The 144,179-nt window shown below is 37.8% G+C and overlaps 5 protein-coding genes across 6 annotated transcripts in view; 3 read left to right on the top strand and 2 right to left on the bottom strand.

The window, feature by feature from the left end:
• The window catches only part of LOC145768579 (calpain-5-like), a 20,611-nt gene extending 16,511 nt beyond the window's left edge, over positions 1–4,100 (bottom strand). For both annotated transcript variants that reach the window (XM_082580105.1, XM_082580106.1), the window contains exons 1-4: positions 3,930–4,100; positions 2,967–3,098; positions 2,436–2,515; positions 1,771–1,905 (exon numbers count right to left, since the gene is read on the bottom strand). In XM_082580105.1, coding sequence (XP_082436231.1) covers positions 1,771–1,905; positions 2,436–2,515; positions 2,967–3,098; positions 3,930–4,100 — 518 coding nt within the window. The remainder of the gene's footprint in view (positions 1–1,770; positions 1,906–2,435; positions 2,516–2,966; positions 3,099–3,929) is intronic.
• A 16,998-nt stretch (positions 4,101–21,098) lies between these two features.
• On the top strand, positions 21,099–34,674 carry LOC145769356 (ATP-dependent zinc metalloprotease YME1L1-like). The gene is made up of 14 exons (XM_082580967.1): positions 21,099–21,184; positions 22,223–22,354; positions 22,847–22,994; positions 23,259–23,323; positions 23,702–23,804; positions 25,273–25,359; positions 26,033–26,191; positions 26,567–26,719; positions 26,792–26,924; positions 27,376–27,545; positions 27,816–28,217; positions 28,704–28,825; positions 29,350–29,433; positions 32,728–34,674. The coding sequence occupies exons 1-14, from the start codon at positions 21,146–21,148 to the stop codon at positions 32,998–33,000; spliced, it is 2,070 nt and encodes a 689-aa protein (XP_082437093.1). The 5' UTR covers positions 21,099–21,145; the 3' UTR covers positions 33,001–34,674.
• A 14,315-nt stretch (positions 34,675–48,989) lies between these two features.
• Positions 48,990–57,988, bottom strand: LOC145768513 (uncharacterized). The gene is made up of 3 exons (XM_082580021.1): positions 56,933–57,988; positions 51,174–51,307; positions 48,990–50,598 (listed from the first exon to the last, which is right to left on the bottom strand). Exons 1-3 carry the CDS (start codon positions 57,696–57,698, stop codon positions 50,095–50,097), a joined length of 1,404 nt encoding a protein of 467 aa, XP_082436147.1. The 5' UTR covers positions 57,699–57,988; the 3' UTR covers positions 48,990–50,094.
• A 21,364-nt stretch (positions 57,989–79,352) lies between these two features.
• Positions 79,353–81,830, top strand: LOC145769029 (52 kDa repressor of the inhibitor of the protein kinase-like). The gene has a single exon (XM_082580627.1). It carries the CDS (start codon positions 79,353–79,355, stop codon positions 81,828–81,830), a length of 2,478 nt encoding a protein of 825 aa, XP_082436753.1.
• Positions 81,831–89,809: 7,979 nt separating this feature from the next.
• LOC145769028 (uncharacterized) lies at positions 89,810–135,833 on the top strand. The gene is made up of 35 exons (XM_082580626.1): positions 89,810–90,266; positions 90,916–91,104; positions 91,745–91,939; positions 99,361–99,473; positions 100,715–100,885; positions 101,204–101,350; positions 102,530–102,707; positions 104,824–104,926; positions 106,702–106,889; positions 107,358–107,509; positions 108,099–108,261; positions 108,729–108,930; positions 109,911–110,068; positions 111,115–111,445; positions 111,908–112,042; positions 112,750–112,936; positions 113,658–113,918; positions 114,541–114,657; positions 115,139–115,344; positions 116,021–116,276; positions 116,481–116,777; positions 118,381–118,530; positions 118,922–119,329; positions 119,539–119,774; positions 120,232–120,346; positions 121,076–121,219; positions 121,508–121,645; positions 121,971–122,125; positions 128,066–128,347; positions 128,692–128,828; positions 129,273–129,517; positions 132,140–132,273; positions 132,724–132,871; positions 134,013–134,147; positions 135,259–135,833. The coding sequence occupies exons 1-35, from the start codon at positions 89,810–89,812 to the stop codon at positions 135,409–135,411; spliced, it is 6,786 nt and encodes a 2,261-aa protein (XP_082436752.1). The 3' UTR covers positions 135,412–135,833.
• Positions 135,834–144,179: the final 8,346 nt, after the last annotated feature.

Here is a 144,179-nt window from a genome sequence, read left to right as displayed (position 1 = left end):
AACGAATGTCAGGATTAGCTCTGTCAAAGATCACAACACATCGTTTACCCCAAGCCATCAATTTCCGGTCATCAAGGCCATCGACAATATGAGTGACAAAAAAAAATCAAATTAAGAGATTGTTTGAAATCGCATATTTTATCGCTAAAAAAGAGCTCGCATTTACGCTTTTCCCTCAACTAGCCGGTCTGGAGAAAAGGCACGAAATAGATCTCGGTATCACGTATCTTAACGACAAGCAGTGATCTCGTGGAGATTGGCGCACGTCTTTGAAGATCGATGTTATTGAAGCTCTCATCATGCGCATATGTTTGAATGACCTTGACTGCGCTGATTATAACCCCGAGCCTGCCGTGGTCTCGTGGAATACTGATACTATTTTGGAAAGGCGACCGCATCACGGAGAGGGGAAAAAATAATTGTGCTTTTTCTAATGTTTTCTTTATTCTTTTCGTCACTTTCGCTCACATGACACGCAAAAATAAACCTAAAGAAAAAAGCCTATTGAAACTTTGCACATCAGAAAATAGTAGCGTTACGCGTTAGTGTAGAAGTTTTCCGACTCGTGCCCAGAACATTGTGACGCAAGAAGCCACACGACCTCGTTCGGTGGAAGTTAATCAGTTATGCGGCGGATTATTTTTTTATTATTTATTTGCATCAGACACAAAAAGTCCGTAGAATTTAAATTTTTAACAATCATCATATTATCATCATCATCATATTTAGTAGCTACACGGCGTCAAGCGCACGTCGTTGGTTCGATGAAAGCTTTTCAGAGTGACTTCGCTGAAATTTTAAAAAGCTTAAACCGTAGCTATGGTTCTCAAATGGCGAAGACTTATTTAGGCGAAGACTTAATGGCGAAGACTTCGCCATAATTAAATGGCGAAGACTTAAGATAAAGGGATTAAGCATGACGATCGACGTTAAAACTGGTGTGTCCGCCGTAAGACTTAATTTGTCAGCCGAGATAGCTGCTCAGACCGGACACGTTTGTCCGCCGTCAACAAAAACGAATTTCGAGGCCTGCCGTAGCGTAATTATCATTGCCGTTTTAGGGTTAAGGGTTTGGGGTTAGAGGTTAGGAGCTTACCGAATCGGACTCACCGAATAGTAGCAGACCCACAATTATAAGCATGTATTGTATACTGTAGTGTAACCACTATTTGTACGCTCAATCATTGTTTTATAAAAACAATGCCACCACAGTAGATGCAGCAGTGCAATATTTCCTGTTGACACGCACATCGACCCGCCAAATCACAACAAAGCATCGAAACTTTTCCTGGCCAACACCATAAAAAAAGCTTTAGTTTTTTATACTGTATGTAAACAAAGCGCTAATTGTGAAATAGCTGTTCTAGAATGTTTGTTTTGCACTAAAATTAAAATGCAAGGAGGTGTTTTGTTATCAGTCAACACATCATCACATTTAAAAATTTAGAGTTTAAAACCTACGCTACTTGTGCCAGCTTAGACTTTCAGTTTTATTGAATCAATATCAAGTTTGTGCAATCAAAAGTTGGAAGTAGATAGGGAGTGATTACAATGACAAGGCAGCCAATTACAACTAATGCATATTTTACGATTACAAATATGTATCATAGTTAAAATTTCAAAGTATATAAATGATTAATTAATTATAATCAATTACTCGATTGATCAACCATTAATTGCTTATCTATTTTGCAGTTTGGTATTCACAATTACATAAACTTTGAATAGTACCGGTAATCAAAATTACGGAATCATTTTAAGAAAACTTACTTGGCATATGCTTTTTCCAAAAGTCCGCCCCAGAACACATCAAAACAACCAGATCTGACCCCATAAAGTTTTCCATTTACCGTAGGCAATTTGTCATCTACAATCACTTCATACCATGAACCCAATCGCCAAAATCTGCATTGAAATATCCGTGGTCAGAGAACATGAGAAATATAGGGTCAGCTCTAAGCACGCAAATGAACAATGCAAAACATGTTGAAGATCACAAAGACGTTTTAGAATTTTACTTATATCCAAACCACACATAAAAATACTGCAGTGTTTTTAAAGCATCATGGTAGTTACAAGATATACAAATCGTGCTTTGATGCAATATGATTTTCCGAATAGGACGATTTACTAAAAAACAGTTTGATATCAAAGGCTCCAACCTTGATTATGACAGCTCATAATGATTTGGCATTGTTGTATTTTTTGATTAAGAAATCTATAAAAATGATACTGGCATTTGATTTTTTCTTGCATTCACACATAAACAAGTATTCAAACATACTTTGGAAAACTATGTTTCTGTTATCTACATGATTACATCTATGGTATTATTTGCAAAACACAATTTTTCAATTAAATATCAAACATGTGACATTGCATTTCCGTACACAACAAGATCTGCTACAAATCTAGACACTAGTAAACTACAGCACCTGAAACGAAACATTCCACAATACTCTTCATTGTTTTCCTCTAATAATGTTTTTTCTTGGGAAAGTGCATCAGGTACTACCTGTTGTAAATTTACGTTTATTTTACGTATATATGTTTGTAGCGTTATGGTTTCTCTGCTCCGCGCGCTTTACGATGATTGTTTTCTCTAATCACGCCTCTTGGCTCACTCAATCTCAGCAAGCCAGTTTTCATAAAAGCCTTTCTTGCAGTGTTCAGTTGAAGGGACTTTCTGTTGCTTTATGTTCTGATTATGTGAGACTGACTTACTTTGTTCGTTATATATTTATGGCTTGTGTTTTGCAGATGTACTTCGATTCTTAGTTCATTAAAACCTATTAAATGGTCGTTTTACTACCTAAACAATCAATTTAAAAGCATAAAAAAGACCAAAGCCCCATACAATACCTACGAAACGAAATTCAAGAAATCGATAACCAGATTGCTTTTAACAGAACTTGCTCAATACAAATCATCAATACATCGCGTGGGCATATCGCACAAATACTTACCCTATTCCAAAAGTCTTGATGGTCAACCAATACGGAAGCAGCAGCTACAAACGATGATGATCCACGTTCACCATCACAGACATCGGAAAATGAAGAAGTTTCATTTATGAAATGTGGTTCAGCACAAATTTCCTGAAAAACTGAATGTCAGTAGTAGTCCCGACATATTAAGCCCACCTTGAGGCCTGGCGATTTTAGGCTTATTAAGCAAGGAACGATCCTCTGCCACTCCTATACATTCAGTAATTCCAGACCAGACCAAATTGGGCTTAATAAGCGGGTGGACCTATTAACTATGGGCTTAATAAGATATTGTAATAGGACCGCATCAAGCCCCTACTAAAATAAGGAACAAACAAGATAGAAGATCTCTCCTAACTATGTTTTTACCTGGGTGAACAGAATCAATAGTGTTGCCAGATAAAACAAAGAAATGGTGAACAAAAATAATGTGTAATCAGATGATTAAATTTGAATGGAAAATAATAATTTCTACAGTTTTAGTTTATCCCCAGGTTTTGTCCGTGTGGTGCCCATGAAGAAAAGTTCAAACAGTCAAAGTTCTGTGCAGGGCTTGCGCGGGTGTGCACACTGTGTACTGCGTAGTTGACAACATTAATATTATATATATAATACAAACATGCTACAAGAGGCAGTTTCAGAGTACACATCAAATATAGTGAATGTGCCCAGTACCGGTACTTGTAAAATATCATGGCTATACAAGTGGGTCAAAATTTTACTTTTCTCTTTCTCCAGTGGTGATCTAATCTTAGTTTGAAACTGTTTAGACTAGGTAATGCAGCAATAATCTCGAATAACTTATCCCATTCATTGACAACACGGTTTACCATACAACAAATAAAATTAAGCTTCTTTTTGTAAGTCAGTTTGGAAATATTGCTTCATACAATATATAGCGCACTAAAATTAATAAAACAATTACAACCAGCAGGAAATTACCTTCAGTCGCTTCCACTCAACAGTAACATGAGGACTGTCGAAGAAGATACTGTCATCACTTGGTGAAAAATAAACGTCTTCAAACAATTCTTTGTTTTCTAAACATGTACTACGTGTAGCTTGATAATGTTGAGACATAAAATACTGAAGGTTTTTTTGAAAATAATCCATCTTGTAAAAAAAAATTAAAATATAGATGTCTATTGTCTACATCTGTAAAATAATTAATGGTTAATACGTCCGCTTCTGAATCGGTATGCATGCAGGTGCAGGGTCACACCAAAACCTTTTTAAAAGTGGTACAGAATTTTGATTCTGCTTGGCACTCAGCAAAAGGAGTAGATTCAGGATAATTACCGGAATATACTTGGCTGCACCTGCAATGACACTGCCTAGTGTCTGCTTTGTAAAGTGCTGACGAGGGTTGCATATCTGTAATAGCTTGCACAGCAATATATAAAAACACACATATTATTATATTTTTAATAGCTATAAGCTATTAGCCGTATTTTTATTATTAATAATATTTTCAAGGTTGCTCGTAAAATCAGAAAAAAAAATCAAGATGTTGTGGGTAAAAAGTGTATCAAAGGAAACGATTGCAACATGGCTTTCTCTTTTATGATTGATAAGCATGAAAGTCGTCGAACGTATGCTTGAGCCAATTATCAGACAACAGGTGACTATTGACTCCATGCAGTTTGGCTTTATGCCAGGACATGGGACTACAAATGATATATTTATTCTGAGATTTCTTCTGCGACTTCAGGTAAAGTAGCCTACATCTAGAAGTGAAAATACCTGTACTTCACTTTTTTTGACCTGGAGAAAGCGTTTGATTGTGTGCCAAGAGAGGTGCTGTGGTGGGCAATGAGGCTGGTAGAGATTATAGTGAGATGATTGTAGAGTAGACCGAGACTCTGAGAGTTGAATTGAAGTTGTAGTTATTGAATTTGAGTAGATGAGAGTTGGTGCTATTATAAGTTGTGATCAAGATTAGAGTTGTATGAGAAGCTGTGAATGAAGTACGTTAAAGTCGATTATAAGAGTTACAGGAATACAGGCGTTGGAATCTATTGCTATTTCAAGAATTTTCATATATCATTGCTCACTACTAGAACTATTCGCCCATGTATTTGACTGCTTTTTTGTTGATATCCCATTAAACTACATCATTAATCTTTTCCAAGTACCTTTCCTGGTAAGAGTGAAAGAACCATGACAGGGGAAACTGCCCAAAAAGATGATAGAACATGTGTATTTAGGTCAAAGCCACCATTTCATAACTAGCCTACTCTTTTTTTAAATTCAAAAAAATCATTTTTACCACACCCTATTGTCATGTGGTAGAAGATTTCCATTGAAAATGAGAGGAAGAATTTATATTAGTTGCTCTGCAATGCTGTATGAAAGTGAGACATTGTGCTCACGAGAAAGCAAATTGGCGATTTTGACAAGAACTGAGAGATCGATGATGAGGGGCTGAGGGCAATGGTGTGGTGTGAAGCTGATGGACAAAAGAAATACTGAAGGGTTGAATGAGAATGTTGATAAGTTGGCAAAAGTGAATGGAGTGATGTAGCATGGGCATGTTTAGAGAAGGGAATAAGATGATGTTAAAACTGGACCACTACTACTACAGATATAACCACCGAGGCCCTTCCCTATTTCACTCAAACAAGACGTTTAACTTCAATACGCACTCAGCCACTCAGGCATGTATATACACAGGGCCACTATCAATTTGGACTCAAAAATAAGGACAACAAAAAACTATATTTTGAGTAGTTGTCAGGCATTGTGGAATATTATTAGACTTTGTCGGGTTTGTCAGGTACCGTATTGTCAGACATCATCAGGGGTTGTCAGGCATTTTTAAGCCCGCCCCGATAGCTCAGTTGGTTAGCGCGTCACTTCTGGAATAAAGAAACTTCAAGATCAAGCGGCGCTGGTTCGACTCTCGAGGTGTGCGCTTGAGCAATGCACATTAAGGATTGCTCTCCATTCAGCAGCATCTAATGATGGAATAATTCCCCGGCAACAATACTTCAACAATTGGAAACTTCACTCTGTCAATCTCGGTGACCGGGCCTACGTCAGTGATTCAAAGCCTCTACAAGTATGCGAAACTGTCAGGATTAAGCTCTGCAAGAAGCTTTCCCAGTCCCAGGATAAAGATTCAATCAATCAAGCATATTCAGGTATTGCCTGACAATTACTGAAAAGGTTAGACAATGCCTGCAAATATTTGAGAATGCCTGCCTGACCAAAAAGTGATAATGCTCGACAATGCCTAAAAATGTTAGACAATGCCTCATACTTATCACACTGCAATATGCAAGAAAGAATACAATCACTCAATCAGTATCATCTTTTATCTACTGTCGCTCTACAACAGCTAAGATCTTTTAGCGGAAAGGTTCACTTTTGAAATCAGATTTACGATGTTATCACATTGTTAGCCGATTTGTTCTCTCTGCATTATGCAAGAAAGGACACAATTTTTAGTTTTCAATTTATCTGACTCAAATGTTTGATCTCAGATCTACCAGGACCAGAGCAGAAACAACTGGGCCTGTCTTCCACTGATCTGATTGCAGCCTTCATAATAATAATATTGTTATGATTTTATTTAGGCAGTGGCTATTTGACCGGCGCCGGTCTTTGAATCTGAAACACTATTTGACCGGTCATGACGTCACTATATTATAGTATATAGACATTTTTTTATTTTTTTATTTCAAAGCAAAAGACGAGAAGAGTGCCTATATAAGTTCTAAATTCGACAGTTATGTTCAACTGATTCGGTGGCGCGTAGGATAAGTTTCCGGCTGGTGCTCCAGAGGGAATGAGTTCGATATTACACGGAAGCATTCTTTTACATTTATTTTTAATTTTTAACTAAATTTTGACCTGAATTGACTCAATCGTTAGGCCGCTGCATTTTTGTGGTTAATTTTTGTTTCGTCATAAGAGGATGTGACCGTGTTTGCCCAACGACGCATTACATTTTTGCGTCGTTCGGCAAACACGATCACATCCTCTTATGACGAATGGAAAATTATCCAGAGAAATTTTTAAGTTTAAGAAAATTAAAAAACTCTAACTTTATTACTCATACTTGAAAAGACATAAAAAATTGGGCTGTAGGCTACTCAAATTGACCACAAAAATGCAAAAGCCTAACGATTGAGTCACTTCGGGTCAAAATTTAGTTAAAAATGAAAAAAAAACTTATTCCCTCTGGAGCATCAGCCCGAGACGTACGGTATCCTACGCGCCACAGAATCAGTTGAACATAGGTTTTGAATTTAGAACTTATATAGGCACTCTTCTCGTCTTTTGCTTTGAAAGAAAAAAATGCCTATATAGTGACGTCATGACCAGCCAAATAGTGTTTCAGATTCAAAGACCGGCGCCGATCAAATAGCCACTGCCTTTTATTTATTGGCGCTCTACAGCACCTAAGGTCTTTTAGCAACAGGGCTCATTTTTAATTTTACACCAGGTTTACGATGTCATCACATTATTACTCGACTTATTCTCACTGCGTTATACAAGAAAGAACACAATCTGTACCATTTTTGAAGTCTTCGGTTTGAATGACTTGGAATCGATCTCAGATCTGGCAGCACCAGAGCCGAAAACGAAACCACTCGCCACTGAGCTGGTTTGCAGTCTTCATGGAAGGACAGTTAAATCTCTGTTGCAATTTTCTACCTTTTCCCTCCAGCGTTCAATTCCAGTTTCTCAATCTTCAATTTTGACATGCACTGCGGTGCAAATTGCACACAAATGTGCGCAAGTCTCAGTCAGGGTAGACCACTCAAAAATCAAAACATTAAATCAGACTAAATGTTTTGCTTGTTATGGTTTAGCGATTTTAGAACGGTTCAGTGATTTCAACTTTGTAAAAATACTACAAAAATAAAAACGAAAGAAAAGAACTATTTACTTCAACTGGAACGCATGTAGAGAAGACAAAACCATTAAAAAGAAATTTTAACAAGCTTTCACAATGAAAATCGTCGTCGTCGTTGTGTGAGCGTCTGGGGGCGAGAGTCTATCCTTTTACTACCCCAGATTCACGATGTTCCCGGACTACACTGGAAGGCTACGAGAGATGCAAATGACAAACAGTAAAGATGCGTCTAGTCTACACGACGACGTCTACACGCGCGCTGAAATCCACTTGATTTGTACAAATACCGCGGGCTTATAGCGCAATTTTGCACGTCTCGCTTAGAAATTTAGGGAATTGTAAGCAATAAATTTTTTGAAGAATGCCTAATCGCATTTTGACTTACTTTATGGACACGTATATTTGATGTTATGTTACATTGTATGGTTGTGTACTGTGTACAGCAGTTGCAATGCTCACAGTAGCCTATCCCATGATTCCTGCCTCACTTTTGTTAGTTAATCTGACTTAACGGTATTCAGTTTTAATTAGTATTACTCAGAAGAATTCGTACTTTCTGAAGCCACGCTAACTATGTAGCCTACGACGAAAGCGCAGTGCAGCCTACCGTACTGTGTTCTGGTGGTAGAATCGTTAGTTGTTCTGGTGTTTTAATTTGGTGATCTTGTTGGATTCTGCCTTTCAACGCTACTCAGTTAAAATAAATCAGTAAACGAATCAATAGTGGAGACCTAGTGTCGTGTCCCACTCACTCTTCGCCATTCGATCATGCCTAGGAGTGTCGCCGTCCTACACTGACGGCTGTGTGTGGGCGGGCGTGCTAATTGGCAACGCACGCTACAGCGAAAACAAAACTGAAACGACGACCACGGAAGAACATTTTAGCATTATCAAAGATTTAATTAAGATCCAATGAAATAGTTTCTAAAATGAAATACCAGCACGCGCGGATCTAGGAGTTTTTTTCGGGGGGGGGGGGGGGGGGGAGAAAATTTGAAAATCAAAACAGATATGAACAATGATACCACGACATATAGCCTATAATACCACGAACAATGATACAATGATACCACGACTACGATACAATGATACGAACAATGATACCACGACTACGATATGCTATAAAATAGAGATTTAAACAGCCGTTTTCATGTATTGTGAATGTTTAAAAAATAAATTTTGCTTGATAAAAAATTGCTAAGCATGCAAAGTAAACTTGAAATCTGGTTTAAAACTCCGTATGCAGTGTCCATGACCAATTAGATATTTGTACGTTGCAGGCATAGGCTATAGCCTACGATAGCCTAATTGATTGAAATTATAATGAAGACTAAAAACTATCAGCCATTCAAGGTTTCAGATTGTTTCAACTGACGTCATTTGGTTTAGCGTTGGTTTCAGCTAAGTCAGCGAGTGGTGAGAACACTGGAACGGCAATCGGGAGGACGCCGGTTCGACACCGCTCAAGAGCATGCGGCTGTGTCTGTGGCAGGACACTTAAAGGCATGCCTGAAGGTGGACACGAAGATTGACTTCCTTGCCTTCCTGTCCACTTAATCTAAATCTTCAACCACCGGGTGAAAACCTGGATAGGCCTACGACAAACAAAAACAGCTCCAACAAATGTTGCTATTAAAATGTATTTGAAGTTGTAGGCCTTTGAAAGAAAATAGCGGAGTCTGATCGATGGATAATAATTTCAACCATAATAATAACAAAAAGTTATTCCTCCCCCCCCCCCCCGGGATAAGTTAAGTCCGCTGTGGGACTAATATCAGCTGTTCAGAAGCAGGGATATCTAAAGAAGGGGATACGAATAAGGCTTTTATTACGTCTGACAATAGAAGGGCTTTTGTTTATCGTAAATAATCTGTGTTTATCGTAAAATGACAATGGTATCGATAGTAGTTTAATAAATCTTGTTATGATAACTTGCATTGCGTTATTAGTATCAGGCCTGGATGTTCACAGCATGCTCATGGTTGCTTGTTAATTCAACTACCCATATACTTGCTTTACATCTAGCCTACTGCAAAGGCTTTGTTAAAAAAAAAACAGCTTACTGGTAACTTTTCAACTGTCTTTGTAAACAAGTATTCTTTAAATATGTTTACGTAACATTTGCTAACTGTCTTCTGTAGCTCATTGTACCAGCTGCAATACAAAACTTTCTACGATTTTAAAAAGAACCACATGTTTAAAGCACTACAAACTACCGCCCTGGTAGTGTCATGAGAATAAGGCAATCGCTACGAGCCTTCATATCCCCTTCTCTAGATATCCCTGTTCAGAAGCATATCAATTCATTTGTTGCGAAAACATACAATTTTAACAATTCCTCACAAAATTTCGAGGGGCACAGCCCCCCTCCCCATAAATCCGCGCCTGAATACCAACGACATAAAAAGTGGATTATAGAAAAAATCTTAGAGATAATGGAAGAAAGAACACAAACGAAACACAATAAAAGTGAATACCAAAACTTGATCAAACAAATAAAAGAAGCATTTAACAAAGCCTGTAAAAAACACTTGAATGACAAGTGTACATAAATCGAAAAATTGTATAATCTCAGTCCAAGAGAAGCACATCTAAAAATCAAGACGTTAACTGCAAAGCACAACTCTACGTCAAAGTCAAGTTTAGAATTTTTGAAGAGTTAAATAGGTGAAATACTAATGGAAGAAAATGAAATACAAAAAAAGTGGCAGGAGTTTTTATCTGATTTATAGATCAAACTGTAAAACCTTAAATTCAGTAAATCATTGTCAGGACTGTTGATGATCGTTAAAGAATGCGCAGGCTGAAGCATAGTCCAGGAAATGAGACCTTTCGGATACACCACAGAAGAGAACTAAGACGATCTGAAAATGTTGCTCGAAAAACTTGAAACCTTCAATTAAGACCTTAAAAAAGCCACCATTCAACTTGACAAGAGGACTAGCATTGATGATCACACTTAGGCCTACTTTGGATTGCATTATTCGAAACTCAATGCTTTTGATCCCAATGTCTTGCTCATGATTGATGAGATATAGCCTATCTGTCGACAGTAAACCAGTGGTTCCCAAACTTTTTTCTATTCACGTACCATTTAGCAGTTTCATACAGTGTTTGTGTACCACCTACGCTACAACCAGAAAACCCAAAAATATATGGTGAAAGGCAAGGAAGTTTAACGAATTTTAGCACATCGCTTCAAGGCAAAAATATTTTAATATTAGACTAAATATTATATAATTAAAGTAAGCTGTTGAGCTGTCGAATTAGTAGAATAGCCTACCAATAAATAGGGTGCACTATCTACTGCTAGCCTACTATCAGTGGCAATATTAAAAACTGAAAAGTTTTGCCTTTTCTTCAGAGATTCTCAAACTGTGCGTCGCCACGCCCTTAGTGCGTAGTTTCAATTTTTTAAGGACGTCACACAATGATTCCGTTTCGCATCTAAATTCCATTGCTTAATAAAGCGCTCACGGATGTTGCTATAGGCTACCCTGACATGTGTATGAGAGCTCATTATTGCAAAGCTGTAGCAATTGCTTAATGCTTATTATATGGTTTGGCTTAACAATCAAATTCTTTTCGTCGAGAGACAAATCCAGGCTAGAAACACAAATAAATAAAAATAACTGAAATTCCTATCGCTGAGTGCGTTGCAAGTCCAACAAAATTTTTCAAAAACGTCCCAACAAAAAATTTTTAAAAATTACCGACCTAGATGTTGCGTTAAAAACGCTTAAATATCCTACGAAAAGAATTAATTATGATACAATAATGCACATTGAGTAATCTGAAAGTTTGCGCAAATTGTATTATTTTATTTTAACTCCTGTCAACTGTGTAGGCCTACGTCCACGTGTAAAGTTAAATGGGTTTCTCGCGTACCATCTGAAAGACCTTCGCGTACCATTAATGGTAATAATAATAATGATACTCATGCTTTTATTTGCACCCATTGCGATAACATACAGTACACTGCGATCACAGATACGATCAGGGATGGAGGAACCATTTTAAAAGTAGGTGGGCCCAAAGGCGTAGCATTCAAAGTTAATCAAACTTCTGGGGGGCTTCGCCCCCCAGACCCCTTATAACATTGCTGCATTTCTAATAATTCAAATCGTTTATACATTGTCTTTTCATGATTGCCTTTTGTGCCATCCAGCAAAAAATTTCCGTTTTTATGCCCGATTTGGCCAAACAAATTACAAAATTGTTAAATTGCTCAATAGCGCTGTACAAAATATGACGATGTACACACAAATAAAAAGGCAAAATACACACACAGTTATAATACCAACCTGGGAGAAACAATCTGCAGCATTATACAGTAGGCCTACATGCATGCACTGCATGCTATGTAATGTTATTAGTGTTTTAACCTTAGAGAACAATTAGATTGATTGATAGATTACTCCACCAATCACACGCAACCACACCCACATGTGCTGCCCATCAACAGTTGGGCTCAACAGAAAAGTTTGAAGATTAAATTTCATCATTCACAGGCCAACAAAATTTTTTTTTTTAAAAGGCACGGCATGTGAGAGTCATTTTAGGGTATTTCGAGGCCCCTGATTTTTTTTCAAATTGGCTTTAGTTTTTGAGATAGTCTACAGCAAAAACATTTTTTTTGCAATTTTGAGCCCCTATAGATTTAACGTCGTGTCGTTTATTACATAATAATAATGTTATGGTTGTTCCAGACAATGGTTCACCTAATCAAACGTCATATAAAAACCGTTCAAGTCTACTGAATATTACGTCATGCAAGTTGCTAGAAAATGTGCCAAAATTGCACCATCGTTCATAAGACTTGTGTCAAACCTGTTTGGGCCTGTTTAAACAGGAAATATTACATCAGCTTTAAACACCTGTTGGAATGACTTCATAATTGTCTTTCATTATTGCGTCACAGTACTGCATACGTGAATTTGAGATATTGCTATCTATTCTGGTCATTCGTAAAATGATTGTTTGAAAGTTGGCCGCACATTTAACTGTTGGCTTAGTGCTTGCTAGCTGGACAAAGGTTCCGTCTTTTATCCAAGTAATCTGCTCTGTAGTGACAGTTTTTAGAGGTGTACGGCGTTGCATCTCGATTTCGATAGCCGCGGGCTAATTTTACAGGAATACACTTATTGAATAGACGTTTCAAGGAGTGTTTCTTTTTCGGTCATTACATTCAGACGAACGGATTCGGGAATCTTACGTTACAATTTTCCCACGAAGAGATTATGGTTTACCGTTGTGACCAATGGTTTTATTTATTGTCGCTCTACAACAGCTAAGGTCTTTTAGCGACAAGGCTCATGTTTAATTTTATATCAGGTTTTACGATGTTATCACATTATTACCCGATTTATTCTCACTGCGTTACGCAAGAAAGAACACAATCGGTACCGTTTTTAAAGTCTTCGGTTTGACCCGACCTGGAATCGATCTCAGATCTACCAGCACCAGAGCCGAAGACTCGTTTATTACATAGACAAAACTGAAAGTAATCTCAGGCGCATTTCTGAGTTTTATAAACGCTATTTGGAACCAATCACGTTGATTACAACCCAAACAAACGGCTATTTAACGTTTACTGGCCTAGTAATAATCAAAATACGACGTGAAGCAAGCCTTAGGATACAATTAAGATGTAGAATATATAACTTGTGCTTTGCGTTAATATATTTGTTGACTTCAACAGTATCAGACTTACTAACTAAGCTACCAAGTACAAACAACAAAATGCATACATTGTTTTGCTTAACAAACTAGACGAATAAGCAAAACAAAGCCATCGATGAACAAACGCAATTCTTTATTATGGTAGGCCTTTTATACTGAGCAATACCCGTCAAGGTAGGCTACGAAGGCCATTTATATAATTATAGAATACAAAGTTGTGTTCTTCAATAAAGTAGCTGCTTAAAATTTTATCCTTGTTACGGAAGAACGTGATCTTGGTTCGAAATTCAATTCTTGGTAGTTTCGAAAATTCGAAAAAACTAAGTGCATGTTTGGAATCAGGGGCCCTAAAATACTCTATATTGACTCTCACCTTTTGTGCCAAAATTTTTTGTTGGCCTGTGTAATCAAACTAGTGTGTATCAAATGAGTGAAGAGCTTTTTTTTGGAACTCCTTCTCTAATTTGCCGTTTTCGCTACCTTTTCAAAGAAATTTGGCTTTTAAAAGTGGGTGGGCCAGGCCCACCTAAAAAATAAAGTAGGTGGGCCCAGGCCCACGAGGCCCACGTGTTTCCTCCATCCCTGGATACGATACAAGAGACGACAGGAAGCAGCGAAGTGACGTATATTTTATACAGTCTTTGAGTCAGCTGATCCCATTAGTTTGGCTTGCCATTCAGTGTCTTTTTCCGAGACACAGCCGCGTGCTCTGGAGCGGTGTCAAACCCACGTCCTTTCGAACGTCGCGCAGACATTCTCACCACTCGGTTATGTGGCTGGTTCGACTTTAGGGGTGTGCGGCTGTACGCTTGAGCAATTTCAGGACTGCTCTCCATTCAGCGGCACCTAGTGAATGGAATAATTTTCCGGAAACAACACTTAAACAATCGGAAAACTTCACTTCTACCAATCTTGGTAACAGGCCCTGTATCAAGGGCTTCTACATCTACAAGTATGCGAAACTATCAAGAATAACTTATCAAGGTTTTTGTTTCTAGCACTAGTTGCAACGTTTTGTCAGTCACAAGGTTTTGTCCGTCCGAGATTAAAAATTCAAAACCAACCAACCGTAGTGTCTGATCGACGAAGCATCGGAATAAAAGCAGATTATCACCTTATACATCTTGTGATCGTTTAGCTCAGTTTGCACCAGAAGAACGTATGCCTGGTGAACAATCTCATGCAATTTTTAGAAAATTTGTGGTTGAAAAATTGTTTGGTGAAATAAGTTGTGATTGATTGAAGAGTTTACGAAACGGCATCTGGCAACACTTTCTCTTCCCATGAACATTTCTTCTATTTCATCACTTCAAGCTGCCAGCCTGCCCTTCTAGTTATTATGTAATGAGCAGAGCCAGCCCAGTTTTTTTTCAAGGAAGTGGCTTATTTTAGACAATGAGGTGTTGCCAGAGTTAGGATTCAAGTTAGGAAGGGTTAAGGTAAGGGCTAGAGTTAGGAATACGTTTAGGGTTTTGATCTTTGCCCAGGACTAAAAGAATTTCCAAATTACAAGTTTTTGTTTTCAACAGCTTCAAACTTTGCTCAAGTTAGGGCAGAATTTCTTATCTGGCAACACTATTGAGGCTATTCTTACACCATACAGTGTAAATATAGCAACAGCCTTTTTTTAATATCGGTAGTCATGGTTTGGTTGGTATTTGTGAGATAATATTTTACATTTGTTTGAGGAGTGGGTTTAAGATTTTTTACGGTATTTTGTACCTATGTCAATAAAAAGCATAGGCTACGGTAGCCTATTTATACTCCAGAGAGTCAATTTTTTTTTGTTTCAGTTACTGCTAAGCCTAGTTCATATCCAGCGGTGGGTTTTGTAAAGGCAGTGGCTATTTGACCGGCTCCGGTCTTTGAATCTGAAACACTATTTGACCAGTCATGACGTCACTATACGTCACTATTTTTTCTTTTACTCTTTCAGAGCAAAAGACGAGAAGCGCCTATATAAGTTCTAAATTTGACAGTTTTATACAACACGTTCTCTGGCGCGTGCGATACGTCTCCTGCTCCCACTCTAGAGGGAATGAGTTCGATACTACGCGGAAGCGTTCTTTTTCTTTTTTTTCTTTTAACTAAATTTTGACCCGAAGTGCATTTTTTTAGTCAATTTTTAATTTAAGTTGCCTACAGCGCAATTTTTTATGTCTTTTCAAATGTGAGTAATAAAGTTAGAGTTTTTTTAATTTGCTGAAATTTGAGAATCTCTCTGGGTAATTTTCCGTTCGTCATAAGAGGATGTGACTGTGTTTGCCGAACGACGCATTACAATTTACATTCACATACCATTACCATTATTAACATCCTCTTATGACGAACGGAAAATTACCCAGAGAAATTCTCAAATTCAAGAAAATTAAAAAAACTCTTAACTTTATTACTCACATTTGAAAAGACATAAAAAATTGCGCTGTAGGCAACTCAAATTAAAAATTGACTAAAAAAATGCACTTCCAGTCAAAATTTAGTTAAAAGAAAAAGAATGCTTCCGCGTAGTATCGAACTCAATCCCTCAAGAGTGGGAGCCGCAGAGGTAGCGCACGCGCCACAGAACGTGTTGAACAAACTTGTCAAATTTAGAACTTATATAGGCGCTTCTTGTCTTTTGCTCTGAAAGAGAAAAAGAAAAAATAGTGACGTATAGTGACGTCATGACTGGTCAAATAGTGTTTCAGATTCAAAGACCGGCGCCGGTCAAATAGCCACTGCCTTTTGTAAATGAAATTCACCATCATAAAACCCGTCAGAACCAAAAAAATGATTTATATTTGCCTTCTACAACGTCAAACTCTGGTAAGAAGATGCTATGTTTTAATGGAGTGAAACTATGGAATCAAGTACCAAAAGAAATAAAAGAAAAGTCTTACAATGTTTTTAAATTTAAATATAAATGTTTATTAAAGAATTTGTAGTACAATGATCACTCCTGAAACGTATCATCCGCTTATTTCTCTACACAATGTTTTTTTTTGTTGCTCTGTGTTATTCCATTGTTAATGTATTGTTAATTCCATTGTTAATTTTTACAAATTAAAGTGCTGGTATTGTGCTATATACTATATACCGTATGTGTTAATGTTCTTAATTTTGGGTCTTTTGTTTAAATGTTTGGGTGGCAGCTGACTTTGGTGACCTTTTGGTCTTTTGCTGCCATCCTTGTGCGAATTATTTGTGTTTATTGTCTTTTTGCTTTTTGTGTCTTTCTTTTTTGCCAACAAAACAAAAAATAAACTGAACTGAACTGGGCAGTAGCACATTAGCCTACTTTTGCAGTGTCGGTACTTTTTTGGCAGCAATAGCGCCACTAGGTACATTTTTATCAAAGTAGCGATGCTACTTTTTTTGAAGTAACGGAAATGCGCTACATTTTTTATAATCCCACTCCTGCTACTTACCGTACCAGTTTAGTGAAAAAATGACTCGTTTTTGAGATCTTTTATAAAAACAATATGTGAAAAAATCAAAGCAAAATTTATTCGACTATAAACATCAAGCCTCATTAATACCAACAAAAATGACATCAACACCAGTCACGACTCCGAGGATAAATTTTTGGCAGTGGCTATTTGACAGGCGCTGGTCTTTTAATCTAAAACACTATTTGATTGGCATGACGTAACTTATTTTTTCTTTCACCTTCCCTTTCAAAGCAAAAGACGAGAGAAGAGCAAATGAAAAAAGTGCCTATATAAGTTCTAAATTCAACATTTTTTTTCAACTGATTCAGTGGCGCGTGTGATATTTGTCTGGCTGGTATTTCCAAAGATGTCTAAAATAGTCTATGTATACTTGTATTATGATATATAGTCCAAAATTAAGATATGTTGGACACATAACAAGGCATGTGTTGGAAAATTTAATTTTAACTGGGATGGTACTAGAAGGCAAACAAACTAAATGACGACAAAAAGTGAAAAAAAAAATTGGCAATAATTTCCAATCAAGAAAGCTACAGAAATGAAAAGCATGCTAGAATACTAATAAAAACAGAATGAAGATGCAAAGGAATTTATTCTCTTGTATTATTACTTGCATTACAAGACATGTAACCGAGTCGTTCATATCAAGCATTGTTGTGAGTTTGACACCTGTCAGAAGATATTTAATTTTCTTGACAGAATGAAGGCTAGTGCATATGAGAGATCACAGCTGATCAAACATGATAAATCTGTTGAAGAAGATAGTCTATGCATGTATTTGTGATGATTTTTTTACGGACTTCTTAAAATCACATTTGTTAACTTAAACAGTTAATCTTTTTTTATTTGGAAGATATTCTCATACCCATATAGTTATTGTGTAATAATTTGGTGGTATAGTTGTGCGTATTAAAATTACAATAGCGCATTTTGTGATTGCTACTTTAATTCCAAAATGCGTCTAAACACCACTGTCATTTTGGCAGAATGAATCTGCATGATTTGCCTAATAAAACAATCTGTAAAAAAAATGTGCAGTAAATAATACGATGACAGCGACAACAGACCATGGTAAAAGCACTTCTCGTTCAATATATATTTTATTTTTATGCCACTTGAAAGTAGGGATGGGCAAAATAGAAGAATAAACTATTCTAGAATTATTCTAGAATAATTTTTAGAATTTCGAATACCTATTCTAGAATAATCTTTTTTTAATTTTAGAAAATGTCGAAAAGCTTTGTTTTTATTGTGGTTTTATTGAAGACGCATAATTGAAAAGCGGCAACGAAACGAAAAACAACAATAACTGCCTAGGAGAGCAAGTCTTTGTTGCGATGCAGGAGTGGCTGAATTAGTGTTGGGCGATATATCGAATTTTCGATACGATACAATATCTTTTCAATATCGATATTTATTTCAATATCGTTCGATAACTCATAACTGCAAACCCCTACAAAAACGTTGCCAAAGCCAAACGGCAAAAGTTGAAATTGCCTCGGCAATTGCTGTGAACGTTTATAACGAAAAAAATTGTACCAAACATGGAAAACGAGAAGCGAAAAATATGCTAGAGTAGTCTATCACAGCCGCACTGTGTGATTTGTTGTGATGTAATAATACCAAAAGTAGCGATAAAGCGAGCAACGCGATACGCACGCTGTTACGGTAATTCACGTTGAATAACTCACGAGGAGGAAAAGTAAGTTAATTTTGGGTTGATTCAACGTTCGAGTCAGCACAAATCGATTTAATTTTCCCGGCTGGTTATATTGCGTAACAACAATGCCCAATAAGAAAGTTACGTTTGTTTTACATTAATTCGACATCTAGCGACGTTGAATTATCATAAAATAACGTTAATTGCTCAACCAAGTACCGGTAACAAATTAATCGCTCCCTGCGAGAAGATTACCTCGATTTAGGTATGCACTAACATAATTTCGGCACAGTTGGGATACTGCGAGCAACACAAAGTCTGCTTGATGAAGAACTAGATGTCAGAATCGGAATCATCAGATGCTGTATCGGAGGATGAGATTGTCGTGTCATCACTGGAATCGGACACATCAAGAGGCTCATCGCTTGGCTGTAAATCTACACTGTCTTTGCCGTTCGCAATGAAGCGTCCACGTTTTCCCGCTTTTGTGCTTTGATACCCATCCACACGCCTCTTTCGCAGAGCTCCATCAGGGTGTTGACTAAGGAGCAAACCTATGGCTGTGGCATAACGACTGGGAGGGATATCTAACCCTAACCTTACAAGCGCTCTTGTGGCCTCGGCATTTTTATTGCCGACGCTAATGCGCCATTCATGCATCTGCGTCGGCAATCACCTCGGCAATTGCCGACACTAATTTCGAAGACTGAGAAACTCTTTTCTTAATTAGTACAAAAATATCGAAAAGTATCGAAATATCGAGTATTTTTTCAAATATCGTATCGTTTTGTTTTTTTCAATATCGCCCAACACTAGGCTGAATAGTAAATACTTCCTGGCAAGATCAAACCACAGCAGGAACTTTTCTTTATTTTTGTTCCACCATTCACTTGCAGTCTTGCATCGCTGTTTGGCACTTTTGCCTTAAGGTACGATCGGATTTCTTCAGCAGCTGAAAGCTGTTCCTTGTCGTCTTGATGCTGAAGTATTTGTCCCTTCAACACCAGAGCTCAATAGATCATAAATTTCATTGGATTGCTGCATTGTTGTGGAACTTATGACACTAGGTGTAGCGGTAGCCTCATAAAGAGTTGAATTGTGCTCCATGCTTCGTACGATAAAAATAAATGCAAATCCACAGCACAAAGGTCTTCCGACGTCCACAAACCACACTGGTAGAGAGCTGGCTAGCCGTTTTCGCTAGAGCGAAGAGCTATCGCTGAGCCGAATGTAATTGATCAGCGAAAAATCGATAAAAAAATTTGGTAGTCGGAAAAGGGGATTTTTTAATTTCGGTTTGGAAAATTCGATTCGAAATGTCATTTTAATTCGAATAATTAGATATTCGGATTGCAACTATTTGAAATTCTATGTTGCCCATCCCTACTTGAAAGTCAGGATGCCATTTTTTATTTTATAAAAACAGAGTTTGTCTAAAAACACAATTTGAAAACCAAAAAACAAGTCATATTATAGTTAGCGCAAAAAAGATAAAACTTGCACAAGTTGTGATAACATTATTAGGCCTATTGATAGTTTAACTTTTAAATTTTTTCTGTCCAATCATTTTCAATTGCAAAATATTTACAAATTTTTGAAGTGGGCGCAATTATATTGATGGCTGCAAATATGCACATGGACCTTAGCGGCAGCGCGATACATTTTATGAATTGGTGGCAATAGCATGCGTTACTTTACCTCAAGTAGTGGGTAGTGTGCTGCTTTTAAAGTAACGGATGTCCAGTTGTCCACCTCTGATCATACCAAATACCAATTTTGAAATCAACTCCATAAGAAGATATTTTACGACCATACCTCACAACTTTCTATCCAATATGCACAAATTATGTGTTAAAATCAAAGCTGGAGTGTTGTGTAGAAACAAGTTTGACATTAGTGAAATAGAGCAAACAGTGGTGCATCAGAGGTCACATGCAATTTTATATGGAAACCTTCCTCTTCCTCTTGGCGAATGAAAGTTCATCTAGGGAAATGCTCAAACTTCAAAACAGTTAAACAAAAAAACTATATTGCAATTAAAATAGCTTTTCATGTTTAAGTAACCAGATGATCACTTTAAGCATGATGCTCTTTAATTTTCTTTGTAACTCTCGAACAACAAAGAAATGCTGGCTTTAATACTAGGTTTGTAACTTGTCGCTTTCTGTACCGTACCAACTAAGTCATTCATTCTTTTCTTCCTCCTTAGGACATGCCCATGCCATCTCACGCCATATTCTATTGCCGTAACAAGTTAGTCTATAGATTTCCTCATCTCTAGTGTTATGCATCAGTTCATCATATCTCATTCTTCATTTTTACACCACACGCATTTATGTGGGTATGCTGCATTGCTGCTACACTAAACTCGCACATGCCTCAAACGTTTTTTTATAATTTGTTAACATGAGTGTTTTTGAAAAGTTTGGAAATTATCAACTTTGATTTTAATTTACTATTTATTCCAATATCAAGGTGTGTAGATCTTGTATGAAAATACAAGTAAGATTTGTAATACATCATGATTTCGTTTGCTGCAAGTAATGTCATCGGTTCCCAGGTATATTGATGTAAATATTTTTGTACTACATGTTTTCAGTTATGAGAGTTAGCAATGTGTCATTCTGTGTGTTACTGCACAGAAAAAAAGAGAAAATTGCACTTATGTTTTAGTAAATTTCTAAGAAAATTTGCGTTTACAAATGAGCATTTTAATCCGCAGTACTTTATTCACATATGATACAATGCTAAATGTTTTTAAACAATTCACTGTTGAAAGTTAACAATCTTTGTCTAGCACAGCGTGGTCCAACTAAAATTTATCGCTGGCCATGTAGTTACAGAAAAGAAAATATTATGATGTCATTTAATAATAATTGACGCAATGTCTGTGGTGGAGATGCTTTTTCAACAATAACTTTTGTACCCACAAATATTGTAGTTATGACCATGTATAGGCATATGTGCAGTTTCATTTCCAAGTTAGTTTCGATTTGTTGGTGTTGTTTTTTCTGGAAAACACACCTTCACCATTATAGCCTTAGGTAGGTGTATGACTATACGTACGTCGTACTGCCAAACATTGAGTGTGCTACAGCTTTAAAGCAGCATCTCTCAAAATTAGACTTTCTTTTGAGACAAATTTCTAAAAGTTCTCTGGATATTCCTTTTTCTTAGATATTAAAAAGGGGTTATTCTGAGTTGCTCGTAACTCAAGTTGAAGCTCTGACGGCTGTGGACTAAAATTTATTGTTTTAAAAACACGGGTCACTTCAATGAAAGGTCGGGAACCGTTGTATTGCTCACTTGATAGTATTCCTGTAATTTCACACCCGGAAGTGCAATTTTGTCTTTTTATCCGTATAATTTGTCTTACAATATCTTTTGTTAGGACACTTATATACCATCTTCCTTTAGGTTATGAAAAACTACCATGAATGAATATGCTTAAAGACTTGAATATGATCTTGCACATATACGATTGTTTAACCACAAATATTTGTTCAAAATTTAAATAAATATAGTTTGAAGCTTCATCTTTAAAATGAAGATTTGTTTTCATTCAATAAGTTGATGATGTTCTGATTTTATTTTGCAGTTACTTGCTCCAATCTGGAGCAGTGGATTGAATGCCGTGCTAAGAAGACACAAACATGCTAAGGAATTAGGAAATGATGCTAAGCTTAAAACAGCAGAGAGCAGTGTGGAAAGTTCATCAAGCATGCCTGAAGTACAATGAAAAGTTGTTTTGCTTTGAAAATCATATTTGCTTTGAATGGTTAAACACAACTAAACTCCTAAAGTTTGATCTGCAACCAAGAATAAATCTACCGTTAAGATATGGATTTTTTACTGTTAAGTTTTTAAAGGAATGATGTCATGAATAGATAAAAAAAAATGTTAGTCAATCTGCACTAAGGAAACTATTTACAATGAAAACTCTCAAAGATTTATAAAATTAAAAACTTTAAAAGCACTTTTTTTTCATTATTGATTTAAAACGTTACCGTATCAGCCAATTTTGTACAGCCTATTTATAATATTCACCATTTGTGTTTGAGATAATTGTTAAAGATAAGTTTTGACATAATTATTGAAAAGATGCGCAACCTAAAGCTCCATAATTTATTTTGTTGTGACTGTACAATTTGAATTGAAGATCTTTACTGTATGTATAATCTATGAAAATATGTGATGGTTAACATTTTGCTTTTTCAAATAGATTCCATTTCTGCCATGTTATCTTGATCGCATGATGCCATGCACCTCCATCTTGTCATTCTGTGCTGAGTTGGAAGCTAGATCTATTTTGAAACAACCACTATCATCACCTCTGCATAAACGTATTCACTTATTTCTGAACTCAAGCTGTAAGTTATGTGCAACACTGTTTTCCATTATGTGTTTATCCTCTGCTTAATAAAAATTGACTTAACAACTTTTGTGATTTTGCTTCATACATAACTATTGCGTCTTCTTTTGACTGACTGTTTTTAAACCCGCTATCTAATCTATCAAGGCATATTGGCTCTCAGATAAAAGAGTACATGCCCCTGATATACAGCTTCCAATGTCGAATCTCACATCCCTTGTTGTGTTGCTCAACTTTGATTCACTTGTATTTGTGTTATTAGATCATCACCATCAGCCGATCCGTTTCTTTAAGACAAGAACTTTCGTGGCACCAGAAGAACCCAAAGTAATTTGTTATATAACATGTGTGGTTTGTGTACTTACCAACTTGAAACTGCTCTATTGAGTACAGGCTGAAAAATTTAGTTTGCATGGATGAAAAATGCATGAATCTTAATACAATGTTGTGACTGTTGTGTCCTTTATTAAATTTCTATTATTGTTTTACTGCTAACGTGTTTCAATTTGATGTCTTCTGCTGACAAAGACATACAACTGGTTGAGAACTCCTTCAGTGGGGAATTCTTTTTTGCTGGATGTTTCGCCAGAGAATGGGCAGAATTAAAGCTACATTTCTTATAAGCTTATTGAATTACAACATTTTATATAGCCCATATCCTAAGTTTGCCTGCCTTTGAACTAAACCCTTTTGATTTGAATTCAGCAGCCAAACGTGAAGACAGAAGAAAGGCTTGACGAAAAAAAGGTCGATTTAGCTGAAGTTATAAAGTTGTTGGTGAAAAACTCTGAAAAAAAGCAAGACAATTGTAAGAAACTGTTGTTTTTCAGTCATGGTTAAACTACGAAAATGTTCTAAGTAAATCAGCTTATGTATTATTATAAAATATAAATCAAATATAGTTATTACTATCTGAAGCCTTTACAAATTGTTTCACCTAACGGATCATCAGAAGGTCTGAAAAAAACATGCAAACAGTAAAGAATCGATAATTCTGAAAAGATATTAAATATTACAACTGTAGTTTAATCTGCCAAAAAAAATCTCTAAACCTGTACTTCCTGAGAAGATATTAAATATTGCAACTGTAATTTAATCTGCAAAAAAAACCTCTAAACCTGAATTCCTAAAATATATGTATAATTGTATTAAATCAAATATAGTTATTATAATACTATCTGAATCATTAACAGCCTGTTTCACCTATACGGATCATCAGAAGTTCTTATTCAAATATTTGTATTTTCTCTTTGTCGTATCCGATCTTTTTTTTGCGGCGGTTGAATGAACTTTGAAGACTTACATAAATGTACGGGAATGGCGGTAAGCCGATATTTGCATCCACATTACGTAGCCAACATATAATGCTGTTGCTGTCATGTTGTTATCCCAAAACTAAATATTGGGAGGACTTTTAATACGATATACAATATACCGGAATGGCCCGTTTCGGTGAGTCCGATTCGGTGAGTCCGATCTCTATTCGGTGATTTTTAATTATCGGGTACCGTAGCCTAAATATCATTGCCGTTTTAGAGTTAGAAGTTAGGGTTAGAGGTTAGGAACTCACCGAATAGTAGCAGACCCACAATATACAATACATACTTGAAGATGGACACAACGATAGACTTTCTTCTCGTCCATTAATTGCAAATCTTCAACCTCCGGGCGTAAGCCTGAATACAACGAAACAGAGTTAAACTGAAAGCGACTGACGTAAAAATAGTGATGTTGATGAACGTGCACTCGCTCGAATGATGTCATAGTATTAGTGGTTTGGAAACGTATGAATTTATATGTTACAAAAAGTAAAATTCCAACCGGGAAGACTCCATCGCGTCTAATCTAAGTTTGTTTATTTTTTATAGTAGATTGAATCCAAAATGAAAAGTTACCTTTTCTTTGATATATGCTCGCTCGTATTGTCGCTGTATACCAGGGCACTCGTTGGTCGGCTACTACCTGGTGTGAGACTAGGCCTTTCATACCATTGGTTTGTCTGTACAACGGGCAGTCCTTGATTATGTGCACTGCCGTCTGCATTTCTCCACACTCACAGGCAGTACCCCCTGCCAAGCCCAACGCATCATATCGCACCATAGCGTCCTACATCAGTGAGCAAACGGTGTGGGACACTATACGGCTATACGCTATGTTATGAATAACAGATTAAAGTTTGGTGACGTTGTTGCTTTTATGTAGTCGCTGGTTGAAATGCACCACCTTTTTAAAGGTTGATAGATGACGATCATCTGATTGAATGTTTTCGATTTCAGCCGTTTATTCGTCGCTGTTCAAGGCTTTGCCATCCATTCTCGTGGTTGCAGTGATCGCTTATTTTGTTTACAAGAATGTCGTCAAAGGTAGGTTGCTATTTTTAGTAGCCTATACTGTTATATCATATTATTTTACTTTTTAAGCTTATTAATGAGCCATGCATTCGATACAATATCCACTAAGAAACTCCGAAGTGGAAAAAGTTATATACTTACAAAGACACTTGGAAGTAGAAAACCAGGGAAAACTAAAGATCATACGGATAGAACGTATTTCGAGGCATTGCACAATGCACATTACAGATATTCAAATTAATAAAAATAGCGACGGAAAGATGAGTATAGTAGAAGGGTTAACCCAACTAGTGAAATTTGATAGATTAAGCGACAAAACTGCACGCACTTCATACGAAGATGACATTTATTAACGCTCATATTTTTGAAATCCTTTTGATATTACGAAGACGTCAGAGAAAACCATTTCCCCATGCAAGTTTACGAAAACAGCTTAATCGTTCAACCACAACTTTTATCACAAATTCATGCGTAATATTGAACATGGTGTGTTCGGTTTTTCAACTTAATTATATGCTCTCGAAGTAAATCACGAGTTGGAAATTTTTACACTCCCAGTTTTGCAGGGAATAACCATAATCATTTGCACTATACGAGCGTGGTGAATGGCAGATACCTTGTAGTTTAAACGATTGCTCCAATAAAGCTGCATTGTAACATTTTTTTTGTTTATTTTTAAACGCAGTCAACTTTGGCAAATCGATTGAAGACAATGGCCTCACGTCAGACGTGACTTTCGACGATATCCGTGGCGCCGATGAAGTGAAAGCCGAACTTTGCGACATTGTGGAATTTTTAAAGGATCCAAAGAAATTTACCGATCTAGGAGTTAAGTTGCCCAAAGGTGAGGAATCTGCTTTTGCCGTTGTATGTGATGGGGGTAGCCCTGTTCTGGTAAAATAGCTGACATTATCGCATGTTTGCTTAGTTACTGAAAAAAAAGCAACAAAGAAGCACTGTTTTGCACAGTTGGCCTCACCAAACTGTGATCGGCCAACCTAACAAGATATGGAAAAAACAGACTTGGTGATTTACGTTTAAGGATCACACGACCAGAATCGCAATCGAATCACGCTATTTTCGGCAAAGAGAGTGAAACCAATTATTTATCATCTGCAGCGAAAAAATGATGGGAAGAGTGTCTTGGTTGAGCTCTAATATCAAGTTATAAAATTACATTTTTCTGTGATATCATTTTCTAATTTGTTACTGCTGTCAGGTATCTTGCTCGTCGGGCCACCTGGCACTGGGAAAACCCTCCTTGCGAAGGCGGTGGCTGGTGAAGCGGGTGTTGCCTTCTTCTATGCGTCCGGATCAGAATTCGATGAGTTGCTAGTTGGAATGGGTGCGCTGAGAGTCCGCCAGCTGTTCGGTTAGTGACTGGATATCTGCCTTTGTGGCTCAGCACAAATCAAAGTGCAACAAAAACTTCTATTTTCTTCAGATAAAGCTAGGAAAAGAGCTCCTTCGATCATCTTCTTGGACGAGATAGACGCATGTGGAGGCAAACGAGCGAACACCACCATTCAACCATACGCACGACAAACTATAAACCAGCTCCTCCAGGAAATGGATGGGTAAATACAATTTCATTTATTGATTTGTTTCTATTATTTTCTCCACCATACACAAATTAAAAGTTCAGTATTTAAACGTTTGAGATTAATTTTGATGCAGAGTATGATTTTTGTCCTTGTCACTCCAGAATTGCTAATGGTAAGTAACTTATATCATTGTGACATCTTGGCAACAGTTCATTGATTTACTATCATTGCACATAGATCCACATGATTATACACTACAGTACACCTTTCTCTCTTGTGCTGTCGCTAAACATCAGAGCATCTGTCAGTGTTATCGTCCATGGAAACTAGGCTCTCTATACCACTACCATGGAGAAGCTTGTGCACTGTGCAGCGGGCAATCCTTGATTATGTGGGCTGCCATCTAAATCTCCAAAACTTTTCCCATTGTTCTTGCTCACCAAACTAGAGAGATTAGTTCATTTCAACTGCGCTTTATTTGTAGTTTTACAGACAACGACACAGTTGTAGTGCTTGCTGCCACCAATGATGCGAAGGTCCTCGACAAGGCACTCATCCGTCCCGGTCGCTTCGACACTCAGATACAAGTCCTGCTCCCAGACATCCAAGGAAGGAAGCAAATCTTGCAACTCTATCTTGACAAACTAGTCTCAGGTACATTCCTGTTCGGTTTCCATGCACTGTGGTAGATACTTCCTGTCTGGATTTAGATGGGCGTTTAAGTTGGCAACTCGTTCATCGTATCAAATGGGCGATCTTATGCTAATTTCCAGGGATTTTTTTTATCTTGACCGGCATATCTGTTTCAAGCTTTAATCCTGTTATTCTTTTGTTTGTTTGGTTAATTAGATACGTCGATTGTCGGTTAAACTCGACTAGAGATCTGATATTTTTAAATTTTAATGTTTATCTGTTTTGATGTAGTCGCTATGGAAACTGTTGATCTCGACCGGCTGGCTTCCCTCACAATCGAAATGACCGGCGCTGATTTGAGTAATTTGGTCAATCAAGCCGCCTTGCGTTCTGTCAAAATCAACAAGAAAAAGGTCGATCAAGAAGACTTGGAATTCGCGCTTGACAAGGTTCGAATGGGTCCGGAATTGAAAACAAGAATCCGAACTGACCTCGAGTTGAAAAACACAGCTTTCCATGAAGCCGGCCACGCTCTGGTGGCCCACTACACTCCCGCAGCTCAAAGCATTTACAAAGCTACCATAATGCAGCGTGGTCCGGCACTAGGTCACGTGTCATTGGTGCCTTCTAAAGAAGACGAGCTGTCGAGGTCCAAGTCGAAACTACTTGCCAGCATAGATGTGTGCATGGGAGGTATGTGCTCGATTTTTCTCAGAGTAAAACTTCTTTTATGTTGTTTGAAGGTCTAGGGACGTGAAAGTGATGTAAAAAAATAACTTTTGCTGACGGGTTAAATACCTTGTCTGGATGCTTTCAGAGAATCTTTACCATAATAATTGAAAGATCTTCAGAGTTAAGTTTATTTTTGCTAGAAATTTGAGAAATAATTTTTTGTGTTGCAAATTCTACTTTCTACGCTCTTGTATGAACATTGAACAATTGAACTCTTCAAATCCTTTTTAAGTTTCCGGTCGTTTGTCATACCTGAGTTGTTTAAAGCGATCTCAGTAATTGAAAAAATGCTGTATACAGTGCTTGAAATTATTCTTGATTCCGTTACAACAGTGGAAAAATGCTTGGTTTGAAAATTTACCACTGCACGCAATCATTCACTTGTCCCAACACGACCGTGGTGACTGGTGCCCTTATAAAAAAAATTAAAGTCTTTTTTTTTGACAGGCAAGGTTGCAGAAGAGTTGATTTTCGGGAAAGATAACGTTAGCACAGGAGCAAGCAGTGACATCGAGACTGCCACTAGTATGGCTTATGGGATCGTGTGCCGGTTTGGCATGTCTGATAAGGTAATCCTTGACTCTCAAAGCTACAATTTGCGATGACGTTTGTAAATGAAAACGTACTATGTGTTACTTGCTTCGCAATCACTTGTGAACAACGACTTCATTTTTACCATACAATCCTTGAGCAGAGGTTTAAAGTTGCCCTATGGGAAGAAAGAATCGCACATTTGCTGGTCTGAAAAGCACTATTAGGATTAAAATAACATACCTTTTTTCTGTCATCTGTCGATTTTAAGCGATATACAAAGCTAAAATTGTAAGCTGCTCATTTAGCAAGGTGTAGTGCTTTCAAAATACTTCGAAGCAGTGTTTGAGCTTGCTTGATGTGTGTTGAAAATATAATCATACGTATATCGTACTGAAAATCTTTACTGTTAAAATGAGTTCAGTATTTCTTACTATGTTTCAACTATTTTCTCAGAGCTAATACCATCGGACTGCTTGCTTTGCCACGTCCAAACAGTGTCACGGCAAGGCCCGCTTGCAGATATTACATAGCTCGTATTTAGGATTTTTATCTGTTGCAGATGGGCCCTATGACGTACGACCTTGACCATTTAAGCGAGGAAACTAAACGTTCTGTTGAAAGTGAAGTGAAAGCTATCTTGAATGTAAGCATTGAGTAATGAGAGTGTCGGTTTTCATCAACTTCAGGCTGATAACACAGTGTGTACAACAAAATGTCACTGGGGAGAGAAACATCGGTTCTAGCTAATTTGGGGTCGCTGATCACGAATATGGCCATTAAAAGATGTTCCTGTGTACCGTTTTTTTGAAAAACTGAATTTTTGTTTGCACTGTAAAAGCGGAAAAGTTTAGGGGGTACCTAAAGCTTTAAAGCATCATATATCCGAAACTATAATAGATATTGAGCTAAAATTTGTAATGCATGCCTATATCATGCTAAATAACATATTGACCTCATCATCATCGGCTATGCTTGAATAAGGCGTCGGCTACCGTGAGTCTCCACAACAATCGATTGTCCAATGTCCATACTTCTAATTAGGTTTTCAAAATTTTGGTTTGTCCGTGTTGAAAGATTTTTGAAGATTTCCAAACGTGGACGCCCCTGATGTCTCTGACCAGGAAGTCGCCCCATATTGACCTAGTTTGAGCAAAATCGAAGTGGGTGAAACAGAGAACTTTATGATTGTCAGGACGTTTGGCATGGACTGACCCAAATACCCCAAAAAATGCATTTTTTTTAATTATCTCAAAAACTAATGCATTTAGAGAAAAGGTTCCTTTTATGACATATAGAAACATAGATATTCTTCATCTTTTGAAATCAAAACTGACTTTCTACTATGAGTAATTAGAGAGTTAGAGGATTTTTTAATAAATTTGACCTTTTGTGACCTTTATTGGGGGCTAGGGGGCTGGGATTTGGGGCCTACCAAAACAAGTTGTGTAAATGTAATTTTTTAAAGGTTTGCAGAACTGCCCATGTTGAAATTGCAAAAAAAATATTTTTCAAACCACCATAATGTATTGGACATGTACCGGTACCTAAATACATATGTGTATTGTGTATGTCTACTAGGCCTACATCATATTACAAATTTACCATGAAACCCTCTACATCTGACTCTCGAAAGTGATCCTGTGTTAACCATCCAGAACTGCCCCAAGTATTGAATAACGCAAATCGGGCTGTATTGAATAACGCAAGTAACGAATAAGGGTCCACGTCTATTAGGCGTTAACAGTTAGGCGCTGGTCTAATAGGCGCGCACACTGTGGCGTCTGGATATTTAGATGCGGAGCACTGTGGCGCCCGGTCATTTAGGTGCTATTCCTAGTAAAGTCTGCAGATTGTATCAGCTTGGCAGGTAGGGGCGTAGGGCAATGCTTTTCACACAAAATATTATATTGAACAGAAAAATATGTTGTTTTGTTAATGCGTGTGCGTTGTTGGTCATAGCTTTAGTGAGTGAAGTTGCTTAAACCGGCAATGCGTTTTCACACAAAATGTTAAATTGAACAGAAAAATATGTCATGGCTTCCGTGAGTGAAGCTGCTTAAACCGCCAATGCTTTTTCACACAAAATATTATATTAAACAGAAAAATATATGGGTGAAGCTGCTTGAACCGGCAATGATTTTCACACAAAATATTATATTATTACCGTAGCCAAAAAAGGACAGGCAAAGACTATGGATCTGCCATGATTTACGACGTAGGGATACTTTCGTAGGATTACTTCCAATAATGTTCGGAAGCTTGAATAATTTATTGATAAAGTTTTCACCAACGCAAACCTGGACTAACAACAAATAAAACAATAATAAATCAATAAAACAACAATATATTTTTCTGTTCAATATAAAATTTTATGTGAAAAGCATTGCCGGTTTAAGCAGCTTCACTCACGGAAGCCATGATATAATTTTCTGGCAAGCTGCCAAGCTGTTACAATCTACAGACTTTACTAGGAATAGCACCTAAATGACCGGGCGCCACAGTGCTCCGCACCTAAATATCCAGACGCCACAGTGTGCGCGCCTATTAGACCAGTGCCTAATTGTCAGCGCCTAAAAGACTTGCTCCCACGAATAACGTATTGAATAACGCAAATAACGAAACTGCCCCAAGTATTGAATAACGCAAATCGGGCTGCCATTGTGTATCCTCATTCCTCATGTTCCCACCGCAATACGACTTGTGCAGCATTATGCTGATGACCCTGACATCCATTCCTGTATATCCAATGACTGAACAAAGTGATAATGACTCAAGCACTGTAGATCAGATTCTCATGCATCCTCATCTGACTGCCATGAACCCAGACCACGATGCAACCACCACGAAATCTTATTACCAGAGTTCAACGATTTGGCCAGAGCACTGGAGTTGTCAATGAGACATACAGAGTTACTTGCTTCACGGTTGCAACAGTAAAAACTTACAGATAAAGCTGTCACTGTTTGGGGTGTTCGTGAACGAGGAAAGGAGTTCATTGACTTTTTTCGAACAAGGTGATTGATGATGGGTCCAGCTGACATTTTGCAATGATGTTGTGGGACTGATGGGTGATCTGGAAGCTCAACATGATCCAGAGGACTGGGGACTCTTCATCAACTCTTCTAAGGAAAGTCTCAAAGCAATACCACTGCATAATGGGAATAGAAAGCCATCAGTCCCTGTTGCATATTCTACAACAATGAATGAGTCAAGAGAAAATATGAAAGCTATTTTGGAAGCTATCAAATAGGATACATTCCAATGGTACCAGTGTGGAGACTTCAAAGTGTTGAACATGCTGTTGGGAGTGCAATTGGGGTATCGTACACAAAGTACTGTAGTTTCTCATGTCTATGGGACAGTCGGTCCGGACAATACCACTACATTCAACAGGAATGGCCGGCTAGGACATCATACAACCCTGGAGAGCACAATCTGGCCAACAATATAGTAGAAGATACAAGGGCCAGGATAGCCGGGCGATGTTGGCCGGATTCTGCTGGTCGAGGAAGAGAGACTTTACTGTTGAATACAAGCGCAAACATTCAGAACAACACTTCTGAGTCTTGCCTCAACTGGATTTAGTCACAGGCGCTATTAGCTCTGACTTTACCACGTTTATTTAACACAGTGCAACCTAACTCTGGTTATATATTATATAGAATAATACAACTTATCTAATTTTTTAAAATCTCTTTTTCTCAAAAATGGTACACAAGAGCTCATTTTATTGGTGAAATTCGCGTTCAGCATTGTCGATTTGACCATAAAACATGTATCTATTGCCAGTGACAAATTTTTTAGTCAAAATGTACAGTGTACAGTGTACACACTGTGTAATTACATGTTTCACCGAGAGCAAGTTTGACTTTCTGAAATCGATACTCGTGCTTGCAGAAACTTTTGCATTATGTGACCTTGACATGTTTTTTTACAGAATGCCTACGAAAAAGCTAAAAAGCTGTTGACGGAGAAATCCTTTGAACACAAACTTCTCGCTACCGCCCTCCTGCGGTACGAGAGCTTAGCCGCAGACGAAATTCAACTTCTGCTTCAAACCAAAGCAATCGATTCCATTGCTACAAAAAGAGAGAAAGAAACGCAACAGAAACTACTGAAGAAATTAGAAGATTCTAATGAAGGCCTTGGCTTGTCTATAAAAGCTCCTGTTATTGACTATATTCCCACTAAAAATGATTTAGACGTATGATGGTGTGTTTAAGTCTGCGTGTATCTAATTTCGCTCGCCACTTTTGTCTGTAAAAGGTTTCATTTGTCTTTTACATGGATTGTTCGTAACTCGCAGTTGTTGTGTATTGTTTATGTGTGATACAAAGAACTTAATTTGTTATAAAACGTTACCTAATGGCAAAGAGGTTTACAGCAACAAAAACGACAATTTTGTTGAAGTTTAAAGCCATCTAGAAATCCAAACTCTTGATCGATTGAACTTGAAAAAAACTTTTTTAATCTTTTAACTGTTTGCGTATGATTCAATAGTTTACGCATATTGTTTATGCGTCTAATGACGTTGAAACCATGTACACATAACAATTTGCTGGGTAGATACAAATTAGGCTGATACATACATTAATCTATATTCCATATGCTCTGTTTAGACAAACACATAATTTCAGTGTTACCCTCATTTTTACTTGTCACTGGAAGAGTAACGTGCGCATTTGTACAGACACACAATAAGCTCATGCAGAAAATATTTTGTTGTGAGCTGTCTGTTGTTTGTCTAGCAGTTGTCATTGATCGTGTTCATTCAAGCCGAGACAATTGTCTTGCCGTAGTGCAGTCTTTTCCAATTGTTGTAGATAAATGCAAATGCTGGAATGTATATTAATAAGTTTAATTGAAACCGTTTACTTTTGGATCAGTGGTTCTTAAACTTGGAGGACACCCTCTTGGGTAAGCGTGAAAATTCTTCTAAGGGGATGTGAAGGTAGTAGGTTGTTGCACTAGTATGCTACTGTATTGTACAAGTCACGCACAAAAACGTTGTTAACACCGTTTCTTGTGTCACAATTATTGACTGGTGAGGTGAGTGGACCTTGCTTTGACTTCAGATTTCAGCGCTTATTCTTGCTGTTGTTTAGTCCATTGTTCGGTAACAATGGTTGTTTGTGAGGCTATTTTGTGCGAAGGTGAAGACTTGCAATTGTGAAGACACAAGCTCTGAACAAACAACTGTGAACCTGACATGCGATGTACATTGCCTTCAACTAAGCCACAAATTTAACTGCTGATTTCGAAAAAGAAGTTAGGCCAAGCCTACATTACTCGCATTAATGCGAGGAAAAGTGCATTGTGATCCACTTAATCTTTTGCCTTGTTTTAAAATTCAAAATATAAATTTTATATAGTATGACTTTGATTTATAACGTGAACGAAAAAAGGGGGGCACAAAGTTTTACAACTGGCGTCAAGGCAACGCGGCCCAAAAAGCTTAAGAATCCCTGTTTTGGATGAGAAGGCAAGTAGATATTAAAAGTATTCGTTAAAAAAAACGGTTCTTTATGATTCCTTGTTTTACCCTTTTTGAGCAGTTTTACCAAGGAAACACATGACTGTCTTGCTCAGTAACTTCGTTTCAAAGTTCACTTTAAACAATTCGGTTTTTCGTTGTAGCAGGTCTAGGCGATCGGGAAATTAACATAAAGTTACCTGCGTTGTGCTGCCTGTTCGGAACTAATGTTGATTGATCGATGTTCGGCAATCTAAATGCACTCCTATCGTTTCTCTCCCGGTAAGCAAAAACACCTTTTTACATTGACTCAACGTCTGCACACAGTCGATGTAGAAAAGGCGAATTTTGCTGAGTAGATCGTATTTTGTTGTATCTCTTGTATCGGTTTGTAATATACTCTAATTGTCTCAAAAAAGTCTCATTGTGTTGCATGCTGGATGTTCCACTCCAATGCGGCGTGTAGCTACGTAGTGACGGAAAACTAACGTTTGGACTAGTTTTAGACGATTGGTGAGCTTTTGCTGTAGCCCTGTAGGTTTTTACACCTCTCACTCAGCTGAAAATTTTTCATTGAAAACATCACGTTTATACTAATGCCTGATGTTTTATTTTGGGAAATCGACATCAGCTTTGGCGACTGCAAGGCCAGTTTTTCACTTATTCAAAACCAAATCCTGTTTCATCCATTTTTACAAGCTCAAAAGAGATGAGATTAGTTGTAAGTAGAGCTGTGGAGTTGAAAGGATTTTGGCATGTACGAAATTGTTAAAAAGCCGACTCTGGCTTGATACAAAACGTAGAAGTGCTTGTTGTAAGTTTTTGCGAAAATCGTGGTTTTAATTTCGATCACAATCAACAAAATTAAAGTTTAAAAAACATAGGGGCAATATCTAAATAAATCTGGCAACACTGGAATCGATCAGTTATAAACCGAGATGTCGGAGTCGTATATTTTGGGCCGACTCCACAGACTTGTTAGTTTCAAAAAATGCATAAAAGTAAAACCGATTTCATAGCTGTGTACCATAAATGCCATGTGAGAAACAAAACTGCCAAATTGATGGTTTTGATTTTTTAAAACGAAATATCAAACTACCTGACAGGGGAAGAGGATACGTTAAAATTTTAGTGTTGCCACGTATTGTTCAAGATTTAGGCTATGATGTTATTTAAAGTTTTGGTAGCCCAAATCTTGCTTCGTCAAATATGTTCCACATTTATCTAAAGCAACTTTTTTATCCACTCATCAAAGCATAAAAATGTTGCTAAATTTAAAATAAATAAAACAGAACTAGGCCTACTGTAGCCTATTGAGTAGGCCTGTAACTTGCAGCTCAAACTGATTTGACTATATTATTATTTATCCTTGACGCATGATGTTGTATATCTTTAAGTTTAATATTGAGTTTTTTGTGACTTCAAATGTTTTGAAATTTCTACTTTCTTTTGAGATTAATTATTGATAACTAAGTGTTGGGCAGTAGCGTTGTTGACAGAGGGTAGGCTACTTTTTGACCCAGGCCGGGAACTTGAAAAACCACCTTGTATTCTTTGGATATAGCCTACCTAGAGCACTTTTCTTAAAAGTGTCTTGATTTGGGCTCCGTGGATTCCGTTGGTACCGGGAACAAACTATCCTATCAACCAGTGGTGGAAGATATCTTGGGGTAACACTGGACAGATCGCTCACATACCGCCACCATTTGATGTCACTGTGCAAGAAACTCACATCCCGCGCTGCGCTACTCAAGCGCCTGGCAGGTTCTAGCTGGGGGCGAGGGCTGACACTTTGCGTATAGCAGCCTTAGCCCTTGTCTACTCTTCAGCAGAGTACTGTGCACCTGTTTGGTGCCGCAGTGCTCACTGCCACAACATCGACACTGCCATAAATAGCGCACAGTGACCGGATGCCTGCGTCCCACACCATTGGAAAATCTCCCCATTCTCGCTGGCATCCAACCCGCTGAGCTTCGTCGCGAAGAAGCCACTTGGTCGACGGGCACTGGAGCCTAACCACCTTCTCCACCACAAGATCTCTGCTCTCCCAAACGAGCACCCCAGCCGACTGAAATCAAGACACCCATTCGTGCCAGCCGCTCAATTTCTTATCAACGAAGCTGATGTACAAGACATCTCTGCGGCTACTTGGGCAGACCATAAATGGAGTTCTGAATGGAAGTCAAACGCCACCAGACTCCATTCGTTCATCCCCGACGCCGACACACGCCTAGAGTTGTAAATGCAAAAAAAACGAACAGTTTTTTTTTTAAAAAAAACGTGTTTTTTTTCAAAAAAAAATTGGGCCAAAAAAACACGCGTTTTTTGTTTTTTTTTGTTTTTTTTCATATTTTTCTGGAAAATTTGCAAATTTTTTACAATTTGCAGATTAGTTTCATTATAGTGCTCTTGAAAAACATTAAACTAGTAAAATTGCTTTTATTGGTGTGCTGAAATTCCTAAGTGTGTGTGCTTGGCAGCAGCATATGTTTTTGCATAGCCCTATAGCCTATACGTTGTTTCACTTTCTTTTTCATTCTCAGGCATGTTTGTGGCAGTAGACCTGACAAACATTGAATTAATGCAATTTGATACATGACATAATGTAGATGAGTTAATTTTTTTTTCCTTTTATGGAAGTGCCCTTTATGGAAGGTAGCCTACGATGTTAGTATACTGGTAGGCCTACTGGTTATTCTTGTACACACTCAATGGGTTGACGAAATTTTGGCAAAAACAAGATGGCAGTATTCAGAACACACATTACCTTGTTTGTGGTAATTTACTAATGCAAGCTATTGCTAATAGTTTGTTTAAACATGTTTTTTAACTGATAGCTTAACAACGATGTAGCCTATATGCTTTATAAACCTTAAGACCATCAGCACTCTTGATAACGCACCATGGCCGATCTTCATAGCAACTGTCCATACAAATCTTCAATATATCAGCTAAAGTTATGTAGGCTAATAAAGTTGTAGCCTATATATGTTTATATGTTTTGTTACATTTTTTTTTTTTTTTTTCCCTTTATATCTTAAATTTTTCTGAAGGTGTTGCGACCGTGCCAAATTTTTTTCAACTCAATAACTTACTTCGGTCACAAGCACGTTTTAACGTTCGCGTTTTGTCGCTTCTACCTTTTTCTCGACCTTTGCTATGTTGACGTATGTATTGTTTTGATATGATGGTCAGAAATAAAAAAACAACTGAACTGAACTGAATAAACGTTGAAACAGAAGTATTCTTTTCGTGTGTTGTAAAAGGTCTTAGACACTTTGTCATTGATGCTTCCTGCAGATCATTTGTGACATAATGCAAGAGATCTTATCACTGATATTTTTAGCTGTCAAAAGTAAGTGCATTTGTCAGAAAAGGTTTTGGACTTGGTTAATGTTCCTTTCAAATGCCCACCACCCATGTTACCTATTGCTAATAACTACCAACCCTGAATGAAGAAATTTCCCTTTAAAGTGAAGTTTTTCAGCACTGCTCAGTGTTCACATAGTGAATAAATGCTTCATAATACTTTTCCTGACAAGTATAAAGTTTTACCCATATTAGGCTACCGCAATGCAGGATAAAGATACAAAACAAACTTCAAAGATGAAAACTTATTTTATTTGGGAACTACGCTGGAGTAAAAAGGAGTGAGAATTGACCTCTTGTCGTTACACACCAATAAAACCATGATGCGCAACTTTAATTTTTTTTTTTTTTATTGAGTAGAGTAAAGATTGATGAAAAGTTTGGCAAAAACAGAAAAGTGCTAAAGTCTCAAAAGTCCTAAAAACTACAGTAGTTCAACTTGGATGGATAAGTGCAACCATACTTCTTTTAAAAATGTTTATGACAGCACAATGGTGTAATTAAGGGAAAACAAACATGACTATGACATCACAAAGGAGTATTTATTGAACTCTTCAGGGAAAATAAAAAACAACAAAATGTTTCCATCTGTCACTTCATTTAAATGTGATTTGGGCTAAAAGTTGGGGCTTTAGCACTACACTGCTTTTGTCAAACTTTTCATCAATCTTTCCTCTACCCGATTAAAAAAAAATTTTTTTAAAGTTACGCATCATGGTTTTATTGGTGCGTAACGACAAGAGGTTAATTTCTTTTTATCTCAAAAATAGTCGCCAAAACTTGTTTTAATGTTCATAAACAGATAGCCCACCCCAGAAAACATGGGGTAGAGCTAAAAATTATCCAAATATGTTGAGCGGTTCTTGAGATATTGCCATTTTCTATTGCTCCTTATCTATGAAGCCACCTAGTGGCTAAGGTTACTTCACTTATAACTCGAGAACCGCTTGTGTGATTTTCATCAAGTTTGCACCAAATGCACATCAACTGGAACAACCTCTTGACGTTGTACTGGAAAAGGTGTGGAGTGCTGCTCAAAAGTGCCTTTGTTAAGTAGAAAAACAGGACACTGACCAGTGACCACCTGGTCCTAACATGCCCATTAACCAAAATCCCAGGTGGCTTCGAAACTGTACACGAGTGTGGTACTGCATTTAACAACTGGCTCGACCAAAGTACAGACAATACTTGAGATGTGCCAACCATAGGACACTGTTACTACTATTTGAGACAGTGAGAAATTTTTATGGCTCGTGTGTTGAGACTTGGGACCTACAAAATTGCAATGAAAAAAATAGGCCTATACCAGACATATAGTCTGATTTAAAGTAAGTTATACGAGTTATGAGACTGTTTCTTTGTTGAAAGAGACGCTATAGCAATGAGTTTACTCTAATTGCTGCATATTGTGACATTTAATGTCAAAATAGGTAAAAAAAAACAAAAAAAACGAATAAAAAACAAAAAAAAACGAGCTCGTTTTTTTTAAAAACAAAAAAAAACCGTTTTTTTACATCTCTACACACGCCCCATCGGCCTGACACTACCAAGACAGGCATGGGTGCGCCTCAACCGTCTCCGTACGGGCGTCGGGCTTTTCCGCTCAACCATGCACCAATGGGGAATGGCCTCTTCCTCCTCCTGTGAATGTGGTGCCGAGGAACAGACCGCAGACCACATCATCAATGACTGTTCCATCTTCAAGCCACCTAAAGGAGTGGAAGGTCTGCGTGTCATGGATGATGAAACCAAAGACTGGCTGCTCTCTAGTATCCTTCCAGTGTAGTTCGGGAACATCATGAATCTGGGGTGGTAAAAGGATAGACCCTCGGCCCCAGACGCTCACACGACGACGACGACGACGAACCAGTGGTGCCGAAGTAAGGGGGATATATCTCCCCCCAATATTTTGGCAGCATCCCCCCAAATAATTCAGAAAAAAATTATTTGCTATGAAGTTGTACTTCAATTTAGTTGCTTGCAAGCATCTCGAATTGCTGCTGTTTTTCTTTTATTGATGTTTGATCACATTTCTAAATTGTCTTGGATTTGACGCTAGTCAATGAAGGACCTTCATTGAAGGTATTAAAGACGAGTTGGACTACGCCACTGGCCACGGCACTGCAGTAGGCCTAATAAAGAAACTGCAGAAACATATTTGGTACTTGTGCTGATTTTGTAGCCTTTGGCACTTATAGAGCAATTCAGTATCACGTTGCAAGGAGAAAAGCTTGACATTGACTTTTATTGTGAAGAGCTGTTTTAGACCTTGAACATCACTCAAGAGAAATATCGTGATTTGGAGTTTGAAAATAATTACAAAAATGCAGTTTCACCTCCGGAAAAATTTGCTGCTAACTTTATCACGCCTTTTCAAGCACCACGGCAAAGAAGAGTCCTTGAAAGATTGGGTGGAGGCTCGATGGCTGCTGCTGACACTCAACTGCATTATAAAATACTTTACAATCCGTTCATGGACAGTTTATCTCTGAACTGACCGAACGGTTTTAAAGTAGCCTGAACTCCGATTCGGTAAAGTAGGCCTATAAAGCACTTGCACGAATTTTCGACACCGGCTTAGTTCCTGAAATGGTCAAAAATTATCCAGAGCTGAATAGACAATCGATGAGTTATCAAATTGATTCATTCAGCAACGTAACAGGAGCAAAATCTCTGTACGATGCTAAAAGAGCTTACCAGGCATTGTTCGAGTTGGAAAAACCTTTCTATTCTCAAATACTCAAGCTGATTAACATCCTCTTAATTGCCCGGTAAGCTCTGCTGCTTGTGAGAGGTCGTTTTCCAATCTTCGTAGATTGAAAACCTGGCTGAGAAATACTTTGGGACAGGATTGATTGAATCTTAGCATTGTTTGCAACATTCACCAAAATATTCTTAATGACAGTGCTAATGAGTTTTCAATGCGCACTACCGTAAGACGCAATATGTTCGGTTGTAACAAGTTCTTGTAACGTGTTTGAAAGTTAGTAGTTTTGTCATAAATTTGCAGATGTTCTTCTGTAGCTTCTACTGTTTTCAGTCTCCTGACTAGTGACTTTGTCCTATAGTAGCCTACACTAAGTGTAGTGATTCTAGTGAAGGAGAAGACAAGAAGAAAAGTAGGCTATAACTTCTGTTTTTTTTTTGAAAAACTAAGTAGGCCTATGTAGGCCTATTCATTGGAAGGTCATAGGTTCGAATCCCGCTGGAGGTGCCAATTTTTCTTTGCTTGTTTCTTAATCTTGCAGCAGTCATTCACAAGAGCACTGGTAGCGCTTTTATCTCCATGATTTCTTGTCTGTTTACCGAGGTCCGGTGATTGTATAAAAGTATGCATCCCCCAATGTTTAAAACCGTCTAAAATTTGATAAAATTTTGATTTATTCCCCCCAATCCTCAACTAACTTCGGCACCACTGCTATCAACGGCCCTGGCTTTGGGCGAACATTTCTTTAACACAGCACTTGTATTTCAAACATGAAAATCTTTGGACACAAAACAACCTTTTTTAAACACGCTTTTATCCGCAGGTAACTCAACTTTGTTAAAAATACCCTTCTTTTAATCCCAATTTACAAAGTAATAAGTAAATTAGCCTAATAGGCGATTGCTAAAGTGAGCCCTCACAGAATTTCACCTTTCCCTTTCCAAGCCTTAATCCATTAGTGGTAGTAGTCTGCATAGACGTAGCCAGGGGGGCGAAAGGGGCCATGGCCCACCCCAAATTTTCAAACTTTGGATTCCGAAGTTGAGCCCTTTATTGAAAATATAATAAAATTTGTAGTAATTTATAACGTTTTCCAAGACATCCGGCTATTAATACCCCCAAGGATTTGCTTTAGACACACAGAACGACACCAATAAATTTTGCAAATCGTAAATCGCGCAAAATTTACGCGATTTATGTTTCTTTTAACTAATTTGTGGAGCAACTTCAGAATGGCTTACTCTGTTGGGTTTTTGTGTAGTTATTGAGCTTTTGTGTAGCTGAGTTTTTGGTGTTCTCTAATTTTAGCTGCAGTAGGCTATTTGCCCGTTCGAGTGTAAAAGCTATCTTTAATTAGTTAATAGCTGTTTATCTGCTAATAAATTTCATAAATAAAAGTGTTTAAAAGTGTTTCCAGAAAGCGCTATAATCCATTATTTGAGTGTAAATTTGCAAAAAATTTCCGGGGGAGCATGCCTCCCGGACCCCCTACAATACGCGTGCCTTCGGCACGCTCTAAGCCCCCACCACTTTTCTTGCTTCCCTTGCTCAACCCACCAGGATATGCCACTGCACATCAGGTGGCGATGGCTTAATCAAACATTTTGTTGTTCTCATCATTTCATCAATTATTTGCCCCCCCCCCCCCAATTTTTTTCTGGCTACGCCACTGGTGGTCTGCCCGTTTGTTCTTGAAAATCCTGGGGAGTTGCCTTCACGTTCCAATCAAACTTTCACGATATAATCCTAGACATTAATCTGAATAAAGCACAATCAATTTTCGACGTGCGAAAACGTTCGATTTTCTTCAATCAGTCAATGTTTTATTAGTCAGTAGCCTATAGGCTAACAGGAACATGATATGGGTACCGGTACATGTTTGAAAAATGCAAATAATAGCCTATACACAATGCAAAAGTTACACAAATTCCCATAATTAAGCTGAACTATCACAGGATGTATACAGTGACAATCTGCTTTTATTCCGACGTTTCGTCAATCAGACACGACTGACACCCCTGAAGAAGTCAGTCGTGTTATTATTTAATTTAATGCCTGGTTTTGTTTGTCGTATCCAGGCTTACACCCGGTGGTTGAAGATTTAGATTAAGTGGACGGGAAGGCAAGGAAGCCAATCTTCGTGTCTACCTTCAGGCATGCCTTCAATAGTCCTGCCACAGACACAGCCGCATGCTCTTGAGTGGTGTCGAACAGGCACCCTTTCGATTGCCGTTCCAGTGTTCTCACCACTCGGCTATGCAGCCGACGTGAACACTGAACATGCCTGGTGAACAGCTTCATTCAATTTTCAGTCAATTGCTACCCTTCGGAAATGACGATTTTGCCATTTAAAATAAGCTTACAAGAGAAAAATAAAAATAAAAAGTTAAAACGTTCCCGCGCTTCAACATAGCTTACGCACAAAAAAAACATATTTGAGATAACGATTCTTGAGTTTAATTGTTTGTTAATATTAATAAAAAAAAATTATGATAAATTTACTTGTGGTAGCCGACTTAGTTTTGCGGTTATGTTTGTGGTATCGCACAGCAAAGTAGATCCCTTTTACTTTATCTTTTTGTGTAAAAAATAGTACTGAAATTTGTCATGCACCAATAGTTCCGAATGTTATGGTTGAAAAGCTACCTCTTAAAGTTATATGTGTTATTTTGCTGCACAGGACTTGCCGCTATGGTGGCGGAACGGTACCGCGGGTGAGACATCATTCTAGCGGCACGGGTTCGACACTTAGTGGTGACAACAAACAATACTACAATTACAAACTAAAAGTGTTGTGGTGGGCTTGGTGAAACAAGTCTTCCGCATCCTTTTGCATGCAGAGTATATATTCTATCTGAAATACATTCAATCAATCATTTTATTTTTCGTCATTAACGCGTCCGGTACGAAAAAGATACTAACTACAAAAAAAAATCGATATAAACCTACCAGCACGTTAACGAACGGAAAAAGGATGCAAAACCTTGAAAGGTTTAAAACGTGCCTGAATGAAAAATTATGTAGTAGGCTATATATCAGTAGTTAGCACGGCCACAAAACCCAAAAAACAAATAGTAAAAAATAAAACAAAAACAGAGAGAAGCACACATGCAGGCCTGGATTAACCATTGTACTAGGGTGTGCTAAAGCACAGGGGCCCCGCAGACAGAGGGCCCCACTTTTCCTAAAAATGAAATAAATAAAATAACAAATTTTTCCTGAAAAAAAATTTCAAGAAAAAAAATTAAGAAAAGTGGGGGCCCTCTGTCTAAAAAAAGTAACACATTTATCAATATATCTCCCCCTTCACGTGAAATAAAAATATGGTTCTTGTATTTTTTCATTCAGCATAGAGTGTGATAAACTGCCTGCTCAGCGTATAGTGTGATAAACTGCGACTTTTCAATTTTAATGCTATCCTTACAGACAGGCGCGGATTTATGGGGGGGGGGCCCGGGCCCCCCCCCGAAATTTTGTGAAAAATTGTATGTTTCCGCACTAAATGGTTTGATATGCTTCTAAACAGCTGATATTAGTCCCTCGGCATCACAATGGATGAAAATGGTTGTTTTAATGTCTATTTTCTAGCATATCGTATATGTCGTAGTATCATTGTTCATATCTGTTTAGCTTTTTCTTTCTTTTTAATTGATTTTCAAATTTTCTGCCCCCCCCCCCCCCCCCGAAAAAAACTCTTAGATTCGCGCCTGCTTACATACTTTGCAGCAAAGAAACCCAGAAAAAAGTCGTTCGACTGAATTTCATGTTAGTTTTCTAAATCCTATTGGTAGTTAGTAGTGAATGAAAGAGCAGTTTAGAATAGAATTCAGAATAACCTTTCAGTGCAATTTGCAGTGTAGTGTGCAGTACTAACAGTCAGGGCCGGATTTAGCTGACGGGGGGCCCAGGGCACTTTTAGATCGGGGGGCCCCCGTGCAAAAAAATTTTTCGCGCCTACGGCGCGTAAAAGCCATCTCTACGTCTACAGTAGCATCAGTCCAGTACTGCACAGCATTTTGCGGAAACTTTAAAGGTCAAAAGGAATAAAATAACACAAAATCACATTTTTTCCACATAGGGGGGCCCTTCAAAAGTCGGGGGGCCCGGGGCAACTGCCCCCTCTGCCCCCCCCTAAATCCGGGCCTGCTAACAGTGGTCCCTTGCTACAATGTTTTCCCTTGCACGGTTTCGTTGATTTAATGTGTGTGATTTTGCATCCATTATAACGTAAACATTGTTGACTTAATCTGCACATGCTTATTTAATCATCGATCACGTGCTATTTCAAAGTTATCTAACTTACCTAAGCAAGGCTGGGTTTCCTTTGCAAGTGAAACCAGCTTACTTCCATTACGTTCCACGTAAGCTGGTAAGGGCCCCCATAAAATTCATTAGCACAGGGGCCCCATTTGACCTTAATCCGGGCCTGCACACATGTAGTAATGAATGACAGCCTAATGAAAAGTGTTGTGGATTAAATTTGCCAGTTCCAATATTGATGTGGATGAGCAGTCATAATAATAATAATAATAATAGTAGGATGGAGAAAGAAAACCGGACATAAAAGAAACCCATCCTCAGGCAAAAGCCCGTTTCAATGTGGCCCAGGAGAGCAGGTGTTGAGCTCTTTCTATGGTTAGACTGCACAGTGCACATCACACAGTAGCCTAAGACGATTGAGGTTTGATATCCGGTTTAAGTTATTGTTTCTTGTCGTGGTGGGTGATGGAATGGATGAGATGGTAGATGATGATGTCAGTTCAGTTCAGTTGAATGCATGGGCTCTATCCAAGGGGGGGGGGGGGTGAGGAGGGTGATCAGTTGATCACCCCCCCACTCATTGGAGTTTTTGAAATTACTATGACGATTTTAGCCCACTGTCCAAAAATCACCACCCTCCGAATTCTAACAGTGGATAGAGCCCCTATGGTTGAATGTATGTCCTGATGGTGTTGATCAGGGGAAGTTTTATAATATGACATAGCGATAATGCTAATCTATCAGCTCACTATTGAGTAATGATAGCCTACAAGTGTCCGGTATACAAAGAAGGGCATCATGCTATGTTATAATGATGTAACCTACTGTCAAGCCTTAAAGCAGCCTGCGGCCATGGCCGCTTAGTAGTGCTTGAATGACCGTCGATGCTACCTCTTCAAGCGGCTAAGTTTGACCGCCGGTTTCTTCTAGCTAATTACTCAATTTCGCAATAGAATGATCGTGGATTAAACTGTCGAAACTCGAAAATATGTATTATCAAAGAGTGACGCAAAATTAGGTCAGCGCGTCATCATCGCCACTGTTGTATTGTGCGGGAATATTTGTTATTGATGGAATATATCCATCTGCGATCACCAGCGCCGTACGGTAAGTCTTGCTTGTAATTCCCGACGTTTATTTTAACAAAATGTTAATCCAAAGTGCTAAGTTACATCGGCTGGCAATATTGTCGTTTTTATGTCGATTCGATGTTGTCGGACATTGAATCGTTGTTAAAAAGGAGAACTAGGTTAGTTGACATCCGAGGGGAAAACATTTTTTGATCATATTCTGCAAAAATTATGCTTCATTTAGTAATGTCCTTCACATCATTGAAATACTCATTACCTTGCCGTCACCGTCATCACATGTCGAGCGTTGTTTTTCGTTGTTAAAAAAAATTCTAGGGGAGTGGCGAACTTCTTTAAAATCAGCCACATTGGAGACACTCGTGCGAGTGTCGTTAGATGGCCCCGCAGTAGCCTATTGGATTACAATCCCGATAAAGCAGTTATTGCGTGGTGCAACGATTCTATAATTTAGGACGTCGCCCAGACTTCAACAACACTAAGTGATCATTTTGGCATTGTTGCAAGACAGTTTAATTCTATTCAGCCTACTTGTGCTATCGGTATTTTTATTTTGTATTTTGGCCTCCAAGCGCGCAGATTTGGCCGCCGAGAAGAAGCTCACGGTAGGCCACGATGGCTGTCGAAAAAACGAATTTTAAGGCCTGTAGCCTACTGTGTTGTAAAATTTTGTGCCGTAAATATTATTTTGAGGCAAAAATGAAAGATTATAATTAGGCTAAAAGCGAATAGCAGAAATTGTTATATTGCGAAATGTGCAGTAGCTTACATGACTTTAAAAGGGCACCATTGCCCCCCCTGCCCCTCCATCTGCAGAAAAATTGAGGGCAGAGGGGGCATCCGCCCCCCCTGCCCCCCGCTTCCGGCGCCTCTGGTGTTGATGAAACTCTCATCCCCTTTTGCGACGTGTCGTGTTGATTATGGAGTGTTGCGTTTGCTGTTAATATCTATTCACTGCTCGGTGAATCTTCTTGCATAAAATCATAAAACAAAAATAATTTCAAACTTTTTGATATGTAATTTTTTTGAGGTCACATGACTTCACTTAGGTTATATGATATTCCAGTGGCGTAGAGTAGGCTACCATACGCAGAAAAATTTTATGGGAAGGGGTTTGAAAAAAAATTGCATGAGACCATTTTAAATGTAGGCTAACATATATTTCTTTGGTTTGTGGTTTGGTTGGTTATGAATCTTTATCCTCGGACTGATAAAGCCTTGATAGGTTAATTATTCCTGCCTTCATGGTAGTTTCGCATAGGCTACTTGTAGAGGCAGTGGCGTAGCAACGCAAAATGCCGCTGGCGCCCTTGAATTTTTGCACAAAATGCCGCCCCCCTCAAGTCAACACTGTCGTAAAAGCTGATTAAAATTCCACACAACAGAAGAATTAAAGCAGTGTTTGTTTAGTTTTATTAAAAGTTCAAAATTCAATACGTCCAGCTTTCATTGAAGCTCGACCAAAACACTTTCAATGGACAGTAGGCCTACAACTGTAGTAGCGCAGACCGCCTGCTTTCTCCCATAGTCGATCTCAAGCAAGATTTTATCAACTTAAGTTTTGAAAAACTTATTTCACAGCTTGCGATAAAAACAGCAACAGTGAGGTAAACCTTAAGACTCAAATATAAATAAGGTGTTGATTCACATAAACGATGTTTTCTTAACCACTGCAGCACGTCCAGCGCTGTAGCGTTATTTTTAAATGTAAAACCACTTGATTGTATTAATCGATTAAATCTAGAGATCTTTAGTCTTCTGGGTAAAAGTTACGTCATCAGCAAATTCAGCATACATTTTCTCAAATTTGTTCATATCTATTTCGAAACTGTCACTTCGCAACAAGGAATGGAGATTTAAAAGCCGAATAGCTTACTTCATAGCTGAAACGCCTTTCCGCTTCGCTTCGAAACCGCTCCATAACTTCGAACATGCATCTCTTGATTTTTTCAACAGCCGAGAGACTACGTCCTTTGCATATTCGCCAGGCATCCTTTTCTTCCTACTGATCCGACTCTCTTCTTATCAGTAGCCTATTTCTTGCTTTTTGCTGATCTTGATCGTTTTTTCAATGCATCGCTTTATCAACGTATTGTGCTCATTGTTCAAAAAGACAATAAACGCTTTCATCCTGTGGCTGTGGGTACATTTTCCCAGAGACAGACCTTTTTGCTATAATTCTTTTTAGGTATCGTAAGATTCTCTTAGGATTTACAACCAAAATTATAAAAAATCGCATCAGCTTGAGACCATTTTTCTGCGCTTTTATTGAGACTACCCTTTATCATATCGATAGAAGTGTAATTCGCTACATATAATTTTTGCATCTGTTTTCCTTAAACCTCTCTGACAACCTTATTTTAAGCATACTGTGCAGTGTGTAGGTGATAGAAAAATATGGCCTTGCAGCAGCCAGCATATCAGTCCTTTTTTACTTTGACTCAACATATGCCGCCTCCTTACTTTGATTCAATGTCAAGTCAAGTCTGAGACATGACGTTCAACCAAGTAGGCTACAACCTTATAGCTTTTTCTGCTACAGCCTTGAATCTAGAAATTGACTGTTGCCAATAAAAATTCAATTAATGGGCGATAGCTCATTGAATATCTTGCTGGTTTGCTCTATTTTGGCTGCACGAAAACAAAGAGAAAAATGGATAAACATTAAAAATAGTCATTTCTTTAACTTGGCTTTATTTGCTGGGTATACTTTAGTGCTTTTTGGATGGCCTACACTAATTTTCATTCATGAAAGCAAGGGATAAAAGTCCATCTATTAATTGTATCTAATATGTCGTTAAATTATCGTTAATAAATAACTAAAAACTCATAAATCACTTGGACCGGACTTTGGATCAGATGATTTATGATTTCTTGTATAATAATAATGGGTCCATTCTCTTGGCTGTGTCACGCCGAAGTTTGTTACACAAATTCAAGTCAAAACGTACCAAGGATTTTCTAAAACGCCCTAATGGCTTTTTATAATATCTTGGCATAGCGGTTGAAAAATATTACGTAACTGTTCGTTTTGTTTGATTATTTGTTTAAAAAAAAATGACATCTTTCAATTCGCTCTTTTGGTTAATGAAGATTGCAGCAAGGCAGAAGTAAGAAAGTGTCATGTATAGAATAAAGTATACCAAACAAAACTAAATCAATCCTCTTCTCCATTTGTCACCACGTTGGCCTTTCAAATCATGCCGGACAATGGCACTAAATCTTATTGTATACCGGAACGACGCCACAACTTGCTTTCACCACAACTCTTATCAGGGGACTTTTATTCCTATAGCTTGTCATATTAATAATCTGCGTTTATTTTTGAATTTTTTGATCAAACATTGCAATCAATCAAAAAGCAAAGACAAATTAATGGCTGACGAACTTAAAAGTTATTTCTATTTTTCTACCCATATCAGTGTTTTGCATAGTAAGGCCTATTGTTATTTCTAAATCTTTAAAGTCTTTTAAATGTTTTTCAGCCATTTATTTTTTGTTGAATCCAGCATGTTGAACAGTGCTGTCTCCAGTCTTCCACTGATGCAGTGGACAAACAACCTAAAAGTTTCGAAAATAGTCTACAACATATGGGCAACATACATCATAAGGAAGGTAGATTTCAAAAAACGTAAAATAAACTTGAGCTATATACGAGGAGTCGTAACTACTTCCCGCAAGTAAATCTTTGCCTTTATTTTTTGTGTAACATTTGACAACATAAGTTGCAAGCAAAGTCTTTATGTTTCCAAAGCCTTTTTGTCATTGACTCATTGTAAGTTATATAATTAATTGCCGGCTACAAATATCAGGCGGCAATCACAACAATTCAAAACCACAATTTTTGTGTTTTGTTGAGGATTTTTTTGTCTGTTTCCGGGTTTGAATTATGACACAACCTCATAACACAAGCAAGGACTCATTTATGATAAGAAGCACAGATGCTTGATTGAGAAGAAAGTTTGTTTGAGAAACAATTTAACTAGTTTTGAAAATTTTCATTGTCTGACGTAAAGAGACTTACCATGCGCAAATGAGGCAATATTTTTTTTGTCTTAGAATTCTAGTTTTTGTTCCGTTACTAATAGTTTTAACGTTTAAGCATTTGATAAACTGCAGATTATCTCTTAGTACCGCACTCAGCAAGCACTCCGAACATGGTCGGCTGCGTAGTCCAGTGGTGAAAGCCCTGGTACGGCACTCGAAAGGGCACGGGTTCGACACTGCTCTTGAGCATGTGGCTGTGTCTTTGGCAGAACATTCAAAGGCGTACGTGAAAGTGGACACAAAAATTGGCTTCCTTGTTTTCCAGTCCACTTAATTTAAATCATCAACGCCGAGCGTAAACCTGGGTACGACAAACACACAGAATGTAATCATCATAATTAAATGGATTTTTTGATTAGCCTAATTGTACATTCCTAAAGACAACGTGGCTGTTCCTGAATCTCTAGAAGGTCCAGTGTAAGGATGATGATGCTGCCACGTGTTCAGGAAATCAGCTGCTGCAGCGGCAGCCATTTGATTGACAGTGGCTCCGTGGTGCCTTTGTGTTGGAGGAATGTTAGGAGGAGGTGCATATGCATAATGATGAGACATCCCAGTTGTGACATCATGCACGACACCAGGTGGAGCATTAAATGGATTATGATGAGGATTAAACTGCCCAATACTGGCGGCAGCCGCTATGGCTGCTGCTGTGTTGGAGTAATGAGATGGCATTCCAGGATGAGGTATTCCGGATGTGTGAATTGGTCCTAGAGGGTGTCCGTGCGTCATCTGGTGGAACTGATCGTGAGGTGGAACGGAGTCTCTTATTTTTTCTTCTTTTCTTTCTTTCTTCCACTTCATTCGTCGGTTTTGAAACCAGATCTTAACTTGTCTATCAGAAAGCTTTACCGTCTTCGATACCTGCATAAGCAACTTTGTGTTACGTCCATAGTAAAACGTTTTCATATTCTCTTTTAGCCTACTTGTGATGGAAACTTGTTTTGTTGAGGAAAATTTGATCTATTAGTTTCTATGCTTGTAAAATGCAAATCCATTTTTATCAATGCTTGTTAGTTGTTAGTTACTTATCCAGCTTTAGTTTTGATATTGTCATTAAAAAAGCAAAGTTTAAATATATTTCAATCTATGGCTTCAATGAAGCAAAGAATTGACACAAAAAGTTAAGCTCAGTTATAAATTTTAAATTAAACTTTTTTTAAGCAAGGTGATTGAAAAAATGAAGTGAATAGCCTAGAACTTATGATTGCTTGTGAATGCATGTCATTATTTTTTCTGTTTTAGTGCAACATAAAAAATTGATTTTGAAAGTCATATGTGACGAAACTTTGTAGGTTATTCTGTCACACTTTGTGGCGATTGCGAAGAGAATAACCGTTCAGTGAAGTGAAATAAAATGTTAACAATATAAGCAATTCAGTCACAACTTATTCTTCCAACAGAATGTGTTTATTTTTAAATGCATTATATATCTTTACCTCTACTCGGCGCTCTCTTGACAAATATTGATTGTAATGAAATTCTTTTTCCAATTCCAGCAATTGAAACTTTGTGTATGGCACTCTCTTCTTGCGCCCGTTGGCGGTTAACCAGTTTTTAGTCGGATCTCCATCTGAAAGCGACAAAGAACCTGATAAGTCAACCACACTAATAACATTGTTTACTGACCAGCTCAGTGGGCGGTTGGAGGTAGGTTCAGTGCAAGGCTTCTGATAGCGGTTTGTCTATTTCATGTCAAGTCATACCAAAAATTTGACACAAGAAATTGATTGTGCTTTTCCTTGATGAAGCAGTGATGGTACGACAGGGTAAAATTGTACTCAAAATGTAAATATGATCCAACGGGCAACGTTGAAAAAATTGTATATTAAGTTGGTCTGCATAGCGAAAGGGTATTATTGTCTCTAGTGGACAGCAAACAAGGGCCGATCCCCACAGAAACGACTTTTCCATATGGGACACCCCATTTGCAGTAAATATGAAAAATAAATGAAAAAATACATGTCTATTGTAAAAACTAACGAAACAAATCAACTTACTGACCTTACATTAAATTAACGCATTTGTACTGTAAAGGTTTATTGAAGCAATGAATAATTCCATAAAACAGAAAATAAATTCACAAGGTGTAGCCTGAATGTGCTATGAGCCTGTAAACACATAATAACTTTAACTATGTTTACTTCTATAAATGGCTACGATCTCTCATAAATTTTACTTGAAAGAAAATTGACATTTCTAGGTTGATCAGCAACGGTTTTTTTTTTGTGGAATGAATGCGGCAAAGATAAAGTATAAAGGCTTTTTAATTTTGACACCGTTTGAGTTCTTTGTGTCGGTAAAAAAAAAGAAATTGTCCTATCTTGGGTCCTTTGAATTATGATTTTGATATTCATAAAATATCTTTTTTGCGTTTTTTGGAAGCTGAAGGCCAAAAGGAGCTAAAAATATCTTTTCCATTTGGGCTATTTTTACTAATATTCTTAATATGAATGTATTTTGAAGCTTTATTCTCAAAAGCAACAAGATAAAACTTTGCATTATGCTTCTCAAACAAATTTTTTTCCGAAACATATTGTAGCATTACTTTTATGTAGGCTACTCTTTGCTGTATTTTTAAAAGAATTAAATGTTAAACTGAACTATTATAAAATTGTAACTGATCAAATCTTAATCAAGTGTAGACTACAAATGGCAAACAGTAAGTTGGTGTAAGAAGGCTACTATAACGTTTGTAGTAGGACACCGTAGTTGGGTATCAACAAGAAAAAAAAACTTTTGTATTTTCATTGTTTCATGTCGTTTATGTTGAAGAAAGTTGTAAGTTTACGCACCAATTGCTTCTGAACCCAGACAGCAAAAATCTCGTCTGCAGACGTTGAATCAATGCAAAAATGACAAATTTTGCTGTGTGGGAAGTGATCTGGACAGTGGACATCAATCGTTTGATAAACAAGAAGATGTTGGCCTTGAAAACAGTCTTCAAAACCTGGATTACTTTCAATTTTTCATGACTTATGCAGGGCCGGATTTAAAGCAAGAAAAACCCTAGGCTATTGTCCATTTGAGGCCCCTAACCTCCATCCTAACAGCCATAGGGAAAAGTATTTCAAACAACCACTGATGCCATAGTGAATTATTAGTGATGGAGAAAGATGCACGCAAGCACAGCACAGAATTTCTGGGGGAAGGGGCAATTGCACATTTCAGCGAACCCAGCAGCGTGGGGAGTGTGGAGGCCCTCTCCCAGAAAAATTTTGATGAAAATGTCTTCAAATTCGGCATTCTGAGAGCACTTTCAGCCCAAATCAATAGTAAAACTCTATAAAATGCTGCTGAAACAGAGGATAAAAAGTTTATTTAAATTAAATAAAACCAAAACCAATAAATTATTTATCAGAAACAGTAGGCTACATGTTCGAAATATGCAAGTTTTATATACGGTACACTGGCACAATAAAAAGTGGCACAAGCTCCCATACCGACAGGGAGACAACAAAACGACCATACGGTCTATTAGTCAATTGCCACCTTACAGAAACGATAATTTTGTCACTTCAGACACAAAAAAATGTAACTGACACTGACAGTATATCAATATCTATTGGCCAATAGCCTAGCTTAAAAGTCTGTTAGTCAGTGGATGTATTATTGTATAAACGTATTTTGAGGGGGGGCAATTGCCTCCCCTGATTACGCCCCTGCACGCAAGTGTTGAAATTAACCATTTAAAGATAACCAAACTTTGTAATTTGATTGTAAACATTTTGTGAAATATTAGGTTACTGTAAGATAGGAAATGTTAGTCAAAATAATAATTAGCTATAGGCCTAATATCGTTCGTTAAAAATTAGCAGATAATTTTCTCAATGACTATTAATAGTCATGCCATTATCAAGGTAACAGTTCAAAATGTATTCTTTAACCTGTGTCACATTTCCTTTCCATAAGAAATAAACACATCAGATATTTAATTTGCATTACGACCTGTTTATGAATAGGGGAAAGTAGAGTAATATGGGCCAGTTGATAATATTGTCCACCCTTGTATAAATGTTATTATTATTATTATAGTTACCAGGTGAACGTTTCTCCATTATATAGGCCATGTTTAAACGTAGGCCATAATTGTAAATATGCGTAGTTCATCTTAAATTTTGAGGCCCCTAAATCTTGAGGCCCTAGGCTTCAGCCTTTATAATCTAATGGTAAATCCGGCACTGGATACATGCTAAACCTAAGCAAACCAAACTGAAATGATTGATTTCATTCAAAAATAAAAATGCAATTAGCCTTGTATTGTTGTTGTCATTTGATTTATAACCAAAATGATCCAACAATGCCTCCGCATGTTGTTCTTTGTGTTTGAAATATTGCAGTTTATAGATCCACTATTGAAATAGATTAAAAAGCTTAAAGTTAATCGGCATTTTGAGGTAGGCAAATATTTTACCATACAATATAAAAATTTTCAGCCAACAAAATAATTTAAATTTGACCTTTGAAAAGTTCAAGATCATGGTTTACTGCAGGTAATGATGCCATAAATTTGATTGGCAGCGACCCCAGATCATGATAGAAGATATCTAGTCAAAAATTGATCATGTAAACTTTTTTCTAGCTCTGTGCAATTGCAGCATAGGCACAGAATCGCAAAAAATGTTAAAGTGTGCATTAAAAGTTCTTCAGAGGTTGCATGTATTACTAAAAACCAAATTGATCAAAGTTAATTAGATACCAGTATGTAAAATAGCAAACCCAACAATTGATAGAATGATAAAAATACAAACACATCATCACAATTCCAATAATTTTGAAACATTTTTGTTGATAAGCTGCTTTTTTAAGCATTAACCAACAGCCTAATCTAACTATTTTCGTTGACTTGCCACAAAAAAGTAGAAAATCAACTCTACCGGTTACCAGGTGAAACTTGAATTCCTTTGCTTGTATGATATTGGAAAATAAATTAACCCAATTGTAGTTATGAAAATTTCAATAAAAGCATGGTTGTATTTTTTGATTTGTTTTGCATAACAAGAAAACTTGCATCTTGTTTTTGTTGCAATATTACAATTTGAAGAAAAAAAAACATTATAACTAACTAAAAAAATAGTCAAGACAATCTTTATAAGTAATGAAGTAGACGCTGATTTCTTTTAACCTCTGTTCTGGTTCCGTGATGTTGTTGAGGTTCAAAAGTTATGCCAGTTGGTCAATTGAGTTTGTCGTTGAAGCAGCTGATCGACTTGTGCCGTTTTATGAAGCAAAATTTGAAGCAATCTTCTAGAAGTTTTCTAAGAAGCTGTATAAGCAGCATTGTATAACTTAGGCTTAATTGTGATGAACCATTGTTACCTTTGTCTCGATGAGGTTTTCGAAGAAAACAAAAATTCTTGTTTTGGGATAGCCTGGGTTGATTACTAGGGTTAAGTTCTATTTTGATCATTTCAACGTTTTTAACCATTTTATAGATGTTCAAGCGGTTTACGTTATCTTTTAAATCTTGTTAAACCTTCTTCAAATTTTTGCAAATAGTTTACCAAACATCGTGTTGACCTATTGTCGCACCCAAGCTCGGCTTCTAATCGCTTTATTACCCGCAAATTAGGGCAACTCAAGTCCGCCAGAGCAATAAAAAAATTTACGATGTCCAAAGACAAACGGGTGAAAACTTTCCTTGAGCCGCTGATCGAAATAAAAAATTAACTATTTAATCTAAACTTTCACCTGGTTAAACAAAATGGACCTATTTGTTAAACAAATAATAGATCTAAAAAGGTTTAATGCAATCGATTCGATGCAATCAAAGGAACTGACGAAATTTGCAATCACATTCGGTTTTCTTCTGTAATTACCTTGCCTGAACCACACATCGACGGTCTTGGATGGACATTTAGTTTAAGTAGCCTGTTCCTATTACATGTTCTGTGAATAACTGTTTCAGCCTTGTCATTAAAGTGCAGATGAGTTTTCCAGGTGCCCGCTTTCCAACAACTTTACCAGTTAAAAGAAAGGTTCCAGCTTTTGCTTTTTTATGACGTGGCCGAAAAATAGACGTTGTCTGGGTTTGATATTTTTAAGAGAGATCTGTTTTGATTTATTTAGTGCAAAAGTTCTTTATTTGTCTTACCTGCCGCTTCCAGCCATGAAACCCATTACATTCTTTGGAAACACAACTTTTCAAAAACACAAATTTTGATCAAGTATTAAAAGTATTTGGTCAAGTTCATCAAATTTAAATTGAAATTTTCTGGAAGTTGTACTGCAAGGTATGGTATTTGAAATTAAGTTTTATTTTATTTTTTTCAACAACCAAAGAATTTCAACAACTGTTGGTTGTTAACAAAGGTTTGCATTTGGTCTTTTTGGGCTAGACTGTATGGCCTTTCAGTGACATTTTGCAGTTTCGTCCAAAGTGTCCCTAACTTTACCTTTAGCACAAAGAGAGAGATTTCATCTCATGTCTTCATCAACATTGAAACAGGTTAATTTTATTGTTACCCAGTTGAGTGGGCAATGAGTTTACTTCGGAACACTGCATTATTTTCTCAAGTTTTGAGAAATTCTTGAGAAATTTCCTACCGTTAATATACTGCTTAAAACACATGTGCCCTGTGTAACCCGTTACACTGAAGAAATGCAATTGGGCGAAAAAAGCGAGTGAAAAAATGTTAAAAACGCAGAAAAATTACATATTAGGCTTATTTTGTCACCTGTATATTGGATCCGCTACTGTTTGCACTATGTTTGCTAAGAGGTAGGTGCAGCATTCATCGAAAGCAAAGACCTCTGCCTATATGAAACACTTCAGGGCTTGTTATACGCAGAGATGGGTAAGATCACCATTTAGGTGATCTTGAAGATCAAGATCAGATTACCAGATCAGAGTATCGGTAGTTTACAAGGAGAACGATATATTCTGTCATTTGTACGTTCGACATTTGAGCAAATGCGTATTCATTCTGACTGCTGATTTTTATTTGGTTTCAGTAAGATGAACCCTGAAAACAATGCACGATGCTTTTTATGAAGTGTAAAATATTATGACATAAAATAGATGAAGTAAACTGTAAAATAATAGATGTGCTTACTACACTGCTTTTTTACACATTTTTTAAAATTGCGTTACCTCAATATTTTTTTCTGAATATTTTCTGAAATTTTCTGAATATTTTCTGAATTTTTCTGAAATTTCTGAATACTTAATTTGCAAATAGAAACAATTTTACTGTACCTTCTTCAGTCATCCCATCTGTGCTTTCTGTATCTTTTTTAACGCTTTCTTGATCAAAAGCTTGATCAACTTTTTCTTCTTTAAAATTGCATTCCTTTGGAAGAGAAACATCATCGAGTTTGTTCGGGTCTTCTTTGGCCAAGTTTTTCCATTCTGTTTCTTTGTTAGGTTTTTTTTTAATGTCAGAAAGAATAGCAGATACCGGAAAGCGAATAAGGGGTACTCCGTTATCAACTGGATCAGGTCCTGTGACAATAGATCCATTTACTTCCGAAGATTCAGAAGAAACATTGGAAATAGACACAAAATTATCATAATTTTTATTTGCAGAAAGAGGATTGGCGTTACTGACAATTCCAACCCGTTCGTCGTAAGCAGTTGACGTTTGCAAGTTGCTGTATTGCTGCTTGCTTTCAACAGTTTTACTAGGAATAACATCATTTACTTGGGGACTTGTAGAGTGATCATCGCTGGATGGCTGGCCATATACAGCATACGAAACTTCATTTTTATCAGCTGCAAAATACTGCGGCCTTTCTGAAGAATTGTTCACATGATAAGAGTCATAATATCTTCTTCCTGGAGCTTCTTCCTGTCTTTGAAACGAGGATTCGTTTGAATATTGGAAGCTGTGCATCGGAAGAGCTGCTTTTTGACAAGGCAGACTTGTAGAATACGTTTGAGACATTTGAACTGGAAGTGGCATTGCGTGTGAGATTCCTTCGGATGGTACTGATTGGTATAAGCGACTGGAGGAATCACACATTTCTTCTGAACGTCAGTACAAGAAGAAATAGAAAATTGTTCTGCTTTTTATGAAACTGCACTTTTTTTCCTTAAATTGGTACGAGCAAAGAACTTTTGGAAACAAAATCAGCATACGTTTGTGACATAAGATGTTAAGGAACTTTGTTATTACAGTCTTCTCTTGGAAAGTCAATTTTCTTTAAGCTGATATAAAGTACCAGTGATCAATCTTGCTGCACATCCCAAAAATCTTACCAAATATTTGACAAAATAATTATTTAACGCGTTCGAGATAACACTTATTTTACTTTTCTCACTAATAAAATACATTTAGACTTAGTACTATAAATCAAATAAAAAAAACTTACGACAATTATATAATTATTATTCGTTCGCATGCTGTCGCTGCTGTGTTTAAGGACTTTTTGTCTAAACATTTTTATGAAAAATATTTTTTTCATTAAAAATGTTCAATCACAAATACAAATGCTGTCAGAATTTATAACAATACTTGCCATTTTTTAGCATATTTACTTTTAAAAATTACTATTACAAATCACAAATTTTTTAAATATTTTGTGTTTTTGGTGTTTTACAAAACAATATACTGAGTAAATTGTTTTGCGGTATAACACGTAGCTTTTTTAATTCACTAAAGACAAAAATAAATTATGAACTTTAAATACGAGTGTAGCCTACTAAAATAGTATAAGAGCACTAAACAATTCAAGTGGTGCCATAATTGCTGACACCGTGTTAAGTCGTAGGTTGCAATAAAAATTGAGAAAAGGCATTTCTGATCACACTATCACCTAAAGAGCGAAAACATTGCCAAAATTTATAAAAAATAACCTGAAAAGTGACATTTTGAGATCGCAATCTTCCATTTTGTCTGTCTTTCTGTATCTCATAAATAGATAAAAAAAAGTTTTTTTGAGGTTTGTCAACTTTTGAGCGACATGTTATTTTAATTCATGTATGCTACATTGCAACAAATGAGAAAATTATTTATTATTTCTTAGTTTAATGACAACTTGCAGAATTTACGTTCATCCTTGGCACCTGTAGCTTTTTGGCAAAAGATAAAACATAAAAATGACAAGGTATTTAGTCTGCATGACATAAGTACTGGTTTTGCAATCAGACCCTGGGTGGCTGCATAAATACGCAAAGAGTGACAGATATCACATGATAGTGGGGCACAACATTCACAAAATTTTTATTACCCGAAATCTACCAAATTCCCCAAATCTACCACAGCTTTCACCGAATTTACCAAAAAAATTGTATTTAATGTTAGAACAAGCGTTTTTAGCACTTTTTCTTCTGCAATTAAAAACATTATTCCCAATAAATGTTATGTTAGCTACGTCACTAGCAGAAAACAAATTAAAATCACCCAAATTATTTACATCAATAACAAACAAGCAAGAGTAAACGGTGATGGTCATTAACGTGTCACCATTTCAGAATAAAACAGTACTCGGTGAATTTAATTATGAATACATTTGTCAAGTAACTTAACTTATTTTCTCGTTTGTAAGAAAAGGCTTCGAAAGGTTTTGGAAGGTTTTAAAAAGTGGCCAAGTCTAATGGTCTATACTTTATGATATTATCGATGGATTCCCCATTTTATTTGTTACCGTTACAGAATGTAAAAAGGGTTTAACTGTTTGTAAAAACATTTGAAAAATAAAAATGTGGGATGTTTACGTGGAATAAAATTGAAAATAAACTGGCTGTGCTTCTTTATATTGTTTTCAGATTCGTGACCAATCGCGATGTACTCGTATCTGTAACACATTATTTTGTGTTTTTTAATTACAACTGCTTGCCGCGTTCAATTTATTTTTTATTGCAAATTCAGACAAAAATTAAAGACTTTTTTTACCAGATCAGTGGCTGAGTGGTTTCGCCTTCTGCTATGGAATTGATAGATCTTAGATTGATTCCAGGCCGAGTCAAACCGAAGACTTTAAAAACGGTACCGGCTGTGTTCTTTTCTTTGCATAACTCAGTGAGAATATGTCGTGTAATAATGTGATGACATCTTAAACTTCACATAAAAAATTAAAAATGAGCCCTGTCGCAAAAAGGCCTTGGCTATTGTGGAGTGACAATAAATAAAACCGTAACATTGTTATTGAAGACCTCTTTTTCATTTCGTAGTTTTGCAATGTGAAACGCTTTCTTTGCTAATTGAGGTCATTACAAGTATTTGTATTACAGCATTGTCAATTGAAGACAAGATCATTATCAACACGGATGCGTTTTTGTAAAAATAAGTTTGCCACTGTTTGCGAGATATCAACCCAGGGTTTGTGATATTATTCAAGAGATTGGAAGCGTTTTTTTTTGAACAATTGATTACATTTGCAGGACGTGTGACTGCAAGGCAGAAAAATATAATTTTGTTTCTAAATTTTGTGGTTAACGCTTTTTCTAACCCAAAAACGTTTGAAGAAAATAATTTGAATAAAAATAATAAATTAATTTACAACTCAATCTTGGAGATTTTAAATATAAACCAAGCTTTTAAATCAAATTGCAACCAACACTTTTAATAGACTAATTATTACTTTTTAGTAGAGACGATTTTTAAACCTTATATTTTAGCGTCGGTGCCTGATTATTATTTGCAGTTTTGACGCAATGCATGCTGTACAAAAAAAAAGAAATTAGCTCATTCGAAGTCGCCATTTACTAATTTTACTTGCAATTTAAATTTTCTTGTTATATCATAAAGAGTCTTTTAATTATAATTTTTGAAAGCAAACTATGATAAAATTTCATCAAAAGCTAAATATAATCGAGCGTGAATAATATCATTCAGTGTAGTCAAGGTTTTAAGAAACATTTGTTTGAAAATTACCGTTTAATATTGCCCAGTTAGGAGTAGATTACCTCATAGGGGTACGATAGGTGCAAATACTCCGTTAAACCCTTACTGCTAAAGCAGTAGGCTTATGCTCTCAAGTGAACTTAATGCCCAGCACTGCAAGGAGCTTAGCCTACTCCAATGAAAGAGAAATGCAGGATGAAGTATGACAAACTTCAAAACCAAACAAAAACAACAATTTATCAACGAGTTGTGGCACCATTTTCAATAAAAAATTCTTATAATAATTCATGGCTGTTTTGACAATATCCTTGATACGTCACGCTGTCGAATTTATAAAGTCTTCCAAGCATACTTTAGTAGAAACGGCCACCCGCCATTTTGTAATTGATAGTTACAAGATGGCCGGCGAATCAATTCCTGCATGAGCTGAACTTACAACAACAATATTTAACCATAATTTATCGTTCTATAAAGCATCATGTAATTGCAGCGAATTGCTTCAGTCATTCTAAAAGTTGTAAAGCATAAGTTGGTTGTAAACAAGAATGACCTCACTGCTATTTGCTGCTTATCTACCTGCTACATAGTTCAAGCTACAGTTCGCTTCCTAACATCAAATTGCTTTTAACTATTCATAAACAAGTATAAAAAACGTATACAATACTTAAAATATTATTTGTTCGTGATTAAAATCATCAATCAAACAAGACACAATGTTACAAGGAAATACGCAAATATCTTTTCACAGAATAATTTTCATGCCTTTTTTCCAAAGAACTTCATTGGTGGTTTCATTGTACACTTCCTATGCTTCGATGCATCGGAAGCAAGGATACAAGTTTTAGACTATCATAATCATATAGATGTGTAAAAGTTTTTGCCTTATTACCTGCGCGTAACTAATGTTTCATAATTTTTTTAAACTCGAAACAACATTCAGCCTTGATTTATGAAGTTTTTCCAAAGCTTTTCCAAAGCTTCACTAAGCTAGTTTTGAAAACTCAAATAGATTTTGAACTGCTGAAACAAGTCCGATAAAAGAGATTGCTGATTGGCAGTTTTTATTTTAAATAGTGTTGGTGTTGTGACCAATGATTATTTCATTCGCAAGGTCTACTCGATTTGCTAAGTGGAAGCTGACTCTATCAGTGCGTTCACTGTGAGGTAGTTTCATACTTGAATCAAGATCATTTAATGTTATCTTATTCTCTCTGCTTTGTCTTTTTGCTTAGCATTGAGCACTTTTTGTAGTATTAATAGTTTTCATTGTTTTTAATGTTATCTTAAGTATTTTTAAAGCAAGTTTCCATATCGGGCTATTTTGTCGCCACATAGCATTTTTTGCTCTGATAGGTTGTAAGTTCTACTAAAGTGCTCACGAACTATGTGCAAAAGTTAAAGAATAATCAACTCGACACATCAACCCTCCTTAAATGACAAATTATGTTTTTTTTTCCACCAGACGCAGCTACAATATCAATATACAATCGCGATCACTTTGGTCTAATTTTTTCTAGTCGCTTACTGATTTCTTGTGACTAACTTTTCTTTAACTTGAGCCGGTCCCTTTTCATACATCTCTCTCCGCATTATCAGCAACTGGTTAAGCTTTAAGCGAGTGCCTTCGCCTACATGGACCAAGGTCGTAAAATTAAATTTTTTCTTGTTTCATTCGCTCTTCGTTTAACTTTTAATTAAATTTTTTAAACGACAAACGGTCAAAATATACAAAAAAAACGAAAACCATTACATTTCTCTGGCTTTTTAACAAACAATTTTTGCAACAAAGCAAAATTACTACAGCAATTACTTTTGAAATTACTGTTTAGTTTTTACTTGTGGACAACCGCATGCATTGCAAACATGAAAATCAAATCATCCAACTAACTTTTGTTTAAGATTTAATTCAAACTTTTTCATGCGACTTTGAAATGAAAAATGGCAAATATGATATGACCCATCATGAAAATTGATTTTAATCTAAAAATCAAGAATTGGAAGGTAAAAAGGTTAGACCACGGTCAACGATGCCATTTTATGACACCAGTAAGTTTATACATCCATGTTTTGTTAATAAAACATAAATCCAAGTTTCAGCCATATTCTATTTCTTGTCACCATCAAAAACTGTAAAATGATTTCCTTGGACTTTACGAAGCCAGCCGTTCATTTTTCTAGCGAAAAACTGTATTCGCTTTACTTTTTTTCAAATGCTTTTGGAATAATATCATCTACCTTCAGTAATTCAGATTTATACGTTGTAGACGTATCACAACGTAAGAAAAAGAAACCGAATAGTTTGTGCCAATGACGAGTATACTGTGTTACTGAAGCTCGTAAACGGTATGACCTCATTACTGGCACGTAACCACGTTTTTAATAATTGACAAGTAAATCCAAGTCGACGTGCTGTCATAGATGTTTGATGATGATGATATCATAAATTTTAAGAAGTCGTAATTTTTATTTCTCATTTTCTCTTAGAAATTATGCTTACAACCTAAATCGGAAATGCTTTGGTATAGGGTACAGGCTATCATGCTGAATATCATGAGTTCTCATTTTCTGTCTTAAACAGGTCGCTTTTACGTGAATTAAACGTTAAGCAAGAAACAATTTATTGCTTCCTGATTTGATTTTCAGTTTCAAACAAAATTGCTTAAAATATGTACACAAAAGTAGTGTGGCTAATATAGCAAATGTAATACTAGGGTAATTGGTGACATTGTCTTGATCTGAACAGGAGATTATTAATCCAAAAGCTACCGTTGTACCTCTCTGGCACTCAAATATTTCGATCTTCGGTATTTTAAAGCAGATTGAAACAAAAAAACATCGATCTTGCGCGGAATCGAACTCACAACCTCCAGAGCGCTAGTCAACTTGCACTCAACCTCAGTCTTGAAACAACTTTCTCTAACATTTTAAATCCGATGATATTTGATGCGGTAGATGCATTGCATGGAAACCAGATTCTCCAGACTATAGTTTTGACAGTTAGTGGCAATGCTGTTTGTAGTAATTGCCGCGCAAACTTCAAATGCAATATTTCTCAAAATAGTGGTAAGTTATTTTGTTGTAATTGCTGAGCCTAAGGATAAAGGGATTATAATGCAAACGCATGTTTGTTTTTTGACCGAATTGTTTCAACTGGTAATAATCAAACAAACAATATTTGTCAATTTTGCGGAAAACATTTGTTTATCTTCACTATTTCAGGAAATTCAAACTAAGGGTTAAATGCAGCAACAACAGATCTTTTAAGCGAACGATTAAGCTATTCGTTTACTTGGTTAATTGAGAATTAGTTTCGTGAAGTTTATAGGTAGATCATTAATCGTCGCTTCTAATCGGTGAAGTTCCCTGTTGATGCATCCAATTCTAAGAGCTTAAAATCATTCGTTTTCGCCTCTTTTAATTGTCACCGCTTCGAAAAATTTGTTTTGGAAGTTTAGAACAGGGGTACACATTACATTATTGAACGATGGTTTTGATGCAGAAGTGAAGTGCATAAATTTTCAATAAAACATATTTAAATCGCACATCTGTTTTTACTTTTTATTTTTACTTTTAAAAAGGAATAATTGTATAAACGAACAAAAAATAACCCAAAACGTCACGACGAAGTAAAAATTGTTGATACTTTATTAACAAATCAATGAGCTTTTGTTTCACCGGTTTAGTCACAAAGTCGTAACTGAACAAAGTGGTAATAGAAGTTTAACCAACAGCAAGAGCTTTACGTCTATAAGACCAGTAAAACTACTTGTTTTACTAGCTGGTAACTTTATAACTCCTGTTTATTTGATCGATTTGACGTTCAATCTTCGGTCAGCGTCAATTTGTTTTTAAAGCTTGACGCACGTATTTTGATTGACACCGAGTTTAACAGCTCGACCAGTAGCCATGCACACACTCACTTTATTGATGCCTTGATGAAGTGTTATACGTAGCCATTAAATAAAAAGGTTCCATCCACACTGCTGTAGTAACACCAAGTTAAAAAACAGCTTTTTATGGAATGCGCATAAACCTGATATAAAGTTGTCAACGACCTATTTCCTATGAAGGTTCGTGATGTCATAACTGGTTCATCTTTAATCAAGAAAAAAAGTAACGGTCGTTTGCGCGTCGGTTTGTTGTTTGTAAACGTTTTTATCACGTTGAAAAATAATAACTTTCTATTTTTTTCCAGAGCAAATTTTACAAACAGAAAGCACATAAGGCGCCTCTACGGTCGTATATAGCAATTAATAATATCCGTCTGACCAGCACACAGAACAAATGGTCAGGTCGTATTTTATCCTTGACACTTCGGCAAACAGCATGAGTACTGGCAAGCACACTGGAATAGACATTATGGTTATTTTGAAGGCATCGGACTAAATCAAACTTAATAAAAGTCATTTACCGCTATCAAACCGCTCGACCGTTTGCCCTAGAGATGCGCAAATCATTTATGCACAACAACCAATCCTTTTCCGAAATGACATTAATTTATGAGCAAGATTTTATGACAGTAGACATCGTACAAACAGTGTTATGATCAATATATACCATGAATCGGACCCACGCCGTGTGGAAACTGATAGAGATGGCTGGCCGCCATTTTGTCTTACGGAAAAGTCGTAATTTTTTATTAGAAAATTATGAGTGTTGATGAACCAAAAATTTCCATAGTTTTTGCGTAAAAGTAAGATAGTGGAAATCTTTGTGGTTATCTTATTTTTATTACTTATTGCACATATTTATAACTTGAAGCCTTATCGAATCAAGAGAAAGATAACAGTCATCAACTAGGCTATATGCCGGGACAGCATCATCGTGACACAGCACCATTTATCGACACCGGAAATTAATGTAAACATAACAAAATGCAACCATTCTTCTAACTTAAAATATATATTTTGTTATCAATTTAATCGATAAACAGATTAAGCAATTTAAAAAAAAAAATTATGTGACTTCTTTTATTTTTATCTAACGAGCAACCCCTCAAAGCAGGAGTTTCCAAAAAAAAATATCACAAAGGATATTCAACCAGCATGTGGGATTTTGTTTCGCTTATGATAATTTTCATAGAAAGTCTCAAGATTTAATTTTACCTAAGAATTTTTTATAAAAATGCTTCTCACAATGCTTGGACGGTGTTAATTTATTGCAAAATTAGCCCTTCACACACCAAAGAAAATCTATGGATCAGCTAAGCCTGAATCCCAGCTCAACCCTGTCATAAGCAATGACGAAAAACATCAGTGAACCCAGTCCTGTAATCGTTTGCTTGGCCTGCTTATTACAAATGTACAAAAAGTTAAAAATTATTTTTAGGTAAACATTGCAATTACACTATGTCCGCTGCAAAATATCGGCCACTGAATCGAGTGGAGTGTTACAAACAATATCAACCTCGGAGATCGATTCTACGTCAGTGGTTCAAATCTTTTTGTGTGAACGAGAATGAATAGGTCATTGCTTTCCTAGTGTCAAATCAACCAATCTATCAACGATTAATTGAGTAAGTTATCGTACTGAGTTACTTCGATTAGAACTCTTGTAGAAGTCCGTTGACAATTGTCACTCAATTTTATTTGAACTCATTCACTTTGCACCTTCCAGACCGCACAACCAATGACCCATACGGTCCGTTTTGTTTGCCCTTGGTTTTAGTATCTTTTTATTGTTTTGTTCTTATTTACCTGCGGTAGAAATGACCTTTGCTTCAGCAATCAGCTTGTAAACCTGCTGGGACTCTGTCAAGCAGCGACTAAAATAGATCTTCATTCTGCAGCTGATTTGCTCCAAAAAGTACCTTTGTTGGAAAATTTTCTGCCTGTGCATTTATGCAACATTTGACGTCGGATCAAAGTTGTAAAATTTTCTAACTTCTCTTGCGTTGTCATAGTGATGATGTGCAACAGTTAACAGCCTGTGAGGTCCTGAAAACAAAGTGGGCTGCCGCAACTGCAGGCATTTATCGACTTCAACTTTATTGAATTTTCCTGGTGTTTTAAATAAATTAAAATTAGCCTTTTTTTCTTACGAAGTTATTGTTTTATGAAGTGAAGCGATTTTCTTGTGATAAAAACTTAACCAGACTGACTCTAAGTTCATCTTTACATTGATTCAGCGTCTGCAGACTTTGAATCAATGTAAAAAACAACTGATTCGATGATTGGGTTCTGCCAGGCACTAAGAAATTGACGTCTGAACAAAGTTGTCGGTAATAAAAACGCATTTTCTTTTCTTTGAAAAAGCGACTATTTCATCAAGATATATTTTCAGACATGCAACAAATGGAAAAGTCTGATAACAGAAAACACAACAAGCTACAAATCATGTTCCCAAAAATCTGAGAAACTCGTGCAATGCTGACGAAAACGAATTTACAGCGACTAAAGTCAAATCCTAAACAAAAGAAAACTGCTTGTATTCTGCAGCAGATTGTGGTTACAATCTAGACCAGTAGTTCTCAAAGTTTATGTATTGTGACCCGTTACAGAAATCGACACATTATCATCAACAACGCATAAATACGTAAAGTTGCAAACATTTATTACAAATGAATTAGGCAAGTAGACTAACAATACTAAATGATGATTCTTCAATGAGCTCTTTTTTAATAATAGAATAGATTTTGGTCAGATACAATCGTAAATCACCATCCATTATATGCATTGGATGGTGCAGTGTCGCCGTAGTAATGTGATGTGAAAAGTGCCGGGAAATTTGTGCAGCAACAAGTTGACGCTTACAGTTCTAATTTACCACATTTGGATTGCAAATCAATAGGTGACAGTTTGAGCTTTTGGGATCAGAAACCGGTTTTAAAGACAACCATTGTAACCAAAAAGTGGAGCCAAATATCCTAGGTTTGATGATGTTCCTGTGGAAATGTCTAATCCTTGTTAAACAATTTCTAAGCTTACCTGAAAATGAAGACTCTGTTTATCGTTGTTTCAACGTATCCAAGTGATAGGTATTAGACCAAACAACTTCCTGGATAAGATTGTCTGCAACTATGACTCTTTGATCTTATTTTTGATGAAAACATTAAAAAGTAATGACGATAATTATTAAAATAGAATGAGTAAACAATATATGACATCTTAGTGGGACGTGCGGAAAGGACGCTTTACACTGCGGCACAAAAAGTAGGATTGCTTCTTTAGTCATTTCGAAACCAAGAAATCAAAAAAAAAAGTAATCATTCATCAGCATCCAGTCAGTGTTTCTTCGTTAATCAAGATTTTCTATCATAAATAAACGAGAAACGTGAGTGATGCTTTTGTTTTACTAAGTGCAGAAAAGCCTTTAGTGTGTTTTCTGTCGTAAAATTTATAGAAAGGAAGTGGTTTTGATTGCGCCTATGCAAATATGAAGAAAAGTTAAACAAAATTTTGGCTTATTGGTATAAAGTGACTAAGTCAGCTGTTACCTACAGCACATAAAACTTTTTGTAAATAAAGCTACCAGCCTGTCTATGTTGTGTAACCATCTAAAATATTCTAGGATTAAGTTACAGTACCGTAGTTCAAAGAATTAGTTTACTAATAATTTACTAAGGATTAGTTTAGATGAATTAAGATATTTTCCTGAAGAAGGCAGAAAATTTTGCCGAAAACGTTTGAAATTATGTATCTGTTTCATTTCTGTATTAATTTTGAATTATGCAATTCAATGTTATTAAGTTGTTATCGATTGTCTGTCTATAATAATAAAAAAATATTTCTTTCTTTTACTCTTTTTTCTGCCATGATGTTTCAAGGTTGGAATAGTCGGTCACAAAAAGAAAGTTAAGTTCAACTTCATTGGAATTGTCGGTAGGCTACTTTCGTAACAAGATGTGGGCAAAGTTTTTCAAAGAAAAGTATGCCATCCTTCCATTAACTTTGTTTCAAAAAAGCGACATTATAAGCATTGGCAGCCTTTACCACAACCACTACGATATCTTTCATTTGAAAACTACTTTTAAAAAGTAATTACTAGATTAACATTCTAAGTTCCTTTATGTTTAAAGTGTTGCAGTCTCATTGAACAGCCATTCTGAGCCATGCATCATTCATAAACAAGCATAATCAACTGAATTGTATACAAGGCACTTTTTAATCCTTTGTTTTGATTTTATTTTTGGAGCTTAGCAAATCGTTTGTTGCAGAATGAAATATCTGAAAAAAGTTTTTCAACCAGATCATCTTTATCTAATTTTGAAATAGCCTATGTTTTTATTTGCTTTGTTTCATTTTCATTTTTGTAAGTGTAAGACATCAAGCTTTTCACGTTTAGTGGGTATTAAACCATAGACAATAGAGGCAAAAAAGCGAAAACCGAAATTTGTTTAAGTTATATCTTTAAAAATGCAAGTATTATTGCCAACTTTAAGGTTTGCGAAAATAACTTGAAATATAAAGAGCGCTCTTTTATTTGTTTTAGCTGATATCTCCATGCCTAAAAGTGAAGTAATGGTCCCTAACTGGGATCTGTGGACCTCTGGGGTACTTTTATGCTAACTTCAAGGGAGTCCGCGTTTCATAATCTAACTTTTGAGTAAGGCTGTTTGTTATAGGTTTATCAACTAAAAAAGGTGAGAACAGCTGCCTTGAAGTAATTTTCTTATTATTATTGTAGAAGTCGGTAAATAAGCTGTTTTCTAGATTTTTGCCGATACATCTTTTAATATTTCGTGACTTGATGCTGACGTCACATAGACGAACGTTTTGAAATAACAAAAGTGATTCAATTTGCCATCTGTGCTGTGGATATATTGGACATAGCCGAGTTGAAAGACACCTAATAATAACCTCGCTGTGCTCCGTTGATGACAAGATGGGAGTCGATGGCTTCACCAATTTGGCTGTGATCACTACCAAATATATATTCTGGTGGTATGACCTGTCTTTAGACATAACGTTGAATTTCAGTAAATTCACGCTAATCAGTGCGATATACCTTACCAAAAAAGTTTTCAAAGTTCAGAACTATAAACTTAAATCTTGCCGCGTTTTCAAGTCTGCGAATGATAACCAGGTTAATTGCAGACTTTTGTTTTTTTTTGAAGGTCAGGTTGAAAGATAAATGCAATACGCTTTGAAAATTGACATTTGTTTTCAAATTGCTACGGTTTCTTCTGTAGTTCACGCCAATAAGCTTTTTTTGCACAAAGGTCATTGTGGTCTTGCTCCATCTTAGGTAAGATTTTAATTTTTACCTAAAGAAGCTTTTAATTTTTACTCGTGCTTTCGACCATTATTTATGAATTGATATTTTTGTAGTCGTAAAGAGGTTAAAGAGAGGGTTGAAGAAAATAGGTCAATCCCTTATTCTATTTATGCTCAGTTTTTATTTCTACCTCTCTCTAAAATATTTGGAAACCCTTTCTCATATAAAAATAGTTGTGAATTGTTTAAAACTAAACATGTTTTGTCGGGTTTGTTGGGCTGTGTGGTTCCATCGTTTAGCCATTTGATGTAACAACTGTTTTGCTTTTGTAAAGCCACTCAAGTGCACAATCAAAAGAGCAAGGATTAGGGAAAAGGAAAACAGCAAAATCATTATGCAGTTAGTATTTGATTAAATGCTGTACAATACATCCAGAGTTAACATCACCAATAGCTTATTGCATCTAAACTATGCTCATCATCATCATTTTGCTCCTTCCTCGTATGGAGGATTAGATTCAATGCGCCATTGTTCTCGACCATGAGCTGTGCGTATTCCACTTTCATAAGTTAATTTTGTCCATTTTGTGATGTTTGTTGTCCAAATCATTCTTGGTCTGCCTTTATTTATTTTACCGTTTATCTTCCCTTCTATTAATGATCTTTGTAACGAGTTTTGGCTTATTGTGTGTCCGAACTACTTTAATTTTCTTGTTTTGACTATTTGTAAGAGAATTTTGCTTGAAATGAATTTGGAGAGTACTTCATCGTTAGTGATATTTTGTTTCCATGAAATTTTTAACATTTGCCTGTATGTCCAGAGCTCGAAGGCATCGATCCGTTTCTCCATTTTTTGTGACATTGTCCAAGTTTCAGAATTCTATGATAGGGTTGACCAGATATAGCATTTTAAGATCCTGAGACGAATTGATAAATATAAACGTTGATTGGTTAAAATATTTTTCATTTTTCCAAATGCTGGGCTGGTTTATTATGCTGAGCGGTTTTAATTAGTTTCCGTTATAAAAATCCCACAAACAGCACCCAGCCATTGCATTATAGCCTACTTCTACATTCAACAACTGATGAAGAAAAATAATTTTTAAAGGTGTATTAATCTTCTATTTAATCTATTACAAAGCAGGGGGTCTAATTCAACAGACTGGCTGACTCATGAAAAGTATTTAGATGTAAAAAAACGTCGATACGATGTGATTTGTATTAATATAGCGTTGTTTATTAGCATTTTATCTTTGACGGGAAGGCATTGTTTCTCACAATTTTTCTTTCGATTTTCGTTATGAACAATACAAATCATAGAAGTACCAGCCGTATCACCGCAGTAAAACAACACTGACTGAGCAGTGAGCAAGCTATTTGTATTTGTATTTGCACCGTTTAAACAACGCTTCTGTTGTGCAAGTGATTATTAGAAATTGGAGTAATCAAAATACTAAAGTAGCCTACACCAACAATTTCCTCAGAAGATATAACTTTAAATATTTAGAGGCACTCTTGGCAACTTATGACCTCCCAAAGCGCTGTGGCACACGTCTTGGTAAGCATCGCCTTACCAGGAGAGTCCAGCTATTGATACATAAAGGTTCTTAAGTCAAACTATTTGTAGCCTACCCTACATGGGACGCAGACCTTTGCGAAAAATGTAGGATGTCCTATCCTAGTAGGTTGTTTAGTTGCAGTTTTAGAAAACAGTTATTAAAGCGGTTGCTTATTTCATCACAAGCACCTTTGCTTGAGATGAAGGTCGCGATGTGTTAATCGATTTATGTTTAAAATTACTGTGCTTAGAAGTTTAAATTTTGCGATTGAGCAAAACCGTAAATGGTCAGATCTTCAAAAGTCAGTTTCGACGTAGTGTGACGTCGCACTTGACAAAAAATGCAAATGTTTCTAAAGCACATTAATTTATTTTGCGTCGAATCAACAAGCGGCCACGAAAAATCGATGAAGATGAAAGAAATGACATTTTCTGGGTTGCTGGAATCGTAATTTGTGACAGTGATCAGTCTGCATTGTACAAACGTACATCTTAGGTTTTTTAACGTTATCTAACAAGATCAAGAAAACAAAGATACCGAAACGCTGCAATTAATCATTAACATTTCCGGATAGCTTTCGTCTTGTCATTTTCTTGTTGCTCTGTTGTGGTCAAAAATTATAAGAAATTAAAAATGTAGCATAAGTCACAAAAAGAAATACAAATAACAATGTTGAGAAGTGTTAATACCTCATTCTTATTATCATATACTTGCCTCAAGTTTCAAACTTATGTTTAGCAACGGATGACTGAGACGTATATTTTCGGTATGCGTGCTATGTATAGCTTTCGTGTTTGGCTGCTTTCTTTCATTAAACCGAATCAAAAATATTTTACGACTTAAAAAAGGCTGCACAGCAGTGCTGCTATTGTTCTACAGCTAATGGCACATAATTGGATTTTGTCTGGTGTTAACGAAATATAAAGTGTTAAATTTTTGAAGAAAAAAACTAATAAGATAATTTGTGTTCAGACTCAATTGAGCAAAAGGACTTCAACAGTTTTTTCACTTTTATATGTTTTTTTGTTTTTTTTGACAACTTGACTATTGTCTTACAGAGAAACGATCTACAGAACAAGTTCATGAAACTACTGCACCAGATGTAAACATTCGTCACGGCTGATTGATGCTGGCAATAGAGCAAGATAGATGACGCGTGCCAGCCGTCATGACCTTGTCACTCCGACATTTAAAAAAATGATTCATCAACATTTTCAAATAAAAGGAATGCTGTAGCGAATTATTCTCTTTTGTATTCTCAGTCTTTTAATGATGTAACTTGTAAATTCAAATGTTCGCTTAGATGTTGCTTTCTGCACAACTTCAATGCATAAAATGCAAAAGCGTCTCGCTCTCTTGGTGAAATCTGTAGGGCTGTGAAAAACAAAACATTTTTGAACGCACAATTTCTTTGTCTTGGTTTCGTTGCAAGATCCAAACGATTTTGATTCGTTATGGGCTCAAAACAAAACCCAACACATGAGAATCATAAAATTCATCAATCGTCTTAAAATTCCTAGTTGCCTACGTAGTCTTCTTCGGCCACGTTTTTGGAAAGTTTTTCTATTCAATTTTTATGACGTAGAGTTGCTCGAAACAAAAATATTTTTAATTTGAATAAAGAATCCATTCGTTTCGACACTAAATTTCTTGTCTTGGTTTGATTACATTCAAAGGCGTAGCCGTATGCTCAATGGCCTCTCAATTATGTAAATTGCAGATTTACAAGTGATATTTAATTTATCTCACTTATCGCCTTCATTTTTGCGATGTAATCGTTTACCTTAGAAAAAGGCAACTGACATCTACTGGCAACCAGGGTATGGGATGGAATAGAATGGAAAACGTTTTTTCCATCTTCCATCTTAAGATTTTCTTCCATCCCATTTTCATTCCATCATATTACAAATCTGCCATTCCATCTCAAAAATTTCTTCCATCTTCCATCAGCAAATTTTGTGATTTCTGCAGCCATGCTGCGTTGTATCTGCCACAACTCCACAAGTAATTCCGCTAACTATAAGTTAAATTTCCGCTAAAAATTTAACAGCAGTAATTTTCTACGGATTAAATAGGTTGCGTCTGGTGTCAGAAGTTAAAACTAGAAGACAAATTTCTATGGTCTTGCTTTGGTGCTACATTTGTTATACAAGGAGCACATCGACATGAAATGCGTTGAGATGACTGTTTTTCGTGTTTTGGCTGTTTTCTCTTGCTGTCATATAATGTTATTGAATCAAATCGAAAATGGAATTATTTCAGTTTAAGAAACGTAATCAAACGGCAACTTTTACTCAAGTTGTTTTACAATTAAAGGGTGTTAGAAAGTTAATGATGGAATTGGGATGGATTGATCTTCTATCCCATCATCCAAATCTTTCATCCCATTCCATTTTTGACATTTTTCATTTTCCATTACAAAATATGCCTTCCATTTTCCATCTTCCATTTCATCCCATTCCCTACTGCCAACAGTAAGCACAAATCTATGTGATGTTACGAAATAGGAACGACAACTTATTTAAAACTTTAGAGGTATGACAAAGCCTCTAATATGTTATTCCTGGCAGATTCGCATACTTACAAAGGCTTTGAATTAGTAACGCACGGTCAGTTACCGAGATTGACGAGTAAAGTTTCCTGGTATTGTTGAAGTGTTGTTGTTCGTAAATTATTCAATCCACTAAGTGGCGCTCCCGGTGCCACTAAATGTCTTCAGTCCTGAAATGGGTTGCTCTAGCCCAGGAGCTCCCAACTACCGGGTCACGAAAATGTTGCTACCAGGTCGCTCGCTCAATCCCATATCATAAACCTAACGGGTGGCATTGGGAACGCATGGTTTCAGCACTGAATTTAAAGAATAGTACCGATATAGTTATAAAGGGCCCTCAAAAACCATGATACTAATGAAATATTTTAAAGTAAACACCTTGTTCACCAACCACCTATCAATTAAATTGACTTATTCCAGCAATGAAGTGAAACTTATATTATGTTTATAAGCTATGTAATGTAAGTTATATATAGGCTACTATATACTTATACTGTATATAGGCTACTATTAAGTCTATTTTTGCCTCTTTTAGTCCGCCACTCCACCATATCTTTTTTTTTAATCACAAACTAACAAAATTTAATTTAATAACCCTCCTTTAACGAATATAACTGTAAGCAATATAGCTATGGCAATACCTTTTTCTGATTACAAGTGGTGGCTTCGTAGGCAGATTCGATCTGACACGAAGAAATTGGACTTCGTGATGCTCTACAATAGCCTAAACTAAAGGAAGACTTAAAGGCATACTAAAGGAAAATTTCAAACCGGAATTAAGCATTAAAATGAGTAAACTGAACATTCAAGAATACATTTCAAAAACAATTACCCAAAAAAATTTGTTTTCAATGGCGCTGGCAAGGCCCAAAGTCCAGTGTTTCATTTATTTTCATTTTTTTCAAAATGACCAAAACGTGCAAACACAGCTCAAGAATACGTCATAAAGTCCAGCAATAACAAAAACCACGTTACCAATCTGATGTTTTGAGCAAACTGTCTGCTGTTTTGATGTTAAAATGTGCTGTTTTGATGTAAATACATACATAGCCTACAGTCAAATCGCCCGCAGTAACAATTATTGCGTGATCGGTTGATTGCTAGACTTTATGACGTAGACTTTATGACGTTCTTTACAGTCGCACGCTTCGTTGCTCAGGCCAATCTCGTTTTGAAAGCTCTGACAAAAGCACGCGCACAATGGTGGTCAGACCGCAATGGGGCAAAATTTTATTGAAAATCGTTTTATGGTAGCATGTTAAACACAAAGAACGTGGAAAATCGCCAAGTCAGGTTTTTCCTTTAATACCCCTTTAATTACCAGTCCTATACAAGCACGTTAAAAGGACTTGATTTCCTAGCCACGTGGAGAACAAGCTGACGTGACTATTTTATACTTTTCTTCCATAAAACTGTTCAGTTCAGCTGTTTTTTTATTTCTGACCATCATATCAAAAACAATACACGTCAACATAGCAAAGGCTGAGAAAAAGGTAGAAGCGACAAAACGCGAACGTTAAAACGTGCTTGTGACCGAAGTAAGTTATTGGATTGAAAGAAATGGTTGCAACACATTCAGAAAAAATTAAGATATACAGGGAAAATAAAAAAAAGAAAATGTTACAAACAAAAAAACAAAAACAAATAAACAACATAGGCTATATTTAGGCTATAGCTTTGTTAGCCCACATGGCTTTAGCTGATATTTTTAAGATTTGTATGGACAGTTGCTATGAAGATCGGTCATGGTGCGTTATCAAGAGTGCTGATGGTCGTGAAGGGAACACGTCTTGATGCGTTTAGCTCATAGCAAAGAAGAGCAAGGCAGGCAAAGAAAACCCCACAAAGAAATCCTACCACGGGCAAAGCCATTTCAAGCGCAACGCACCAGGCCTTGCACGATTCACAAAATAGATATGTTGTGACTTGACGACATGAAAACAATGACTAAAACAAACTAGCAAAAACAACATCATCATCTTGCTGAAATGCAATTATACCCAGAGAAGTTATGTCTTGAAGACAGTAGCGTAGCCAGGAATTTAGAATAGGGGGGGGTTTGACGACCCATCGGCGGGGGGTCTGGGGGGCCTCCTCCAGAAAATTTTGAAAAATTACTTTGAATTTGGTGCATTCTGAGAGCATTTTCAACAGAAATGTGGGTATGAATATTCCTGTAAAATGGTGCTGTCCGGTGGCATAGCAAAAGGATAAGATCATGTTTTCTTCGGCATTTTTCGGAAATAAAGCTAAGTTTCTATGTTTTCTTGTTGCTAATTCCTGGTTGAGATGTTTAAATGTTTGGTATTGGCAAAACTCGCTCTTTTAATGCAGTTTTGTTTAAAATTAGGCAATTTTTTTTGACTGAAAGCATCATTCCCTAGCATAAAGAGACTGAAAGCATCATTCTCAATATCGTGGCGTCACACGCGTGCCAAAGAGGGAGGGGTTGTAAGTTGTAACCCCCAACTCTCAAGTTGAAACTCAAGTTGAAAAAACCTAAGGTGAAAATCCTGAAGCACAATTGTAAATTTCACGACGGCAACAAACGTTAAAAAGACCTAAGGTGAAACGCAGGGCGCTACAAGATACAATATAATATCTGACTCTCAACTAGAGAATGGTAAATGGAGAGAAGTGCTTGTTTGTTTAGAAAGGGCTTAATTTTTTTAGGCATATTCACCACATGGGGAAGACGCATTAAGTTCTACTGAGTAAGCATCTTGCCCTGTAGCGCACCCAGCATGGGGCTAAAGGGGCTCAAGCCCACCCCAAACCTGCCACCAAAAATGAAGTTTTTGTACAGTATGTTCCCATTTATACCTTTTGCTTACAGGTTAGATATGAGTAGGACACAACAATACAACAGGGCTGAGCATTATAACAATATATTTTACATATTTGCAAATAGTTTTAACAGTCTAACGTTTTCGGCTTAACTTAAGCCCTCATCAGGAACCTGAAAATATTTATAAAAATGCAATAAATTTCAACTTCTTGAAGGTAAAATTACATTAGGAAAAGGCAACTACATAAATAACTACAAAAAAGTGTGCACTACAGGAAACGTGATAGCCTACAACAAGTAAATGTTGATTAGAATGGACTCTCCTCCAGCAAATAATTGTTTGTTTAAATTTTGGATTTAGCGTTTGATTAACACTGCATCCTGAAATTTTGTGTCAAATTTGGTATTTGCCTTTGCGTAAAATTTTAAATGAATCAGCAGAGAATTTTCGATCTGTGCAAAAAGAACACTTCATGATATGGTCTTTGATGGCACTTTTCTTTAACTCCCTAAAGTTCAGATGCTCCCGTACTCTTGTGATCAAATGTCTGGTGCACATGCCGATGTACCGTACGTCAATGCAGAATCACACGGTCATGTCAAACTGTATACGACATTTGAGCAGAGAGATGAAAGCGTCTGGGACTATAGTTGAAAATACGAACTAATTTTGAATATTTTGTAAGTAGGGAAAAGGTCCTCATCAAGTTTACTGTTTACAAAATTAGTGTTTTTTTCAAATTGTTTTCGTGCTAGTTGTTGTTTTTGCACTTATTTGTGTTGGCAAACAGAAAGCTAACTCTATTTTATCATACATAACAAAAAAATCAAGATCTATAGAAATTTGCGAGAGTGGACGACTGGACGTAGGGATGAGGATGCTGATGGTGCTAGTCGCGTGGGGTCAACTAGGCCAACTTCTAATCTGATTGAGAGAACAAATCGTGATGTATCGGCAACCGATGGGTTGTGGGCCGCCGTGTGTGCTTTTAAATATTAATCAAAGGGATGAGCATTGGCCTATTGTCACTGTCACTATTGTCGCAAATCACTCGGCCGACATTTTTAAATTAGCCCTCCTCCCTAATTCTTTTTTTTGGATGCGCTTCTGATCTTGCCTGCATTGAGAATCAGAAAAAAAATGTAAAAAGTGATGCAATTAAAATAATTTGATGTTCGTCGATCAAATTAATTTTATTGATTAGGTCCTACTAAACTTTCACTTTCTGATTTGATTCGTAATACAAATTTAACAACCTATGCAGTATGAGTATTGTATCAAATATAGTTATTACTTTCTAAAACCTATACACCTAGTTTCTTTTTAAACCGGGGTCTCGTCGTCTAGTCTCAAAATATAGCCTAATACCTGCTCTTTATTCATAGCTATTGTTAGCCTGAACTTGATTGAAATACTTTCATTTTGTGAAACCCTGGCTAAAATAGCGCTGACGCCGTCAATTTTTTTGAGAGCCGACGCAGTACTTTACGCCGTAAAGTTTTTAGGCAATTCGCGCTGACGCTGACGCCGTCAATTTATTTCATTGACGTGTACAACACTGCCCGACAGGGTATCGAACCCATGCCCACCGATTCAGACAGTGGCGCCCGAGAACTCTCTCTGGCGTCACGCGCTTCTGACATCTGACGTCACGCGCGCTGGAATCCACTTGACAAATACTGTACAAATACCGCCGGCTTAGCAATCTCACGCCTTGCTTAGAAATCTAGGGAATTGAATTAAGGGGATTGTAAGCGCTGAATTTTTGTAAGAAGGCCTAATCGCATTCTGGCTAGTGCTTCGTACACACGTAGATTTGCCGTTATGTTACATGGTTGTTGTGTTTAGCGATTGCTATGCCTAGCCTACAGTCATGGGCGTCCGCAGGTTTTCGGTTAGGGGGGGTCAAGGTGGGTTCACTGCCCTTTCGGCTGGGTGCAAAATTTTTTGAAAATTTGACCATTACACCATCCAGACAATTTATCATTTTTATCAGTATTTACATTTCTACGAATTTTTATCAAAATTAGCCAGAGCAAAAATTATCAGAGTTATAGCCTATAATCGTTTTATTGGATACTATTATCGTGCTCAAGTGAACCTTGCGTAAAGTATAATATATACATTTGGGGTAATAATGCACTTTGTTTTGTCATAACTGTGTGGTTTCCGCAGCGACCGACCGCTAGTAGCTAGTAGTTCCAATAAGAGATAGTAAAGGAAGGTAAGAACAGAGAAAAAGAAGAATTTCAATTACGCGATGGTATTTGGGAGTCTATAATCTTTAAAAACCGGTCCATCAATTGAATGCTAGTTAGTAACTTACAGCCTTATTAAGATCATTTAGTTGAAGGTTTAGATCAGATTGCTGAGATTGGGTAGCCTTGTTAGCCTAGCGGACTTGCTAGCCTAATAGCCTACCAAGATCGTTAAATGCAATGAGTTGACCCACTCAAAGTTGAGTTGAGTTGATACACAGTGTATGATTATGTCACGCTTTGATGTATATCAAAAACATTTATTGGAAGTGTATCCAAACTTGTTGTTCGAATTTTGCTGGCAGGTCTCGGTGGCCGGTGCTGAAAGAAGTTTCAGCAAGCTTAAACTAATCAAAACATTTCACAGATCCACTATGATGCATGAAAGGCTTACATCATTAGCAATGATTTCCATTGAAAGTTCTTGTGTACGAGAGTTAGATCTTAAGAGCATTGTAGATGTGTTTGCTGCCGAGAAAGCTCTGATTTTTTATATTTTAAACGTAAACATATGTAGTGATGGACATCAGGAACTTTTTTAAGAAACGTAAACCTGACGCTAATTCTGCCCTGCAAGATGAGGCGGCACCCTCGAGCAAACAGCGCAACTGCAGCGATCGCCGCGGTGACGTCTCCACGCTCAACGCTTCAAAAGTCGCTGATGCTTCACACTCACCGATCAGCGACTCTGCGTCTGGTCGTACGCCATCGAGTTGTTATGCAACATCCGATCCTAAACCATCAACTAACAATACCACACCTGATCCGCCATCATCAACCAGCGATACCACACCTGATCCTAAACCATCAACCAGCATATCAATTTCTCACCTTGTTCAAGTTCGCCATGATTCAGATATCGGGAATCACGTCAATAACGTCCAATCCATATCCAGTGCGATGCGACACGAACTCTTAACTAATGTGTACACACCACCAAGTGACTATGATTTTCGACTAGACTCCAAGGGACGTAGAAGTTTTCGACATCCATGGTTACAGCAATATCAGTGGTTAGCGTATTCTCCTCTCCTAAGAGGACCCATGTGCAAATTGTGTGTGCTCTTTCGGCAGCCTATTCATCGTGGCACAACTGGCGCATTCATCAGTGCTCCATGTATAAAGTATAATGATTTCCATAACTCTGCTCGAAGCCATGTTAGTAGTGCTTGGCATTGTCATGCTCAGGAGGACGCTAACGAGTTCATCATAAATGTGAAATATCTGGAACGTCGCGTTGATAGTTTATTGGATAATGCTTTCAATGCCACAGTTGCCAGTAACCGTGCAAAGTTAGCCCCGATTTTGTCAAGCATCATCTTTTGTAGTACTCATGACATTGCATTAAGGGGAAAGGATTCCAAGTCCGGTAATCTGAATGATTTATTAAGTTTTAGAATTGAAGCTGGTGATGGAATTTTGAAAGATCACATGGAGCACGCAAGTGACAATGCTAAGTATACATCGGCTCGTATACAAAACCAGATGATAAGTTTGTGTGAAGAAACGGTTAGAGATGAAATTGTTACTGCAGCAAACAATTCCGTTGGCTTCTCAATCTTAGCGGATGAGACCGCTGACATTTCAGGAAAAGAGCAACTGGCTATTGGAGTGAGGTTTTTCGACGAAAAAAATCTCGTCATTCGAGAAGAGTTTCTTGGTTTTACGTCACTGAACAAAATGGACGCAGAAACGATTGCAGGGACAATAATAAATCAGTGTAATAAGTACGGTCTAAATTTAAACAAACTACGTGGTCAAGGATACGATGGATGCTCCACTATGGCAGGTAAAGAAAATGGAGTACAGTCACGTATTAGAAGCGAGTATCCGTTGGCAGTATTTGTCCACTGTTCAGCCCATCGCCTTAACCTCGTGGTCAACGATCTGAATGCAGTTTCGGATGTACGGAACACTATTGGAACAGTGAAGGCTATAATAAATTTTTTTAGAGAGAGCCCGAAACGAAGATGCCTAATACCAAACACGCCATTGTTATGTGAAACGAGGTGGAGCGCAAAATATAAAAGTATAAGACTCTTCGCGGAAAATTTCACCGAAATTCACAGGCAGTTGGAGAATTTAGAGCAGCACGAATCGAATGCAAAGGGACGGCAGACCGCACACCAGCTGCGGACCGCTTCTGGAACCTCTACTTTTGTAGTAACGCTACATATCATCGCTAAGTATTCATCAATTTTGGAGCCTGTCACCCAAGCCCTTCAGGCAGTCCAATTGAACATGTTAGGTGTCAAGAAACACATTGACAAACTCGTATCCATGTTTTGTGATCATCGGCAAAATGCAGAAACACTTTTTGCAGAAAACATTTATACAGCGGCATTGAAGTCAGCCGAAGAAATTGGTGTCACCATATCTGTCCCACGGCAATGTGTCCGTCAAGTATTCAGAGCAAATACTGGTGGCACCAGTGAGGAATACTATCGCCGCTCCATTTACGTTCCTTACATGGACTCTTTAATCCAGTCTCTGAAAAGCCGCTTCTCAGAGACGAACATGCCGGCATTCATGTTATACCGACTGCATCCAGCGCAGATGGAGAAAATTGACCGTTCAGACTACAAAGCCCTGGTCAAAACTATACACCAATTCTACAACTTTGACAATTTTCAGCAGGACGCCATGTCGTGGTATGACATAACAATAAAAGAAAAATTTCCTCAGTCCGAAGACCAGGAAGAATTGGAATTTGTGGACTTGGTGAAAAATATGGAACTTTTTCCAGCTGTACGTCAAGCGATGATAACATTACTGACCCTCCCCGCCACTACTTGTACGGTAGAAAGATCATTCAGCACAATGAGGCGGGTCAAAACATGGCTCAGATCAACCATGTCTGACGACAGGCTATCTGGGCTGTGTATGATGAGTGTCCACAGAAGCCGAATAAACTCGGACAAAAATTCGTTCATCCAAAAAGTCATCGAAAAATTCGGCAAAGACCCACGTCGACTTCACTTTTTATTCAAGAACTGATTAACTAAACTGGTGGCTGATTATTCTTTTCTGTATGATTCAATGTTACGAACAGCTTCATTGAATTCATGCCTATTTTTGCATGTTCTCGCTTTTTCATTTTTTATCCAACAATTTTCCAGGGGGGGTCAGCTGACCCCATTTGCCCCTATGTGCGGACGCCCATGCCTACAGTGGCGCTTTCCAATCAAGAGTCAAGACTAGGACCCTTTTTAAGTAACTACATTACTACAACCAGTGGCGGCTGGTGTCATGGAGCTGCAGGGCTGCAGTTCCACCTGAAAGAAAGAGAAGAGGGAAAATATGTTATCCTCTGTGTTTATCCGATCCGGTTACTTTTTTCACTTAAGAATTGCGGATCGAAAATTAAAATATTAAAAGTTTCGTTTGGCAACACCGATGTTGGGCAAACTCCTTTGCAGCCAGAGATTCTGGATTTCAAGCGCTCTGATTGGCTAAAAATTATCCTTGAAGTTCCACCTCTTTTGGTGTTTTACAGCAATTTTTGAATCTGTTGGAGCTGCATGGAAAACAGCCCCACCTAACCGAATAACTTTACAGACTGTGGGTCACAGCGGAAAACCACAATATCTTCGTGGGAAAGTTGTAACATAAAATTCCTGAATCCTTTCGTCTGTATGCAATGACACCGAAAAATTACTCTTCTGAAAAGAAAAAATAGCCACGGGCTGCCGAAAAGGAGCGCAACACGTACACACTGAAACTTGTCACCACAATACAGATTACTGAGGAAAAAAGACGGAAATTTGGTCTAGTTGGTAAGCACAAGCAAAACAGTTTTAATATTCGACCAACCTTTCTAACAACTATTCTAAAATGAGAGAATTGATTGCGATATTTCAAATGCGCATAACCAGCTTCTGTGACGTAATAGTCTATAAGCATTGTTATGCAATTTCACAGGTGTTCAAAAGGATTGTGTAATGTTTTACAGGTGTTACGAAGAGATGATGCAATCTCTGCTCATTTTTTAGCAATATTCCATGACGTAAGATGCCAGGTTAAAATAACGGTTTTATGTAAAGTTTGATTTGGGGAACGATTGTCCGTAACAATCAGAGATGTACGTATAGGCTACGCTGCAAATTCTACGCCGTAGACTTGCGGCGTAGACTTTTTGTTTACGCTAACGCTTGCGGCCACATTTTTTTGGATAATTTGCGCTTGAGGCTACGCCGTAAAGTTTTTGCGGTTTTTAGCGCATAGCGTAAACGCATACTTTTTAATGTTTTTTTTTCGCTACAACACGCCAATATCTTCAAGCGTTGCAGTTGAAAGAATGTTTTCAATGGGCAAAGACATATTGAAACCAAAACGCAACAAAATATCAGATGAACACTTTCAGATGCTTGTGTTTCTTCGTGAAAATTCAAAATAAAACTTGTTTGTTTCGAGTGGTTTATACCGTATGAATGTTTGGCACCTAGCAAACAAAATGAGTTTACGCTAGTGTATGCGCTGACCCTGACGTCGCCAACTTTTTTTACAAGTTGCGTTGACGCATACGGCGTATGGTTTTTCGAACGTTTGCGTTTCCGCTGACGGCGTCAATATTTTTTGTATGCACGTACATCACTGGTAACAACTGTTTAAAGTTAGTTTTTATTTCGCAGAGTGGCGATGAGCCATGAATGTAGAAGTGTTAGCTGTAGAGATAGGGTATTCAACAGATTATAGGAAGTGCTAGAGCATCTAAAAATCACTTGAAGCTTGTATGCAACGGCTAGGCTAGTCAAGACTAAGTTCAATACTAGTAAAGTTTGTCTCCAAAGCAATAGGCTACTGTTTTTTTTTTTTTTTAATGCAGCTTAGGAATAGGCTACATCAATTTTTCAACAAAGTTTAAATGCATTTTTTCAAAATTTGGGGTAAAAACATGCTCAGAACAAACCAAATTTAATGCAGTTTTTCAAACTTTTCTGGAGGAGACCCCCAGACCCCCCGCAAAATCATTTGCAGCCCCACTGCTCACAAACACCACCAGCCGCCACTGACTACAAACCATAATTTCTGACTCATTTTTGGGTCTTTTCCCACTCGCTCAAGAAGAAATCTTTATGTTTGAACTTAAGTTGGCAATGGCGGTCGACAAACCGTTGTGTTAATTTCTGGGAAAAAACCTAGAACATCACACAACTAAGGCGAAAGAGAAAATTAAATTGAGTCCTGTCTGTCATGAGTTACCAAGGGGGGGGGGGAGACTTATATACCAGTCCCAGGTATACAAGTCCCCCCCCCCCACCCCTCTTGGTCACTCATGACAAAGACATGACTCAATGGACATGGCTCTTTCGCCTTAGTTGTGTGATGTTCTAGGCGTTACCAATTTCTGGCGGTGGGATTCTCAGTCGTTCCGGTGTTTTTCGTTTGGTGCTCCTGGATGCTGTGGTTCAGCCTCAAGTTTGCTATGTTTGAATGAATCAATAAACGAATCAATAACGAAGATTATCGTGTCCTGATCATGTCTAGCCATAACCATGCCCAGAAGTGTTGCCGTCCCATCGACGACTGTAGCCTATATGAGCGGGCATGGCATGCCAAAGAGCAATGTCTGCTACAAAGACCGTTGTTTTATTGGCTAGATAAGTGAAGTGGGCTTTAAAGTAATTTAAGGTTTTTAGTTGAAAGCAAGCCAGCAGCACAGCGTAAAAATGTCAAATTGGCAATTGACCCTTTTAATGTTGGCGGAACAACAGAGTTGTGGCGTCCTATAATGTCCCATTCATTCGTATGCTAATGTCGTCTGTTTTTCAGCGTTGCCAGTGGTGTTTGTATTTGAGCGTTGGCAGTGTCGTATGTTTTCCAACATTGCCAGATTGATAAGAGGACAGAGCAAGCTTAGAGATTTTCAATAGCTTTGAAATAATGGTTTAAAAATTTTGAAAATATGAAAGTAAAAATGGATATATTCTTCATGAAAATATATTACTCAGTGTACTGCAAATTTTGATTGTTCAGTTCAGTTGTTTTTATTTCTGACCATCATATCAAAAACAATACACGTCAACATAGCAAAGGTCAAGAAAAAGGTAGAAGCAACAAAACGAGAACGTTAAAACGTGCTTGTGACCGAAGTAAGTTATTGAGTTGAAAAAAATTTGGCACGGTTGCAACACCTTCAGAAAAATTTAAGATGTAAAGGGAAAATAAAAAATAAAATGTTACAAAAAAAATAAATAAAAAACATATATTTAGGCTATAGCTTTATTACCCCACATGGCTTTAGCTGATATATTTAAGATTTGTATGGACAGTTGCTATGAAGATATGGTGCGTTATCAAGTTGCATTCTTTTTGCATTCATTGTTGCATTCTTTTTCTGTTTATATAGCATATCTTGGAATTATAAATTGACTTGAGAATAAAGCTTTGGTAGAGAGTTTGCTTTGTTGAACTTTTTTGTTTTTCATATGCCGTAGCCCGTATTTATCCTGCATTGCGGGAAAGCGGACTTGAGTGCTATGTATCGGTGTACGCCTTCCGACGAACACCTGACCCACGCTGCAGCCAACTGCAATGTCTGTTTCCGGTTGTCTACTCTACTTATGACTTAAATTTGGTAGCCTACTACCCATTACTAGAAATCGATCACTGGGTAGAGGCAATTATCATAAAGTTTCTTGCCCAGAGAAACAACAGCGGGTGCGGGTGGCTGGAGTAGAACATGCAGGCTCTCGACTGCAAGCCCAACGCGCTAACCACTCGGCCACTGCTGCCGACCTAACTACTGACAAAACAAAACAAAGTAACCTTAGCAGGTTTAACATGTTGTATTATACAGAGATATAACATAATTAAAAAAATCAACTCAAAAGTTTTTGACACGTAGGCTACGTGTGTCCTCGTCAGTCCTTGTTCAGTTTGTGCTTTTCATTTCGGAGTAGGCTATCGTTCCAGCAGGCATAGTCAGATTTATCTTACAATTTTTATTTTATGTATATTGCAGATTAAGTAATTCCTGATGAGGACATACGTACGTGTCAAATAGTTGAGTTGAGTTTTTTAATGATGTTATATCTCTGTGTAAGTGTGTAATACAACATGTTAAACCCGCTAAGGTTACTTTGTTTTTGTTTGTCTATTTTTGTGTCAAATTTTGAAAATTAGATCAGTTTTTATCTGGCAACTCTATTGTTTCTTGTAATTTGATCACAACAAATTTTCCAATGAAAAAATACATTCTCTTGTAACTGTCAGGTGTTCAGACAAAGGAAGGCATTTGCACATTTCAAATATGCCAGGCTTATAACCAGTTAAAGGCTGAAAAAAAAACAGTTTAAAATAAGGATTGGAACATTATGTAATATAGAAACAATCAGAATTATGTAGTTTGCACTCAAGTTATTTATTATGGAAAGCATGCTTTAATCATTAGGCCTAATGTGACATTTTGAAACAACTGATATCATTTTTGATCAGGTCAAGTAAAACAAGAAGATGAAGTGATAAAATTATAAGTATGATAAGATATCAAGAAAATATTATGCCCTTCTGTAGCACAGACAGAGAAGTGCTGATTTATAGTGCTGAATTAGCCTAGCTTGTCTCAATCAATAGCTTATTGCATCCAACACTAATCAACTTTCCAATTTAACCTAGACCAGTGGTTCCCAACCTTTTTGTTGTCACAGACCCTTTTAGACAAATTATTAATTCTGCAGACCCCTACTAAATTTTGTCTGAAACTCAATTAACATACTATTGACTATTGCAAAGAAATTTATTTTCACACGAGTCAGTTCAATCACAGTACTATTTAGTATTGACTATTGTAATAATTATGCTACTCAACTACCGTAGGCTACGGTGTCATATTGCATTGCCGATGTGACTCCTGCGGCAAATATCAGATTAAACAGTCGCTCAAATAAGAAAATGAATGGATGGTTCAAGACATGTGAGCAGTATTTGAATATTAAGGTGACCCAAAGTGCCATGCCAAAACTTTTTCAACGTCAGCAATGTTAATGACATGGTTGTTGTTGCCTTTCCTGAAATAAACGACTGAACTGCGATTGAGTTTTTGACAATGCAACACGCATGTCATCTTCAACGTCCACTGTGTCCAGGCGATTTCGTTGTTGTTTTTATTGTCACAAGAGCTGAGAATCCTGTCTCGCAAAGGTTAAATGGTTATGAATGGTAACAAAACAATAATCGCTTGCTTTGCCAAGAATGGGTAGGTTTGCAGTTGTGAGCACCAAAATTCTTTCACAGTTTTTGAATGAAACTCAATGCGTAATAACTCTTTTGATATCAAATCAATCAGATCATCTTTGCTGAGATCGTGATCGCTAATGCTGTTCAAGTCAAAAAGTCGGCAGCTGTGGCCGAGTGGTTAGCGCGTTGGGCTTGCAGTCGAGAGCCTGCATGTTCGACTCCAGCCACCCGCACTTGCTGTTGTTTCTCTGGACAAGAAACTTTACGATAATTGCCTCTACCCAGTGATCGATTTCGAGTAATGGGTAGTACCAAATTTAAGTCATAAGTAGAGTAGACAACCGGAAACAGACATTGCAGCGTGGGTCAGGTGTACGTCAGAAGGCGTACACCGATGCATAGCGCTCAAGTCCGCTTTCCCGCAATGCAGGGTAAAGATATGAAAAACAAACAAACAAAAAGAAAAGGATTTCGAATCCATGTTTCAACTTTGTTCAGAAGGTGTTCTAAATTAAAATAACGTCAAAATGAGATTTGCAGGGTTTCATGTGTGCGCAAAATTTTTCTCTCGTAGAGATCAAAGGAGTACAATTCTTTTTGAGTTTCATCCATCAAGATAAGATCTTTTAACATTGGAAAGTTAGCATAATTACCTGCTTCCAATCTGCGTTTCCATACCGGCAACTTGGCTAAAAACGCTTTCAGTTTTTCAGCTGCATCAATTATTGTCACACCTGGTCCTTGAATGCCACAATTAACATTGTAAATATGACCGAAGATATCGACTAAGTTGGCCATGCGTATAGAAAACTTTTAGGCTACTCTCGAACAATTTTGAGAGGGGTCTTCCTTTTGCTTTCAAAAGAATTGATACCTCATTTTTTATCTGCTGCAGTTGTTTTAAAACTTCTGTAGATAACCAACGTACCTCAGAATGATACAATAGTACTCCATAATCTGACCCTACTTCTTGACAGAGCGCTTTAAAAGTATGGTGGTTTACACTACAGCTCTGCTTTTGATAAAATTAACGACTTTCACGCAATTCGTCAGAATTTTTTTGAGGCTTGCTAGTAAAGTTTTTGCTGCTAAGGTGTACCTGTCCAAGAAGCAATGGGTAACAACCACACGAGGAGCTTTGTTTTTTACTAAAGCAGCAAATCCGGATTTGTTCTCGAGCATAGCTGGTGCTCCATCCGTGCATATAGAACAAAGCTTTTTTTTCCAAAATTCATCAAGGTAATCACGGACCCCCAAATGCTTTCTCACGGACTCCCAAAGGGTCCGCGAACCCCAGGTTGGGAACCACTGACCTAGACTAACTGGTAAAGCCGAAGCGTATGCCAATGTTATATTGCTCAGCAAGTTATTTTTTATGCAACCATTTAAACTTAATAAAACTGTTTTCAAAAGGTTTTGTACTATAAAATGACAATTAGTTCTTATGCCATTTTAAACTTCTTTAAATTGAAGAAGTTATTGTTGCACTTTTTTGAAAATACATGGTTTTTCAGTATTCTTGTATGTAGGCCTAAGCTATGGGATGGAATAGAAATTGTTTATGTTTTTTATTGTGCAATTTATAATTTATTCCATTTTTAACTTTAAAATTAAGTTGTTAAGATTTTATAATTTGTTCAATTGCTAGCATTGAATTCCAGTAGAACTCAGCCACAACAATGCCTGAATGTCAAGCAATCATTGAAAATGCATTATCAAAAAAATGTGTATGGAAATGAATAAATTTACTGGGCTATTATCACAGTTAATCATAGTCATGCACACAAGCATAGCAATAATGTTTGTGTGTTATGATGTACGGTAGCCTAGTGAGGGTAAAAAATAATGGTGTTTGGTTGTTTTGTAGCACGTTTAACTTTTAGTACAGTGGCAAATTATATTCTGAATATGTTTTAGGCTAAATGGTTTGGTTTGAATCTTTATCCTTCAACTTAAACACCCTTGATGGGTTATTCCTGGTAGTTTCGCATATTTGTACTTGGAGGCAAAAATAAGTGGTGACTTGGTGTGTTTGCATGCAACACAATAATAATATACAGGCTATGTATGTTATAAAAAAAGCATCTCTTTTACTGCAGATGCTTTACCAGGTTCTGTATCGTCTTATGTGGCAAAATAGTACAAAGTGTGTGAGCAAATTTCCACAGCTTTTTTCGCAAACTTCAAATCAAATCTTTAAATATTTAAATCTTTCTTGAGAACTGTGAACATGGTTCCATAGGCCACGTTTGCCCCCTTTGCCAGTTTTTAAATTGGATCTCTTGTAACGTTAATTATTGATGATCCTGTATATAGTCTATCCATGCTGCAGTAAATAAAAAAAAATTCATTACCATGAAAACAAGTAAACCAATTCTACAAATAACTGGTTAGCAGAACAATGGCTTTTCAAGGACGTTAAGGGGTAAATTAAGCAAATTAACTACTTAAACAGAGGTGAATGAGACAAACTGGATGTATGCAACAGGTAAGAATTCTGCCGGTTTTGATATTGACCACTTAACCAAAGAATTTAGCAGAATCTACTATTATAAGTTGTCAATGATTCCTCTGTTACAGGTTTCTAAGTTTTTTGATAAACACAGAAGTTTATAAACATTATATCAATTAAAGTTTACAACTTTCTTAAAATGGCATTACCTCACGGTTATACTGCATTTATGAGTTTGGATGAAAAGGCGCTACGTCTTTACTGTTACTTGATATGTTGAATTAATTGTTGGAATCGATTGGAACATTGCTCACAACAGTTCCATGGTTTTTTATTAACCAACATAATGTTACAACAGGATGAAAAAAAAAGCAATTGTTCCTTGCAAGAAACTGGACATGCTGATGCATTTTGTAGCGTGACTATTTCATGCTACAATCCATTTCTGAGATACTTTCAAGATTTCAGTTCCTTTTATACAGCAGTGACAATATTTCTTGTTCCATACCAATTTTTTTTTCAATCCTTTCCCCTTCTGGTCCATCAGACCTCTGCTGATATTGTATACTTGCTGATGATATTATTTCGGACAAGAACAAGTGTCATGGTTGATGGTGTTGAAGAAAAAAACTTAATGAATGTTAGAAACCGCTATCAAACAAGTTATGCATTTGTCCTTGATATTATTACATTTTTGCCTCTGGCCCAACTGAGATGGCCTTTTAATAAATATAATGGAGAAGCTTTTTCTGTTAACCGTCTATCATTGATGTTGCGTTTACATTACATTTTATATTATATAGGTAAGTATTTCTGGTTTATGTTAAAGGTTGTTGTCTATTTAACATGTTGGTTTACTTTGTGGATCATTTTTAATTCTTGATTAAAGATTTGATAGGACCGTCTGAGATACAATGCTGGAAATGTTGCACAATAGCAAGCAATACACTACCTTTGACAAAACTTCAATTGAGAAGTTAATATTTCGGTTTGATAAATATTTTATTTTACGTAGTTGAATGTGCTTGTCATAGCTGATGATAAGCTGACATGAGTAATCATTGCATCATCAGAGGAAATCGTTATCCACACCTCGAAAAAAGCTTTTTTTAAAGCCGTTCTAGCAATTGCACATACTTTTAAAATAGGCAAGTCACTGAAGCTAACAGTGTAAATTTCCTTTTTTGGTTTTTTACAAACTCTTTTGTTTACAAAATGGAAAACTATTCTTGAAGTCTATTATTATTCAACTGCATGCACAATTGCATAGTTAATCAAATCACTGGTATGTCAATCTAATTGTGTCTTTTTTATTTGCAAAGCTGGATATTTATTGGGTGAAATATATATACGTGCAGTAGACATGCCCTGAGCCATGATAGGGTGCAGTAATTATGTTTCATTATTGTTGATTGTTTATGTATTTGATTCTCATGTAGAAACTGTGTACAGATTTACGAGAAAAAGAGTCGGGATCAAGTACCCTCTTATATCGAACAACTAAATACGTTTTTCTTTCTTTTCTTGTCATCCACATTGCTGCATGTGTTTGGTACGGTCTGGCTTGTGTACGTTCAGAAGGAGTAGAAATTACTTTTGCTTTGTGTGGATCAGAATCTTGGATAAGATTTTTACCAGATGGTATGTATGTGCGACTTTATGTATTAATGACTAGTTGTTTAATGCATAAATGATGACAGTAGACACTAGACATACAATTAATAAACATGAAGAAAAGGTAATTTGAAGATTTATTAGTGGTACAAAACTGGAAAATCGCGAGTAGAATGTTGCTCATGGTAGCTCGAAGCTGCATATTTTTGTCTGACTCTCTTCAGGAGCTATTGTCAGAATAAAATAAGCCTAAAAGTAGTGAAAAAACTGCTATAAATACTTCATCACTTTTAGGCTTATTTTATTCTGACGATAGCTCCTGAAGAGAGTCAGACGAAGATCTGCAGCTTCGAGCTACCATGAGCAACATTCTACTCGAAAGTTAATGTACACGAAAGTTTATATCAACTATGCGTCATGCGAGTATGACGTTGTTCTGTCTTTGCCATTCAGTTATTTTTAATCAGGCCTGTTCACATGTATAGATGCACGGTAGTTTGCTTTTGACCACTGCTGTGTTTGGGATTAGTAAGATGCTTTCCTCAGCTTACTGCAAAACCGACACTAGAAGATTGATATTCAGGCCATTTGAAACTTCTTATAACACTTTTGATAGTACTCTAATTATTTGGCTTACTTTGTTTATAAAGCATTTTTTTATTTTAAGTTATCTTGAACAAAGTATTGGGTTCGAAAAACGCTACTGATGCAGCACTTATCACCAGTGAAGTGAGCTTTCTTGATAACACTTATGTTACCAGTCTTTATTGGGCATCTGCAACTGTAACATCAACGGGATATGGAGATATTCATGCACACACTGTTTCTGAAAAAGTGTTTGCTATCTTCACTATGACGATTGGTGAGTGTTGTTGCATCAGCAGGAACAACAAACACTGCTTGACCAATTTGAGTTTATGCAGTTGCTTCTATTTAACTCTAACCTTTGTACAGTCAGTATCTTTTTGGAAAGTTATCATATCGATAAAACAACACTTAAAAATTGAATGCTGGCAATCAGTTCAGTTGTTTTTATTTCTGACTGTCACAGCGAAAACAATACACGTCAGCAAAGCAAAAGTCTAGAAAAATATAGAAACGACTAAACACGAATGTTATATTGAGACTTGAGACCGGAATAAGTAATTACGTTAAAACAAAATTGACACGGTCATAACACCTTTAGAAAAATTTAGGATAAAAAATAAAATAAAAAAAGATATAAAAATAAATTACAAACAAAAACAACAACATACATCCAGACTATAACTTTATCAGCCCATATAGCTTTGAACTGGTGTTTTCAAAATTTATTCAAATAGACACAAAATGAAGATCAGCCATAGTGCATTATTGCGTTATCAAGAGTGCCGATGGTCGTGAGGGGAACACATCTTGATGCGTTTAGCTCATAGCAACGAAAAGCAAGGCAGGCAAAGAAAACTCCATAAAGAAATTCTACCACGGACGAAGCTATTTCAATCGCAATGCACCAGGCCTTGCACGACTCCCAAAATTGTTACAGCTTGACAGTACGAAGTAATTGTAGAATTTTGACGCAAATTCTTACGTTAAAGAATATCTTTCTCACTGGCGCCAAACAGTGGATCGGATTATTATATGCGTCGCTTAGTTAATACAATTTTGCGACCTCCAAAAGACAGAGAAACAAGCCAGGTAGATTGAATCTGAGCACGGTCTTGAGTTCTGTTGGTTTATTGTGGCGGAAAGATTGCAAGTTTACAAGTCGCAAGGTCACGGGGTTGCAGGTCGCAAGTTTGGCCACAAGATCACAAGTAGCAGGTCGCAAGTTTGTTTAACAAACTTAGTGCGCAGATATAGGCTATACTTCAATTCTAAATAGAGTTGTTGGAGACAGTACAGTCAATTCACCGATCAGCAGGGCTTGAAGTTTACCAAATTAGTGCACAGATATGCTTCAATCCTAAATAGAGCTGGTGTAAGGAACAGTTTAGTCGACTCACCGAGGCAGCAACAGGGCTTGAAGTGATAAATCCGTACAAATAATAATCCAAATGATAATAAAGTTGTAACAGTCATACAGCAATTGATTCTACTAGTGCATCTTATTCAAATAAAATACAAAATTTACAATTAGTAAATGGTCAAGAAATATTTAACATAACGTTTCTCAATTTATGCTGAAGAATTAAGATTGAACAGCTCGCTTTAAAAAATGCAGCTAATACAAAACTCAAGAGAATTGCTCGTCTATGTTTTCACAAGTAGACAAGCGTTCGCTTTGCTAAGCTTTTACTCTTATTGCAGCAAAACACAGAAAAGGTGCGTTATTTAAAGACAACGAGAAGAAAAAATTGCTTCAAATAATATGCCTTGGTTGAAGCAAGCAAGCGGACAACAATCATTCGCTAACGTTGATACAACATTTTTCAAGATGCGGCAAAAGGCTCTGAAGAGATAACACGCTTAGCCACTATTTACAGTCACATACAGACAAACGACATTTATACGTTGAGTTAACATTGGTCATGCTATGCCAACGTTTAAATGGATGATGAAAAACGCCGATTAATTTTCAGCCCACAAGATGGCATAAAATTGTTTTTTACAGAAGTGAAAGTAAAAAATAGCGTTTCTAAAGCAACACAATACAGATACTTTGGCGCCCTGTTATAAGTCAGGCACTTGCAAACCCAGTTTCTTGTCTAAAAACTGACAGCAATTACTTAAACTTGTATTTGGGAAAGAATAAGAATTGCTAAAAATGTAATTGTTTTTGTACAATTTGATGGATCACCAGCTCCGTGGAAAGAGAGATATGAGTTTAAGTAAACGCAAGCTTTATTTCTGTAAAAGTTACGTAATAAACTATCAACACGAAGACATGATTGACGTTTCAAAGATTTTCTTGAAACAACAATAGTTAAGCAGATAACTTTAGATTTTTCGTAAAATACTTCATTTGGTGACACAAGCATGAAAATTGGCACATATGTACCTTAGGCCATGTAGATTTCAAAAGTTTAATTAACCAAACGAAAATTCAAAGCGGCGGCCCGTGATGTCAAAATTCAAAATGGCCGCCATTCCGGTCCTGGACTGACGTAGGAAAGTTGTTTTATGAGAGCAATTTAGGTGTATTTTATCTCTTACAATCTTGAAAATGTTTTTTGTGACATTTTTAGCCAGTGTTTATGATTTCAGATTGTACATCTCATTAAAAATCTTCACAAAAACGGGAAAAAAACTTTTTTTAGTGTTTTTAGCGAAAAAAGGGTGGTCATATGTTACTTAAAATATGATAGTCTCAGCAAAATCCCTCGTTACTGTTCACCCTCAAATTCAGTGTATTTAAAAAGAGACAAAAGTAGGGGTCCAACTCGAAAGTCACCAGAGTAAATTTTTCGAGCAAACAGAGGTGGTATTTGTAGTAAAATCTGATTGTTGGTTTGTCAATTATTACAAATAATTATGTTTCGCGGGCGTCAGAAATGAAGTTTTGTGCGTAACTATTGGTTAGCTGCCAAGAGTAACGCACAAAATTTCCTTTTTGACGCTGCTGAAACGACAATGTTAACCTTGACCAATAGCAAGACTTAGTATCAGCTATGAAAGAGTTTTAAAGATCTCAACCCAACTCGGAGAAGCAACAGTCAACAGATTTGTAAAGATAGGTGTCGTTTGCCCACCAAAGCTCAAGTTTGATACTTTTACTGTGTCGGCAGTTGACAACATTGACCATAATCCTTCGGCGACAACAGCAACAAGCTCATTCCACGAACCAAGTATTTCACATTTTCAAAGCCAGATTGGTGGAATACCACAGAACAAACTAGAAGTTATCCGAGGTGTAAAGAAGATACCAGATTTGCCTGACTCGTACACGGTTGTCAAACTTGCATTTTTCGCTAAACAACCACTTCCACCTGCGTATGACATACAGAAAATACCTAGCCCATCTTTATTTCTGATTGACAGACAGTTCAACTGGTTAGACCACGTACTTCTCACTGAAGAATATGATGACAAGTTGCAAGCAACGTGGTCCGCATTCAATGCCTCACAGATGCAAAATCACAAATTCGATGTCAGCTTTTCGTGCATTTCACCACTTTTGAGAGATAAAGCAGACAGTGTGTCTGCAATAAAGCATGTTATGGATCAAGTCCAGCAAACTATGTCGTATCTTAATCCGTCTCAAACACCAGTCATTACAGCTGACCAACCTCTTTTTGCACTATCTAAACAAGTGCAATGGTATTGGCCTGATGAATACGGCAACTTGGTCATCATCATGGGTGGTCTTCACATTGAAATGGCTGCATTAAAACTATTAGGTACATTTCTGAAAGGTAGTGGCTGGACAACTGCTCTTGAAGAAGCCAAGGTAGCATCATCAGGTACAGCAAAATCTTTCATTTCTGCATCCAATGTAGCAAAGACTAGACGTATCCACCAGGTCACAGCGTGTAGTTTGTATGCATTGATGCGTTCTGCGAAAGAAGTGGAGACACCAGGCTGGATTTACAATGAGGTGGAATTCAAAGAATGGTGCGCCAGGAAAGCGGATGACTTTCCAATTTTCAACTACTGGTACACTGCATTCAATCTGGAACTTTCATTGCTGGGGTTTGTGGGCACTCTCCGGGAAAGAAATTTTCCAGGATACAAGGAGGCTCTGGCAATACTCCTTCCAAAATTCTTTAGTGGTGACAGAACTCACTACTCAAGGTGGCTGACCATACACCTACTTGACATGTTGTCATTGAAAGATAAATTTCCTGATGTTTATGAGCAGTTCATGAAAGGGAAGTTTGTGATTCAGAAGACCAACAGAGAATATTCTGCGATTGCTATTGACCAAGCCCATGAACAGAATAATGCTATTATGAAAGGAGATGGAGGGATATTTGGAATCGCAGAACACATTGAAGAGTGACTGCAGCCTTTTTTCAAAGCTCTTTATTTCATGCCAGATCCGACAAGTTGATCTGCCTGAATTTTTTAGCCATGAAAACCAACGATTCCCAGCAGCTTTAAGTTCAGGAGGTGATCTTTACCAAACACAGAAAGCAGATTTAATGGGTTGCCTAGAGAATGTGGTACCTGCACAACCTGCTTTACTGGACGATGTAGACATGATGGTGATAGATGGAGCATGTTTAGTACACTCTACTACACCTAAACATCATACGTTTGGTGAATATGCCCAGAAAGACTTCGTAGAGAAAATTAAGCTATATGCCAGAAAGCACAAACGAACGGATGTTGTGTTTGACACTTACAAGGACGGAAGCATCAAATCTCATGCTCGTATAAAGAGGGGTAATGGTAGCAGGCGGAGAGTTACTCGAGATGGGAGAGTCCCAAAGAACTGGCCAAACTTTTTGCAAAATACAGATAATAAAAAAGAACTTTATCCATTCTTAGCTGATTCCATCCAAGAATTCATGCCACCGAATGATATCGTTTACGCTTCCAAGAATGAAAAAGCTGTTACTAATAATGACAATCCCACTTTGCTCAATTTGAGCTCAAACCAAGAAGAAGCCGATACCAAAATGTTTGTTCATCTTCATCATGGTCTCAAGTACGAAACTATACAAAAAGCAGCCATCCTGGCTAATGACATTGATGTGGTCGTTATTGGAATTGGCTTGTTTGAAAACTTGAGCAAGGATGGACTTCACGAACTCTGGATGTCTTTCGGGAGAGAAAACAAAAGAAGGTGGATTCCTATTCATTAGATATTTTCTGTCCTGAGTCCACAGAAATGCAAAGGGCTGTTGTTCTTTCATGCCTTTATAGTGGCTGTGACTCTTGTTCAGGCATGAAAGGAAAGGGGAAGAAGTCGTTCTTTGCAACGTGGTCAGTGTATCCAGATGTGACGCCAACATTTCAGAAGCTCAGTCAGTGTCCAGAGGAAATAAATGCAGAAGATTTTGAGATCCTTCAAAAATTCACGATATATCTTTATGATAAAAGTAGCACTGATGATAAGATAGACATTGCAAGAATGACTTTGTTTACACTTAAAAATAAACAATATAATAATATTCCACCAACAAAAGATGCGCTGAAATTGCATGCACTTCGGGCAGCATATCAGGCCGGACACATTTGGGGACGAGCACTGGAAAGGAGTCCAGAATTGCCATCTCCAAGTAACTGGGGGTGGAAATCTGGAGATGGGGGAACATGGGACATTATGTCGACAAGAAAAGACCCCGTAGCCGAAGCATGTAAAGAACTAAGACGATGCAATTGTAAAAAAGAATGCAAAAGCTGTAAATGTAAAAATGCAAATTTACCATGCACTTCACTATATGTTCCTGTCCTTGTGACCATGAATAGATATTATTTACATGTGAATCATTGTCATGAACATGATTTACGTACTCAGTAGTGATAACTGATAACAGAAATGTTGACTGTACATGAATTGTCTTTTTAAGAAAGTATTTTAAGTCTGTTTGGGTGGAAGTATCAAAGTTTAGACTATTCTGCACACCTGACTGTCAAATTTGTGAAACCCTTTCTCTGTCCATAGTACGTTACACACTTGTTTTTGTTGAATACCATCTTAAATCATTCATACTGTCTTAAAAGTAACATTTTCAAGGTTGTAAGAAATGAGACACATCTACATTGCTTTCATAAAGCAACTTTCCTACGTCAGTCCAGGACCTGAATGGCGGCCATTTTGAATTTTGACGCCACGGGCCGCCATTTTGAATTTTCGTTTGGTTAATTAAACTTTTGAAATCTACATCGTCCAAAGTACGTGTGTGCCAATTTTCATGCTTGTGTCACCAAATGAAGTATTTTCAGGGTTATCTACCTCACTACAAGACTTGCTTGCTAGGCTGATACTTGACATGATATTCAAGTCGATTATAAAATTAACATAACAGTAATAACAAAACAAATAAATATAAACAAGCAAAAACAGCATCAATCCCAACCGATCAACTACCGGCATAGACAATCCTTACTCGACTTTTTTCTGGTCCCAACAGAACGCCCATGGGTTGGGTATGTTTTGCACATACCCAACCCAGCTAACTGGATATTTCGTCTAACTCCACACTATTTTTGCGATCTTGACTAAAGAAATTTGGCTCAAGTCGACGATTTCGGTGTATGACTGAACGTCACTCTGCTAATAGATTTGCGGCTATTCTTCAAAGTATATTTTTACACAGTTATCCACTTTTACTCTTCTAGCTTTGAAATTGCAAGTTTTACTTTGCCTACTTGTGAAAGCTAGTTTGTGTAGCATGCAAGGCTGTTGCAAGTTACAATTTTCGACAATGTTAAGGAAAATTTTTGGAGCTGTAATGTTAATATGGCGTTGTTAGGAGGTGTAAAAGGGAAGAGATAAAAAACACAAAGTTCACTGAAGAACGCAGCACTGCGAGAACAACTTTATTAAAATAATTACAAGCTCCAATGAAATGGTGGAAAGTATAGAGCTACAAAGAACAGAAACTTTTAGAGAAAAATAATTGCAAAAGTGATTGTTTTTATACCGTAAGTGATCAAGTGCACAGAATTGTGTTTTGGCTTATTTTCAATTTTGTCGATTGTTTTGCGCAGAATCTCATTCCTGACGCGATATTTTAAACATCTAGTTTTGCAAAATGAAATATCTAAAGTTTACTACGGTGTTATCTGGTAATGAATCTTCACTTATTTTTAAGCGTGAAGTTTAAATTACGGTTTGGTTATCTACCAGTACCTATCTCATGTAGCCTATAGGCTATCTTACGTAAACAAATCAGCAAACAATACGCATGGTTGAGTGGAAAACTCGTGCGAATTTTTAACTCGACGATTCTCCGAACTGGATGTTTTTATCTTTCTCCTTTACATGTTGAGTTAGATGAATTTTGCTGTATCTAGGTAGACTGTTTCTTATGGATTTGTTAACGGTTTGTAGTGGTTTTGCTCCAATGGATTTGCCGTAGTTTTATCATTTTAATTACCAGTAAAAAAGGTAAGGTAGAAAATGTTAAGAAAATATGTAACGTGTGTTTCACGTGTGTAACCTTAAAATTCTATTGTTGTAATGAAATTCATGCTTATTCCAGAAATAAAGATACAGCAGTTGCAAATAAAGTGCTCGATGCAGCTAAATTGAGTCCTTCAAAGAAAAAAAGCAGTTTTTGCAGTCCTCAAAAGTACAATGTAGCCTGCTATATATTGTATTGTTTCTGGCTATCAGCATAAGGTTGGGCTGCCACCATGGAATTTGGAAGTATAAAACTACGCAGTTTAACATTGGTCATTCATCCTTAGGTATAACGGTTTTGTTTGGCATGACTATGGGTGGAATGACGTCAATGCTCACAAACATTGATGCGAGAAGATCTAGCTTTGTCCATCGTTACCAAGCGTTTCAGAAAGAAGTGGTAATTTGCATGTATTTTTTCATTTTAGGAACGTATCTGATACATACAAAAAAACACAGCATAAATAAGTGTTTAAAAATGTGAGAGGTTGTTTTATTTGCGGCATACCCTGAAAAGCTGAGCAAACCTACTAGAATCTGCATGGAAGTTATTAGAGCTATTCTGTTGCAAGAATATATTGTAGCTGCTGTAACGAACCATGAGTCACTTATGCAGGCAATTATGATTTTTTAAATTTAACGGATACCGTAGATCAAGTTATTTTAATTTGTCGAAAATAGTTAACTATTTTTTCTTTTGCTTTACGATTTGTTTTTTTAAATAAGTGATAATCAAAAACCCTAACTTACTCTCTCGTAGGCATAATTTTCCGGTAGCTGTCTGCTTTCTGGCTTCTAAAGGTATCCTCAATGTGACTTACATCAAGTAGGCTACACAGAGTTTGAAATCGTGTAATCACAGTAAGAAAGTTTCAAAAACAGAAGAGCAGAGTATTTTGTCCGGTTTGGCAAAAGTGTTGCGTTTCTGGCCTAACACACTTTCTCCTCTCGTAAAGATATCATTGCAATAGAAATAACTTTCCAAGCTAGCTTTACACAGTAATACAAAACTCACAAAAATACAGCTTACCTTTGTCCTTAATCATTCAAAAACGGCTCACTTTGCTTAATTCTGAACTCCACCTCCACTAGCAACAAAAAGGCGTTCCTGTACTGTACAGTAGTAATTATACAGATCAAGCAAATAAAATTTGGTGGTACCTGGGTTATGTTTTTAAAAAATCAGTTACATCAATTCAACCTTGGTTAATAAAAGCATCTGAACAAGACTAGATGTGTTCAATGAAGAATAAAGTTTAAGCCCAATGGTCTCGTCATGAGATTACCCTGCGGCGAGTTGTTTCCGCGACAAATTGGCTGCGGCCAATAGTCTCCCTCCATGTTGGCCCCGTCAATATGTCCTGCTATCGGCATATAAAAAGGTTGAGAGTGATTGGTAAACCAGTCTTAAAGGATTCTCGTAGCTCGGTTCCACAACAATGTAGTTTATGGTTACTTTAAAAAGTTGGTTGACCTATTTACGTAGTAGCGCTGCACATTGCACAACTGTATGAGGTCTATCGCTCAGTCAGTGCCGTTGCAAAATACGAAAGCTTCTGGTGCAGTGTAAAGTATAGTATGGAAATCGTGTGGTGTCATTGTAACTACGGTCAATTGTGAGATAATTTATTCTGATATTAGAATCGGATGGGAGTTTCTACAGAAGTGAAAGAGTTGTGTTTGAATTTCTTTGATTACATCTGGCGAAGGTGGGAAGGGGAGGATGTCTTCACAAGCGGGTTTCTTGATATCTTGCCAGAATGCTTAAGAGCGAGATTTGCGGAAGCGAGGTTTGACAAATTTCTCCAGCAGGTTAGTTTCATTGTAGCTGTTGTGAAAAGTTGTTAGAGCTTTTGAGATTAACCAGTCTGTGATCTTGCAAACCCTGAAAAGGTGCCTTTTAAATTCTCTTTTTAAATAATGGGTATCTACAGTATGTGAATAATTACAGCAGCCACAGTTTTAATTCTTTTGAAGTTGATTGTGCATGGTGTTCTAAAGTTTTATGTTTCAATAAAACCAAGGATACTGATGCTCTTGAGGGCAGGTTTATACTTTTGCTGAGAGCTATGCGAAACGTCGTTTTCCTTGTATTGGTAAAATTTGATCAGTTTGTCGTTAATCTTTCAGGCTGACTTGCTGAATGATACCGAAGATGCGTTCCACAGGAATTTGTCTTTAGTTTCAAAGCCAATGATTTTTCTAGAAAACCAGTTTATTCAAAAATCTGGCGAGATATCCGATACAATGTGCTACCTGCACCATGGCATTGTTGAGGTAGACGTTCAGTTTATTTGAAACTCCAGTGACTCAATTTGTGGTTTATTTGGCTTCATAAGTAGTCGCAGAGTATGTTGAACGTAAAATTTGTGGTCAAGAACACGTTACCGGAATGAAGGATTATTTGAATCGTTTGTTTATTCGTTTGAAGTGTTTCTGCTTCTGGTTGTTGTCGTCAACCTGGGAAAGTTTCCCCGTTAGCTCAGTGGTTAAGCACACGACTCAAGATCATGGGGCACTGGTTCGGTTCTCGGGGTGTGCGGCTGCGCGCTTGATCAACGCATTTCAGGACTGTTCTACATTCAGCGGCACTTAGTGGATGGAATAATTTCCCAGCAACAAGATTTCAACTATCGGAAACTTCATTCTGCCAATCTCGGTAACCGGCCCTGCGTCAAAAGCCTTTACAAGTATGCGAAACTACCAGGAATAACCTGTCAAGGCTTTGTCCGTCCGAGGATAAAGATTCAAAACCAAACCAGTTACCAGGATTAACCACGTGGAGGTAGACGATATGAATCCTAAGAATTCTGAATGATAGTCTTCAAATAGGTCAGATCTAAAATTGTGCCTGTGTATTGCAAACGTCTTTGACATCACTCAGCGATTGACCCTCACTGTGTTGATATAGCTTGCGACCAAAAACCCAAATGGGAGGTTCTTTTCCACAAAACATAACTACCGCTCTTTCATGCTCATCACTTATCAGTGTAAATCAAACATACTTAAAAGTACATGGTAAACTTTGTTTACGTTAATTATATTATTACGCATAACGTTTTTATTGACAAATAAATAGAAGATTTCGGACCCAGCCACTAACTTATTAAAATAGTTGCTGTGTGAAAATTTCTGGAAATCAACGGTTTGTATTTTGTTTATATCAATGTGTTGAACTACGTGACAGCCTACCTTACGCGTTTCAAAGCTACCAATTCCAAACATGAGAAAAGCGAAAGAAGGTCAAAGATAAGGCTGGTCTGTTTATGTGACACGCTCACTCGCACAGTATTCTCACATAAAATCTAAAGGTGGTTTTACCAAAATGGTTTCACTGTGCTGGATAGTGCTGGAGTACAGATTGTTGCCATAGAGACTCACGTCGATAGCATTAGTGAAGTCCGTTTGCTTTGTCGACATATCTACGTTCATTAAAGGTCAATCGAATATACGTAGGTGTTGGATGACGGGGATGAAACGGTCGTGGCACTAATGCATTCTGGAAAGCTCTTTGGTCAGGCCATGCTGGTCTTTGACCTTCCCCGAATCAACTCGATCAAGTGCAGAACGAATTGCGATGTTTTTGCTCTCAGTAAAGATGACTTCAGAAACGTGATTTCACTTTATCCTGAATGTGAGGCTTGTGATATTTGATGCATCTTTGTGAAACTTTTCATCGCTTGCTTTGCAGCAGCATGTCATATGAGAGTAGTTGTAACAACAATACCTCCTTTCGCACGTTAAAAAATATGAACAACCACGTACAAAGATAGTGATGTAATGAAGGCAACATTTTGAGGAAGAACGTTCCGGCTAGAGAATTGGAGCTTCCGGTGTAACGGTCCAGGAGTTACTGCGGTCCAAAAGTTACCGTGCTGCTGCAGCGTGGCAGTCTAGAAATGACGTCAGACCACAAATTAACACAGCTGCCCGGCGCTTCCGAAAGCAATACAAAAACAAAAATTTTACAACTAAGTTTAATTGAGTAGCTGCTCTCAAACTAATGCACACCTTTTCATTTAAGATTAATCAATGCTTAAAAATGGTCAATGTAACTTTTTGAGCAGTAAGAATTTCACTAATTTTTATAAAAAAAATAATTAATTTTATTTGGCAACCCTGGTAACTCTTGGACTGCGGTCACTCCTGGACGGTAGCCACTTTAACAAGTCGAAATTCTGCCACTGAAATTGACTACAATGCAAGCGCCAACCAATCAGAAAGTGTTATAAGAGGCTATTGTCCAATTGTGACCCTTCTAGCACTCACCCAGAGAGTTAATGCTTGTTTTGAACTTTATTTGGTAATTACAGAAGAAAAAGAGCAATAGCAGTGGTGAGAATCGAACACGCGTCAATGAAATTATTACTTTCTATCCCTAACCCTAACCCCTAAGCCAACCAGCTGACAAAAAATCCATCACTTAATTTGCTTTCTATGATCTTCTTTTTGCCATTTTTTACGTCACTTAAACCGTAGCTTATGATTGGTTGGCGGTTTCATTCTAATCAATTTCAGTGGCAGAATTTCGACTTGTTAAAGTGGCTACCCTCCTGGACCGTTACACCGGCTTTTGGTAATATCTCGTATACTTCAATGTGCTTACCGAGCACTTGTAGGCTATGCCATTCTCACCAAGCGCTCTAGTCTAGAATGTGCCTTATGACCAACTAAAGGGTTTATTTAGGATTAGGAGCAAACTGTTGGATAGATTTCGAATTCGACAATGTTTTCTATCTACCCGATGTAATATTCTTGAGGTATTGAAGATGTTTAGATTGACTTTATTTATCCCGTTTTCAATCTTACATTTAAGATCAATGTTTCAGGTAACATGTGTTTCTTGCTAAACATTGAATGAGGTAGTTCACCAGGCATTTAGTTAAATAACATGATACGTTCTTCTGGTGTAAACTAAGCTAAACTATTACAAGATGTGAATCTGTTTTTCGTTCCGAACTTACATTACTACAGTACCACAATGATCCCTGAAATTTGATTGATTCAAGGTCATAAACTTGAACACAGCTTGCACATCCATCTCCGGCACGGAACTGGCGTTAAAAAAATTGGCCAGTGTTTGGTCAGAGTTGGAGGTTATTACATCACTAGACGACAATAGTCCATCTTAAACCTATTCATTATTCCACTAAATTGAAGACCGCAAAATTGTGAAGAAGGCTCTACACGCGTAACTCGTCCTTCATAAGCTTGAGAAAACCTCATCATGCAAGGTCGGGGTTATGTGGCAAGCGTGGTAGCACTAGAACTCCGTCACAATCATGCTCTATGATCTTTACACTCATGTGTGGTCCGACATTGTCTGGTCACAAACAAGATGTCCTTTTGACTCGTCTGCAACACCTCCAATTGTTATATATGAGGCAACGTTACCTTTGAAACTACCCACGTGTAGTGGGGAAGGTTGTACAGGAGTCATCAACATACTTGAACTTGGGTAGCTGACCGTGACTCATAAACTATGAAAAATATTAACAATAAGCTATCATGTAGTTGTTAGTTTACTGGCGCTTCGATCTTTGTTACTCTGTGAGGGAGCGTTTTTAGAGCGCAAATTTTAATTTTTCTGTTAAATGCAACAAAACAATGGCTGGAAAAAAATAGGTTTTATAGAAATCTATTTTATTTTATCACTAAAAGCGCTCAAATAATGATTTTTGAGAAATCAAAGTAGTAACTATCAAAGTTTGATTTTCCCATGTATCTATACATTGTTTGAATGTTTGTAGCTGCTGGCAAATTTCTTGAAGCTGCTCGACGGAAATGCTCACCTCCAGGTAGAGTATGGCCGATGGACCCACCCAGCCATAAAGACTTCCATGGATGCTTGGAGTAGGTGACTTTACTAATCAGTGAGGAAAGCTTACGTTTGTAGCGCAGTGATTCTCACTTTTCTTTTACAAAGGCGTCAGTAGTGTGCGTGAATCTATATGTTAATTCAGCCTACTCATAAAGGGTGTAGGCCTACTTATGCTTTTGATTTTGTTTTCACTCAAGTCTACTAAAGTTCACAACGTGAACGGTGAACAAACTAGACGATTCATTAAATTTAACGTAAAAAATAAATTTTAGATGCAATCTTTCACTGTGTTATCATGTTATGTGTATACTTTCTTTGCCTTTATATGTTTGTAGCAATCTCAGTTTGATCTGGTCTTTGTTTCATGTCACATTCAGTCAAATAGACAATTTCTCCATTTTATTAGGTCTACAAAACCTGCTCTCGCACAAGCAGACACAATAGCAACAAATGAAAATAGATTTTTTGGTGGGAATAGTAACGCTTCACCATTTTTTAATACGTCGCTCCTCTTCGGTGTCACAAACCCTACCTGTTTCTGTTTGAACACCCGGATCATCTTGGTTTACAATGGTTGCTATATGTAGGCTAACTATCCATATAAAATTTTTCCAAACACAGAGTGTATTTACAATTTAAACTACGCTGCAACCGAAGGTTTTCGAACTGCCAATCGCATTAATCCAAGTCAGTGAAGTCGGGCGAAAAATATACTACTGCGATTCCTTGGTTTATAACTGGCCGACGTACCAAAAAAGGTGCCTCATGGCAATGTGTAGGATCCTTTAAAAGGATCCATTCGGGAGTAAACTTTTGGGTAGTTTTACAATTTGGCTAAGTTTTCTATCCACCCGATGATTATTGTTTTTAAGATATTGAAGATTTTTAATTAACATCCTGATTCCATTATATCAATGTTACGTTACCCGTAACGCCTATTTCTGGGAAATACATGAGTGTGAAAGTAAAATGAATATTTGTAAACGAAGTAAAACAAAACAAAAATACCTTCAAGTGTTCTTTTGTTTAATTATAACTCAGTGTTACAAATTTGCAACATGTACTGCTAAATATTTTGTGTTGGTTGTACTAGATTACACCTTTTTGAAAAAAATCTGACAATTTGATTTTTTTTGGTCGCTGCTTGTTGACCAATGTTACAGGTAACATGTGTACCGTGTAGCCTATTCTTGCATTACTGCAGTACTACAATGATACAAAAAAAGAAGATTCATTCAAGATCGCCAACTCGGCTGGATATCTGACAAGCGGAGTGTAAAAATGTTGCCATATATTTTTTAAATTTTTAGAAAAAAATTTCATTTTGGCATTTTTAAAGTAGTACCGGTAGTTGCCCAAAACTTGTCCATAAATAAACAGACAAGCTTTGGGCGAGCACTACTCTTTAAAAATGCCAAACAGTTAGTTTTTCTAAAAATTTAAAAAAAATATTTGGCAACACTTTTACACTCCGCTTGTCAGATATCCAGCCGAGTTGGTCATCTCTATACTATGAATCCTTGATTCAAGGTTATAAACCTGACCACAAACACACACACAGCTTGCACACACACCTCTGGCTCCCGGCCAGAGCCACTATCACCTCCGGTCCGGAGCTGGAGTTTGGCCTGAGTCGGAGCCGGAGGTCATTCCATCACTGCTTTCTGATTGTTTTTCTTGATGCCCAGTTGTTTTATTTAAAACATGTTGTATGAATTAGCATCAACACTTGGCTGCAAAACGTAGAATGTTTTGTCACATTTTTTTTTCTTGTTGATTAGTTATCTTGATCCCTGTTGCATGATAGGCGAACTGACGCCGTGAGGGATCGCCTCAAAAACTTCTCTGTGTTTGGTGACAAATTATACACCGGGCAACTGGAACAATCTGATGCAAGGAAACGACGCATGACTACCGTTTATTCAGCTGACTATTCTGGAATGAATTTGTCTCGTGTCCCATTTCCTCATGATAAGCCACATTCTCACAATCAGTGTAAGTAATCAGTATTATTGCACAAGTGTATCCTTTGCACATGATTAAGAAACTGTGTTACAAAAACTAGTGCAAACCGCTACTACAACAGCGACACCACAGCATCTACCGCTACTACTGCCACATCAGGCTAAAACAGGTCGTTTGTATGTATACTTTTGAAATAAACAACGGTCATGCTGTCAAAAGCGAAACTTAATCTATTATACAGGTATAACCGGTATTAGTTGTGTACTCCTAAAACTGTTTAATGCACAGCCAGGTTTTACCGCAAGTATGATGGGTGTGAAGTGAAACAGATTACAAGATTGGACATATTTTGTAACTTAATTATTAATGCGAAATCGTGGCTGACTTTGTTCTCTGGAGGGCTCTTGGTTATGGAGCTTTCGTGTGTTTCTTTCAAAATTTAAAACATGATTCCTTCTTCAAACAACGTTGCTTTATAGGCCTTCAACTTATTTACAGACCGAAAGCCTTCCATGTTTAAGTACGTTGTCCACGGCGACAAGGGAAAAGGACAGCGCTCGTCTGTGTTTATGCCGGATGGAACGGAATTGCGTGTCACTAAAGACAATTATGAAATCGTTAACAAAGCTGTTGGAGATGACGCTGAAGAGGTTGTAAGGAAATAGTATTAAATGAATGTTAATGGTTTGAATAAGCGGCAAGTCGATGAAATAAACATTCGTTGGCTTAGCGGCACTTGCAATGAAAGAAAACGTATTTTTAAATCTTATTAGTATATAACAGTTTCTTAAACTATTCACAATTCTTGGAGATATATATCAGGAGATCAATAAGTCTTCTTAAAACTTTTTTATCCAAGATACATCAAGTCTTGCTATTTCATAGAACATTAAGAAACATTGGCTACTAACAAGCAATATTCACAAGTTTAACGCCACAGCTAGATTGTCATTTCATACGTAAAAAGTTTTCCCGGTCAATCCTCGGTGCTTTTGTTTCTTAAGGTCGGGTTCGGGTTTCTTAAGCTTAGAAAATTGAAAGTTAACTTGACCTCTTGCTTCATGTTCAAATTTCAAATGAGTGTGCAATTCGTTGTCTTTAGTGTTCAAAGAAACATTTGGGCTTGATAAGAGCTATATGTGTAGCCGAAAACTTTCGCTTATATATATCTAGATTGTATGTTGATTTTAATACCAGTTCTTGCAGATTAGTCGATTAAGGGCAGCGTTTGCTTTGTAGGAAGAGGATTTTTCTACTTGGAGAAGTCGGTTATTTCAGCTCACGATCATCAATCCTAACGGAAGACTTTATCAATTGTGGCTCAATCTCTTGTTCATCGTCAGTTTATTTGCCGGCCTCTATCCAACATTCATTGCATTTTTTACAACCACTCCAGGAGAACGTAATTATTTTAACATGTTTTTGTTGTTTTATAACTAAAATATCTTGTACGTGCGTTATGTTTAGACACATTGCTCTTTCAATTAGGTAAAAAATTGTGAAAACATTTCATTTTTTAAGAAGTAGTTAGTTTTTGCAATATACAATTCATCCAAGCGTGACCGACACCCTGTATTTATGAATATACTATTTATGAATGACTGTTTTGCTTCTAATCTGGCTTGCAACTGGTGCTAGTCACTCATTCATAAAACAACTGCTCCATCGATTGCGTTGATCTGGATTACATAGATTAGATGTACTTATTCTGATTGGAAATCCTTATCTTCATGATACAGATTAGCCGAGTAAATTATAAAAATATTTGATTTGTTTGAATTAGTATAAAGCACTTTGACATCAGCTTTCATGTTGATCAATACTAGGCAGAAAATTTCAATGTCTTTATGTGGTTTCCATATTGACTAGAGAAGCTCTACACATACACTGGCGATGACGATCTGTTTGGAAAGGACATAATATACATGGCCACTGACTCATGCAACATCACTCAGAACGAGCAATACTTTCAGTGTGAGCCGTGGCCTTTTAATGAGACAGTCGAGTGCTTGCGACGGATTGGGGGACCTTTTGCATGGAGAGTTTTAGGAAACCAATCCTCGGGTTACCAGTGAGTAAAATCTTTGTTTTGTTTCACAAACAACATTGTGGTTGCAGCCACAACATAACACATGTCAAGTTAAAATAGTTTTCATTTAAATTATGTTTTAGGCTACAAGTTGACAATTTTCAAGAGTTAGAATTATTAGTTGATATGAAATATTGCTATTAGATACAAAGCATTCAACATTTCGAGTCATCATCATCAGTAGTGACCAGTGACCACTGGTTATGCCATACAGTATGTGAGATGCTCTATGTAAGAACACATGCGACCTACTGCTGCTACTAGAACTACTGCTCTTTGTGAGAACATCGAACCTCTCTTCAATTGCATCCTGTCCGGTTTCGTTTTCTTTTGATTCTTCTTTTTCATCGGGTCCATTCAATTCCTTGTCTTTGTTATTGCATTTTATAAAGAAATATGTGATAGTCGAGTGACAGCAATATTGTCCAACCATGATTGTCACAAACTCATAGTTAAAGAAACTAGTCTTAGTATCGAGAATCTAACCCTTGAAGTGAAGTGTTGCTGGCTGACTCACATTGAATAGATGTTCAGAGAAATGCACGTTTTTGAGCCAGTTTCACAATTCTTGGAAAAGATATCATGGTTTCACCTTGAGCTTGTTTATTTCGTGGTTACATTTTGATGTTTTAGAAAAAGCGATGAAAATGCTTTTGGTAAAAACTACCTCATGGATTGTCGTGACGCCTGAGCCTTTTCGTTGTTCACTTAAGTATTTTCTAGTGCTCATTATTTTGAAAACCCACTGTTGGGTGAATCCTTTCGGCTTGTTAAATTCTCTTATTATAGGAATCGTTAGTGTCTACTTACTTTGTACCTACCATGATCAAAAAACGACAGCACAGCCAAATTGTAGCAAAAATGTTTACCACTTTGTTTAACTCAAATATTCTGCAATAACAAACTCACAAAATTTTGTGTCTTGCCGGTGCCTAAAATTTGTTACTTACTTTTCACACAAGGGTTTATCTGCCATCGAGGTATGACATCAGTCGAGTGGCTTTCAGTTCAGGTACACAGGAGAGTCAGGTGCACTTTTTTCTCTCTATTCTAATCATTGATGTCCCGTTTTATTTGAATATCTGCATCAACTTCCGGACCAAGGTATTCACTGCTAATGGTAAGCGCGAAAAGTTGAACTAAAACTTGAATTAAGTTACAGATGAAAGCATAGTTAATAGTTATGTAGTAGTAGCAGTAAGCCGGCTTTAATTCGGTGATATCCCGTCACCGAAGGTGGCCAGGTCCACCTCCACGTGCCGCAATCGCCTTCACACCCTGCCTCCGCATCGATCTGTCTAAACTCTAAAGCGTCCATCAGTGCTAAATAGAAACTTTGGTTTAGTGAAAAGTTTTTGAAGGTCTGTCAGTGAAACCGCAGATTTAGTAACCACAGATTTACGTCCTAAGCTTTTTAATTGTTCTTGCGTGTGATAGATGAGTTACATAATCTTTAACATTTCCTGCAACCACTCTTAACTTGTCTCATTCGGAAATTCCTGGGTGGTCTAATGACATCTGTTCATGGGCTGGAGTGAATTGGTTGGTGTCTTTAGGCCAGAACACTATTTTAAGATTAGCGGCTGTACGCAACAAACCTATTTTAGCCTGAAATTAAAAATATAGTCAGCATATTCATCTTTTTCAACTTTGCTAAACTTCTATATTATTTCAATTTTAACTGGTTTTCTTTTCTTTTTTTTTAATAGTGAGATTGAGACACACGTCCTATAGGTCACTCTTGACAGTAACAAGTTTGTTTTTTGTGATGAATTAAAAATTTGTTCAACGCGATACTCTGTGTCGTGGTTTTTCTTACCGTGTTATAGAAAGACAAACTGAAGATAGATGACGGATTTGGTCAAGCACCAAACGCCAAGATGTGCAGTGAATTTTTTTTTTTAATTGAAGGTCAATTTTCGACCCGAATAGTTTGGCTCTACTGTGTCATCTTGGTAATGATGCTACTCGCTAGGCTCCACACAACTATGTAGGTTTTACTCCAGTAATATGTTTTCAGAAACTATCTTAGCTGATGACCCGTTCGATTTGAAAACAAATAACAGTTGCCAGAGAAGAGCATTGAACTTATATACAACTAGTGTTTGCTAGCTTCAAAATTCGTCAATGCCTGGTTTTGTTCTTCAAGTTTGTAACATTGTTTAGGTTTCTTGACCAGTTTTAAAGAGATTGCTGGAAATTACAACAAATGGAATAAACTCTGGCTGGATATCTTTGGGATACTTCCGTTGGAGATTTTCGCTCCTTTCTTCGGTTGTTCGCGGATTGTTTCGTATCACGCCATCGCCTTTTTGCGGTTGAATCGAGTGCTGTACTTCTTCCGCTACGTTCCGAACGCCTTCACAAGGTGGGAATACAGCTTGAATGTGAAGATCGTTAGGATTCGGTCGATCAAGTTCTTGGTTTACATTTACTCCATCACTCACTTGTGCGCCTGCTTCTTCTACTGGTGGTCATGTGGATACGTTGCTCAAAGGTACAAACATTCACTTTGTCAGTAATTTGTAAAAAGTTGGCTTTATTACCAAAACTAGCAATGGCTTGGGTCGACTTATGTGTAAGGCGGTTCCACACCTTGGTCTTCGTAACCTGCAGATAAATAGCATGAGACCTTCGCTATGTGACGTAAAGAAGATTGAAAGAAATTGTTGATCAGGCACTTAATTTGTATACATTCTTCTGATGAATATACTCGGACGCTATAGTATGTAAATGAGAACTATTGTCAGCGTTTTACTGTAACGTTTCGTCAATAAGATACAACTGACTTCAAATACAAATTTTGACTACAGTCTATATGACGGTTGGCATAGCAGGCTCGACCACGTGATCTATTTCCAATTGCGGGTTCCGTTGGTGCTCACGGTTTACGTTTTTTATAACTTTCTTTCACTCACCGCCATCATAATTTCACTTTCGAGTGACGTCATTGTTGCAGTGATGTGGACAACATCAAAAACAAATGTAAGTTTGCTTCTTGGGCCTGGGTTTTCGATATTTCGTATCTGACCAACCATTATGAAGACTACGTCAAGACAATGTACTGGGCGTCTACCACAATGACCAGTGCTGGGTGAGTACATCGCTTTGCCTCTGACTAGTATTAGTGTATCATGGTCATATAGATGGTGTTTGATGTAGGTTCTGTAGCACTATTCTCAATTGTTTGTACTTCACTATTTACATTTGTTTTGCAAAGCAGTAACGTCACTGTTTCTAGATCGTGATTTTTACACAAAGTCAAACTTTGTTGTACACAGTAGAATGTGTACTGTAGATTCGTGAATATGATGTACAGTTTCTTGGCTGTTTTAAAAAAATCGATTTCATTTAATTTGTAAAAAAAAAGCAGAATATTAGTATAGGTGATGGAGTAGACGTTACCTTAGTGTATTAATAGACTAAAGAAACTTTGGCGGCTGTTTAAGTCTACTCATATATCTCCATATCACTGAAATATGTTTCTTTATTGCCTATTGGTGTCACAGTGGTAACATTATTGTGGCGTCAATGATAGGGTGGTGATGGACTGATGGTGATGTAATTAGACCAACCTATGTGCGACATGCAACTCGGTTGTGTGCTGTTTTGTGAGTCCACCTGTGGCTTATTTATGCCTTTAACTTTTTATTTTATATTAATATTTGTCCATGCTCTACATGACTACAGTATGGAATTGTTCTTGTATGCGGAGCGTTGTATGTCCAATATTTAAGATGCTTTTGTCGAGAGCGTTCAATGATTTTTCTGAACTTCAAAAGTAATTGAATTGTTTACCAGGTACGGAGATATTACCGCCAGTACTACCACAGGAAGGGTTTTTGCTTTGCTTACAATGATAATTGGCACAGTCATGTATGGCTGGCTTGTTGCTGTGATTGCTTCAACAGTCTCCAATAGTGAAGCCGCTCAAGTTGAATTCACAAATTCTATGCTGGACACGAAGAATTACTTGGTCGTCAACTTGGTAACTTTAATCATTTTATCTTTAAATGGACTAGGACTGACATTCTCGGCAACAACATTAAACGTTATATATCTATATTTCGTAAAGTGTTCAAATAAACTAGATGTAGTAAAATACTTTCGATTGGAAATTCGATTGCTAGCTATCGTATATGGAAAGGGCACAAGGCTGGCCAACCTGTTTTTAAGGCAACTCAACTAAAATTGATGAAACCTCACTAGGCCTATTGATCGTCACAAAAATCTGTCACAGGTGAAAACGCCACAAAAACAATTGACATGAAAGTTAAAACAATTTATTTTCATGTGACTGGCTTGAATTGATTTGTATTCATTGCATAGTAACCGTCGTGGGCGGTAGGTTATGTTTGAGTAATTTTAGACCTTGTAACTCTAGAAATGATTGCAGTTATCTTTATTAGAGGAAAGCTTAAACATTTTTTGTGCTTTTTGAGTATACTGTATATTAAAAAAAACGCATTTTTGCAAATTTTCCGTCAGCATGAAACCACACGCGATTGATCAGATGTGACGACTAATGTCTTGGCCTCCCTTGGTTTGTGGCATACAAGTATCTACTGTTTTGTGATTGCACTCACTGCTGTAACGTGCAATAGGGTCTGATTACGATATTTTAGAGATGAGTTTCAGTGTACGTAGCTGTTGCTACAAAACATTTTGAGAACTACAAATCGCGATAAGTATAATTCTTCTGTTGATAGGTTCAAGACGCTTTGATACACCGCGTGATGAACGTTCGTCGGATTGAGTGGGAAAGATACGCAGGAACGGCAATACCTGGAAAGCAGACCATAGGGAAAGAGTTGTCTGAACTTCTTCACAATGTTTTGTTTTTTGAAAGCTTGAACAAGTTTGTGGATTGCCTTCCCTTCTTTCACAGCGTTGATCCCGCCTTTGTGGCGATGTTGTGCAACTACATTCATGTCTTTCATTACTCTGAAGGGGATATGATTATTTATGAGGTGAGAAGCGGGTTTTTCTAATTTTAAACGTACTCAACAAACAAAACCACTTTTAGAGCACACGGAAACCACGTTGATTTGCACGTGGTTTCACCGGCCTGTGTCATTCCAATGAACATGGTATTCACGTTCTACATGATGTATAATTTGTATATGTCACAAAGCCACGTCGCCGCAGCGTCGGTTGCAAGCCATGCGTTGTCTATATGGGAATGGGATCGACTAAAACGTGGTGTGAACGTGTTTTGCTCACGTTTGTTTGAACTTGTGAGAAAAGACTAAGGGAAATACCACATTGGAGCCGACGTGGTAGCAACATGACTTTGCAAAGTGAAAGCCGCATTGAAACCAACCAGCACGGACAACGTGCCGGTATTGTTCCTGCAGCTTTATGAAGTTGTAACCTATTTAGTCAAGTGGTTTCGTTGTGGTACACATGTTGTTTAAATTGCAGGCCCAGTCTTTGAAGAAAATCCAAGCTTTGCGTGAAAACAAAAAGAAATCATACTAAGATATCTTTAATAAAAAAATAAAAAAAACGGCACCAAATTGTTCTTAGAATTCAGGGTCGGTCCTTTTTTGACTAAAACTTCATAAGTTTTTACTTTTTTACATGATCCAGGGCGATTTGTCAAGAAACTTGTATATCATCAAGCAGGGTCACTGCATCATCGTATCCGAAGACTTGGATACAAAGTTAGACCAATTGACTGCTGGGGATTATTTTGGGGAATGTGAGGTAAATTTTATGGCATTAGTGATTGCTGTAATTACTGCTTTTGTACACCAATTTCATTGCTTACCATTTATAATTATGCAATAATAAATATGGCTTAAAAGTGGTTCATTTGATTCTAAATCTGAACCGATTTCCCATGCAGGCATTGATTTGCATGTTGAAGTGGTTGCAGTGAAACAGAATTCGTTTTGGATCGTTTGTGTTGTTATGTCATTGTATTTATTGAGTATCTCCTTGCGAAAATGCCCTAAACGAGGAAGTTATGTAATTCCACACCTTCATTGCAGAAAGTTCCTCTTTTGTTATCATTCGCTGGAAAGCCTCTTGTACTTAAATTTATGTCGATACAACTTTAAAACTACCGAAAGCTATTGCCTGCTGATGAAAACACAAAAGTGCCAATACCACAGCATATCCTTGAAGAGCCACTATTTTTCCTATATTTATTTGGAAAAAGTAAACAAAGACGGAATTTCTTTAGATGCTATTTGGCTGCGCATCCCCGAGGACGATTGTGGCCGAGACTGCTTGCGAGCTGCTGGTGTTGCATCGTGATGACGTAGATCAAGTGCTCGAATCCTTCCCACAGATCCAAGCTCAAATGATGAAAGTCAAAGAAGACTTGAATTACAAGGAACGCATCTTAGAAGCGATTGCAGTCCGCAACACCGTTTACAAGTCGCCAGAGTATGTTACTTTTTAAAAATAATATCTTGGCAAGGTTCAGAAGGCTGTGAAGTATGGAATGCAGGAAATTACATGAATGTTGTAACTCTGGTGACGTTTTCATGACGTTTATTGTATGAGAATATAAGTTTGCTTTTAGTATTGTTACAACCGTTATCAACAGCTTGTTAAACATAGTTAGTCTGTAGCTTTTTTTTTTTTTTTTGGAAAACTGCATTTTAAACAACGATCAACATTTTACTTAATGTAAAACTGTAAGCTTGTTTAATTTTTTTCAACACTTTTCGAAACATTCCCGGAGAATCTAGTTCTTCACCTAAGTTCCTGCCATGGTTTCTGCTTATTACCGAATCGGGATTGTTGTTGCAGTGACTTGAAATATTTTTACTAAAAATCTAACTGTTTTGTATTCAATACTAGACCACGGGTTCAAAGTACTTGTTTTCCATTAATTTTTATCCTAAATTTTAGAATTTTTTTTTTGACATAATTTTGCTTTAGTTTATGAAACATAAATACAATTTATAGTGCCTCTTTATTTTTACTGGAGTACAGTGTCAATTAAACCTTCTCACAGATGTTGCGTTGTGGCGAATATGTTGCTATCAACTGTATTAACAATGGAGGCCAACAAAGCAAGGTTGACGCAACAGAGTATGTCCCCTTTTTGTTTCAGCAATTCAATGGCTGTTCGCTATAAGACAGAGTTTGTTGAAGGAGGCATCAAGATGTACACAGAACGTCGTCGCAACTACTCACCGCTCAACGCCTTCGGTGAACGAGATCGCGCCATGAAGCTAACCAAGGTTCAAAGACTCTTATCCTTTTTTTTACTCCCGGTGGGTTTCGATCCATCGTCCATCTCTTACGTTGTTTACGAAACGATTCGGAGCATTCTGATTGTCATCACGTTGATCATTGTTCCGTTTCAGGTAAGCTGCTGATTTGTGGGAGAAAGGTACTTTCCAAATTGTAATGTTTGTTTAAAGTTATGATGTCATGATTCGACTACCAAATAGCTTTTTTTTCAATATCAAATATTTTAATAAACGATTGCAGTCTGTTTTTGATTCGACTAAATATTGCTATAAATTATGAACAAGGGGTTAAAAAATAAAAACAACGTTTCTTTGCAGTTTGCTTTCGTGCCAAGCAGCTACTCTGTCATGCTGTTGCTATACTCCCTCGACGGTTTTACTTTGATTGACCAATACGTTAAGGCCCATACTTCTTACTTCAACGAACAAGCCATCTTGGTGACCCACCCAACACGCACGGCAGTCCACTATTTCCGAACCAGTTTTCTTGTTGATTTTCTATCCTGGTTTCCATTTGAACTAATCCTGTACATCCAGTTCAATGGAACCATGTCAGAGCAACAATGGAGGTTTCTCTCCATTCTACGTCTCAATCGAGTGCTTCAAATATATAAGGTTTGTCATGTGTTTGTTCTCCTGCATCTTGCACATGTGATAGTGATCATTGTGGTTGATGTGTGTCTTCAAATTCATATTGTTTTTTTTTTTTGTTATTGATTTACTGTATCTGTAGCGAAAGTGATTTTTCAAACGTTCGGTTTAAAACCAAAAGCTTGACATGTTTTGACAAATTATAAAAATATGTGCACCAAGAAATGTCATAAATTTGACTAGGCAGTGGAGTCATTCCATATGAAAACAGCCAATGTGAAAATATCTCGTACATGGTACTTGTCAGACTTTGCGGAAAAATTGTAATACTATGTCTTAGGTTACCTAACAAACAAATCCTAAGTTTTAGTTCAATATCTCAAACGGTTTGCTCATGGCAATTTTTTGAATTTCGGGAGTTACCCTCATTTTTGACCTTCGGGGGTAACAAATAGCAATTTTAACCATTTTGCAGAGCCCCATAACTTATATTTTAATTGCGATAAAAAACTAAAAATTGCTGTGCTAGTTCATTATAAACTATACTACACAAATCAATAGTAAAAGGCAACATCTCTTGATGTATAGGTGTTAGGTGGGTCATTAAAATCCTGGTTTTTTACCCGTACAAGTTTTTTTTTTCATTTTTCAAATGCTTCTAACACCCACACCAATTAAACTTTCTCTAAAACCTAATTATTTGTAACATTTGGAAACTTTTCTTCTGCCAACTTGAATTTGGGAGTTGTGGTGCCATTAACAGAGATCTTATGGGGGTCTGAAAACCCTATCAGGCAGAAATGGCCCTTTTTTTACCTCTATGTTTAGAGTCCAAAATGACCGCGTTAGAATGTTATGGTTGTGCTGGAATTTATACCAGACACATACAATCATTCTTTCATTTTATGACATAAAATCTTTGACTATCAAACTCTTTCACTGTAAGTTTTATGTCTTTAAAATGTAACATTTTGGTCATTTTTGGCAAAAAAATTCAAGTCTATAATGTAGGTCAGCGAAAATTCAACAATGATTTATCATGAAAATAATGATAATAAGTAGATACTATGCTAAGTGATCATAAACATTGAATGCTGACACTGTTGACCATTAATTTATGGTCAAAATGATGCTTTTACACCTTCTTACCAATGAAAAAGTACTCCCTTCAATCAATAAGCTCGAAATTAAAACGGTTACCATGGGCAAACCGTTTGAGATATTAGTCTAAAACTTAGGATTTGTTCGTTTGGTAACCTCAGGCTTAGTATGACAACTTTTCAGTCAAATCTAAGAGATGCCATATAATACATGGGTGGCTGAGTTGGTATGGAATGACTCAGTATAGTGCATGATGAAGTGCTTTGAAAACATCGTTTTTAATTGCTGTTCACACTTTTAAGAAAATCTAAACGACTCTTTTTCTTCGTGTACCATACCTGTTCATTTGTTCAATGTTCATTGTTCAAGGATTATGCGTTCATGCACAGTTCTTTCCATTTATCCCGGTATTTGACTGCATTAAAATTGTTCTGGTTGTAACGTGAAGGTGACTATTACTACTTTTGCAAGTAAGAATATCTTTCAAGAATTTCACAAAACCATTGTAACGACTGTAAAATTGCAGATTTTTGGTTACTTCACCTTTTGGTTGTCTGGTATTCGTGAACTCAATCGCTGGTTGAAGTCGTTTCGAAGCCTCATGGTTGGACTCCTCATCCATCACTGGTTTGCTTGCCTGCTATTTGTTTCTGCTATTCGACCGACAACCAGAAACGTAATTATTCTTAGAATAAACGTATTCCACACCTTCTTTATAGCGTGGAACGTTCCAGAACTACTTTAAACTTTCTACCAGCATTTGAGTTTCCTAGCTTTCATATTCCAATACAACTCAATACTAATTTTAGGAACGAGAAAGTTTTTCTTCTGATGTTAATCCTTGCAGTTTCATATACGTACTTATAAAGATCTGCTGAATCGAAATCTACCTTATTCAACCACACTTTCCAACAGTTGAGCAAGTGTTGCCTCATTTTGTCGTTCGTGCTGTTGCTCAGTTGTGTTGTTGAGGCGGAAAATATTTAACATTTTGTCACCGATTGCATGCATGCCAAGTAGGAATACATTTCTTTGTTTATCTGTAACCTTTTATCGTTTTGTTGCAGTACGACACCGAATATCAATCGGACCCTGACATGATAACCCTGACGGCTTCAGGGATTCCAAGCTTTTGCTCAAAGGCAAGCTGGATTGGACGCATCATTGTGAATAAAGAATTCCCAGCATTGGACATCATTGGAAGCGTATCCGACCAATACCAAATCAGCTTCTACTGGGCAACTGCAACCCTGGTGTGTGTTGGTTATGGGGACATCCACTCCAGGCAGCCGTTGGAGATGTTTCTTGCTACAATTGTCATGGTTTGCGGCACTGTGTATTACTCGTACATTCTCGGCGGCATGTCTGCCAGTGTGCAGACTGACGACACCAGACGTGCCCACTATAAGGACAGGCTATCCGATATTCTCAAGTTCTTCGATGTTTACGATGTAAGCAAAGAAACACAAAAGCAGGTACGAAAGTCAACGATTGTGTCTAGAAGAACGATGAATTAACCTTTGTTAAACTTGTTATCGAGTTGGTTTGTCAATCGTGCAAAGTTTTATTTCTTTATACCATTATAATTGTAACTGAACTCCTTTCCAATGCATAAGATCTTGATTTAATCCGAACTAATAGTTAGTTGACAAAATGTTTCATTAATCTCAGGGTTTTTATCTAGGTACTCAACTATTATTACTACTTGTGGGATCGAACTGGTGGTGTGAGTCCCGATCGCTTGTTCACCGGCCTGCCACCCTCATTGCGCACCAGTGTGTGTCAAAGCATGTACGGCCCAATGATTCGTGAGGCATTTGATGAAGGCACATACGTTGACAAAGAAACCCAAGGATTTTTTCGATTGTTGTCCACACATATCACACCAGCTCTGTACCTGAAGCACTCCATTATTTGCAGGTGGGAATGTGCACAGTGTCTGATTCGCTAGGCAGTTTAACTCCAGCTCCGGCCGAGTGGTTATCGCCTTCAGCTCTTGTGCTGGTAGGTTTGAGATCGGTTTCAGATTGGGGTTATACCAAAGACCGGTTGTGTTATTTCTTGTATAACCCAATGAGGATGAGTCGTTATTAAACGTTGAAGTTATTTAATTGAATAAAAACTCGTTGGCAACGCTCGTAGCAAAGAAGGACGTGCTTGTAGAGGATGCATTGATGAGAAATACGAAAAATGAAGAAACGATGAATAGTCAATCACTTGATTGTGTTTGTTTTGTAATTCACTTGTGATCAAGTTTGTGATTTATTTTAATAGCATCTCAGTTACTGGATATGTACTGACAGTGATATTGATTGTTGTTGAATGCACTTCACAATTTTTTTTTGCATTCATCTCCATTGTTCTTTGTCCTTTTCAGACGGAATGACATTGGAAACGAGATGTTTTTCATACAACGAGGCAGTGTTGCCATATTAGACGATGATGAACAAACCACGATAAAAGTCCTTGGACCTGGCCAGCACTTTGGGGAGGTACGCCGCTGTCGTATGGTTTACCAGAAGCTAATGAATAAAAAGTTTACAGTAACACGATCAGTGAAATAGCAGGGCAATAGATTTACCTTTCATGAAAATGTTTGCTTTATGCTGTCATTGAAACTAAATTTCTTACGAATTTTTTCTGTAACTGTTAAGAGGCGCATAACAGTTTCAGATATGACAGGCAATATCTTGAAAACTATCAGTGTAAACTTGCAAAGCTGCTGCTTAATAAATCGACCTTTTAACAATAGTTCACAACTCACATTCAGTTAAAATTCTGGTCTGCAAGTCTAGCCCTTGGAAAGTTACAGTGGCCCAATTACGTTTTTTTATTGTACAGTTCTTAATTTCCAAATAACATAGTGGTAATTAAATCTTTTGGGAATCTTTTCTTGCCCTCGAAGAAGCCGATTTTACTTCATTAAGTTGGAACCGCTATTTTGAATGGTGGTGAAATGGTTCAGCTGATGAAGCACTTGCTTTTTACTTCGACTCTTGACAAGCTGGTTGTTGAAAACACCGCTTAAAACTACCCATGGTTTAACAAATTGGGTGGGCGTAATTGCTGAAGAAAAAACGGCCGAAACAAATGAACTGGCTACCCTACTTTTGGTAATGCTAAAGGCTAAGTAATCGGTACCTTCTCATCCTCTGATCAAGACGACCACTACTATAGACTACTACCACTACTACTGTAGAGTTGCTACATACTATACCCAGGTCGCTCTGTTGTTCGCTGTTCCGAGGAGTAAAACTGTAAAAGCTTCCACCAACTGCGAGTTGAACGTACTCACCAGGAAGGACTTGGACGATATTTTTTCAACATTTCCACGTTTCCGACAACGAATGACCGCCATAGCGCAAGTAAGGAGGCGGATGCTTTTGTGGAAGAATAAAATTTGAATAACAAATGTGTTCATTGGCCAGCCGGAAGAGAGGCACACCGGCAAGTCCCATTTTGACTTTATATTACCGAATTGCTTCATTCATAATATTCCATGACACGCTTTGCAAACATTCACATTTCAAATATCCGGGCTATGTTATGGTTCAATTTTATCATTAAAATCTACGTCTCACAGCTTCTGCTGAAGTTGCATGTCTCGTTGGAAACCATGTTGTTGCTGATTCAATATTTTTTTGTCTTTCTAGGATCGAACGCTACACGGATCGGACTCCGCAACGTACGAACACCACACAAGCGAACTAGCTCTCCAGCTTGGCATGTTCTCAACTAAAGATGAAGTCGTTAAGCCAACAGAGAAAAAGAAAGAAAAAAAACTATTTGAGGTTCTATTTGTTTTCTCGTAATATTATTATAAAACTCTTCATAATAATTTATTTATTGGTACTTGTTAAGCTCACCTCGTAATCGGGCAATTTTGGGTTGATAAAACGTGTCATGGGTTGATAAAACGTCACATGCAGCTCATTGTGCTAGTGAATCGAAATGCGTATTTTGACTGGTTTCTCGCACATAATGACTCTGTTGTACTGCTTAATGGCCAAGCGTTGCTAAGTCTATTCACACTAGCTTGAGTCAGCTCAAACCAACACATCATGTTGCGACAGAATAAAAAGTTTCGTCTCACATCGTTTCTTTTGATTCCTTCAGGCTCGCGTCATCGACAAAGAGTCGATGGTCAGCTTTGTATGGGACAACATCATTGTACTGTTGTCGTTCACATGCAGCTCATTGTGCATTTACCAAGCTTGCTTCTTCAGCCACAACTACGGAATTTACCTGTGGGGTTACTTCATAGATCTTTGGTATGTTTATTGTTTACTTCACATATTCGTGTGTGCCATTGGAAAGAAATTTTCGTCAATTGAAGTAAACACACCTGAAGAAATGAATAAGACTGATTGACTTGAATTTAAATCATCAGAAGAACATTACAGTATATTTCACTTATAAGAATCAACTCCCAATCTATACCCAGCAGCAATTTTGAATTTGTACTATATTTCAATTTCAAATGTCTTTTCAATTATGTTTTGTTAGAATCAATAACGAAACACTTAGTGCAGCGGGTGATCATAACCATTGTGCAAATTATGACTATAGCATGAAATTTTCACCAGTGTTAGTACATATCATAAGGTTCATTTTAAAGTTGGGAGGTAAGTCAGATTTGACCTCTGATGACCTTGAGAGGTCAATGACCTCAGTAGGGTAGCTAGGAATTTTGAAAGGGGGGGGGGGGGTTGACGACCCAGCGGCGAGGGGTCTGGGGGGCCTCCTCCAAAAAATTTTGAAAAATTACCTTGAATTTGGTGCATTCTGAGAGCATTTTCAACAAAAGTGTGGGTATGAATATTCCTGTAAAATGGTGCTGTCCGGTGGCATAGCAAAAGGATAAGATCATATTTTCTTCGGCACTAATTCCTGGCTAAGATGTTTGAATGTTTGGTATTGGCAAAACTCGCTCTTTTAATGCAGTTTTTTATAAAATTAGGCAATTTTTTTTTAGACTGAAAGCATCAATCTCAATATCGTGACGTCACACGCTTGCCAAAGGGGGGTTGTAACCCCCAAAATCCCCCCCTTGGCTACGCCACTGAATGACCTAAACATGACCTAAATTATAGTTTTTCAAGATTTTGGTGCAGTAGGCTATGTCTGTCTCGAGAATTATTTGAAAGACATGTTATGATAAATATTAAAGCATGATATTTTCACCAGCATTAGTACATATTATCATAAAGTTGATTTTAAGATCGGGATGTAAGTCAGATTTGACCTCTGATGACCTTGAGAGGTCAATGACCTAAATTACAGTTTTTCACAATTCTGGTGCAGTTTGTTTGTCTCGCGAATTATTTGAAAGACATGTTAAGATAATTTGCTGCAGTGTAATGTTTAATGTACATTAGACAGAGGCTATAAAAGCTTGAAGTAGCCTAGAGTGAGGCCAGGCGGGCCTCAGACACATGAATAGTACATATCGGTAATGATATACAGACGAATTATCCATATTTCCGCATAAATGTCGAGGTGTGTCATCGCAGCTAACAGTCTCCCGAATATGCGCATAGTGTAGTGCACTTCAATGCAGCCTTGATGCACTTGCAGTAGCCGGTACACCCCTTCTTGTAGTTGCAGTGGATCAGTTCTTGGCAAGATTTTGATGTCTCTGGCAGTGTCGTCCAGAGGGGCTGCCACCAAGAAGCCTCCTTTGTCCAATGTCCAGCCCCAGTCAGATGGGCTCGAAAATTTGGGATTTAGAACCAGAGTTTGGTTCCAGCAGCTGGCCTGGAAAGAAACCCGCCTGATGTGTTGCTGGAATGCTGCTTGCGTAGGAGGGATGTTTTATAGAACCCTCGACTTGTGTGCGAAGAGCTGTTTCCAAGCGTCGTTCACTTCCATGATGTCGCTGGTGCGGTCATACATCAGTACAACGAAGCGCTCCAGCAGTGATATTGACTCCTCACTGACATCACTTCGCATGCGTAGTAGTTTTTCGAAAGCATCAGTCCCCTCTGGGAAAACTGTCCAAATCTCCCAGGCAGTCTTTTCTCTGCCAGCGAATGCAGACACATCAGTATCGCACCCTATGAGGGCATGAATGACCGGGAGAGTAGCACATCGTCTGGTGTTCATGGCGGCAGCCAAACGGTGAACAGTTATGTACCGGAAGCTGGACCCAGTACCAAGAGCTATCCACAGCTCGTCAGGGTTAATGTGGTTGAAGGAAGCCACAGCCAGTACCACAACATCAGTATCTACAGTGCGTATGGTCACCTTCCTCATCCCCTTCTGGACAGCATCTTCCACGTAGAAGCATGCGTGTATCCGCCTCCTCCTGAGAACATGGGGAGAGGTTGGTAAAGTCGAACTCGGCAGGGGAGCACAGGACATCAATTCCACAGGTCGCATACATTTCCTTGCCATCAGCAATTGGAAGACGACTGGTCTCACGTGACAAGAAACCAAAGAGTTCAATCTTGTTTTGGTCAACACGAAGGAAGTTCTTCCACTTCCTAGGCATAACGGTAAAGGAAGCCACTCTTTTCCTGATGCCCTTACCCCTCCTCTGTCTGGTCGTCGCCATCAGGCTGTCAGGCAGATATGCATTCCAGACGCGGTCCAGTCTTTGGACCTTTTCCAGTTGAGTGAAGATGTAAGGTGCAAAAACTGTGTTCATATACTCTTCAAAGGTCTTTGCCACAACAGGATTAAGCATTTTTGAACAATAGCTGCCCCATCAAGGATTGTGGCATCAACCACATGTGCTCTTGTGGTTTCAGTTTGGTCTAATTTCAGGCAGTGTAGTAGATCTGCTTTGACTCCAATGTGCAGTTGGTCTCCTGTTGATAATGAAGGTGGAGCTGCCTGGTTCTCATGGGAGAAGAACTGGTCAAGATCCCCGTTACGTGATTGACGTGCAATATACAGCCTCAAGAGACTGCAGTCACTCTTCACTGCTTTGACGGCATCTTGGTCTGTGGCCGACTGAAGAGCGGCAACTTGTTCTTGGTCAGTGTGTCTGTAACTGGCTTCGTGCATAGTTCCAGCCTTTCCTCAACAAACATTCTATATTGCTTCTCACGAAGGGATTCAATCTGTTTCTGCCACTAGAGTTTCCACGATGTCCCTCGTGTCAAGGACCAGTAAATCTTGAGAGCTCTCTAGAAAGGGCTTTCCTATATCTTGAAACGCTTCCATAAGCACCCTGACATCCTTCACAAAGGCTGTATGTACTCCAGGTTTCTGGTCATGGTGAAGGTGCCTGATGTCGTCATGTCCTCTCCTCGTGGCCTGCTCTTCGAACTCTGTAATGGTCTTGGCTATTTCTGGCCCTGCCACCATCCAGCGCCTGAGTGCTCCAGGATTTCCTGTCAGTCCAATAGCTCCACCAGACCCTTTGACCATAGCGTTGTTCTGCTCATGACATTGGTCGATCGCCATGGCAGAGAACTTATTGCTAGTTTTGTTTACCACAAAGTTTCCAGACTTGAATTTTGCAAGGACATCTGGGTGCTTGTCAATGAGGTTTATCATATCACGGATGTGTACAGAAAGCTACCTGGAATAGTGAATGTGATCTAAGGCGAACATCCAGGGCATGATCTGTGTCAGGGTTGCACATACAGCTCAAAGTTTCCTTCACGAAGCGATCGAATGTACACCAGCAAGAGAACCTCTTGTAACAGCGCCGCAGACCACATAGGCAGACCATGACACCCATTCCTCTATGGATTGCTTCTCTAGAGCTGACGTCACTGTCCTCAACCACCAATACTCTTTGTGTACAACAATAACTTTAGCAGTTAGCAGGTCGAGAGGTCTTGCCGGACGTTGTACAGGCGGTGCAGTAAAGTGCTTCGTCTCCATGGCAACGGGTGGCACACTTGTGTACACTGAAGGCAGAGGTGTTACCATCTTGGAGGTGAAGATTTTTTGCCCAAGCACCAATACACCAAGGTCGTGTCCACAATTTATGTGTGATGGATGTTGTATTAAGAATATACCAGTGCCATGGAAATAATCCTTGGCCGTAGCAGAGCTAGGGTTATAATCAATATTATCAACATTCCCAGTAGAGAACAGACCCTGGCGCAGCTTGGGTGGACAAACAACTTCTTTCATGTTGAAGCGCTGGCAGACGCCATTGGCAATGTCTGCTGGGAGCTGTAGTAATCTATCATACGAAACACACATCCCTAGGCCGAAGAGTGTGTCGATCAGTCGTCTGCTCCTGGTCACAGCCTGAATCTTGAGGGTCAGGTAGAGTGGGAATTGGGTTTCTCTCTCGCTGGGTTTCTCTCTCTCTGGGTTTCTCTCTTGTGGCGCACTGAGGTTGACTCCATGCAGCATGCATGCTTCACACTGTTGAACATCAGTAGCTGCGATAGTGTAAGCGCAGCAGTTGTGTTGGCCAACTGAGTCTGGTGCTTGATGTTCGCCCCATCGAGGATTATGTTAACCAGAGCAAGGAGGGATGGTGTCACAGAATTTATCTGAAAATCAGCTCGGAACGCACTTGCTCAGCTTTGAACGCAAAATCAGCTCAAAGGTGAATCTTGTCTCAAACATTTTTCTACGGACTACCAGTGCTGCTCTTACTAGATACATCATATCACTCTCATGACCATAGGCCTTCATCAGGGCGGGAGCAGGACCTATGTCTTTCTCAAACAAGAGAAGTGTGTCTCGGCCCTGCGAATGCGCTCTCAGATCATGAAGTGCAGAAAGAAGCCTATCCTTCAGTCTGGTTATGTGTACCCTGTTGGTTACCGTGGCACCCAGCTGCTCTAATCTGGTCTTGTAGAGGTTAGCCATGTGGTGGAGTTTGAATACGGGGGCATTGTCCTCATCTTCATGTATGTCCTCCATGAACACCACCAGCTCAGCAAAGGCTATGCCCTGCAATCGATCATCGTCCTCGTCTTTGAGTGATGCTGGTCTGATTTTGTTGTATAATGCACAGAGACAGTTGCGATGGTATTTTGCCTCGATAGCAATCAGGTCTCCTGCAGACAGCTTGGCCAGCAGTTCAGTGTCCTCCAATTCAGTGGCACATCTTCGAACGTTTTGGCCAATTTCCTTTGTAGCTTCTTGGTGCAAGTCTGCTGTGCCACCTGGCTTATTGCAGAAGGAAACAGATAGCCTCGGTTGACTGTGCAAGCCTGTGGGCAGCTTCTGATCGCGCGCTGTGCAGGGTTGGAGTACCGGTACCAAATTGTTGTCCTGAAGTGGATTCTGCTCTGTTCTGCTGGTCAAATATTTTTTGTTGAACTTTAAACGACATTTCTTGTGCCACTGAGTACTGTGTATCCTCAAGTTAGCTTCTATGTCATCGCCATCATCCAGTCTGCTGACGTCAAGTTTCATTGTCATGTGACGAAGTCCTGAACTGGACGAGGTCTTCTTTTAATGATGCATAGCCAACACCTCTCGGTTTTATGGTAGATCTTAGTGGGCACTGCAAACTAACAACCATCGCTACAAGAGTAAGAGTGCAAGACTTCCATCCTTGCTGCCTGCACATTCTGCATATAATAATAATAATGTTAGTTTTTATATAGCGCTGTATCCATCGCAGAATGCGGTGCTCCTCAGCGCTTTACAAAGCAGACAGTGTCAATATGCGCGTTAACAAATAACAATCACCACTACTGAAAGAATAAAAGACAAGTGTTGCCATTATTGTTTCAATCTTACAAAATACAGTAAGCTAAATGCAAAAAGCCAAACAGAAAGTTTGGAGCCAAACCAATATGAAAACGAGTCAAAGTAAGGCCAAAAGGCCAAACCCAAATTTTTTGGCCAAACGACTTCAAAAATGGCCAAATTTGTGAAGTTTAGCCGTAAAAGGGCCAATCTGGCAACTCTGATAATAATGACCAACAGGTCCAACACATTAACACAGTCAACACTCTGTAGAATGTGTAGACACTTTTATTATAACACATATGCATGGTTTGTACATCATACACACCTTTAAGATTAACCAATGACGTCAAATATCAATATTCTGATACTTTGAGGTCATTGACCTCTCAAGGTCATCAGAGGTCAAATCTGACTTACCTCCTAATCTTAAAATGACCCTTATGGTATGTGCTAACACTGGTGAAAATTTCATGCTTTAGTCATAATTTGCACAATTGATTTGATTTTGGGAGATTATCAGCTGTACTAACTATCCTGACAAACAGAAAGCCCACAGCGTGCAACGAATAACCCTTCACTGGCTGCTCTAGGTTCGCCGTTGATATTTTACTGGGATACCACACCAGCTTCCTGGACCAATTCAGTACGAACGTCGACAACTTAAAGACCATAAATTTGCATTACGCCAAGTCTCCCGATCACTTCGCCCTCGATGTGGCTGCCAACGCTCCCATTGAAATACTCTCCATCCTCTTTGCTGCGGACGCGAGACTCCAACTCTCCGTCTTCTCGTTTGCAAGACTCAATCGGATGCTGAGGATGTATCGACTCTGGAAGATTTTTGTCCGATGGGGGAGAGACATCAGAAGCAAGTAATGGATGTCTATGTGACTCAAAAGCTGTTTGTTGTTTCTTATATACTTATTATTCATCGATGTATGCTTTCTTTCTGTTAGTCTCTGCAATTTTTATTGTACTGATGACAAGCACTAAAATAAAAGTTTGATAAAGTTGAATTTATATTCCTCCCCTTTCTGAGAACTACTAAGCGTCTTGTTTTGGTAACTGCACTAAATATAAAAAAAAGCAAAAAATCATCGAGAGGCATTGCATCAACACTGAACACGGATATTGTCTTTTAAGTACTTTTTTTCTATGCGCTATTTAATCAAATTTTTATACTGTAATTACCAACCATTCATCTTTGTTATTCTAGCGTTCTGCTTGTCAGGCTATACCAGTCTGTACTGTGTGTTGCTTTCACGCTCATCTTCGCGGGCAGTGTCTGGTATGCAGTGGCATGCCCGGCCGGAGAGTGCCAGGCCCTTACGTGGACCACAGCCGCGACTGCAAGTACGTACGAAATACATTGCTTTGTGACAACTACGTCGCCAATGGCGTTCACCTATTTTATCGATATTTTATGCTTTGCAAGTAAAAAGACAAAAAACGCCATTGTTCAGAATTGATTTTCCAAAAGTGCACACATTTTCATTGGTGTATTTAGTTGAACAGGATGTCACAAACGTTATAACAAAAATGTATCAAAGTTTTTTAGAAACTAAAACTGGAAAAGGACTATTGTGTGTTTTTTTGAGTCTCCCAATACAAGTGGTGTATCATCAGTCTCCTTTAGTCAGAAGCAAAAGCGTTGAATGTTTAACGCTTCTGTCTTCTACATCCTTGCAACAAACAAATGACGTATACCTTATTATCACATTTGTCTTTCAATTGATTAAACCTCCCCTATGGTAGATGGAAGGCGGCAAGTTAAGATAAACCTAATGACTGTCGCAGATTATGCCGCCAATCGCATTCGGTGCTTCGACGTACTTGCTTGGGTTGATAGCATGTACTGGGCCGTAGCTACCATAACCTCGACTGGTTATGGGGATATCAAACCTCTGACTGGAACTGAAATGCTCTACGCTTGCTTTGTGATGGTTCTTGGTAAGCTAATGATCGGCTACGTGCTCGGGATGGTGGCGGCTACGTTGGCGAATAACGAAAGCTTGGGAGTTTGGTACAAGGAAAATGTATCGGTTAGTATTGTTTAATCTCTATATTCCATTGTTAATCTTAACTCTTCCTTTCAAAATAATAAGTGCCATCTATACCCATCACTGATAGATATGTGAGTTTTTGAGAAAACTGCAATTTCTGTAAGAAAAGTGCTTTGTTGGCTCAACGTTGAAAAATGCCCCAAGTCGTGAACGTCAACGCAATGATATACATTCACATGAATGCCAAGTGTATCTAACTGAAAAATGAGTTTTGATAAAATTCAATGCGGGAAAAGCATTAAATCTGCTTCACAAGTGGAATTTTGGTAAAGTAAAAAGTAAAGGTCCCATTCGCAGAATTAGAATCGGGAATGAGAAGATAAGATTCTCATTATGCTACTCGGCTTCCCCCACTAACCTACTCTTGTATAAGGTGGCAACTTCTCTGCCGCCTTTCCTTTAGCCAGAAACTCATATATGTATCCATGCCTTCAGCAATTATGCCCACCCAATTTACTACATAAACGACCATGGGTAGAGCTGAGCAGTGTTTATCAACAACCAGCTTTATGTTGGGAGTCTAACCAGGATCGCATTTGGAAAGCCAGCGCCTTGCTCCCTAAGCCATCCCAAAGGCAAAGGATAAAAAGCTAAGCTTTTAACCCATTAAAAGCCGCCACAAGTTCCCGTTGCTCTTTTTAGGAAATATTTCAGCCACAAAGTTGTATTGTCATAACTTTTGAATTAGTTTAAAAAAATTTGATGATTTTTACTTTTTTGATGCATTTTTTTGTTTGCCTTTTAAAAGGACACCGGCCACATAGTCAAATGTAAATCTCGCGATACCTTAACATAAGAAGGTGTTTGTTTCGGTAGAAATTTGTCAGATCTTACTTGAAGGACGTTTCAAAGTTATTGTATGAACATATTATATTCACGGTAACCATCGGCGTAGCTAGTGGGGGGGTGTCCCCCCCAGTGGGCAGTCTCCCCCTCGGTCGTAAGCTTGTGGCAGTAGAATATTTTTAAACGTAAACGAAAAAGCATAGTCAAAATCTTTTTTGAAATGGATTTGGCTCGTATTCTAATTGCTGGTTCCTACTTCACGCGTTCAGGGGTGTAAAATCATGGTCCACCGCGGGCGGCACAAACCATAGCGATACGCCACTGACAGTCGTCGGCTCCAGCTCGTGTCTGAGCATTGGTTTCGTCATCAAATCGAATTTGGCTTTGGATGGTGATGTCATATATGGCTTTGGAGGCCAGTGTATGATGGAAAAGACGTGGGCAAAAGTCACATTGTATGAGGGGTAAGGATTGTATGGAGGGAGGGACGTGGTAGTTTTAACTTTTCTAGTGTTCGTTTTTCTTGGGCTTTTTGTATCCTTTTTTTCGAAAATTTCCGTACCTTCCTTAGATCTTTTTCTGCAGAGTAATCTGTCACTAGCAAGGTTTTCCCATGAATCCAGATCAATGTTTGCATGGTTGAGGGAGACTTTCAGCTAATCTTTGTATCTCATTTTTGGTCTTCTGGAGGGGAGTTTCCTGTCTCTAGTTGTCCCTCCTCGTTGTTCCTTCTCATGACATGTCCTGTCCAGCGAAGGCAGTGTTGCAATATGGTGACTTCTGAACTGGGTAACCTAGCGCGATCAAGGATTGCATCTTTGGTGAGACAATCTTCCCAACGAGTGCCTAGCATTTGATCCAGTTTCCTCTGCTGAAAATTTTCAAGACTTTTGATGTAACGGCGGTATAATGTCCAGGTTTCACAAGCATAGAGAAGAGTGGATAGAACGACTGCCCGGAGGATCATAATTTTTGTGCGGATAAATATAGCATGGTTGTTGAAAACACGATGGTTAAGTCTTCCATAGGCATAATGTGCTGCTTTTACACGATGTTCAATATTCTTTGACAGTGTTATAAACAACCAAAAAAATGTGGCCATGTGGCCGGTGTCCTTTTAAAAGGCAACAATAAATATAAAGCAAAATAAACAAATAAAAGAAGCAAAACCTTACACAAATTAGAGTGTAGTAGGAAGCACAATATTACAGAGTGTCAAACTATGAAGAAACATAATTCATATCTATTACCAATAGGCAATAAAACATACATGTTCCTCCTCACTTCACTTTATCGGGCTCTTCTCATTTTTCAACAATTTTCAAACTTTCACAAAATTCAGAAAAAGTACGTTGTTTGCAAATATTTATCAACACCTTCCAAAACAGACCCTAAACAACTACTAGCAAGTCCAAAATGATTCAATCAAAATAAGATGATGCAATACTGATGCATTCAAAACGATGTCCTTTTAAAAGGACACCGGCCATGAATGGGTTAAGCTTAATTCTGGCAGTTTCGTCTACTTGTAGTAGCTTTGAACCACTGACCCAAACCTGGTGACAAAGGTTGACTTTGTGAACTGTCCTCTTGCGCTTGAAGTGCTATCGTATCTTGTTTCATCTCTTAAATGCCACAGAACGGACATCCATTCTTGAAATGCGTTCGCCAAAGTGTGCTTGCTCGTCCCAGTGCTTTTATAAACTACGCTTCAGACTGATATTGCGTGTTTGCTCTGACCAACAACGAGACAATGTGCTTGTTGTGTTTTGCAAATCTGTAGTGTGCATAGCTTTTGTACCTTGCCGTCAACAGGCTGTCAAAAATTGTATGGCTGACCACAAGTTTGACAAGAAGTTGTCCAACCATGTCATACAGTACTACGAGTACATGTGGATGAAAAATAAAGGCATCAATTTCATGACTTTGTTTCCAGATCTTTCATTTTGGTGGGTACTTTATTTAAATTGTTGCATATAGTGTTTTTGTTTTAATTTTTTTTTCAAATGTAGAATGTGATAAAAACAATGGTTTTCATCGGGCGTGCTTGAGTATTTCTGGACGTAAACGTTTCATTTCATTTATAGTCTTAACCTGCATAACAAATGAGTTACCGCCGCTTGCGAACTTGTAAGTCATTCAATCACCGTATCAGTTTATTCAGTCAGTTTAAGTGTTGCTTTGAGCTATCAACGCAATTATTCGAGTTGTCGAGTTGTCTCTACCTGATAGCATTCAACTTCACCAAACATAGGCTTTCACCACGTGCAATGTTTAATATTTTTTAGTCTAGTGGTAACTTATTTCATTATTACTGTATAACCTAGCTTCTATAAAGCGTAACTATAATGAAATGTGTGTGAAATGAAATGTATCTTGAATGAATTTCTTGTTTTCAGTCTACGAGCGGACATCTACAGCCAGATATGCGGCGAATTGATCACTGGTGTAGAATTGTTTGCCGATTGCCCGGCAAATTTCATCCGTCATCTTTCCATGGTCATGGCCCCTCTTGCTTACATGCCTGGAGATTATATTTGTTTGCAGGTTGCACAACTTATTCCATTGTTTGCATTTTTGAAGAATTAGAGTAAATTTTATAAAAAGCAATTTAACAGCAAGCTAGTGCAATGTTAGGTGTTTAGATGGTGAGTGGTAAAGGTGTCAGGCGAGACTTTGCTGATTCCAATACCAGCAGCACAATGTAGCAACTTCAACAAAGATCGTGGAGACACAGTCGTTATAATGGCACCCATGGTTACTTTAATATTCCATTTTTATCGAAAGCATTCAACAAGTTGTACAGTAATTGGATTCGTTATTATCAAATCAGAGCGTTGATAGAAAATTTTCGAAATTCATTCACTAATTGCCTGATCCAGGCAGCATGAAGACTGTGATGCCGAAAAATTTTCAAGAATCGATAACCAAAGGAGAAATTAGTTCTAAAAACCGTCCATGTGTGTTAGTTGAGGCGAAAACGTCTTGCTGAGACTTTGCGCGATAGGTCACAAAGCATCTCGGCGATCATACTCTTGTCTTGACCAAAGCTGGCAAAGCATTGTTTTGTCAGAACTGGTATTGTGAAATACGCTTTCTTGGTTGATATGCAGGTCAATAAACAGAGGTTTATTATCTTTATTTAACCCGAAAAATGTTACAAAAAAGTAGAGATCTGATTAGTCAGTTCTGACATCCCAAGACTGATACGATATTACGTACTAATAGGCCTAAGTAAGGGGTTATTCCAATATTTTATGTCAATTTCAGTCCGGAGGCTCTAGTAGCCTATCATTTACTGTCATCTGAAAAAAACTTATCAATAGCCTCAGCATTGACCGTGCAAAGCAATTTTATATTTTCACTTTTTGTAATATTTAAAAAAATACTTTTCCGGGTGTATTTCAATGTTGCTTGTATTGTTTAGGAATAGTTATCAGTGAACCTGTTTTCGACGAGGTTGTCAATACTAAACAAGCGAATGTGCTTAAGGCGGCTATGTAACGTTTTTACATGAAACTGCAAACTTCGGATAAAAAAATCGTTTTGAACAATGACACCGAACCCCTGCATATCCCTAATAAGATACGCATAGGTCATGCTTTGTGCTGTAGCCTACAGTAGGTATACATTGGTACAATTGTACATCGCACTTGAAAATGCTGACCTGAATCTTTCACATTACCAGGGTGATGTTCGCTCGGAAATGTATATAATCTATCGTGGTTTGGCTGATATTATAACGCATAAAGGACGCGACAAAACAACCATCGGTCAAGTAATGGAAGGAGAAGAAATTTTGTGTGAAAGTGTGTTATGCAAGGTAAGATACCGTGTGAGAACCAACGTTAGATCCTTTTGCAAAATATATCATGCTATGGCGTTCAACCCTTGCAATACGGAACGGGGCGAACAACCCTTGCAACGGGAAACTAGAGACATTAAACCGTAGCCTATAGATAAAGGTATAGAATTATAGATAATGCTGCTTTTTACATAGTAGGCTATATCTGTAGTTCTCAAGCTTGTCAGATGGCAGACCTCCCTGGCTTTTTTGTCATATTGGTGGATCTTCATCGAGTTAAGAAAACTAAAAACTATAATAGAAAATTCAAAAAACGACACTTATCTCATAAATGTTTTTGTTACTTAACACATAAGGCAAAGTGTTAGTTATTTCGTTAAGTGTTTGTGAGATAAAGGATTCAACATCTAGCCACGCAGGGTTTGTGACCTGCTTTCCTGAAATAGTTACCATTCGTCCTATCGACAAATTAATAACAATATGTTTTCATATGACTAGTGGATGTTGTGTTGGTATTTGAAATGCAGCACACCTGCTCACAGTTTAAGAACTACTTTTTGAAGTTATCAACAATATAGGCTAGGCTATTTTATCCTGAAAAACAAGTAACTTTTATAGCATTGTATTCATTTGCTCAACGTCATATTTTATGACCTCTCGTATGATTTGTACTGAAACTTTTGTTCGCGACACACCTCAGTTTCCTCTACAACTATATTACAGCCACCAATGTTATGTTTAAAAAGTTATCTTTACGTACTCATCGGAACAAACAATCACTTCTCCATTGTTTGTCATCTTCAGTCTTTCCTCAACTTGTAATTCTAGTGGTTGCCAAAGTGAATCATAACATATTCTACCAAATGTGAAGTTGAAACCAACAAGCTTGGCGATCAGGCTTGCGTTAGTGAATCGCTCGCTATGCTGCCTGCTGTTGAATGGACATGAGAAAACAACTGTGCGGTTCATCATTGAACATTTTATAATTAATAAAACTATAGGCTATGTTTCTCAGCAGCCGATTGTAGCAAGAATTGGCAGCGATAGACGCATTAATAAAACTCTAAATAATTTCTAGGAACAATATCCTGCAAACTTCTTAACATTGCTTTTCAACGTTTTCTTCCAGCACCGGAGACCTTACTCTGTCCGTGCAGCGACATACGTCGATGCCTTCAGCATGACCATGGAAGGGCTGCAGAGTGTGTTGAAGTATCACCCTGCCGTCAACACCGCTGTACACGAAAAAGCGAGAGAAATGTTCCCAGATCTTGAATTATGATGCAAGGTTGAATTGAGATCGATCTAATGATGTCAAACGTGTTGCACTTAGTCTCTAAACTGGATTACTTGCGCGTTTGATTCCGGTGCCTATGGAGTCATTCAATACACGTGAGGTAAACTTCGGTGGGTGATTTTGAAACATTTATGAAAATGGAAGACTCAAGGATATGTAACAATACCGGCGCACAACCGGAAATGGGTGCATTTTCTGTCTTAGTTGCCCAGCTTGTAATGACTGGAGGTGGCGTAACATAACCAGAAAGCGGCGAATAGACTTATAAATTTTTATCAAAATATATGTGGTCTTCCGATTTTAAAACAGTGTTAGCCTCAGTAATTCGCTGCAAATGTAAACATTTTGTTGCGTTGCACATATTTTCTGTTTTAATATGGTTATTATTTTGTTAATAAAATTTATCAACTATACACTGCACTTGACCGTAGCCAAGTAAACTTAGTCTACAGGGCCGTTGAGAGGATAATTTTGACCCGGTAGGCCAATGACATCCTCGGGCCGCAAATAAAAACACTTCCAAGAAAACACGCCACGGCCATATCCAAAGAATACGAGTTGGTTTCTTCAAATTCTCGGGCTCCTTGGTAATGTTACGGGCCCCTAAAATCATGCCGAGTCCAAAAGTACCTAGGCTACTGCCCGCCTCTCAACGTCACTGGCTAAGTAAGCCTAAACTGGACGTCTGCCTGTTTTGACTCTTTAGTTTTTATTGCCCTGAAGATTGCAATGATCGTGGATCAGAGGCGTGCAGTGACTATTTTTTCAGGTGTTAACACACACTAGGTTTGCAGTTGGCTCAATGGTTTTTCAGATCATAACAAAATAAATTGATGATGTGATTATAACGAGTCACTGCAATCAAGCATGTGTTTGAAACTTTCTAAAGAATGTAGCCTAAACATTAAACAACCCAAAAAAATGGTTACCGTACCGTAGGCCTACGCCACTGCCGTGGATCCCTACCAACAGGCGCGAATCTAAGAGCTTTTTTCGGGGGGGGGGGGCAGAAAATTTGAAAATCAATTAAAAAGAAAGAAAAAGCTAAACAGATATGAACAATGATACTACGACATATACAATATGCTAGAAAATAGACATTAAAACAACCATTTTCATTAATTGTGATGCCGAGGGACTAATATCAGCTGTTTAGAAGCATATCAAGCCATTTGATGCGGAAACATACAATTTTTCACAAAATTTCGGGGGGGGCCCGGGCCCCCCCCATAAATCCGCGCCTGCCTACCAATTGTGGCGATTTTTTTTGTGATGGTGTGGGCGATGGTTGATCGGATGAAGAGAATTGAATAGTCAGAGGTAAAAGGATCGTAGCCTATATTCTATACTTCCATTAATGTAGCCTACGTATTACGTAATGACTGGAGGCGGTGGTAGGCGTTCCCACTGTAGGTCTATCTATTATAGTAGGGCACCGTCGCGATACTGTAGTTCGCCTTGACGACGTGTCGTATAAGTGTAGGATAAATGTCCTCATGGAGAACTATTTCTGTGGGTGTGAAGTAAAGACGACGAGCAGCATGAGGTTATCCGCTCTCCAGTTAGTTTTGGAGATCCTGGAGTTGCATATTCTGCTATGCTCCGTTGTGAAACAATGTAGCCTAAAGCGTGCGTACGGCAGTGCCGGATTAACCAAGTGCGGGGCCTGTAGCAGATTGATTTGATGTACAGATAATACCTGGAAAGTAATTGAATATTTTATAGATTTGATCTACATTCTACAACAACAAAAAAATAACAAAAGTCTAATGTTATGTTGTACTTGCAAGGAGAAATATAAAACTTCAACAATATCATTCAAAGGTCTTTTCGACGCATTTTGATCTCTGCAAATTTGGAAATTATTTCAGGTGAGTTCAGTGACTTCAGAATGTCATTTTCAATATTCAAAAGAGTTACATAGTGTAGCCGCTCTTGCCCTATCGTGTTTCGCAGATAATTTTTAATCAACTTCAATTTTGAAAATGATCTTAGTTACCATCCCACATAGATAAATGCGCAACAAATTGGCAATGTTAGGAAACATGGTGTCAATATTGTTTTCTTTAATCAAAGTGAAATAGTTGAGTTTTGGAGAGGAGCAATCAATAGCAATGTGCTTTACGAATTCTGAAAACTGAGGTAGGCCTAGTTCATCTTTCAATCCGTCTTCCAAATCCTGGGAATATGCTTCTAAAAGTCTGTCAGCACTTTCTTGGATCTGCGCAGGTGTTAGGTCATGCAGATTTCGCAAAAAACTAAACCGTGTGTTCAATTGGGTGTATGCCTTGCGACGTTGCTCCAGCGCAGATTGTAAGCTGTCCAATACTGTAAGGAAAACTTCCACCCGGAATTTGTCTTTAGGTGATTGATTATCCATTGCATCTGAAACTGAACGGCCGCTGCCTACATCCTCATTGCGCCTTAGATTTCGGACAATTCTTCTTGTGCATGTTGGTCGGTAATGCGGCACTTGAGTCAGCTTCTGAGCCTCTGACTCAAACTTAGCGAATTGTTCTCTTAAAGTCTGTAGAGATCTTGCCAAAGAGGCACACAATGCTGAAGCAATGTTGAGATTTTGCTGCTTTGCTTGAAGAGAGGCTTGAGTTGCTTGGAAGCAATCGGGTAAGCTATTCCAAAAAATTACTAAGATTCCAATTTTGAACAACTCCATTTTCTCGAGGAGTCCATTTGCCTGCTATCGACATCCTGCCTTTTGCACTTGATCATTTGCAAGTTTCTCCAGTGCCTCCTGTAAGAAAGGAAAATGCTCTTTAATAACCTTAATGGCAGCTCTGGCGGACCATCGTGTTGCAGAGAGCCTTGTTAGCACTCCACCACCAGAGCACTCCAGAACGGACCACCGGTGTGTTGAAGCAGCAAAGAATACATAGATATTTTCAACGAAGTCAAAGAACTGAACTGTTTCTGGGCACGATTGTGCAGCACATAAACTAAAAAAATTCAACGAATGAGCATAGCATGGAACATATTCTGCAACAGCACCAATTTTTTTTTTAACAAGTGCCTATATCCTACTCCGTTATATTTCCCGCTCATGTTCGACGCGTTATCATAACTTTGTCCACGGCAATCGGCAAGATTGGCTGTCGAAAATCTGCTGAGCAGTAGCCTAGCCTATGGCCCTCCGTTGGCAGAAATGCCAGAAACCTTTCCACAGGCCCTGTTGGCTTGATATATCTTACCGTGAAGTAATGTCCGGAGGGGAAGAACAAGTGTGAGTAACGTCCGGGGTTGAATCTAGTGATATGGAAAAGTATTTAGCTTCTTTCAGTTCACTAACGATTATATCTTCAGCTGCTTTTCCCATTATGTTGACTACCTCTTCGCAAAAGTAGGAAGTGTGCCCTTTTTCACGATTCGTACCGTATGCATCTTGATGTGTTGGCACAAAAATGGATCTACAGTTGCAATAAGCTCTAACAGTCCCAAATAGTTTCCGTTGTTAGGAGACCCTACTGTTTCATCTGTTCCTCTGAAGACCTACCCTCTTAAAGACGTTGGAACTAGTAATTTAATCCTACAATTATAATGTTCTCCTATGCCATTCCAGTTTGCAAGCCAAAAATTACTTGCCATGTTCGACATTTTTTTGCAAAAAAAAATGTTTTGCTCGTCAAGCGCGGGGCCTTGTGAAGCGCGGGGCCCGTAGCAGCTGCTACATCTGCTACTGTAGTTAATCCGGCGCTGGCGTACGGTACATCATCTAGTTTTCAATCACAAGTTAGAAGACAGGGCAAAAGGATATTTACTTTTTAAAAACAACTAGCCTACAGATAAAAATAGGCTAAAACATTTTTCTCAAAATTTTAAAAATACTTGCCCAACGTCACAGGCGAAGCATGAGTCTTTCGGACTCAATTCTTGTTGCACTTAACTGCCGAGATACATTTGCTGATAGGAAAAGCCTTCATGGTTACCGTGGAAGCAACCCTGGTAGACTATGGTTAGCACAACACAGTGCTCGCTTTTTGTAGTGAGTACGGTACGAATGTACGATAGGGCATATGTTACTCAGCCTGGTAGATTATGTTAGGTAAATTACTCCTGCTATGTAATTTTTGCATAAACAAAAAACAGCCAACAGCATTATTTGACAATGAGACTTTTTTTGATCAACTCCTTGAAAATAACCTTTAGCATTTTTTCCCCTGAGTTTTTATCTGACGCTCTCTCCGCTTTGTCTCTTCCGCAAACTTTAAGCAAAGCATATTTGAGGTGAATACAGAGAGAGAGAGAGAGATGTTTGTTTATTTGCCTTTCTAATACGAGTCGGGAAAAAGAAACACATTACACAATTACATAAAAATCAAAATATAGCAATAGAAAGGTCTGGCAGCACCGAACAACCTTGCGGTTAACCAGTCGGTAGGCACTTTAACATTACCCACTGGTCGAAGAGGTACGCAATCATGCGTGACATGTTCATTCGCGATTCAGCTGATTTCAGTCATGTGACTCGTGACGTGATATTCTGATCGAAAATTTTTGATACAAAGAAATTTAACTGAATGCTTCACCACAACCACCGTTGCCTAATGGTTAGGGCAGAGGAGTATAGTAATTTCGTGGGTTCGATTCCCACCCTCTGCTAATACTATTTTTTCTTCTGCAACTGAACTGAGTGCAAGAAGGATCTTAATGGTAGCCACTTTAACAAGTCGAAATTGTGACTAAAACACAAATATTGATTGAACATGTCACGCATGATTGCGCACCTCTTCGACCAGTGGGTAATGTTAAAGTGCCTACCTAACCAGTCAAGGTCCTGCTAAAAGACAGAATACTGAGCTGTGCTGCTAGAATACAGAGCTGTATAAAACTAGGGTGGCAACTGACCTTGTAGCGATTCGACCTTGTAGCGATTCGACCTTGTATGACCTTGTAGCGAATTCCCTTTCTTTAACTAAAATGAACCATTTCAAACCATGCGTAATTTCCTAAAGAATTGTAATTTTCCATTTAATCTGCTCCCGAAGTCAATAAGAAAAAGGGAACTGATGATTATAAAATGACTTGTTCGCATTTGGCGAGAGCTCAGTTAGACCAGTTCAGCTCTCAGAAAAACATTAAATTGATTGTTTAATTAAAATGTAATAACTCGTGATAATGTTTCACTATCCTGTAATTTCATTATTCTGTAGCCTACTGTTTAAATTCAAATTGTGTTATAGACCTACAACATTATACGAACACCTTCTGATAACTTAAAATTATAATTCGAATAACAATTGTGTGGAAATTAGTTCATGGAGCATTAGTGGAAATTAGTTCATTAGTTCATGGAGTCAGATAGCCAAACTAGATAGATAGAAATTTCATCAGGCAGTCAGAGAGCCTTAATATTAAAATATAAACAAACATTCTCATACTTAAATATAAACTATCCTTATACGTTGAATATAACGTAAAATATATGTTGCCACATTGGTGACCCCGTACGTCAGTAGGTTTTAAAACAGAGCATTGGTAAGTACTTGTTTTCCTTATTTCTGTATTAAAATTGTCGCAATATCTCTTGTTGTGTATCTTATAATTTAATTGTAGTTTTAGCCTTGTGTAATCTATATTATGGCCCCAAGAAAATCTCGACCCGAAAGCGAATATCGCGAACCCTCTGCTCAAAAAATTAAAATCTCTCCTGGCGAAAAGTTTTGCGACACTTTTTGGAAAGATACCCCTAGGTTGTGGTTTACGATTTTAGAAAATAGATTCACCACTTATCAGATTGATTGCCAACGTCTGAAAACAGACAAACTTGTATCGTGTCTGCCTTACGATATTATTGTACAAATACAAGACTTAATCAGCGCCGGGGCAGACTATGATAAATTAAAGGAACGCTTACTTCAGCGTTTCGAACCGACGTTGAACGAACGTATCGCTGACGTCATGTCACTGTCTGAAATCGGCGATCGACTGCCGTCCGAAGTGCTTGCCGAGATGCGAGCAAAACTTCCTCAAAATGTCGCATCGACGAAATTAATTCGGGAATTGTTTGTAAATAAACTCCCGAATCAAATCAAACTTGTTTTGGCCGGAAATCTCGAAATGTCATTAAACGAATTAGCAAAAGCTGCCGATCAAATGTCAAAACTAACAAACGTTTCCCATGCCACAGTAAACGCAGTGCAGCATACTACAGAACAAAATCCCAATGCCCAACTAATGCAACAGATTGATCGCTTACAACATCAAATGGAACACTTGTCGGCAAGTGTGTCTAATCTTCAGTCTGACCGAAGCCGTCAACCTGTTAACTTCTTCCCAAACCGACATCGCACATCATTTCAGGCGCCCCGACCCAACGTTCCCCAAAGACAACAAACAACTTGCTTTTATCATCAAAGGTTTGGCCAGGAATGAAGAAGCAGGTGAAAGAATGGGTCAAAGCTTGCCCACAATGTCAGAAAGGTAAAGTATGGCGACATTCTCATCCTGCACCAGAAAAGTTCGATCTTCCTACAAATCGCTTTCATAACATATCTGTAGACATTGTTGGTCCACTACCTGAATCCAATCATAATCGCTACTTGTTTACCGTTATAGATCGATATACACGTTATTTCACAGCTTACCCCATGCCAAATGTCACAGCAGAGACCGTGTGCCACGCATTTTTGAATAGCTGGGTGCAATATTTTGGATCCCCTGTTTCAGTGCTTTCTGACAGAGGCAGCGTCTTTTTATCTAAGAAATGGCGAGATCTTATGACAATGTTAAATACCAAGCATCAAAATACTTGTTCTTATCGCCCTCAATGCAACGGTTTGGTCGAGCGTTTTCACCGCGTTCACCGCGTCAAGTTGTCAACCTCCTAGTGGTGAGCCCTGCGGTAATTGATTCTTGCAATCAAGCGAATGACAACAAATCGAGACCGCGTGCTAAAAGATTCATTGCGTATGCAAAACCAACCAGAAAAGTGGTCAGAAAATTTGCCAATCACGTTACTTTCACTGAGAAACACTGTAAAGGAAGATTTAGATTGTACCCCCAACGATATGTTATTTGGACAAACCACACGTTTACCGAATGAATTTTCCGCTATTTTTCAAAGTGCTGACGTTAATCCCACTGAATTGGCTTCCTGACTTGCACACCATTTTTACAGTTTGTCTCCAACACAGACTAGACAACAACCCACTTCCATGCCCTACGTTGACCCTCTGTTGGCGACTGTCGACAAAGTTTTAATTAAATCCGAACAAAGACGCCCGATAGATCTAAGATACGATGGTCCATATCAAGTGATTGAACGTCGTTCTAATCACTTCCTAATCCAACGAGGAGATAAAACAGACACAGTCTCTGTTCATCGTCTTAAACCGTTTGTTGAACAACCCATCAAGAAAGCACCACTACCGCCACAAGTGACGTCACACGCTATGAACAACAGTGATGGACTTTCGAACCCCGGAAATGTAGCTAAACAACAACCTCAAGTCCTCAACAATCAATGACATCAATTTCCCAGCAGTCGACCGGCGGTGATGTTCATCAAGGAGTAGACTTTCTTCCTTTTGTGTCAAAGTCTGGGCGATCAGTCAACCGCCCGCAACGTTTAATTACCATTGTGTAATATTTCTTCCTGTAATATGATTCAAACTGCCTGACAGCTCATGCGGTTAAAGCTTCAAATATTTACTTGTACGTTGTATTTTAATATTGTAATTATGTAACTTTATACTGTATTTTTTGTGTCTTTTTAACAGCGCCAAGCTTTTGTGCTAAGACGAATGGTCTTAAGGATTGTCCACTCCAGCATTGGTCCATTTGTTTATTTTGCAGTCTGCAGAGCAGCAATGTAGGTTATTTTTGTTTGTTCTAAATACATGTGTTTAAACCATGCAGTTCTTTGCAGGACAGTTACAGCTTTTTCCAGTATAGCCATCTCATGTACTTTGAAATGAGGTGCACCTCAGCCACTGCGGCAATTCTTGGATGTCTGGCCATACAAGCTGGTCAATCTGCTTTTCTAAAGTAATACGAAATCGTTGTCTTTTTCTGCAACTGTCTGCATTTCTTCCAATGCAGCACCAGACAACCAGTGGTTGTCAATTTCAACCTTTCTCTCTGTATAAGTTGTCTGCTCAATGTTTTTGTTTTATTGTGTATGGTTGAAGTGACTGCAATTGAGAGTGTGGCATGCAAACGGTTGGCATGGCATGTTACTAACCTAATTAACCTATGTTGGGCAAGCATGCATATGCCCACGAAACATTAGTTTACATACTGTATGAAACAACCGCATGGTTTTGAATCATGTACTGCATCTTTTTTATTTCTGTGTTTTATTTGCAGTTGCCGAACGACTGTTCAGACTAATGAACATTTACGATTTTGTGAATGATATTTAGACCTATCGAAGCGTATGTTCTTTTGTTACGTATTAATTTTTTTTTCCGTATTACAAATAGTACCTTCACATTTCGTACAGGTCGACTAACAAACCAAGTCGACAAATATTTCTATAGTCGAACGGGTAATTGAATGTATTTTGCCTTTCTCAGAAATCATCATGAACAACCAAGATCAAAAACGCAAGTGTTCTGCCCTTTTCACCGCCTGCAACGAAAAAAGTGCTTCAGAGCCACTTGCAACCGACTCTCTAGCGTCTCACAGCGAATGCAAAGGCCGAATGTCAACGAATGTCAATGATCTCCAGCTGCGTTGATCTCTAGCAAACAAAAAGGAGACAAGGCTGCTGCTGCATTTGCATCAACTCAATCGGC

This window comes from Aplidium turbinatum, chromosome 4, assembly GCF_918807975.1.
Source record: "Aplidium turbinatum chromosome 4, kaAplTurb1.1, whole genome shotgun sequence".
Lineage (NCBI taxonomy): Eukaryota > Metazoa > Chordata > Ascidiacea > Aplousobranchia > Polyclinidae > Aplidium > Aplidium turbinatum.
The sequence above is the reverse complement of the archived record's forward strand: the minus strand, read 5'-3'. Positions and strand labels throughout refer to the sequence as shown.

Bases quoted from the DNA above. Each gene is read 5' to 3' on its own strand.
- LOC145769029 (XM_082580627.1), top strand. From the start codon at position 79,353: ATGGACATCAGGAACTTTTTTAAGAAACGTAAACCTGACGCTAATTCT.
- LOC145769028 (XM_082580626.1), top strand. From the start codon at position 89,810: ATGTTACAACAGGATGAAAAAAAAAGCAATTGTTCCTTGCAAGAAACT. The intron at 107,510-108,098 runs GTTGTAAGGAAA...TTTGCTTTGTAG, and splicing joins TTGGAGATGACGCTGAAGAG to GAAGAGGATTTTTCTACTTG. The intron at 110,069-111,114 runs GTAAGCGCGAAA...AACATTGTTTAG, and splicing joins CAAGGTATTCACTGCTAATG to GTTTCTTGACCAGTTTTAAA.
- LOC145769356 (XM_082580967.1), top strand. From the start codon at position 21,146: ATGATTTCGTTTGCTGCAAGTAATGTCATCGGTTCCCAG. The intron at 26,925-27,375 runs GTAAATACAATT...CTTTATTTGTAG, and splicing joins CTCCTCCAGGAAATGGATGG to TTTTACAGACAACGACACAG. The intron at 28,218-28,703 runs GTATGTGCTCGA...TTTTTTTGACAG, and splicing joins CATAGATGTGTGCATGGGAG to GCAAGGTTGCAGAAGAGTTG.
- LOC145768513 (XM_082580021.1), bottom strand. From the start codon at position 57,698: ATGTGTGATTCCTCCAGTCGCTTATACCAATCAGTACCATCCGAAGGA. The intron at 51,308-56,932 runs GTACAGTAAAAT...TGTCGCTTTCAG, and splicing joins AGATGGGATGACTGAAGAAG to ATGGAGATCCGACTAAAAAC. The intron at 50,599-51,173 runs GTAAAGATATAT...TTGCTTATGCAG, and splicing joins CAAGAGAGCGCCGAGTAGAG to GTATCGAAGACGGTAAAGCT.